We start from the raw sequence: 144,179 nt of genomic DNA on the forward strand, positions 1-144,179 counted from the left end.
TTGTCTCCAAATTTTCTAGTCAGAAATGAAAGCGCTAGACATACAGCAAAAGCACATTGCTGGCTTAATTATTTTTTATTTGCTGAAATGCAAGGCTCAGATGATCCTGAATAGGAGAGATTGGAGCTGGGCTGTATATGAAGATTCAGATCCAATGGCATCTTTTTCCAAAAGTATTATATTTTGGCCACACCTGTGGCACGAGGAAGTCCCTGTGCCGGGGGATCAATCCTAAGCCACAGCAGTAACAATGCCAGATCCTGCTGCACCACCAGGGAACTCCCCCAAAATTATTTTAAAGCCTTAAAAATGGATGTAGCAGAGTTCCTGTTGTGGCGCAGTGGTTAACGAATCTGACTAGGAACCATGAGGTTGCAGGTTCGGTCCCTGTACTTGCTCAGTGGGTTAACGATCCAGCGTTGCCGTGAGCTGTGGTGTAGGTTGCAGACGCGGCTCGGATCCTGCATTGCTATGGCTCTGGCGTAGGCCGGGGGCTACAGCTCTGATTCGACCCCTAGCCTGGGAACCTCCATATGCCGCAGGAGCGGCCCAAAGAAATGGCAAAAAGACAAAAAAAAAAAAAAAAGGATGTAGCTGCAACTTTATATGGTGAAATAACGTAGGTATTTGAGAAATGTAATATTGGTTATGAATTATAATAGTAGCCACAATTTATTAGTAGTGTTTCCTACTAACTGCCTTGTATACCTGCTGTTGAAGCCAAGTCTGACCACCAGCCACAGCGGTCAGCTAGTTCTCAGGGTTAGAATGTCTGTCTCTGCTTATTTTCCCGCTTGCTAAGTTCATGTCTACTTTCTTTTTTTATTTTTTTGATCTTTTTAGGGCTGCACTTGCGGCATATGGAAGTTCCCAGGCTAGTATCGGAGCTGCAGATGCCGGCCCACACCACAGCCACAGCAACTCAGGATCCGAGCTGCATCTGCAAACTACACCACAGCTTGCAGCAACATCGGATCCTTAACCCACTGAGTGAGGCCAGGATCAAACCCTCATTCTCATGGATATTAGTCAGGTTCATTACTGTTAAGCCAAAATAGAAACTCTTATTAAACTTTTTCTTTTTTTTTTTTGGCCGTGCCCAAGGCATGTGGAATATCCCAGGCCAGGGATTGAATCTGTACCACAACAGTGATGATGCCAGATCTGTAACCCAATGAGCCACCAGGGAACTCTCTACTTTGTAAATCTTTTTTTTTTTTTTTTTGGCCGCACTCATGGGCCAGGAATTGAACCCACACCACAGCAGTAACCAGAGTCACAGGAGTGACATGCCAGATCCTTAACCTGCTGGGCCACCAGGGAACACCCTCTACTTTGTAAATCTTAATGCAGACACGTTCTTTATCTAACCCACTTCCAATTTTTTTTTGGAAAAAGGGAGCATTCTGATGAATGAAATCCATTTTTGGAATGATCTTTTAGAGAGTGATTGATTTTGAAGGCTTTATAGTCTTAAATCCTAAAGAATCTATGGTTTAGCCAAAAGACAACAGCCATTCTTGTTTAAATTATTCTGCTCACCCTGTTTACTTTGTAAAACAGCTGTATTTTATGCAAACAGAATTGGAAAGCCTTGATTTGGGCTCTGCAGGGGCAAAGGCCCTTCCTAGGTCACCAAGTATAGACTACAGTCCCCAGCTTATGATAGTACGACTTAAAAATTTTTCAACTTTAGGATGGTGTGAAAGTAATATGCACTGAGTAGAAACCATCCTTGGAATTTTCAATTTTAACCATTTCCTGAGCTAGCAACATGTTGTCTGGTGCTGCTGGGCAGCCTCAGCGCCTGGTCAGCCCTGCGAGAACAAGGGTAAACAACCAATACACAGACAACCATCCTGCATTCTGTATTCAGTACAGTATTCAATAAATGTCATGAGATATTCAGTACTTTATGGTAAAATAAGCCTTGTGCTAGATGATTTTACCCAGCTGCAGGCTAATGTAAGTATTCTGACACATTTAATTTGGGCTGGGCTCAGCTATAATGTTCTGTAGGTTAGGTATAGTAAATGTATTTTCAATGTATGTATTTTCCACTTATGACAGGTTTATCAGCCAATAACCCCATTGTAATTTGAGGATGTATTGTCTGGTGGGGTTTCAGAGGGATTCTGTCATTTCCACCCCTGCCCATGGATCATAAGGGATATGGGGGGGGGTTGTCATCTGGAATGAGATCTGGTTCACTCTCCTTTACAATGTAAATAATGTGTGTTCAGACACATCATCTCCACACATGTACTTTATGGACGATCGATGTATGTGCATATACAGTATATATGTGGTCACTTCTGTTTAATTTCTCCCAGAGTTGCCCTTCATAATTATGCCAAGTAGAGGTTACTAGTGTATAGTAACCTAACTGAAATATAAGCTATTCAAAGAGAATTTAGATTTCTGGAGAGGACAGCTGCCTGTTGACAAGAACTCATGCCCTTGGCAAGCTGTCCCCCCCCCCCCCCGACCCTTGGATATGAAAATTTATGGCTATCCTGCTTTTACTGTCAAAACTTAGGACCTTGGTCTCTCCTTCTTGCCATTGTATAAGGCCAAAAGAGAGATGTTGGTTATTTTGACAACCTTAAAATGGACTCCAGGAATGTCACTGACAGGGAGTTCCTGTTGTGGCTCAGGAGGTTACAAGCCCTACTTGTACCCATGACAATGCAGCTTCAATCCCTGGCCTCACTCAGTGGTTTAAGGATCCCCCATTATTGTGGCTGTGGTGTAGGCTGGCAGCCGCAGCTCTGATTCGACTCCTAGCCTGGGAACTTCCATATGCCTTGGGTGTGGCCCTAAAAAAAAATAATAAGCAAAAAAGAAAAAAAAAAAGGAATGTCACCAATAGCATGACCTTTGTGACTAAATCCAGCAATAAGAATCATTTTCCTCAATGAAGTTCAAACAACCATCACTGGGTACAAAGGCTGTGATTTTTTTTTTTTTTTTTTGGCATTCTTCCTTAGCTGAATCCTGACACAGGTCCTGATGGCAGAATCTGGCTATTTGGCTTCAACCCCTACCTGTTGAGCACAATTCCCTTTGCATGTGAAGCACCTCCAGAAGGGCTGGCCTTCAGGGCTGTGCCCAAGTGGGTTTTCTTGTACTGTGTATCGTGTCACTTCTGATCCCATCAGTGGTTACGGAGCTTCCTGGGAATACAAAGTCTAAGGCACTTGCCCATCCTGCTGGCACCACAGGCCTGAGCAAAAAGAGCAAGGTGGTTCTGAGGGAGCTGCCAGAAGACCGAGAGGGTCACAACACCTTCACTCAAGGGCAGAACAGCCACCTCCAGCTGGCAGCTCCCTTGAGTCACTCTGTCGCTAAGTGGGAATGGACGCTCCCTCCTGGGCTGGAATCCCATTATCCATCCCAGGCCCTTGGCCTTCAGGAGGGCAGGAAGGGACATCAGGTCAGGGTGTGGCTCAAAAGTCCTTGTTGTTGGCTTAAAGATCCTCTCATGACTTCCCAGGTGTAGAAAAAACAAGGTTTAAAGGGACCTGCACATCAGAGCAAGTGGCTCTTAGAACCTGAAGGGGAAGGCAGTTCGACAGCCCTAAATGGAAGCTTTTTTATTAAGAGTCCTTATCTGGTAAGGCTCTGAGGTAAAATCAGTGAGTCCTGACTTGCTGTTTTTGTTTTAATGTTGTACTTTGGAGAGGTCTTGTTTTGACCTGGTGAGGATAAGAGTGGGTGGGAGGGATGGACCTCAGGCGAAGGGAGGGTTTTTATTTACTTTCTGATAATCATACTGCCTGCCTCTCTTGGAAAATCCTTCCTTGTCATGTCAAGTAGTACAAAATAAAACCAAATGTTCTTTGTGTATTTACATTGGGGCCTTAGTTATAGAAAAATATGGATAGGAAAAACATTAGTAGAAAATATAATTAAATGGTTTCTTTATGTTGGGGTTGTGAATGTTTTTTTTTTCTTTTTTCCAAATTTTATGTAACAAATAAAACATTTATAATGAAACTGAAAAGTTGGGGGGGAACTTAGCCTTGTTTTGTAATTTATGTCACACATTTTGTCTGAAAATTTCATCAAATGTAACAGTCTTCAAATTTGGGGGTATGTGTCACCTGGGGAGATTTTGTATTTTTCAGAGACTGTGAAGTTTGGCATGGGGGGGGCAGGGGCTGATGAAGGAGCCATCGGCTTATAAGCAGAAAGGTTAAGGGGTTCCCATAGAAAGAGAACCAGGCCTGGCTTTCTGGACTTGAGAAGACATTTTGGCCTAAGCCATTTTGGGATCTAAGCCTGGCCACAATGCTTGCCCTTGAACGTGTCTTGGAAATTAAATTTCTTAAGGGAACACAGGAATGCAGGATCAGAGAAAGGGCAGTCAGACGATACTGTAGTGATAGAGCAGAGTCCTACTAACTCCTCAAGGGATACACAGAATAATAAATCCTTGAGTTCTGCAGGAACTAAGGCTCCCACCCAGGTGGAGGACTGAATGGAGGTGTTGACTTGACTCTCCTGACTTCGGTCAACTAAGGCTTGGACTCTGTGACCTTTGCCCCAATTCTATGCTAAATTCTCTTCTGCTCTAGCCCCTTCATGAATATGTATGTACCCTTAGCTTCAAAATTCCCTAACTTTGCTATTCAGGGAGACACTGCTTTAGGAAAGATTCCCAGTGTTCTTCTTACTTACTGTAAGTAATAATAAACCCCTCCTTCTCCTAATCTTTGGCTTGGTTGTCTTTTGGCTCAACACCCACCAAGAGTCAAAGCCAGTTTTCAGGTAACAAACTGATGGTTTCTACAGACTTCCTCATTAATCTGGCTATGACCCTCCTGTGAGGTCCAGGACAGCAGGACTCTGGCTGGAATCAGAAGCCGAAAGGAGAAGTTCCCATTGTGACTCAGTGGTTAACGAATCCGACTAGGAACCATGAGGTTGCAGGTTTGATCCCTGGCCTTGCTCAGTGGGTTAAGGATCCAGTGTTGCCGTGAGCTGTGGTGTAGTTTGCAGACGTGGCTGTGGCGTATGCCGGCAGTTATAGCTCCCATTAGACCCTTAGCCTGGGAACCTCCATATGCCACAAGTGTGGATCTAAAAAGCCAAAAAAAAAAAAAAAAAGCTGAAAGGAGTATCCACAGCTGCCCATTACTGTGAATGGTGGGTAACAAACAGAGTGTGGGTCCCCTGGCTGGGTCTCTGGGTACCTCCATTTGATCAAATTCCCCATAGGGGCTTCCATGTCACTTATTACCTTATTGGGTACTGGAAAATAGTCAAAGTTAATTCTCAAAGAAATATTCATTTAAATTCATTTAAAAACAAAAACAAAAAACAGGCACATGAATTTCACAGACTCCAGGAAATGGGAGAGAGTTTGTAAAACAAAATATATATCAGATACATACAAGTATTTACTGCCTCAAATGAATGATATCAATCAAAAGCCAACTGTGACAAATTTTAAGCTAAATATTCAAGAAGGCATCTGTCTTTCTAGCTAATGTGTGTGTTGTGTGGATGGGTGGTAGCAGCAGTGGTGATGGTGGCCAACATCTGAAACTATAATACGGGAAATGACCCAGATCCCTCAAGTCTTGGCTTGCAATAAAGATCAGAGACCTAGATCAACATAATGGAGGTTTTGATCCAAAAGTAAGATCAATACATTGTCTCTCAATTATTATCTCCATAGGAAATGAGAGTATTTTCAGATTCAGAGACTCATATAAATGAAAAGTTCCTGAATTTCAGGTGTACAGATGGACAAATTCATTTCCAGCTGAGTGGAGCAGGAGACACAGTCAAGGTGTCTCTCAGCCTCTGTCCCCCTTTCCTAGAGCTGTCTCTGCTCAGACCCACAGGCAGAGTCATACTGCCTTCCTGGCTAGAGCTGATGGGATTAGCAGTGGGATGAAGAGAGACCCAGTCTAGAGGGATTTGAATCAGGGCTCTGAGATGCTCTTTGTCATTCCCGCAGACCAGTGGACAGAGGACATGGAAACTAGGGAATGAGGGCAAGCATGCTGGGTCAGAGGCATGCAAAAATGGTGATGGCTGGTTCGCTGAGACCAGTGGAGCAGACAATTTGAGAGAGAACTCGAGCGAGGGAAGCTGTCTGCTGGCTTCCTGGGCCAGTCCTTGGTGGGTCCCAGCCACGCTGGAGGCCCTTGGATTCCATTAGCCACCTCAAGAGCCTTCCATAAAGGCCTTTTTGCTTAAACTAGTTTGAAGTGATGTCTTTATCTTGTGACCCAAAAAGCGCTGACTAGAAAAAATAGTAACCAAAGCAAAATGAGCAACTTCACCAGGAACTAACATTGAGAAAGAAATGTAAATGGAAACAGACATTAAGAATGCATTAGCCATTTTTCCCCGATGATGAAAATTTTAGAGCAGTCATTCTTAGCTTTTGGTGCGTGGTAGTGCTTAGAATTCTTTAAGAAACTCATGCAAGAAAAAAACCCACAAGTTGCATATAATCCACAAATCACAAGATAAATATTTAGGTTATTAGTGTTTTATTTGAGCCTTAATAAATGTGTATATATGTGTGTTATTTTCATTATACCTCCCATTTAGATTATAGGCTTATTTCAAAGGATAAAAGTTTTGTTTCTCTGTAAATTTACCTTAGTAAAATTCTTCTTCTTCTTTTTTTTTTTTTTTTGGTCTTTTTGGGACTGCACTCCCGGCACCTGGAAGTTCCCAGGCTAGGGGTCAAATCAGAGCTACAGCTGCTGGCCACAGCCACAGCCACAGCCACGCCACAACACCAAATTCTTGTTGTTTCATATCAACCATGTCCTCCCTGTGCTCTATGGAGCTAGAGAATGGACTACCATCTATCTATTACACAAAGTAGAAACCCCTAGGCCATACTTGGCATTTTATCTCTCCCTTTCCCCCTAGTACTTAGTCTATCCCTGAAGCTTACCGATTTTATCTTGTAAATCTCTCTTTAGTTTTTCCACTTGTCCATACCTTTATTGCTACATCCCAGGCCACTGGCCTCTCTTCTTAACAAAGCTTCTTCTCTGACCTCTTTATTCACTCTTGCTCCTCTTCAATGCACTGCCCAAGCAGCAGCTGGCAGCACTGGGTTGCCCAACAGACAGACCAGGCTCATGCTACTACATCTGTGAAGTAGGGCACAAAAAACCTGAAAAATTCCTTGGAAAATTTTTATATTTTGTGTCAGTTAGGATACAAAATTTCTGCAAGTAATAGTAACCCCAGCTAAGACAGGGAGAAAACATATCATCTCCCATAACAAATTCAAGATTAGGTAGGCTCTAAGGTTAGGCTCAGCCATGTCTTGAAGTGCCTATATTTGTCCTGTCTTTCCACTGTTGTCTCCCCTCATGGTGGTAAGGTGGATGCAGGAAGCAAATAGGCAGCATATTCCCTTATTCACATCCTGTGGGAGAAGGAAAATCTCCCCGACTCTTAAGTTTTTCCTTTAGCTTGAATAAAGCAAATTTAAGTTACATGTGCACTTGTGGATCTGGGAAAGACCAAATAGTCACTGGCATGGACTGACTGAGGTTTACCTGTAGATTTGATGGACAGTTGAACAAAATTTGAGGATCTGCTGAGAACGAGGAAGAGGGTGGTGGATGCTACCCCTGATCTAATATGGCTCTTCTTTTATGCAAAGCTTGAAATATATGTAAGGGGCCCTTGTCTACTGGAAAAAGAGGAAGGAAATTTAAGTAAAATGTCATGTACAGCATGAGTTTTCCTTCTTATTTCAATATTCAGAATTCAAATGCACTTGATTTTCTGTCATCTGGCACAAGCAAAATCTAGTAATTGATCTATAATTCAGTAAAGAAATTTCCAATTTTTCTTTTTGCATTATGATAAAATTAAAATATAAAGGCTAGCATATGGGACCAGGTGTGGGTCATTCTTTTTCCAATTAAAAAAATATATTGACTGAGAAATGGAATACTTTAATAAAAATAGTGATTTTTATGGTAATAATGAAAATAATTCTATTTATCAAAAAATGCATATTGACCATGATGGCAGAAGAGGTTGCCTGACTACAGGGGTAAATACAAAGTCACAGTCTTCCCTTTGGGGCTGTAAGGATTAAGTAACTTATACATCTACAGTTATGCCAGCCTTCAGTAAAAAGGAAACATATTTTAGGCACAGTTATGAGATAAGTTGAAAGACATGAATCCATTCTTTCAGATAATAGGCTTAGGCACTTTAGAGGTAATTAAGTTCTGAAAACCTGCTGTATAAAAAATCAAGCACATCTAAACCAGGAATAGGGGATTCTGGAGTTCCCATCGTGGCTCAGTAGTAACGAACCTGACTAGTATCCATGAGGATGTGGGTTTGATCCCTGGCCTCGAGTGGGTTAAGGATCCAGAATTGCTGTGAGTTGTGGTGTAGGTCACAGACGTGGATCACATCTGGCGTTGCTGTGGCTGTGGTGTAGGCTAGCAGGTGTAGCTCTGATTAACATCATAGCCTGGGAACTTCCATGTGCTGCCAGTGTTGCCCTAAAAAGACAAAGGAAAAAAAAAAAGAAAGAAAGAAAGAGAAAAGAAAAAAGAGAAATAAGGGATTCCATGTAATCTTTATAGAAATGAAGTTAATCCTTTCAAAGTATACTTAAGTCACTAGTAAGCACTAAGGTTCAGATAATTCACCTCCCTGTACTCGGTGTGGATGGCAGCTCTGTGGAAGTATTCTTCCCATTCATAGTCAGGATCTGTCATTGGTGAGTTACAGAGAAAAGTCAGCTAAAATGAGGAATCACAAAATCATAATAGCCTTATAGGTGTTCCTGTCGTGGCTCAGTGGTAAACGAACCCAACTAGTATCCATGAGGATTCGGGTTCAATCCCTGGCCTCGCTAAGTGGGTTAAGAATCCAGCATTGCTGTGAGCTGTGGTGTAGCCGGCAGCTATATCTCCGATTGGACCCCAGCCTGGGAACCTCCAAATGCCGTGGGTGCCCCTAAAAAGCAAGTAAAAAAATGGATAAATAAATATCCTTATAACTTTATTTTTAATTTAAAACATATACAAGTCCACTAGTCCATCATTCCTTTGCTATCAGGCTAAGACCTTTGAGTAGGGTCTAATGGCTGGGGCTGCACATAACATAACCATTAGCACAGTGTTGGTAATTTTAGTATCAATGGAGCGCAGACTTAAGACACTTGTGCAATAAACTGAGGGCAGAATTTTTCTAGGTTTTGACAACTCTTTCCTCCTGTCGAAACTTTCACATTTTTTTGGTCCACACCGAATTCCACAGCATTTTTTTTCCTTTGAGAAAGACCTATTTATCAAACATTCAACTTATTTTCATAGAGATTACAACTCTCTTCACACATATTTATTTGATTTTGGTAATACTGAATTCAATTATGTAATTACTGAGTACAATTGCATAAACAAGTTTGGGGAAAAAGCGACTGACTTTGAAAAGCACACAACTCATGGAGAAAAGTAATGAGCCAGCCCATCAGGGACTGGGCTACTCACTGGTTGTCAAAGGTAGATGGGCCTTGAGCACCAGTCCTATTTTTCACAGAGAACAGAGACTGATTCGAAGGTATGAATCGTAGGAAATGATTGGTTTAAGAGATGGAACATTTGGAGTTCTGAGTTGGTTTAAGAGATGGAACATTTGGGAGTTCCTGCCGTAGTGCAGCGGAAATGAATCCGACCAGGAACCATGAGGTTGTGGGTTCGATCCCTGGCCTTGCTCAGTGGGTTGAGAATCCGGCCTTGCTGTGAGCTGTGGTGTAGGTTGCAGACGCGGCTCAGATCTGGCATTGCTGTGGCTCTGGTGTAGGCTGGCAGCAACAGCTCCGATTGGACCTCTAGCCTGGGAATCTCCATATGCCGTGGGTGTGGCCCTAAAAAGAAGGGGAAAAAAAAAAGGGAAAGAGAGAGATGGGACATTTGGAGTTTCCTTGTGGCTCCAGTATCATCACTGCAGTGCCTTGGGTCACTGCTGTGGAGAGGGTTCCATCCCTGGCCTGGGAATTTCCACATGGCACAGGGTGGTAAAAAACGAAGGAAGGAAGGAGGGAAGGGAAACAGAACATCTAAATTTGGAGACTGAATCCTTAAAAAAGGAATAAACCATTCGTATGTAAATAAATACATAAATAAATAATAAATTTGGAGACTGAGCCTTCAAACTCTCATGAAGTTAGTACAGAAACTCTTTTGAGAGAGACACTAACAAAGATGTGACAAACCTTTCTTTACTAGGTCCTTGGTGGGATCAGTGATGCTTCTCTAGGGAGAGTGCTGTGCCTGTGCCCTGGTTTGGATGTGTGTAGTGTTACCAGGTCTACTCCTGGTGAGTGCTCAACAATATTAAAATGTATCTCCCTTTGAAGGAAGGAGGCAAGGAACTGTTCCTAGTTTATGTTTAATGAAATACTGAAGGCTAATGCAGCCTTAATATAGTTTGGATTACTAAGGATAACAAAATTCTGTGGAACCCACTGAGTAGCCAAAAGGGGAAAAGATGATTCTGTGTCCTTGGTGCCCTCTTGTGATAAAACAGCAGGTCTACAGTGGATTATATAATAGGATTAAATTACCTTCATTAAGTGGTTGGACTGCACACTAAGAATTAGACACCAAAATGATAAAGGTGGTGGTGCTTGAGGGTGGCCCGTGGAATTAGAAATATTTCCTCTCTTCCCTCTTAATATCTAAATGAAACTACAGTACTTTTATAAGTAGAAAAGCAACAAAAAACCACCACAATATATCCCCACAGCTAATTAGCAATAATAAGCAGAAGCAGTTTAAAGTTTTAGACAGAATGACCTGTAGCCTTAACATGAGAATGCCTTTTTGGGTAATTCTTACTGAATTCAGTGGGAAAACCAAACAATCTCTTAAAAATTTTCCTACTGTTTTGTCTCATGTGTTTTAAAAACTTTAAGAGAAACAAAAACTAAGCAAGACAAATCTATGACTCTTTTCCTAACTAGCATTTAGGAAGCTCACCGAGTTATAGAATCTCTTTCTTAAAAGGTTTAACCAGTCTACCGAATGGCAGCATTGAATGGGGTTAATGTTATAAACTCTGAAGCCAAAATACCAGTTACTAACTGAGTGACCTTGGATGGTTACTTAACTTCTCTGTGCCTCAATTTCCACATCTGTAAAACAGTGGTAATAGTATTACCTACCTGATTGTTAGGAGTATTAAATAATGAGTTCCCTTTGTGGCTCAGCAGAAATGAAGCTGACTAGTACACATGATGTATGTAAGTCAAATCATTTGTACTGTATACCTTATACAGTGCTGTCTGTCAATTATATCTCAATAAAACTGGAAGGAAAAAACCTTTTAATTTGAAAATAGGTTTAAGGGAGTTCTCTTTGTGGCTTAGTAGGTTATAAACCCAACTAGTATCCATGAGGATGTGGGTTCAATCCCTGGCCTTGCTCAGTGGGTTAAGGATCCAGCGTTGTTGTGAGCTGTGGTGTAGGTCACACATAGCTTGGATCCTGCATTGCTGTGGCTGTGGTGTAAGCCTGCAGCTGCAGCGCCTATTCAACCCCTAGCCTGGGAAGTTCCATATGCTACAGGTACAGCCCAGAAAAAGCAAAAAAAAAAAATTATTAAGTAAAGTTAATAAGTTATGTGTAAACTGCCTTAAACAGTGCCTGGAATGTAATAAGTTCTATACAAGTTTAATAAATATTTACAAAATTTTAAAATGTCAGTGAAGTTGCTAAGCATAGTTTAGTATTAACTTTTCTGGAAGTTCCCATTGTGGCTCAGCGGTAACTAGACCAATTAATATCCATGAAGATGTGGGTTCAATCCCTGCCCTTGATCAGTGGGTTGAGGGTTCACTGTTGCCGTGAGCTGTGGTATAGGTTGAAGACGTAGCTCGGATCTAGCATTGCTATGGCTGTGGCTGTGGTGCAGGCTGGCAGGTGCAGCTCTGATTCGACTCTTAGCCTGGGAACTCCCATATACCACAAATGGAGCCTTCTAAAAAAGCAAAAAACAAACAAAAAACAAAACTTTTCTACAAAAATAAATAAATGGGACCTAATCAAACTTAAAAGCTTTTGTACAGCAAAGGAAACCATAAACAAAACAAAACTAAAAGTCAACCTACAGAATGACAGAAAATATTTGCAAATGATGTGACCAACACGGGCTTAATTTCCCAAATATACAAACAGCTCATACTAATCAACAACAAAAAAACCAAACAATCCAATTGAAAAATGGGCAGAAGTACTAAATAGACATTTCTCCAAAGAAGAAATACAAATGGCGGAGATCCCGTTGTGGCGCAGTGGTTAATGAATCCGACTAGAACCATGAGGTTGCAGGTTTGATCCCTGGCCTTGCTCAGTGGGTTAAGGATCCGGTGTTGCCGTGAGCTGTGGTGTAGGTCAGAGATGAGGCTCAGATCCCATGTTGCTGTGGCTCTGGTGTAGGGTGGCAGCTACAGCTCCGATTAGACCCCTGGTCTGGGAACCTCCATATGCCACAGGAGTGGCCCTAGAAAAGGCAAAGAGACAAAAAATAAATAAATAAATAAATACAAATGGCCAATAGTCACATGAAAAAATGCTCAACATCAGTAATTACTAGAGAAATGCAAATCAAAACTACAATGAGGTTTCACCTCATACTAGTCAGAATGGCCATCATTAAAAACTACAAATAACAAATGCTGGAGTGTATATCTCATCTTTACTGTTGGTGAGAATGTAAGGTGGTAGAGCCACTCTGGAAAACAGTGTGGAGGTTCCTCAGAAAACTAAGGATAGTTAGCAAATGATCCACCATGCCTACTCCTGGGCCTATATCCAGACAAAACTATAATTCAAAAAGATACACATACCCCTATGATCAGAGCAGCACTATTCACAATAGCCAAGACATGGAAGCAGCCTAAATGTCCATCAACAGATGAATGGATACAGATGTGGTACATATATAAAAATACCACTCAACCATAAAAAAGAACAAAATGATGCCATTCCCAGCAGCATGGATACAACTAGAGATTCTCACACTAAATAAAGTCAGAAAGAGAAAGACAAATACCTTATGATACCAATTATATGTTGAATCTAAAATCCGGCATTGTCATTGCTGTGACTTGGGTTTGATCCCTGGCCTGGGAACCTTGGACATGGCAAAAAAAGAAAAAGGTGGAATGTATATCTGAATCACTTTGCTAAGAGTATAAGTTAACACAACATTGTAAATCAACTATACTTCAATTTTTTTAAAGAGAGAAGGTTTTTGTATTATTCTCAACATTCTCTCATTCAGCATCCTTATCCTAGATTTATAGTAATATTTTTTGGGGGGAGGCTGTGCCTGCAGCAGTGGAAGTTCCTAGGCCAGGTATCGATTTTACACAAACAGCAATGACCTGAGCCACTAAGTGACAATGTTGGACTCTTAACATGCTGAGCCACCATGGAAGTCCTTTATTAATTTTTACTAAGCTTAGTAATAAGTTTAGTAAGCTTAACTTTTACTAAGTTAAATTGACGTTTAATGAAAGGAATGCTAAACTTAGGACAAGTAATCTACGTATCTAAGAAGACAGGATTTATAGAAGGTTATGAGATGAAGATCTTGAACAATATCATGTGCCATGCTCATTAATAAACAGCAATCCTTCCTAAAGCTTCCCCACAGTGTGAGGGCCCCAAGGAGATGCTAATGATGCACTAAGGAGGAAACCAAGTGGAACTGATGTGTACATATGCTGGTGGTTTTAGAACATGAATATAAATTCTTGGATGCTTCTCCCTTCAAAAGGTAGAGTCTAATCACCCTCCCCTCAAGTGTGCGATGGACTTAGTGACCTGCTTCTAACATATAACATGAAGTGGTGTTGTGCAATGTAAAAGACCAGGTCTTTCCCAGCAATCAGAGAAGTAAAAGAGATAAAAGGAATCTAAATTGGAAAGGAAGAAGTAAAACTATCACTATTTGCAGATAACATAATACTATACCTAGAGAATCCTAAAGACTCTATCAGAAAACTGTTAGAGCTCATCCATGAATTTGGCAAAGTCACAGGATACAAAATTAATACACAGAAATCGACAGCATTTCTATACACTAACAGTGAAAGATCAGAAAATTAGGGAAGCAATCCCGTTTACCATTGCATCCAAAAGAATAAAATACCTAGGAGTAAACCTACTGAAAGAGACAAAAACCTGTACTCTGAAAACTATAAGACACTGATGAAAGAAATCAAAGATGACACAAACAGATGGAAAGACATACCATGCTCTTGGATTGACAGAGTTAATATTATCAAAATGACTATACTACCTAAGGCAATCTACAGATTCAATGCAATCCCTATCAAATTACCAAGGACATTTTTCACAGAACTCGAACAAAACATTTTAAAGTTTGTTTGGAAGCACAAAAGACCCAGAATAGCCAAAGACATCCTGAAAAAGAAAAATGGAGCTGGAGGAATCAGGCTCCCGGACTTCAGACTATACTACAAAGCAATAATTATCAAGACTGTGTGGTACTGGCACAAAGACAGAAATAATAGGTCAGTGGAACATGACAGCAAGCCCAGAATTAAACCCACACACCTACAGCCAACTAATCTATGACAAAGGAGGCAAGAACATACAATGGAGAAAGGACAGCCTGTTCAATAAGTGGTGCTGGGAAAACTGGACAGCCACATGGAAAAGAATGAAATTAGAACACTCCCTAACACCATCCACAAAAATAAACTCCAAATGGATTAAAGACCTCAATATAAGACCAGACACTATAAAACTCTTAGAGGAAAACATAGGCCATAAACAACAGCAACATCTTCTCAGATTCACCTCTTAGAGTAATGACAGTAAAAACAAAAATAAACAAATGGGACCTAGTCAAACGTCAAAGTTTCTGCACAGCAAAGGAAACCCTAAACAAAACGAAAAGACAACCCACAGAATGGGAGAAAATCTTTGCAAGTGAATCAACTGACAAGGGATTCATCTCCAAAATTTATAAACACCTTCTGCAGCTCCATGCCAAAAAAACAAACAACCCCATCAAAAAATGGGCAGAAGATCTAGACAGGCAATTCTCCAAAGACAGGCAGATGGCCAAGAAACACATGAAAAGATGTTCAGCATCACTCATTATTAGAGAAATGCAAATCAAAACCACTCTGAGGTACCACCTTACACCCACCAGAATGGCCAGCATCCAAAAGTCTACAAACAATAAGTGCTGGAGAGGGTGTGGAGAAAAGGGAACCCTGTTACACTGTTGGTGGGACTGTAAATTGGTGCAACCACAGTGGAAAACAGTGTGGAGATGCCTCAGAAAACTCAAAATAGAACTACCATTTGATCCAACAATCCCACTCCTGGGCATCTATCCAGAGAAATCCATGACTTGAAAAGACACATGTACTCCGATGTTCATTGCAGCAGTCTATACAATAGCCAAGACATGGAAACAACCTAAATGCCCATTGACAGAGGAGTGGATCAAGAAGAGGTGGTACATATACACAATGGACTATTACTCAGCCATTAAAAGGAACGAAATACCGGCATTTTTAGCAACATGGATGGACCTAGAAATTATCATGCTAAATGAAGTCAGCCATACGATGAGACACCAAGATCAAATGCTTTCACTGACATGTGGAATTTGAAAAAGGACAGACAGAACTTCTTTGTAGAACAGATACTGACTCACAGACTTTGAAAAACTTATGGTCTCCAAAGGAGACAGTTTGGGGGTGGGGGGGATGCACTGGGGTTGTGGAATGGAAATCCTATAAAATTGGATTGTGATGATCATTGTACAACTACAATGTAATAAATTCATTGAGTAAGAAAAAAATTTAAAAATAAAAAATAAATAAAAATTAAAAAAATAAAACCTACAAATCATTCTTCAAAATAAATAAATAAATAAAGACTAGGTCTTTCCTTGCTCAAGCCAATTGCCACGTCATGAGGACATTCAGCAGCCACATGGAGAAGCTTGTGTCTGCAGAACTGAGGCCTCCTGCCAACAGCCATGTGAGGCAGTCATCTTGGAAGCAGACCCTTTAGCCCAGTGGTCTTCAGATGACTGCAGTGTCACTTGAGTGAAATCTCATGAGGGGCCCTAAGCCAGGACAACCAGCTCCTGGATTAGACTGCAAGAAACCATGTCAGATAATACACGTTCATTGCTCTAAGCTGCTATATTTTAGGGTAATTTTCTACACTGAATAGAGAACCACTACAGTGTGTGTTAACGGATGAAGTGAAGATGGCAGGATGAAAGACTTGACCTTTCTAGACCTGACATGATTCACTTGATGAAAACCCATTATCTTGACCCAAGAACTGTTGCCAAATTGCTGTGATGAAATGGTTTCTTTCTTCCCCTTGTTTAGTTGCTACTTTTTATGTCACCAGCATGTCAGAGTTTGTCCTACCAATTAGCATAACTGCCTAGAATATCTGTACTGAAATTCGAGAGTTGAATGTAGTCTCAGTGAGACAGAGACTGCTACTAGAAGGCTGGGTAGCCTGGTTATGGAGAAGCCCAAAGAATGAAGATTGCAATAAACTGTCAGGGCTTTGATTCTTTGTCCTGAAGGGTCAGAAACTATTTTATCAGAATATTCAAAACTCAAAGGCTAATCTGATAGACATGGGGGCAGAAATATACAAACTAAATTCACATGAGACTGATGTATAAATCAGAAGGCTTCTCTAAATTTACTATGTACAGAATGGAATTCTGCTGTTTTCTTATTCAGAGTTCCCCCTTATCCTGAATGACAGCTTAGAGGCCATATCAGCAGTCAGAAGTTGGCTCAGTTAAGCCTGCAATTAGAAGACAAAGTGGCAAGTCTTGAAGTATGTTCTTTCCAAGCCATAGCAAATTTTTTTTTTTTCTTTTTAGAGCTGCACCTGAGGCATATGGAGGTTCCCAGGCTAGGGGTCCAACTGGATCTGAGCCACATCTGAGACCTACACCACAGCTCATGGCTTGGCCAGATCCTTAACCCACTGAGTGAGGCCAGGGATCAACCCTCATTGTCATGGATGCTAGTTGGGTTCACTAACCACAGAGCCACAATGGGAACTCCCCCCCCCATCCCACCCACCCCCCACCCCCCCGCCACAGCGATTCTTGATAAACTGATACTACCTGTAGTAGAGAACACTTCTGGTCACTGAATAGCTCTTGGATTCAGTCCCTTCCCTCCATGGATAAATGGATAACACTGTATTCACACTATCACATTTTCTTTCTCTAAACTCCTGGTAAATTGACATTTTCTGTTAACATTTTCTTTCCTCAAATGAGTTAATGGTACTTAAAAAGCCACCATGTACCTGAGGAGGAAGATTGAGGCTCTTATCATATGATGATTTAATTAGTTTAGCACTCTGGGGATATCCAATTACCAACTATGTGGGTGGGATCTCACTGCTGTTTTCACATACTACCTGTCGGGTTGGGAGCACAGGGCATTTATTAGCATATCAGAGCTTGTCCAGAGATAGTTTTTCAGAACTGGCATGGCATTTCAAGGGCCATTTTGTAATGTCTGATCTTTTATCTAGAAATCTTCATGATCAACAAAATCCAAAGCTGATCCCCAGGGTCTGAAAAATGAATAAACAGCAGTTATCAAAAACAGGACATTTCTCTGATGTTCTCCTTTTTCAAACCACTATATGTACTAGCATAGTTTTTAAATTTGATTCGTGAATATTCTTACCAAAAACAAGTCATTTCACAACTGGATCAAAGGCTAATTTGTACCAGTTTCAGAAATTCAAAAATAGTATTTTACAGAGTTCCTGTTGTGGTGCAGTGAAAATGAATCTGACTAGTATCCATGAGGACAGAGGCTCGAGCACTGGCCTCACTCAGTGAGTTGGGGATCTGATGTTACTGTGAGCTGTGGTATAGGTCATAAATGCAGCTCGGATACTGTGTTACTATAGCTGTGGCACACGCCAGCAGATCCAGCTTTGATTCAATCCCTAGCCTGGAAAAATTCCTTATGCCCAGACGGGGCCCTAAAAAAAAAGCAAAAATAGTGTTTTACTATCTACAATTAAAATTTTATCCTGTAGGAATTCCCGTTGTGGATCATCGGTAACGAACCCAACTAGTATCCATGATGATGCGGGTTAGATCCCTGGCCTTACTCACTTAGTGGGTTAAGGGTCTAGTGTTGCTGTGAGCTGTGGTGTAGGTCACAGACGCGGCTTGGATCCTGTGTGCTGTGGCTGTGGTATAGATCAAGAGCTGCTGCAGCTCCAATTTGGCCCCTGGCTTGGGAACTTCCATATGCTGCAGGTTCAACCCTAAAAAAAACTAAACAAAAACAAACAAACAAAAAAAACTTGTAGTAACCAACCTATAATGGAAAAGGTTCAGAAAAAGTACACACACACACACACACACACACACACACACACACACTTTAAAAGTATATATATGTAACTGGAGCTCCCACAGTGGTGCAATAGGATTGGCAGCATCTTGGGAGTGCTGAAATGCAGGTTTGATCCCCAGCCCGGCACAGTGGGTTAAGGATCCGGCATTGCCACAGCTGCAGCTTAATTCCCCTGGAAGCTACGGCTTAGATCTGATCCCTGGTCCAGGAACTCCATATGTCGCAGGAAGGCCCCCCGAAAAAAAAAGTATATATATATATGTAACTGAATCACTTTGCTGTACACATGAAATTAACACAACACTGTAGATCAACTATACTTCAATTTAAAAAAATTGTTTCAAAGGAAAATATTTTAGCATTTATTGTCTTAATACCAATATCTATTGATTCAAAAGTTAAAAAGTATGGGCCATTAAATGTATGCTCTTAAATTACTAAAAAAAAAAAAATACTTGGAAGAGTTCCCATTGTGGTTCAGCGGGTTAAAAACACAACTAGTATCCATGAGGATGAAAGTTTGATTCCTCGCATTGCTCAGTAGGTTAAGGACCCAGTATTGCCATGAACTGTGGTGTAGGTTGTAGATGTGGCTTGGATCTGGTGTTAGGCTGGCACTTGCAGCTCCGATTCAACCCCTAGTCTGGGAACTTCCATATGCCACAGATGCAGCCCTGAAAAGAAGAAAAAAAAAAACCTTAGAATTACAATGAAATCCTCAATATTTTGTCCATTACGTAACTAGGTAAGTAGAATTGACAAGGTCAATAATTAATGAGTAAGTAATATGCCAAAATAATTTTGTATGTTTATAAATACGTCAAAATAGCTTCATTGTCACATTATCCTCGGAAGCCTAAGAACACCACTCAATGGTCATTTATGTCATTTTCATCACAGAGCATTCTTTTTGACTTTGCAGTTTACTGAATACATCGTTCCCTGATTACTTTTGTTCTACTAAAAAGAAAATTTTTCTGGAGTTCCTGTCGTGGCGCAGTGGTTAACGAATCCGACTAGGAACCATGAGGTTGCGGGTTTGATCCCTGGTCTTGCTCCGTGGGTGAAGGATCTGGCGTTGCCGTGAGCTGTGGTGTAGGACACAGACGCAGCTTGGATCCCGAGTTGCTGTGGCTCTGGTGTAGGCTGGCGGCTACAGCTCCGATTTGACCCCTAGCCTGGGAACCTCCATATGCCGCCAGAGCGGCCCAAGAAGTAGCAAAAAGACAAAAAAAAAATTTTTTTAGAAACAAAATGAAGTTTGGAGTTCCTGTCGTGGCTCAGTGGTTAACGAATCTGACTAGGAACCATGAGGTTGCAAGTTTGATCCCTGGCCTCACTCAGTGGGTTAAGGATCTGGTGTTACTGTAAGCTGTGATGTAGGTCACAGACATGGCTTGGATCCCACGTTGCTGTGGCTCTGGCGTAGGCCAGCAGCTACAGCTCTGGTTAGACCCCTAGCCTGGGAACTTCCATATGCTGCAGGAACAGCCCTAGAAAAGACAAAAAAAAAAAATTAAGTTTAAACTAATTCAACAGCCACTGAAATTTCACTTGAAATTTTAAACAGCTACAAATCCAAAAAAAGGAAAAGGTAAACACATTAGCTTTAATATATAGCTAGTATACAATAAAAATTAGAAGAGCTATTTTGGGAAAGTTAATACAAGTAGAAATACTGATTAAAGTATATTCACTAAAAGTCCTGTCATCAACATTTTTATTTATTTTAATTAGCTTAGTAAATGCTAGAATATAAATACACAACAATATTCTCTTTCTTATAACAGGTAGTCTTTCATATAACTAAAATTCAAGGCCAACATTTTATATAACCAAACAACACAAAATAAAAAATCCGTAAATTATGAGAAAAGGGACAAGGATATAAGAAAACAATACATTTTATATAAATTATAGAGGACAATAACAATGAAAATCCATTGCTTTCCTCTCTAACTCAATTTTACAAAATAAAGTCAACACTTATTATTCTGTGGACTGCTTAAGAGGGCATAAACACCGTGTCTTTGAAAAGACAGTGGTCAAAGTCAAATGCAATCTTGATGTCAAACACTGTTCTTAGTTCTTAACTGGAGTTGAACTTCCTTTCATAGTCTTCTTTAGGTGATGATAGTTTGGCAAGATTTTCATCAGGAAATCCAGCTGTAGTGTCTGGGGCTAAAGAGATAAGAGAATCAAGAACTGGCCAGCAGAAAGTAAAGTTAAGACTACCAGGTAGAAATAATTATCAGTAGGTCATGGAATTACAGGTGATTTTCACTGACTTATTTTTGTTTCCCTATTTTTTAAATTCACAATGGACACACATTAAGTTTGGTAATAAGAAAAAAAACCAAAAAATTTTAAAATATTTTAAAAATATATGTAGAAGTTCCCACCTTGATACAGTGGGTCAAGAATCTCACTGTAGTGGCTTGGGTCACTGTGGAGGCACGCCTTCGATCCCTGGCCTGGCACAATGGGTAAAAGGATCTGGCGTTGCTGAAGCTGCAGATCAGATTCAATCCCTGGCCTGGGAACTTCCACAAGCCATGCGTGCAGCAATAAAATTTAAAAAGAAAATTATATGTATATATGTGTGTGTTGTGTTAATCAGTTTTCAACCTTCCTTCTGTAGATTTTACTTTGGCCTCTAAGAAGTGAAGGGTTCCAATTATAGTAAACAATGTAAGTAAAACACCTTGAGTACATTGCTTTTACACAACCTATGCAGCACACAGCTGTGATACCCGATCTTCACTCTTCATACATCAGCTTTGCCCAAACTTCCCTCATTGTAAAACTCACTTAGGGTACTTGTGAAAATTATGGATTTTTAGGCCCTTGCCCTAGACACTTTTGGTTCAAAACATCTGGGGAATCCTTTGTTAATAAGAACCTCTACATGATTCTTATCAGTGAAATATGGAAAACAGTGTTGCACACATACCATTATGTATTAAACTTCAGATATTATTGCTCACTTAATTCTAATCTCCCTTACCCCAACTCCAGCTTCATTTCTCCCTCTTCATTTTTGCTATTATGCAGAAAGATAGTGAAAAAATACTGGATATGTTATTTCCTTTTTGGTCTACAGAAGTAATAATATTTAACAGTAATAATAAAAGCCAAACATTACAGAATTAGGATAACCCAGAAGGAACTGGAATTTTAACTTCTGATAAAATATGGCTAAGAATCAAAAGTGCTAAATGTCTTGAAAAATATTTTCTGTGGGGGAGTGGAAGGAGGCCGGGTAATAAGGAAATAATTGAGTGTGCCAAGCAGTGAGGCTCCAAACTTCAATCAAGACGGAAGGTCTTCTATCCATGGGAAGCCTCAAACCCCCTATCTTATCTCCTACTCTAACATGAAATTCCAAAGATGTACTTTCCATTATTCCTGGTTATTAGGAGGGGACAATTTCTCATAAGGAAATTCTCATATTTCTCAGGAAAATAATTAAACATACTTGCATATTCACAAGATGCCTTTATTTTCAAGCCAACTATGTCAGTAAACTAATAGATGGACCCAAGTTGGCTGTCCAGTATAAATTTGGTAGGTTCATTCCTTACCCTAGAAGGCTGGTATTTTAGGAGGGAATCAGTGTAATTTGTAAGGTTTGGAGATACAGCTCCAAGGAAAAACATAAGACCAAGAGTAACATCTCTGGATTTCCTTTTCCCATAATTAATGTGTCACTGTCATCTTTGGACATATTTCTGATATTAAATAGTAAAGACTCAATAATTCCATTGTAGAGAAATTCTAGTTTTAAGAAGATTTCTCTGATGTTTTACTTTTATCATTTGCTTTTTAAATAGCAAGCTTGCTGCCCTCATTAGAACAATTATGTGGTATTTTGGGAAAAATCATTGGCCCTAGAAAAATGTGTTTTCAAAGAGAGGTTCCGGTACCTGTGGCCGCTCAGTCTGCACCCGACGCAGGCAGTCTGCGCCATAGATCACTGTGTTCTCAGGAATGACTTCAAACGTGTTCAGGTTGCAACAAGCCCCAATGATGCAGCCACTTGTCAGTATTACGTTTCTGCCTACATACGCTGCGGTTAAAGACACACAGAGAATTACCAGGTAAGGCATTCAATGTTTAGAACACTATTTTCTTCCCTAAGATGTGGCAGGTATAAATATACAAACTGGCCTTAAAAATATTAAAGAAAATACATCAGTTCAGAGTTTGTGCACAGATGGGAAGCAGCCACCAGACTAGTATTAAATGGACTCAGGACGGAGCTCTGGGGCTGACTATTGGTGTGACCTTGGGCAACTCGCTGTAAATTCACTGAGCAAGTTCATCTATAAAACAGAGACCATCCCACTTCTCAGTCTGCTGTAAATGAGGTTGTAAATGTAAAGTGCTAACACAGGTTTGACACAGAGTGAGGACGCAATAAGGAGGAAACGACGGGGATAATCATCACATTCATCATTAACTGGTAATACAAACTGAAATAAAAACCATTAAGTAGATTAACAAAAAGTCTGATTTCATAATTTAAAAAAAGAAGCATTTTCTTTCATGCCACACAAGACCATAAAAGAAAGGGCACTATTCTAAAGTCTCATCCTTCTGGTTCTCTCTGGGCAAGGTCTTGGAGATGGCTCCTGGCAGTGATGGCGATTTACATGGCCCCTTGCCTAGACCCACTTATGCTAAGTAGCTTACATTTCTTTCTGATGAGCTAGAGGAAAGCAGACCTGAAATTAAAGAAAATAAACTGCTAGAGAAACTGAGTTTTTTTTTTTCTTTAATTCTGCAATGTTAATCAACTAAATTACTACTGACACTAGTTTTTAGTAGAGATCCTTCTCAAATCTTTCATCTGAAATTTATAGTTCAAATACACCTTGATTTAAATGTACACAGCTAAAATTTTAATTTAATGTACTGAGCACATCATTAGATTATGTTCCTTACAGGCAAAGAGCCTCACAGCTACATTAGCCTACTTCCAACCACTCCTTCCTTCTAAGAACGTGACTTTGCCATGGTTTTTCCTTCGGCTGTTTTCCAAAACACAACAAAGAGAAAGGAGATAATCACTTTTCACAATAAAATTCCAAACATAGCTTACCTTTCGATTCAATAACATTATTATCTCCCATTTTCATGGCTTGGGAATCTGTAAGCTGGAGTTAAGTAAACACTGTAAACATGTTCATGTTTTTCCCTAGTAATTCACTCTGTCCTTATCCTGCACTGGGGCAGAGACAGAGGCATGGGAGGGGCCATGCAGGCTGGCCTGACCAGAACTCCTCGCCCAGGGCTGTCTGAAAGTAAAGTTTTAATCTTTAAACAGAAATATTTGCAAGTATAAACAAATACACTTCTATTTTTTAAAGAAATGAGCACTTTATACCCCAATATTAGTAACACTTTCATAATTGTTAAAAGAAAAAAAAATTTTTAATTTATTTATTTTTGGTCTTTTTCTAGGGCCGCACTGGGGGCATATGAAGTTCCCTATGGGCTAGGGGTCAAATCGGAGTTACAGCTGCTGGCTACACCATAGCCACAGCAATTCGGGGGGTAGAGCAGTGACTTTGACCAACACCACAGCTCATGGCAATGCCAGATCCTTAAGCCACTGAGTGAGGCCAGGGATTGAACGTGCGTCCTCATGTATGCTAGGCAGATTTGTTTCTGCTAAGCCATGACCAGAATTCCTATTTTAAGAAAATTTAAACACCCAATAACTTAAAGATAATATTATTAATGGTTCTCTATATAATTATATACATAATTCCATTCATTGTAACTGGAAATCAAACTGTACAAAATCAAACAGTATAAACTTTTATAGCTTGCTTTATTCAGTTCACCTACATTTGCAAACATTATTGCATGCCATGAAAATCTTTAAAAACATAATTTTAAATGACTTAATGGTTCTAATGGTCTATTTTATGCTTGTAGCTTAACTTATTTAAATATTTTGCTACTGTTAAAAATTTAGATTTTCTCCTTGAAGTAGTTTCTATTATAAAATAGTATTTTGCTGACATCATGGAAAGATTTTTCTATTGTTTAGAGTACAAAATCAGCAAAGTTATTGGTCAGACGTGAGGGGAAAAATAAACAGAGAATGAAATACTTTCATCCCTATCCACCATTCTTTGCAACAGACAACATACTGTCAACCTACAACTATACAGGAATCAAATGCACAGAGCTGTGGTTTGTAAATCAGGACAGAAGTCAAGATTACTCTGATTTATATCTACTGCCACTCGGTCACTGCTAACAAGTTGTAGCGACGGGAGCAAGGAGGTTCCTAAAGGTGAGTGTGAGTGTGCGTGTGTGTGTGTGTATGCACACACACCTGAAAACAGCTATTTAATTTACTCTATTGGGTTATTCAATGGAACAGAAGGGGCAATTTTTTTTTTTTGATATACTGTATTTTATTTGAGTTCTTTTTTTTTTTTTCTTTTTGCTATTTCTTGGGCTGCCCCTGTGGCATATGGAGGTTCTCAGGCTAGGAGTCGAATCGGAGCCATAGCCACCGGCCTACGCCAGAGCCACAGCAAAGCAGGATCCGAGCCGTGTCTGCAGGCTACACCACAGCTCAGGCAACGCCAGATCGTTAACCCACTGAGCAAGGGCAGGGACCGAACCTGCAACCTCATGGTTCCTAGTCGGATTCACTAACCGCTGCGCCACGACGGGGAACTCCTTATTTGAGTTCTTTATCTCCTCTTCTTAGTGACTCTGGCCAGAGGTTTGTTAATTTTGTTTACCCTTTCAAAGAACCAGCTCTTGGTTTTATTAATTTTTTTCTATTGTTTTTTGAATCTCTAGTTTACTGACTTCCTCTCTGATTGATATGCCATAAATAAGTCTTTTCAAAGAGCTGGATGGCCTAGTCCTAAAAATGTAATTTATATATTATACATAATATATACTACATGATATATAACATGTTATATGTAAGTATACTGTATATAACTATATATGTATATAAGTATTTGATAGACAAATTATGATACTTTCTATGGAGGAGATTTGGGTACTGAAAGATAGCTGAGATTCAGCTTTATATCCAAAACAAAAACAAAAACTAAAACATCACCCAATCAAAAAATGGTCAGAAAATCTAAATAGACATTTCTTCTAACAAGACAGATGACCAAAAAGCACATGAAAAGACGCTCAACATCACTGATTATTAGAGAAACACAAATCAACAATACAATGAGGTATTGCCTCACACCAGTCAGAACACCCATCATCAGAAACTCTACAAACAATAAATGATGGAGAGGGTGTAGAGAAAAGGAAACCCTCTTATACTGCTGGGAATGCACATTGGTGCAACCACTATGGAGAACAGTATGGAGGTTCCTTAAAAAAACTAAATATATAGAACTATTATATGATCCAGGAATCCCACTCCTAGGCATTTATCTGGAGAAAACTGTTAATTTGAAGAGATACATGCACCCAATGTTCGCTGCAGCACTATTTATAATAGCCAAGACATAAAAGCAACCTAATCCATCAACAGAAGAATGGATACAGATGTGGTACATATATACAATGGAATATTACTTCAGTCATAAAAGAAAAAAAAATACCATTTGCAGCAACATAGATGGACCTAGAGACTATCATACAAGTAAAGTAAGTCAGACAGAGAAAGACAAATATCATATGAGATCACTAATATGTGGAATCTAATAAAAAGGATACAGAAGAACTTATTCACAAAACAGAAACAGATTAAAAGATTTCAAAACCAAACTTATGGTTACCAAAGGGGAAATGTAGGGGAGAGGGATAAATTAGGAGGTTGGGGTTAACATATACACACTGCTATATATAAAATAAATAAGTAACAAGGACCTACTGTATAGCACAGGCAAATCTACTCAATATTCTAATAATCTATATGGGAAAGAATCTGAAAAAGAATGCATTATGTATATATAACTGATTCACTTTGCTGTACAGAAGAAATTATCACAACACTGTAAGTCTACTATACTCCAATAAAATTAAAAAACAATAGTTGGGAATGATTTCTCTTTAATTATCATAAAGGATACAACAGCCAACTTCAAATACATTATTAGTGCCAATGATCATGGGTTTCGGTTCTGAATCTTCTGCATCAGGAGTGATATTATCAGGGTGACTATAAAGAGAAAAGAAAAATTATCAAAAAGTTAATAATTCAAGAGGCAATTCTCCTGTTTTAGAATTTGAATTTAATTCTCTCAATTTTACTTCCATCAAGCTTAATACACGTAATGATCAAAGTAATTCCTTAATCCAAGTGAATTATTTATCTTCTGTGCTGGAGAAGACTTGATTCTGAGTTGAGGAAGAACTACTGAAATGTAAAGAAGTCATAAGTGTATATAGAAAGTCAGCAGTCCTTTGTTTTTTAAACTCAAAGCCCAGAGGGCCCTTCCCAGGATGAGGTAAAAAAGATGCTGGCTAGGACTTTCAGCTTGTTAAAGTGAAATCAAAATCATGCCTAATTTGAAAAATTTCCATTCTTCATAATCATTCAAGATGGTGAAACAAAAACAGATATCTACATAAAATAATCATTTTGTGCTATTAGGTAGTTAGCTGAAACATCTGGAATATAAAGTGTTTACAGTCTAAGAGGAGGAAGCCATTTAAAAATGGTGCTTTATCTCTGACAGTTGAATGACTGCAGAATATAGCTGTTGTTAACTGACTTACACTAAAGGTGCCAAAATATATTTTAAAAAGAAACAGCTTAATATAGTAAGAAACTCCCAAGTCCTAAGCAAGCATTAAGAAGAATCAATCTCTTTATCACAGTTAAATATTTTCCCAAGGCCTTTATTACAAATTCCATAAACTGTTGCTATAAATCAGGTATAAGCTTGAATTTCCTGCCAAAATTTTATCTAGAAAGCTTTACAAGTGCTTATAAAAATTTCATAGGTATTACAGTCTAGTTCACTAAGATAACATACACGTTCTAATGTTTTATAATTTGTTTAATCTTTAAAGTTTAAACGTTGCCTATAGGAGTTCCTATCATGGCTCATCGGTAATGAACTCGACTTGTATCCATGAGGATTCGGGTTTGAACCCCGGCCTTGATCAGTGGGTTGGGGATTTCAGCGTTGCTGTGAGCTGTGGTGTAGGTTGCAGATGTGGCTCAGATCCTGTGTTGCTGTGGCTGTGGTGCAGGCTGGCAGCTATAGCTCCGATTTGACCCCAAGCCTGGGAACTTCCACATGCCACAGGTGCAGCCCTAAAAAGCAAAAAAAAAAAGGTTGCCTCTAGGATCTCCAATTTTTCAAATGTAATTCTGGGTGTTAGCCCACAAGACAGTTGAAAATATGTATCAGAATTACAATCACGTGTCTGGGCATGAGTAAAACATTTTTTGCCAGAACCAAGAAATCCAACCAAAAGACTGCCTATGAAGCAGTCAGCATAGCACTGGGATGTGGGAATGTCCTCAGAAACGTTTGCTTAAGGAATAGAAGAGGCTGTCATGTAAAGGGAAGATTATCAGAGTGAGACTCAGACTCTAGTTATCTACCTAGGTGCCACCTCACCTTGGACAGGTCTCTTGTGCTGAAAAAGACCTTTAGTGTTGCCCTAGTTCTCAAATAGTGGGTTTTCCAGATGTCAGATGTAAAAGGTCCCTAGAGATGGCTGAAACAACGGAAACACTCTGTGGCACTCAGTTCAGAGCACCTGTCGAATCTTACTCACGCATTTATGATAAGCGCCTGTTCTTCTATCAGGTTACCTTCGCCAATCACTATTGGCCCGGCTTCTGCAATGATTCGTGCTTTAGGGTGGATCACTGTCCTGGGTCCTGTTCAAGGTACGGTGGAAAGAAATTAACTGTGGAGGCTGCGCTTCCAAGGAGGCTGTGGGGAGGAACATTTCCTAAAGTACGTGCCAGGCACCACACTAGGCCCATTACAAATGTTATCATTGTAGTTCTGCCAAATCTCAGGCTGAGGTGAGTGAAGACAGCACAGGCTTCGGAGCCAGACAGCCCTGGGTCACCCTCTATGCTGAAGCCTCCGTTATCTCAGTGGTGAAATGGGGACAGTGATAATACCAGGCTTGTGGGGTGTTTTAAAAGTTAGATGAAAAAAATGTTTGTAGACACACTCTCCCGGCACATAGTTGGAAATAAAAATTAATTCCCTTCCTTCCTTTCCTTCATAAAGGTAAGATGCTCTTTGCTTACAACACTGGTTCTTGCTTATGTAGGCGAACTACACAATACTTTGTCATACTGGTGCCTTATAGAATTAGCCCTTTTATTAAGGGATTAAGAGGAAATACGGGTAGGATGGGAGTTAGAAAATATGAAGACTAATGTTAGCTTTGTTACTTGTCACCATCCCTATTAAGCTTATCCACTGGAAGAAGGCAGAGCTTTTGATGTTTGGTCTAGGACATGATTCTATCCAGTTAAATGGTGAAAGGGGGGCAGAGGAAGGAACCACATGTGGGTGCTGGCATCCTAAGACTCTGCTAATGGAGAGTTCAGGCAGTGTGCCAGTGTGAAGTGGCAGAGCAGAAAGGGGTCTCACCACTTTACCATCGAGGTGGAGGAGGCACCAAGCTGCCCAAACCCAGACACTGACACCGGACACCAGTCCTGGACTGTAACACCCCTCCCCCTACTGTTATTTACCCAAAGGCCTAGCATTTTGGTGATAATGAAACCACTGATGAGAAAAACAGGAACTCACAGCAGCCTCTGCCTCCAGCACCCATGCCCAGCCCCATACCAAGGCCATCTTTATCTGTAAACAAGCAAAGAGGAGGTAACTGACTCTGAAAACCAGAGAGTGAACAGAAAACCGACAGAAGGTAGGGAGGGAGTCGGGAAGATGACACTGTCCATGAAATTCAGTACTCAACTGTTAATATACTGTATTAATAAATTGTTAATTTATTCAATAATGATTGTCTGCTTGTGACAGGCAAGATGCAAGGCTGTATATTACAGGGAAACAAAAAGGAATGCGTGCTATTTTTGCCCTTTGGAGCTTGTTTATCTTGCAAAGCGGGAATACTTAACATGCTCACTCACAAATGTATTAAAATAAATAAGGAGGTGTTCCTGGTGCCCAGAGAATTGGAAGGAATCTCAGTGCAGCTTATTTTCTTCTCTAACAACGAAGAACTGGGGATTGAGAAAGAGGGTGGGGCCCAAGACGGGACAGAGGGTTGGGGTTGCACAAAGTGGCTTGGTTATTTCTGTCACCTCTGGCTCCCCCAAACCCTCAGCTGCTAAAGTGAAATGTAGAAAGGGGAATCACTCAGATCCCTGGGAAGCCTCTTGAGGTGACTATGGTGGTGACCATGCAGGCCTTTCTTCTTTGTTAAAAAAGTACACATACACACACATTTATAAAAGGAATATACACTCACTACAAAAGCCTCATAAAAGTGAAAGATCCTCTCTCTTGCTAATCCCATTTCCTAACGCTGCACCACAACGGGAACTCCTATAGACACTGATTGTCTTCATGAATACTAGTTAGATTCGTGACCAATCAGTGGATTAAGGATCCAGCGTTGCCATGAGCTGTGGTGTAGGTCAAAGATGTGGCTCAGATCCTGTGTTGCTGTGGCTGTAGTGTAGGCAGGCAGCTACAGCTCTGATTCGAGCCCTAGCTTGGGAACTTCCATATGCCGAGGGCATGGCCTTAAAAAGACAAAAAAAAAACCAAAACAAACAAAACCATAAAAAAACAAGGAATACTACTTACTCTGCAAATTGCTTTTTTCATCTAATAAATCATATATCTATTTTTTGAATGGCTGAATATTATTTCACATCATATTAATATGCCATAATTTATTTAACTAATTCTTTAATGATGGGCATTTAGAAGTTTCCACTTTTTTTTTTTTTTGTCTTTTTGCTATTTCTTTGGGGCCGCTCCCACGGCATATGGAGGTTCCCAGGCTAGGGGTCGAATCGGAACTGTAGCCACCGGCCTACACCAGAGCCACAGCGACGCGGGATCCGAGCCGCGTCTGCAACCTACACCACAGCTCACGGCAACGCCGGATCCTTAACCCACTGAGCGAGGGCAGGGACCGAACCCGCAACCTCATCGTTCCTAGTCGGATTCGTTAACCACTGTGCCACGACGGGAACTCCAGAAGTTTCCACTTTTGGGGAGAGGTACAAAAACAATGCTGAAACAACACTTGGATTCCTGTGAAGTGAGAAATTTCTTATGGATCTTCTAGCTGGGTGAATCAACTTGAATCTGTAGTTTGCACAATACCAGATTTATGTCTTACATCAAAATGTCCTATGATAAAGAGACACGATATTTCCATTTCAGGTTCTTTGTAGCTAAAGCCCCAGCTAGCTCCCCATTGCTTGTCTCAAAAGTCTAGGCTCTGGCCTTTATCACTTAAAGGCTATGTGCTTAATCTCTCAAATGCCTCCGTTTTCTCATCTATACAAAGACAAGATCTATGATAACTTACCTCACTGGGTTAAGGTATGGATTATATAAAATAAGGTTTGAAAAGGAGATCATGGGGTCTGGCTCATAGTTCTTCAAAATGGGAGGTTCATCACTAGCTGACACTAAGAGCTAACAACTATCACAGCAAACAAAATAACACCTGGTCTGCGAAAGAGAAGAAAAGGGACTGCTTTACTCTCCTCTCAGGTATTGGGGTAAAACCTCTTTTTCACAGGGGAGGAAAATTCTTCACCTTATTGTTAGATAATAAAAAAGATTAATAAAAATATTCCATACTAGCATTAAAAATCTGACAGAAGGAAGAGATAGTCATGGCCATGACAGAAAGCAGATCCTTTGCTGGCAGCCAGATAAACATCCAGAGGCACTAGATATTCCCCTTGTCCTCAGGCTGTAGCTTTTGACAACAAGCAGTCTTGTAAGAAGCTCCCTGAGAAAGGGCTAATAAGACAAAGGTACCACTAGAACCTGGGCTTCTTTAAGAGTTCCTCTAAAGTACAACTTTGAAAACAATTGACATCTTCATTTTTCCCTTTCAAAAATAATACATATTAAGTATACCAAAACCCCCAGAGAGATGAACACACTTTTTTTTTTTTTGTCTTTTCTAGGGCCACACCCGCAGCATATAGAGGTTCCCAGGCTAGGGGTCTAATCACAGCTGTAGCCGCTGGCCCATGCCACAGCCACAGCAACACCAGATCCAAGCCACGTCTATACCACATGTCACGGCAACGCTGGATCCTTAATCCACTGAGCGAGGCCAGGGATCGAACCCGCAACCTCACAGTTCCTAGTCAGATCTGTTAACCACTAAGCTATGACGGGAGCTCCGAACACACTTTAAAAAAAATTAAATAATCTCCAATCCCATGTATTCTTATGTAATATTTAAAAATAATTCTGAAGCTATTTTATTTAGCCAAGTGTTTCATTATTGTCATTTTTTTAAGATCATTATTAATAAGTAAGTTAGTAAATAACTGAAAAACTGGTTATAAATCTGAGGGCCCTAGGATATAAAGCATCATCACCGGCTTCTGTGAGACCTGTGTTCAAGACAACACCTCCACCTGGTGGTCACGCTGCCAAATTACATGTCCTGGAGTTCAAGGCTGAAAGGACTTAGGTTAAACTGAGTTGTGAAGTTAACAGCAAAAGTCATGAGTGACAATAAACCAAATAGTTCCCCTTTACCTCTCTTTTTTGGGCAGAGACTAGAGAGATTAGTATGTACACGGAACTTCTGTACATGTGACTGCTTAGACTTCAGTTTACTGAACTTCTTAAAGGGAACTTCCGACTCAGGTGGTTTGTCTCTACACAGCACTGAAGGTTGGCACCAGACAGGAGGGCAACCTGCGCAAGACCCTGGGCAGTGCCCACATATTGAAATGTGAGCACAGTCTGCTCCACACTTCTCTACACGCAAGAAGCACTTTTACCTCCAATGGGACTGAATTCAAACCCAGTTGAAGGGTCCTGAGGTTAAAATGCTTTAAAAATAAAAAATTGTCACCATGGAAAGTTTTTTTTTTAAAGGCTGTTGTGAATTTTCTTAGAGCTCTTTCTGGCAGGGTAGTTTGTATATTTTCTTACTGAATGTGCTGAAACCCTATTTGGCTTATCTCCTTGTTTGGATAAATGTGTCTAGAGTTGGAGCTGCCTTACTGGCTGATGAATTATTTTTCTAAATGCTTGGCTGGGCTTGACGCAACCTAGCCAGAAAGACATTCCTTGAATCAAATTTCCATTCTGCTCATTTAGTAAAGGGCATTTTTCCTGTCTATCTTTGCCTCGGAAAGCAATCTTTGTGGACATCTTCATATGTCAATAAATAGTTACAAAAGCCACAAGGTCTCTTGAAAATGAAAACAATTCCTATGACCTGTAAGCTGAAGTACCTGTAAGGACTGCTTTATATGCAATGAACTTCTCAAGTCAAAGCCAGTATTCTGCCTATTAAAAAAGATTTTAATATAATGTTGTATATATGACTTATATGTTATAAACCAATGTTACCTCAATTTAAAAAAAGATTTCCTAACACAAATTTTATTTATTTTTTAAAATGATTTTTATTTTTTCTATTATAGCTGGATTACAGTGTTCTATCAATTTTCTTTTTCTTTTCTTTTTTTTTTTTTTGCCTTTTCTAGGGCCACTCTCAGCGGCATATGGAGGTTCCCAGGCTAGGGGTCCAATCGGAGCTGTAGCCACTGGCCTGCACCAGAGCCACACCTACACCACAGCTCACAGCAATGCTGGATCCTTAACCCACTGAGCAAGGCCAGGGATCAAACCCGCAACCTCATGGTTCTAGTCGGATTCGTTAACCACTGCGCCACCATGGGAACTCTAACAGTGTTCTGTCAATTTTCTATGCAGTATTCTAACACAAATTTTAAGCCAACTATACTCCAATTAAATTAAAAAAAAAGATTTCTACAATAAAAGGGAAGCTTTTGATACTAAAAACTCTAATGGAAAGAAAAAGTGGCACAAAGAGCTTCCATCACAAAGCTTTTCCACTGAAGGCATTGAGTTCTGCTTTCACATTGCAGTGTCCCAACCAAGTCCTTTTCTAACCCAAGAAGACTGCCCTCACCTTAAAATAGGACTACTTGACTCTGATCAGAGGGACCTTTCTGAAATGTTTTTCAGCTTTCAAAACAAGATTGTCAGGAAATAATGCATGGCCCAGGAATCAAGGCAGTCTAAGTAAAAACAGGCTTGATGCTACAAAACCTTATTTACCCAAATTATGGTTAACAAGAGAGCTGTTATTTTTCCCAAAGTCTGTTTCCTAGCAGCCTCTAATGAAAGGGGTCAGGCTCCAGCAGAGCCACAAGCCATAGGATTTCTGGTTAAGGAGAACACTTCAAAGCTTTAGACTAGTTTCTCTGATAAACCAAACACCTGATTTTCTAGGAAAACAGAAGATCAGGAGTTCCCATTGTGGCTCAGTAGTTAACAAATCAGACTAGGAACCATGAGGTTTCAGGTTTGATTCCTGGCCTCGCTCAGCAGGTTAAGGATCTGGCATTGCCGTGAGCTGTGGTGTATGTTGCAGATGTGGCTTGGATCTGGTGTTGCTGTGGCTCTGGCATAGGCTGGCGGCTACAGCTGTGATTAGACCCCTAGCCTGGGAACCTCCATATGCTGAGGGTACGGCCCCAAAAAGTCAAAAAAAAAATCATTTTATATTTTAACTGTCAGAGCTGTGCATGATCAGCTGGTTGCCAAAAACTATATGAAAAGTAGATTTAAATTTTGCACTTCCTTATATAAATTTAAACTTTTAGGGAAAATAGGAGGATAAGAGAATAGGGTAGAATAGGGTAAAGAATGGGGAGAAGGACCAAGAAATGAAAGACAGAGGGAGAACAGGAAAGTGAGTGCTGACTCCTGAAACCCCCAGGCCTCAGTCTTATGCAGTGGTCCAGCTCTCCGTTTCACAGGATACAGCCTTTATTGCTGTTCTAGAAAAGCTTCTGCAAGTACAGGACCTGTTTTCAAATCTAACACACACACACAAATGTATGTGAATACCTGTGTGTACATTCGTGCCTGTAGAGATACCATACCATCTATAGATCTACTGTGTGTGTGTTGAACACTTTCTGTTTAAAATGGAGAAAATGAGGGAGTTCCCACCATGGTGCAGTGGAAACAAATCCAACTAGGAACCATGAGGTTGCAGGTTCAATCCCAGGCCTTGCTCAATGGGTTAAGGATCCTGCATTGCTGTGGTTGTGGCATAGGCCAGTGGCTGCAGCTCTGATTGGACCCCTGGCCTAGGAACCTCCATGTGCCGCAAGTGCAGCCCTGAAGGGACAAAAATAAATAAATAAAAAAATAAAAAAAAAATGGAGAAAATGAAATGAGGGAAAGTATATAATTGTTTCAGTCTTAACCTTCCTTCAAATCATAGAATACTTTGAGAGCTAATACTAAGTATCATTCCTCAAATCAAGGAAAAAAACATAAAAAATCACAACAAAAATAATGCAGAGGAACATTTGATAAACATGTGGCCATCATAATTTCTCCTCATAAAAACTTTGCAAGTAGTTTAACAGTTAACAAAGAATCAATAGCGCATTGAAAAGAAACAGGATCACCTACCTCCTCAACTTCAAACTTTGTCAATTACAAATAACTACATAAATCCAATCTGGCAAATTCCTAATAATGTTCCATCATACTGGTACCATCTTCACTGGTTTTATAAGACATGATGTCTGAACTGGTTGGAGGCTTAGACTTACTAAAATTAAAGAAATGTTTTTCTTTTACAGATACTGTTAGTATAAGGGAACAAGGCATATTTCTCTCTGAAAGTGTGCTTAATTCCCTGAAAGCTTTACCCTGGTAACATCCAGTGGCTAGTCAGGATGTGCTCATGCTAATAAAGCTACCAGGGCACCGTATCCAGTGAAAACATATGTAAAAGAACTAGTGGCTAAAATGTGTGTTTGAGGAAGTACACTGTTCATTTAGCTTAAATGCTGGATTTCATCTCCAGCAAGGCTACACTGATTTAACAGTGTGATAATAAGCTAACATTTATTGAGTACTTACTATGTGTTAGGTATTGGGCGATGACTTCCACCAACATTCTCTTATTTAATCTTTCAAAACACCTATAAGGGAGGCACAACAACTGACAGGCCCTGAACTGCCTACCCCTAGAGTAAAAGCCTTTGTGTGTTTAATCCGCCACTACAAGCAGCTGAACCTAACAGCTGATACACACAACTTCAGAGATGGAGAAGATAAACATTAGTGATTTAAGCAATATGCCCAAAGTAACCCAGCAGGTAAAGGACGAGGATGCTACCCAAGTCCCCCAGACTCCATGGTTCACACTCTTAACAACTACCCAGCAGAATACAAGCTCTGTGAAAGCAGCACCTGTCGCTGCTGTGTTCACTGCTGGGTCCCTAGTGCTAACACAGTGCCTGGCACATAGCGATAGGTACACAATAGATGTCTCTTGAATAAATGAATGACCTTACTATGTTGCTTTGTCATTTTATCTGATAGGAGTTTTAAAACAGACTCCATCACACTAAATTCTTTTAAAAATATTAAACACTTAGAGAAATACATTGTTTTGTCAAAAAAATTAGAACATCGGTCAAACAGGGAAACATAGAAAATAATACCTAATGAACTGTGAGGCACCAAAATAAATTAAATCCACCAATTCACCGATAAGCTATTGTCTTACCTATAGTTACATCACCCCTGATTTCACTCTCTACACATACAACTGCTCCAGGTGCAATCTTCACACTGTAGGAAGAAAAAGGTAACATTCACCATGGTCAAGTCTCAAATAAAATATTGTTATAGGTGCTATCCTGATACCACAGTGAGAAAAAGATTAAAACAAATTGATGGAAAAATGAAAAGTGAATTGTACAAGGGTAAAATTTAGTATATTATAAACTTCTCAGGAGGCATACCATCTGTCGAGCTAAAATCATATCATGCCTTCCAAAAAAGCTTGAGAGGTTTGGACTCTAACACCAACATTGTTTCTAAATAGCAAAAAGCTGAAAACTACTTAGATATTCATTTGTAGGGAACTGGTTAATAAATTATGGTATGCCATAAACTAATATACAGCATAAAAAAGAATGAATAATCCTTCATGTAGAGATTTGGAATGATCTCCAAGCTACATTGCTAAGTGAAAAAAATCAAAGCCAGGGAGTTCCCTTATGGCTCAGTGGGTTAAGGATCTGGCATTGTCACTGCAGCAGCTCATGTTGCTGCTATAGTTCAGGTTTGCTCTCTGGCCTGGGAACTTCCACATGATGCAGGTGTGGCCAAAAAAAAAAAAAAAAATCAAAGCCAGAAGATGGACAGAACATGCCACTATTTTGGTAAAAATGAGGAAAAGACTTAATTCAAAGTATTTAACAACCAACAAGGTAATATTAATATAGAAACAGAGAAATCTCAAAAGGAGAAAATAGAAATATTGGTGAAGAATAAACTATGAAAGAATAATACAAGAAAATTTCCCAGGACAAAGTCTACTGATCTTAACTCTGGAAGGACTCAGTAAATGGAAAAGACCTGTGCCAAATAACATTATCATAAAATTTTGAAACACTATAGAAAAGATCCTTAAAAGCTCCCAAAGCCCCCCCCCCCCAATAATTAAAAAAAAAATAATCAAAGGGGAAAAAATAATCAGAACAGCATCAGATTCCTCCACAGCAATAGCAATACTGGATACTAGAAGACCCGTAATAATTCCTTCAGAAATCTGGGTGAGGAGTTCCCTTCGTGGCACAGTGGTTAACGAATCCAACTAGGAACCATGAAGTTAAGGGTTTGATCCCTGGCCTTGCTCAGTGGGTTAAGGATCCAGCGTTGCCATGAGCTGTGGTGTAGGTCACAGACAAGGCTCAGATCCTGTGTTGCTGTGGCTCTGGTGTAGGCCGGTGGCTACAGCTCTGATTCGACCCCTAGCCTGGGAACCTCCAGATGCTGCAGGAGCGGCCCAAGAAATGGCAAAAAAAGACAAAAAAAAAAAGGTCTGGGTGAAAACTATCTTTAACCTAGAGCGTTTATCCAAACTAGTCATCAAGTATGGAAGGAAATAAAGACAGGTTTAGATTTGCCACAACTTAAAAACAAAAAAATCTCTTACGTACTCTTTTCTAGGAAGCTACTGAAGGATGTACTTAGCTAAATAAAAGTATACCAATAGGTGTGCACGAAAGAGAGATACATCAGGACAAGAGCTGTACATCTGTCTTAGCAAAAATGACAGAAGACTTCAAGGGGAAGATCTTCACAAAAAAAAAGAAACAAAAAGATTATGTGACGAGCATTTGGAAAAAATATGACTAGACATTTGACATATCTGTTTGAAGATCTGAAAAACATCAGTACATAAAAAAAAATAAGAAAATGAAAAATGAAGCTATTTGGTTAAATTTTGGATGAGCTCAGTTTGAGGTATCCACTGAGAAAGATCCAGTATACAATTGAAAATACAGATTTGGAGCCATGAGACTGTTCTAGGCCAGAAATACAGCTCTGAGGGCCAGCAGGGTAAAACTCTTTAACCTGTTTCTTCATCATTCATGTTCTAGAGCCCTCCGAAATATTTCCTAATATAAATGCAAAGTAACACCAAAAATACAGACCCTTCAAAAATCACAACTGTTAGGAATATCCGTTGTGGCGCAATGGAAACAAATGAGACTAGTATCTATGAGGATGTGCATTTGATCCCTGGCCTCACTCAGTGGGTCAGGATCTGACATTGCCGTGAGCTATGGTATAGGCTGCAGACTCAGCTCAGACCCCGCTTTGCTGGGGCTGTGGTGTAGGCCTGCAGCTGCAGCTCCAATTTGATCCCTGGCCTGGGAACTTCCATATGCCTCGGGTGTGGCCCTAAAAAGCAAAAGAAAAAAAAAGAAAAAGAAAAAAAATCACAACTGCCTTACTGATATGGAAAACAAAAAAAGACGTGCACAAATTTTTCTTCTATAAATTTCTGTGAACAAACCTTCCTACCATAAAGCATTTTTAAAGCACTAAGAAAAAAGAATACCAAACAAAAACTAATAATCCCTGGGTCTATCTTTAAGAAATGCTGGTGAGATTAGACACAGCTACATCTGTTTCCATCATTTTGACAGGCAGTGACTTTCTACAAGGCAGAAATTTGAAATTTCGAAATGACCCACCTGGGTTACTATGTGTCATGTGACTGCTGAAATCACAAAAAAAATTATAACCTTTCTACTGAGTAAGAGAAGCAAAAACTTTAGTGACAAGGAGTAGAAAGCAATAAAACGGTCCAAACCTCTCATTTTCTAGATGAGGAAATTGAAGCCCAGAGATTTGAAATTTCTTGAAGCAAAATTCATTCTTGGGGCATCATGATCCCAATATCAACGATCTCTTTTCTGTCAGCTGAAAGTTTCCTGGAAACATCCTATCATTTTGCATCTTTTTCATGTGACAGCTGAATGATGCTGCCCTTAAATGTATAGTCATTTATAAACGCCTTTTCTCTGATACCTTTCCTTTAAAGTGGGTTTACACATTTAAAAAAGCAATTTCATTAAACCCTGGCCAAATAAGCTTAACTCCATAAAATCTTTTTTTTTTGGGGGGGGTGGCATCATGCCGGAGGCATGTTGTAATTCCCTACCCAACGGCAGCACAGCAGCCACCCAAGTGTCTGAAGGGATAAACCCAGATGCTTAACCCCCTGCGCCGAAGGAGAGCTCCTAAAATATCTCATTTTAGATACGATTTCCCATTTCAGGGTTTAGTCCCTCAGCCTCCCTCTATGAACTTTTTGGGGAAAAAAGACACTATTTAACATTTAACGTATCCTGGGCAAGCGAGAATGGGAGAGGCTCATGTCTTCAGTTTATGCCCAACGAAGAGACCTCAGGTAGTGTGTGGGACAATCAGCATACTTCTTTGTGTGGCAGTTATAAATTGACCACTAGACCAACTAAAACATGGTGGAAATATCTCCGTGTAGACTCCGAGGCACCTGGAAGTGATGCGCAGGGGAGAGCAGGCAGCTGGAAGAAGGCTTAGCCAAGGACCTAACTATTAAAATAACCATCAACACCCTCCTCCCCACTGCACACTATCAGATATTCCGTACAGATAAAACGTACAGAATATTCCTAGAAGATCTCCTCTTAGGCTTTATGAACAAGATGAGAGCTACCTGCCTAAACAGAAGAAAAGCCTAAATGTTAGTTTATGGCACCCCAAACAAGGTCTGTCGGTTTTCTTTTTCAGGAATAGTCAGCAGATGGTGCTCAACACTGCTGCTTTGGGAAACAGTTTGACTTATTAAGGGTGTGTATCTCCCATCCAAGCCGTTCCTATTCACCAACAGTGCCAGCAAGGAGGGCCGCTAGAGAAGCAGCCCCAGAGTCTATCCCCACACGTTTACGAAGCGGCTAGTTCTGGCCCAGGGGTGGCCCCCTTTCTGACAAGCGGCCGTGAGTCCGTCTACACAAATATACAGCGTCCACGATAGGGAGGAAGGGATTGGGGAGCGGCCAGCACTCCTGTGGCGTCTGGGGACACCCGGCAGCTCCAGGCCTCCGAAGCGCAGCGCAAAGGAAGAGGAAGGTATCTCCGAGTCCTGGGTGGCGGCCCCTCCCGAGACCCCTTCGGCGCAGGAGCGCTGAGGAGACCCGAGAGGCTGCCGAAGGACGAAGAGCAAATACCTTCCCGCCACGGGCTCTGCATCCCTTCCCGGGCCTCCCTACCCCGACTCCTTCGCCTCCTCCCTCCGCGGACGTGGCCTCAGAGCCTTAGGGCTCTGAGCCGGGCGCCTGGAATAAAACACCACCTCAATCCCCACCTCTGGCGACCAGAAACAGGTTCCACCCCTGCGGAGAGGAGAGAAAGACTTTTTCTCAAACAGCAGACCCACCTCTTTTGAGTCTTCTCCGCCATGTTTTGGCCCCCGGCTCCTATTGGATCGACACAACCTCCTGGGCAAAGCGATGATTTCTACGAGCGATTGCAGAGCCTGGCAGAATCGGGAGGGGGCGGAGCCTGGGGGCTGCTCTGGGGGCATGGCAGCGTGGGCGGGGTCAGCTCTGGTTTTTCGGTTCTCCTTTGCTGGTGTGGTTGGTGGCTCTACGCTGGGTTTAGCAGAGTCAGGGGATCGATGGACTCGGATTTAGTCCGATCCAGCGCACGTCACGGTGACCTCATTATACCGCAGTAGTCACTCTCATCTCCTTTCTTTAAAGATCCTCCTGCTAAACTTTGAGGCCCTTTTCCCTCTCAGCGTGAGGTCATTATTGCCATAAATTAAGCATCCTCTGTAGGCTGTCCTCAGGTTAGCAGCGCTAGTTGTGTCGTCTTTGCCCAGTTTCACACCTGATTATTCGAGTGCCTATTTAACGTGTCCACTTGAATGCTTCACGGTCTTAACAAATCTAAAATGGCCAGAACAGAGCTTTTGATTTAATGCCCTCGCCCTCTCTCCAACCAGTTGGTCCTTGGATCTCTGTCTCACTAAAGGAATCCACCATTCACCCAGTTGCTCAAACCGGAAAGTCCGAGTCATCCTCACCTCTCCGTATTTAATTAATTCGGCAAGTTCTTCTGGTTCTACATCTCATTCTACACTTTGCATAAATTTACCACCTCTCTAATCCAGTCTCTGCTACTACTCTCCCCTGTAGTCTGCCCCTTTCACCCTGGACCTCTAAAATCAGGCTTCCATCCCCCTCCTGCCCCCCATCCAAGCCATTTTTCTGCAGCTAAAATCATCCTTTAAAAACTAAATTCAGGAGTTCCCGTCTTGGCGCAGTGGTTAACGAATCTGACTAGGACCCATGAGGTTGCGGGTTTGATCCCTGGTCTTGCTCAATGGGTTAACGATCAGGCGTTGCAGTGAGCGTAGAGGCGGCTCGGATTTGGCGTTGCTGTGGCCCTGGTGTAGGCCGGCAGCTGTGGCTCCAATTAGACCCCTAGCCTGGGAACTCCATATGCCACGGGAGCGGCCCTAGAAAAGGCAAAAATACAAAAAACCCCAAAACAAAAACCAAATTCAGTTATTTTACTTACCATTCCTTTAAAAATCCGAACTCTTCCATATCCTGTCTCTGAGCTTGATCCAGAGACCCCTATTTCTTTAATTTCATGTTCCTCTTCCTCTAATCACATTTTTCTTCTCCAAGAAGCCAGGCTGAATCTCAGCCCAAAACGCTTCCACCTGCCCTCTGCTGACTTTTTAAGTCACACACTAGGTGAATCAGTCAAGGTTTGACCAGAGAACCAGAACCAATAGGGGATCGTGTATTAAGAAGTTTATTGCAGGGAATGGGCCTACATGATTGTTGGGGGCTGGCTGAACTCTCACACATGGAGTGAAACCACTGTCTACAGGTGGAATTTCTTTCCAGAAGCTCCAGCTCTGCACTTAAGGCCTTTGAACTGACTGAACAAAGCCCACCCAGACTATCCAGGATGATTGCCTTTCCTTAAAATCAGCTGGTTATGGACTTTAATCACAACTGCAAAATACTTTCGCTACATCACTTAGACTGGCATTTGACTGAATTACTGAGAACTGTGGCCCAGCCGAGTTGATAGAAGAAACTGAACTTCATTCTCAGAGAAACCCTCTCTGACCACTCAATCAGGAATAGGTCACTCTTGCTAGACTATTTTTCCCCATGGGATAATGGTAGCACCCATCACCAGCTGTACCTCTTTATTTCACTGTCTTTCCTAAAGACTAATTTCCATGAAAGTAAGGCCATATGAGTTTGTCTATCCTCTTAGCACTGACCACAGTACCTGACACATAGTTGGTACTCAAAAAAAAATTGTTGAGTAAATATATGGATGAATTTAGAACACCCTATTGTTTCCAAGCATGTAAATACCTACTCATTTTCAAGCAATATCTGTCTAAATTAATTTGAAACACTTCATGGCATGGGTAATAGACTAGGTTCTCCAGAGAAACAGAAGCACTGGGAGGTAATATATACATACATATTATTTTAAGGAATTGATTACATGATTACATGGAAGCAGACCCCCACCCAGGCTGGAAATTCAGGGAAAAGCTGATATTGCAGTCTCAAATTCAAAACCTACAGGTTGGAAAATGAGGCAGGGTTTCTATGTTACACTATCTTCAAGGCAGGATTGCTTTCTGCAGGAAACCAGTCTTTGCTCTTAAGGCCTTCAATTGATTGGATGAGGCTCACGCATAGAAATTTTTTTTTTTTTTTTTTTGGCGGCCACCCTACAGCCTACTGAGTTCCCTGGCCAGGGATCAGACAGACATAGCTGTGACCTAAGCCACACACTGGATCCTTAACCCACTGTGCGGGGCAGAGATCAAACCTGTGTCCCAGAGCCTGATCCTGTTGTGCCACAGTGGGAACTCCGTTCACACCCATATTTTGGATGGTAATCTATTGTACTCAAAGTCTACCGATTTAAATGTTAATCTCATCTAAAAAAATACCAGAGTTTCCAGTGGCAAGCTGAGCAGGAGGCAAGCAGAAACCAGTATCCATGTGAATGAGTGTTGCAGTCCCTGGCCTGGGTTAAGTGGGTTAAGGATCCAGCATTGAGCTGCAGTGTAGGTTGCAAACACTGCTCGGAGGCTTGGATCCCACACTCCTGTGGCTGTGGCTAGGCCAGCAGCTGTAGCTCCAATTTGACCCCTAATCTGGGAACTTCCATATGCCATGGGTGTGGCCCTAAAAAGCAAAAAATAAAATAAAACCTTCCCTGCAACATTTAGACTGGTATTTGACAAAAATGCTGGGCAGATAGCCTAAGTTGACACAAAATTTACCATCACAGCATGCTTGTAAGAAGGACCATTTCATCAATATTATGGTGTCTAGGGTTTATCAGCTTTTGGGGAACCCAAAAATGAGACCTGAAAATAAAATGTGCTGATTCCAAAATGCAAAAAGAAAAGTATAAGTAGGAATTAATAAAGATTTAATTCGGTGACAAAAAGTAAAACCTTTTCCCTAATAACAAATTAAGTGCAACTCAGTTCTTCTGAACCTAGCAACTATATATAATGGAGGTTATGGTTGCATTTATTTATTTATTTATTTAAGATGGCAAAAAGTTTACATCTTTATTTTCACTAACATCTCACTGAAATTCAGAATTTAAAAGTTTTTATATGTAGATAATAAAGTTCAATATTATTAGCAATAGCTAATATTTAAGCCATTAGAAATCACAAATATTTTATATCATGTCACAGTTGTTGCAGATTTTACAAAATAGCATTTACTCTCACCACTACTTTGAAATTATTACAAACCACTGTTATTTAATGTGGTAAACCGAATATGGTTGCATTTTAATAAGTTTAATATGATGGGAGCTTATTCGTTGCTTAGAGAACTCCTTTCTCCCAGTAATTGCTCTACTGTTTGTCTAGGTCTTTGTGCCACCTGTGGCCTGGAATAAACTCTCCATCTGTTTGGAAACATCCTTCAAGAGCCAATTTAAACATTCCCCCTTCTCCACTTCCCTTGCAAAAAAAAATTCCCTGTCTCTGTGGATGATTGTTTCTTTATTTAGCCACTACAGTGTACAGGTAGTATACTGCACCTATAGTTCTTTAATGAAAGCATTTGCTGCCATTTCCTTCTCCCTAGTTGATTCAAAGCTACTTGAGGGCAGGAGCCATGTCTTATTCATCCTTCTTCCTTCTATTCCTAATGCTTAGCACAGGTCTGTCTTAAAATGGTAGCCCAGGAATTCCCGTCGTGGCTCAGTGGTTAACGAATCCGATTAGGAACTATGAGGTTGTGGGTTCGGTCCCTGGCCTTGCTCAGTGGGTTAAGGATCCGGTGTTGCTGTGAGCTGTGGTGTAGGTTGCAGATGCGGCTTGGATCCCACGTTGCTGTGGCTGTGGCGTAGGCCGGTGGCGACAGCTCCAATTCAACCCCTAGCCTGGGAACCCCCATATGTCAAGGGAGCAGCCCAAGAAATGGCAAAAAGCCAAAAAAAAAAAAAAGATGGTAGCCCAGTAATGCTCATCATTTTAATTATTCAATTGTGTTACCTTCAACTACATTCAGCCAATCAGCTTTATCCCCCAGGCTTTAACTTAATTTAATCTTCATAACAATTCTGTTGATGACAACAGAACAATTCTACTGAATAATAGGCATTATTATATCTTTTTTTTTTTTTTTTTTGGTGGCATACATGGCATGTGGATTCCCAGGATGGCGATTGAACCTGTTTTACAGCAGTGACAATGCTGGATCCTTAGCACTGAGTTACCAGGGAACTCCTATTACATTTTTTTTTTTTAATGGCTTCGACAATGCTGGATCCTTAACCTACTGCTCCCAGGGGATTGAACCCTCACCTCCACAGCAACCTAAGCCGAGGCAGTCGGATTCTTAACCCACTGCACCACAGCATGAACTCCATGTCTAATTTTAAGATGAAGGCATTCAGAATCAGAGAGGTGAAATGTTTTGCTCAGAGTTTCCCAGCTACCAGGAGGCTACCTTTCATGTTTCTTCTGCTGTGTAGAGCTCTCTGTCACTAGCAGGTGGTCCTTGCCCTTAAGATGCTTTTATATCAGGCTGTCCTCTTCCATCCCTTATTTAAGGCAGCTTGCTCTTGCATGCTTGCTCAGAGATGAAAAATGGCTGGTCTAGGACAGCCTGTAATGCTCTGGGCTCAGTGGATAAATCTCTACCAGCCAAGAGATGGACTTTTATTCTTGTCTTGCCTTTAAGCTGTGTCTTTGGCCTTTCTTGTCCACACCCCAAAGAAAAGCTTCTTTTTAAATGTTCCTCTTCACATTTTTGCTTCCTTAAAACCTTTTGGAAAAAAATTTTTTTTTTTTGCCAAACCCACAACCTGTGGCAGTTCCTGGGCCAGGGATCAAACCTGTGCCACAGCAGTGACAATGCTAGATCCTCAACCCACTAGGCCACCAGGGAACTCCAAAACCTTTGAATTTTAACAAGTCATTATTGAGTACATCACATGTACCCAGCACTGTTCTATGTGCAGGGAATATAGCAATTAAAAAAAAATTTCCTATGTCTAACTGAATCACTTTGTTGTACAGCAGAAATTAGCACAACAGTGTAAATAAATTATACTTCAATAATACTTTAGAAAAAACAAACAAAAAAACCCCAAAACAAAATTCCTCCCTTGTAGAGCTCACGTTAGAGCAAGCAGATGGGCAATAAAAGAACTGAGAAATAGATCTATAAGGGGTGGGAACAGATACTATGGAAAAAAAAAAAAGAAAAAGAAAAGAAGAGAAAGAAAGAAAGGGGATAAGGAAATAACAGACAGAGCCTAAGGAGGGAATGGTTGGGTCTCCCTGCCTCACAGTTCAGGATCTTGCTCCCTGTCCCCAATCCAGCATGTTGACAGCCCACAATGAGAAAATGAGATTTTCTGTTAACTTAGTGAAGAAAATATGACAGTCAGATGACTGGAAAGGCAAATACTGCAGTATGTGAGCAAAATCAAAACTTCTGAAAGCAACGCTTTTCCTACACGTCATTAAGCAATAGAACCCCAAATGTGTTTTGGTTTCTATAGTGAGTTCCTTTTGTCAGAAGGCCAACTTTTACACTGCTTATCTCCAGTGTTCTTGTTTGCCTTTTGCTCACCTAGGCCATCCTAAACCATATAAAAAGATCAAAGAGAGCCCGCTTGGGGCATCTCTTCCAGGACAGCACCAGCTAAGGACTCTGGAAAGGACAATATCTTTTGTTCCAGTTCCTGATGGATTGGCTTCAGCTGTTCTTTCTCCATCCTGTATTATTTTATCAAGGGGCTGCTTTTCCTTTTGCACTTCTGTTTAATTATCTCTGCATTATGGATTCATTTTCCACTCGTGCCAGGTAGGTCTGATGGCTAATTTTGCTCTTATGTCTGTGAATACTGGAGTAGATCAAAAAGCCCAGATTGGAGTGCAGATGTGAATATAAAATATTAACTACACTGGTTGTTTTTAAGTTATCACCACTGCCACTGATGACTGATTGCTTGAACAGAAATATGTCCAATAGAGTGAATCAGAACTAGAACTTGACATCATGTCTGGATTGACCCAGCCAGAGTTGCACAGGTCCACATTAAGTGGGAAAAGGTTGAAAATAAACTGGGGAGAGATGTATGTTGAGATGGTACAGGTATTCCCCAAATGGGTACATCCATATGCCCCAGATGTTTCTGAAGAATTCTATCATTTTCAATAAAAATAAATTTTATTAAATATAAAACTATGTGATTTTTTAAAACGCCTTTGTATGATTTCTCAGAGAAATGAAACAAGTCAAAACAAATTTTTCTAGGTTAGCTATATCTCAACCTGGGCTCCAATTATTATTGTCACTAGAGATTTGATTAACTTGATTGAAATAATTTTTTATAGCTAATAAACTCAATACACCAGAGGTAGTCCCTATTTTTTTTAAAAAAAAGCTTTATTGGAATATCTTTTGTAAAGTGAAAAATCTATTGCCAAAGTTCTACCTCCTAATAATTCACTTATTTCTGAAATTAGGATTTGTATATATCGGGGATTCTTAAATAAAGTCTAGCTGTCTGTAGCAATCAGGATGGCTGAGTTTGATAAACTACGGTAGATTATTACATGTTCACAACTCTTTGACAGCCCCTTACCTTTGTTTGGGAGATGAGGGAAGCAGTTGTTAAAAAAAAAAAAAAGAAAAAAAAAAAGGAGATCCTGTCGTGGCGCAGTGGTTAACGAATCCGACTAGGAACCATGAGGTTGCGGGTTCGGTCCCTGCCCTTGCTCAGTGGGTTAACGATCCGGCGTTGCCGTGAGCTGTGGCGTAGGTTGCAGACACGGCTTGGATCCCACGTTGCTGTGGCTCTGGCATAGGCTTGGCAGCTACAGCTCTGATTAGACCCCTAGCCCGGGAACCTCCGTATGCTGTGGGTGCAGCCCTAGAAAAGGCAAAAAGACCAAAAAAAAAAAAAAAGTTTCCTATTGATAAAGAATCACAAACACTAGGAGTACCCTTGTGGTCCAGAGGGTCGAGGATCTGGTGTTCACCTCAGTGGCTGGGCTCACTGCTATGGTATGGGTTCAATTCCTGGCCTGAGAACATCTCTATGCTCAGGTGCGGGGGGGGGGGGGGGGGGGGGGGGGGGGGGGGGGGATCAGACTCATGCAAGATGAATGCAAAAAATAAGGGTTAATTCCTGTAGGTTAAGATTGCTGGCTTTGGAGTCAGCCTGGTGAGTCATGACACCCCCCTCACTGCCTGGGTGTCCTTTGTGTATGTGAATAAACTGAGTTTATCTGTAAAATAAAATGGAAATAATAATGCCTACCTCATGGGATTATTTTAAGACTTAAATAAAGATGTTTCTTATAAAGGGGTTATTAGCATAATACCCAGAATAAAATAAGCACTTAAAAAGAATCATGCATTCTGCACTGTCCATGTGTGCACATTTTAATGTTTACAGATTCTCAGGACAGTTACTTCTGGGAAGAGTACTGTTTCATGTTTCACTTCTGCGGTATAAAGAATAAACATTTTCCCTTATTTTATGATGGCAGGGAGGCGAAGGCTTGGGACACAGTGTTTATCAGGGCGGGTGGGGGAGGATTCACTCCTAAGCATAGGTTCAAAATGCAGCTCAGGAAACTGCAGGGCCTGTGGAATAGAATTTCTCACACCCAGACACCTACCATCTCCCTCAAGAATGAAAGAAATTCTTGCAAAGGCATGTGCATCAGCACCAAGAAGCTGTGATATAGAGGAGTTCCTCTTTTTTTTTTCTTTCTTTTTTGGCCACACCCATGGCATATGCATTGAACCTGTGCCACAGCAGTGACCAGAGCCATGGTAGTGAAAACACTGGAGCCTTAGCCCGCTGAACCACCAGGGATCTCCTGAGAAATTCCTCTTTGATTCACTTTTCCTGTCCTGGACCACTCAGTCCCTGTTTCACAATTTTTTTTTTCCTAACCTCTTTGTTCAGATGTATTAATTAGGTACCAATTAAAAGGAAAAAGCAAACACATCTTCACACATGGAAAGAGGAGCCAAGTCCTAATAATGTGGGATCTTTGGGGCCTTTGCAGATTCACTGGCTTCCAAAGGAGGCACATTCCCCAAACCACTTCATTGATGTGGGTATTTCCAGCATTACAGAAAGTGCTAAATCATGAGGTCTTAAAGGGCAATAAAGAGAATTAAGGGCAGATGTAAAGACAAATATCATATGATATTCCTTATATGTGGAAACTTAAAAAATAATATGAAGAACTTATTTACAAAACAGAAATAGACTCAGAGACATAGAAAACAAACTTACGGTTACTAAAGGGGATGAGGGGATTAGAGATAAATTAGGAGTTTGGGATTAACACATATACACTATTATATATATAATAAACAACAAGGGCCTGCTGTATACCACAAGGAACTATATTCAATATCTTATAATAACCTATAATAGATAAGAATCTGAAAAAGAATATATATATACATATATACATAACTGAGTCATTTTGCTGTATATTTGAAGCACTATGTATCAACTATACTTCAATAAATTAAAAAAAAATGGGGGTTCCCATTGTGGCTCATTGGGTTAAAGACCCAACATTGTCTCTGTGAGGATGTGGGTTTGATCCCTAGCCTCACTCGGTGGGTTAAGGATCCATCGTTGCCTCAAACAGTGATGGAAGCAGCAGGCGCAGCTCTGATTCCACCCCTAGACTGAGAACTTCCATATGCTGCAGGTGTGGCCAGAAAAAGGAAACAAAACAAAATATTATACTCAAGGACCTACCATATATAGCACAAGGTAATCTACTCAATACTGTGTAACAATCTATATGAGAAAAGAATCTGAACAGGAATGGATATATGTATAACTGATTTACTTTGCTGTACACCTGAAATTGACACAACTTTCTAAGTCAACAATAAAATTTAAGTCCAATAAAATTTAAGTCCAATAAAATTTATTTAAAACCCCCCAAAATATTATACTAATGATAGCTTTATTCAAAGCACATATTATATGATTTTATTTGTATTAATTAGGAGAGTAGGCTAAACTATGTATGCATTTGTCAAAAATTACTAAATAGGATGTGAGGGAGATCTGGCTGTGACATCTGTCACCTTGTTGATTCCCAGAGTTGTTTCAGCTGATCTGGTGGGCTAGGTTGGTGTTCCCTTTCTTCCTCACCGCTCTATGTGTGTCCCTCCTGAAGCTGCACCCTGAAGAACCCCCTTCCTGAGGTACAGATTGTTAAACAATACAGTTAGAGGGGCTGTAATTGAATTTGCAAATAGTTATCAAAGGGAGGTACTGAGTCCCCCGCCCCCACCTCTAAGGCCCAGGGCAGTGCCACCCTGTGAAGAGGAAGAGCCTCACCTGGACATGGTGATGCCTCCATCCCCGTCATTTTTGTGGAGAGGCAGCGGTTACCTGGCCGGGGGTGGCCCTAATGGGAAACATTCTGGACCTGTCCCACAGGATCGTGGGGAGCAGGTGTCAAAGAGGGGTGCCCGGTGTTGTCAAGATTTGTCTCCAGAGGAAGTGGTTTACAAATCGACTCTGGCTCTTCCCCCCACGTTTCTCTCCTTCAGAAGAACACAAGGAAGGCACCAGAGTGACAACAGGGTGACTCTTGAAGGAGGGTGGGTGCGGCCCACCTCCATTGGTTTCCCAGGGTGAATTGCCATCTGGAGTGACTTAGGTGTCGCTGTGCCGGGTGCCCTGTGTTTCAGGTACCTCTTCCTCCTGGCGGGAGGGGGCGCACTGGCCGTGGCCGCCATGGGTGCTTTCGCTGTGCTGGTCTTCGTCCCGGCTCTGGGCGCCGTGGTCCTGATCCACTCGCTCGGCCCCCGGCACGTCCACAGGCCGACCTTCCTCTTTCAGATGAGCTGGCAGACGCTGTGCCATCTGGGACTGCACTACACGGAGTATTATCTGCAAGAATCTCCTTCCACAAGGTAAAGCGGCCCGGTTCCTGTGCTGGGACCCAGCACGCCAGGGGTTTGCTTGCACCTGGGCGGAGGTGGAGAGCACCTGGGTGTTGAGTTTGAATCCGATTTCTTCCACATCTCAGCAGTGTGATCTTGAGTGAGTCACTCAACCTCTCTCAGCCTCGGTGTCTTTTTCTGAAATAAAGGATGTGTGTGTGTGTGTGCGCGCGCGCGCGTGTGTGCATGTGTGTGTTTTGGGGGGAGAACAATACCTATCTTGCAAGCCTCTTATGTTATAGGTAATGAATACAAGTGTAATTATGCAACTAACATCCTAATGACTACTATGTGCTGCCTGTGTGGCACATTGCCTGGCATTATCGTAATTGTCACTGTGCCAGAAAAAGGGGGTGGGGACCAGGAGTCCTGAGGCCTACAGATGAGGCCAGCCTGGAGGTGACTAAGCACAGGACGCATGCCTTAGTGTAGGTGGTTCAGACACATTGCTAGCAGCCTCCCCTCCCTTGTCGCAGGACAGGGAAGATTTAAATATACTGTAAACCTTTGCTGCCTTCCCACAGCACCTGCTTTGCAGGAGTTTAACTTTCATTGAGACTCAGCTGTTCCAACCTTGAAAAAGAGAAGTCACCCAATCCAGGGAAAAAAAAATCAGATGCTAAATAGAATCTAGGGAATGTATTTTCTGGATCAGTGAGCTCACCAAGATTAGAGGGAAACAAGTACCTCCGTCATCCTGAGGTGTGCTGCGCCCTCTGTTACCACCGCTGGTCTGGCTCCATGGTGGCTCAGTGAACTGGAGCCATGCCCTGTCCAGGACTGTCACTTCTCTGATTCCAGCTGCCACTGGTTCCTCCTTTTGCCATCCTCCCACACCCAGAATCCTTTCCTTTGTTCTGACTCTTTTCACCAAAGACTACAGGGCCTGCTTCTCTGAAGAAAAGACAAGATGGTGGGTGGGTAGTGAGTGGACAGTACTGACTTAGGATTTCAGGAGGAAGCCAGACATGATAGGGGCTGGAGAAGCAAGTAGAACAGGATCTGGCTGGATGGGAGGGAGACCGAGCCAGAGCTGAGTTGGGAAGATGCATTACGTTGCTCTGGCTCTCATACAAAATACTCAGACACAGTTGGCTTCAATAACACACGTTTATTTCCTCTGGAGGCTGGAAGTCCAAGGTCAAGGTGTTCTCAGGTTCGGCTTCTCCTGAGGCCCTTCTCCTTGGCTTGTAGGTGCCTTCTTCTCCCTGTGCTTTCACATGGTTGTCCCTCTGTGTGTGTGTCCTGATCTCGCTCTCTCTTTTTTTTTTAGAGCTGCACCTGAGGCATATAAAATTTCCCAGGCTAGGAGTTGAATCAGAGCTGTAGCTGCCGGCCTACGCCACAGCCATAGCAATGCCAGATCTGAGCTGTGTCTGTGACCTACACCACAGCTCATGGCAACACCGGATCCTTAACCCACTGAGCGAGACCAGGGATTGAACCTATGTCTTCATGGATACTAATTGGGTTCATTACCCCTGAGTCACAATGGGAACTCCCTGATCTCTTCTTACATGGAAACCGGTCATTTTGGATTAGGGCCCAATCCTCAAGACCTCGTTTTACTTTAATCTTTAAAGACTCATCTCCAAAAAAGTCACATTCGGAGGTATGGCAAGTTAGGACTTCCAACATATGAATGGGGTAGAGGGGGAGGGGCACAGTCAGCCCTTAACAGAAGGTGAGTGAACAGGGATTGGTGGCGTTTGTCGGCAACTTTGCTGACTATTAGGATAAGTCAAATAAGGGGGTCAGTTGTCGTTAAGTTCTCAGACACCACAGATAGAAACAGCAGTGGTCAGGAACCAGTGCCATTTTCTTCCCGTGGGACAATATTCCTGAGTGTAGAGTGTGTCACTCTACAATTTTCATTAATTTTCTCCATGATAATCTTGCCAAGAGGACCTTCTGTACTCGGTGATGGTGAGGCTGGAACAGCTCAGGTGACTAGTTAAGAACACACCCAACTTGCTAATGACTCAGCATACCCCTGAACCTCTAGCCTGACTCACTATTCCTCAGGCCCAGTCCCAGAGCCTGCAGAATCTCACAGTCAGAGACTGGTTCACATTCCAAATCTTCAACTCCCTGTAATCTCTGTAGGAAGAACTAAGATGAAACACAACTAAAGCTTCATTTCTTCCATGGCAATTTTCACCCAGACCCCTGATCCTAAGCTTTATAAGCTATTCCTAGAAATACTATAATCAATATTTCACCACAATATTCCTTGTCATTATTCTATTTGACTCTCTGAGTAAGGATGCATTTCCCCATTTAGCTTTCCATCCTGCTCAGAGGAGCTTGTGGTTCTGAATTAACCCAAGAGTCTTTGCGGGGGCACGGCAAGCCATGAAATTGGCAGTAATTGTTTAGAGCTACCTATTTGCCGTGGGTCTTGTGTGAGAGATTGGAAGGAGATAAACATGGAGTTTTTGGTTTGTTCATTTCCTTATTTAATGGTCACACCTGTACCATATGGAAGTTCCCGGGCCAAGGACTGAATCTGAGCTATAGCTGCAACCTATACTGGATCCTTTAACCCACTGTGCTGGGTGGGGGATTGAACCCTCGCCTCTGCAGTGACCCAAGCCGCTACTGTTGCATTCTTTTTTTTTTTTTCTTTTTTTGCTATTTCATGGGCCGCTCCCGCGGCATATGGAGGTTCCCAGGCTAGGGGTCGAATCGGAGCTGCAGCCACCAGCCTACGCCAGAGCCACAGCAACGCTGGATCCGAGCCGCGTCTGCAACCTACACCACAGCTCATGGCAACGCCGGATCGTTAACCCACTGAGCAAGGGCAGGGACCGAACCCGCAACCTCATGGTTCCTAGTTGGATTCGTTAACCACTGCGCTACAATGGGAACTCCTGCTGTTGCATTCTTAACCCACTGTGCCACAGCAGGAACTCCTGAATGTGGAATTTTTTTTTTACATTAAAAAACAAAATCTCTGAGCTTCCTCTGTGGCACAACACGATAGATGGTGTCTTGGGAGCCCTGGGACATGGGTTTGACCCCAGCCTGTCACGGTGGGTTAAGGATCTGGCGTTGCTGCAGCGTCTATAGTTTGGATCTGATCCCTTGCCCAGGAGCCCCACATGCCATGGGGTGGCCAAAAATTAAAAACAACAAAATGAATCTCTTTCAGGTTCTGCATCACTCTTTCTTCCCTCATGCTCTTGACCCAGAGGGTCACATCCCTCTCCCTGGACATTTTTGAGGGCAAAGTGGAGGTGGCATCGGAAGCTATAGGAAGCGAGAGTTCTCTGCCTAAGCGTCTGTGGAAGGCACTGCCCTATTGCAGCTACTTGCTCTTTTTCCCTGCTCTCCTTGGAGGCCCTCTGTGTTCCTTCCAGAGATTTCAGTCTCGTGTTCAAGGGCCCAGCAGTTGGGATCCCAGGCACTCTCTCTGGGCTCTGACCTGGCAGGGGCTGCAGATTCTGGGACTAGAGTGTCTGAAGGTGGTCATGAGGTGGGCGGTGAGCGTAGGGGCTGGATTGACTGATTGTCGGCACCTGCAATGCGTCTATATCATGTGGTCCATGGCTGGGCTCTTCAAACTCACCTACTATTCCCACTGGATCCTGGATGAGTCCCTCCTCCAAGCAGCGGGCTTTGGTTCTGGGTTTGGTGGGAGCACCGGTGAGGAAAGTTTTGTCCCTGATGCAGACATTTGGATGCTGGAAACCACCCACAAGCTATCCCTATTCACCAGAAAGTGGAACCAGAGCACAGCACAGTGGCTCCGGCGCCTCGTTTTCCAGCAGGGCAGGACCTGGCCCTTGCTGCAGACATTCGTCTTCTCCGCCTGGTGGCACGGACTCCACCCAGGGCAAGTGTTTGGTTTCCTCTGCTGGGCTGTGATGGTGAAAGCCGATTACCTGATCCACACCTTTGCCAAGGTATCCATCAGGTCCCAGCTGATGTGGCTGCTCTACAGAACTCTCACCTGGGCCCACACACAGCTCATCATTGCCTACATAATACTGGCTGTGGAGGCCAGGAGTCTCTCCTCTCTCTGGCTGCTGTGTAATTCTTACAACAGTGTCTTCCCCATGGTGTACTGTATTTTGTTTTTTCTATTAGCAAAGAGAAAGCATAAATGTAACTGACATCTTTCCCCAGCCTTCACCTTATACACCTATTGAAACAGACTTTAGAAAGTGCCAGATGAGGAGTTCCTGTCATGTGCAGCAGAAACGAATCCGACTAGGAACCATGAGGTTGAGGGTTCGATCCCTGGCCTTGCTCAGTGGGTTAAGGATCCAGTGTTGCCGTGAGCTGTGGTGTAGGTCACAGATGTGGCTCGGATCTGGCGTTGCTCTGGCTCTGGTGTAGGCTGGTGGCTACAGCTCCGATTCAACTCCTAGCCTGGGAACCTCCATATGCCGTGGGTATGGCCCTAAAAGGACAAAAAGACAGACACACATACACACAAAAAAGAAAGTGCTAGATGGTGCCTTGAAGATGCATGTGCTTGAGCCTTTCCACAATAAAAGTGTTTAAGTATTGAATGTCAGAGTTACCGTCACGGCTCAGTGGTTAAAGGATCCGACTTGGAACCAAGAAGTTAAGGGTTCGATACCTGGCCTCGATCAGTGGGTTAAGGATACAGCGTTGCCATGAGCTGTGGTGTAGGTCACAGACGCAGCCAGCAGCAACAGCTCTGATTAGACCCTAGCCTGAGAACCTCCATATGCCCTGGGAGGGGCCCTAGAAAAGGCAAAAAGACAAAAATAAATAAATAAATAAATAAAAGTATTGAATGTCTATACCTGATGCCTTGGCATAGGGATTTGCGTATCTACTTTAATAAGCTATTAATAATGTTACTACGGATTGAGAAAAGAAAAAGACATGATTTCCTCCCTTAGGTTTACAGTTTAGGTGTGGAAGTAAAGTTTAGGTTTAATATGATACATAAAAACATACGGCACTGCAAACCAAATGGGAAATCGTATATACAGATGATTTCCAACTTAAGATTTTTTTTTTTTTGGCCGTGCCCGCAGCATGTGGAAGTTCCCAGGCCAGGGACGAACCCGAGCCACAGCAGTGACAACACTGGATCCTTAACCACTGAAACCCCCTGATGGTTTGAGTTACGACTTTTCGACTTTACAGTACTGCAAAAGCAATACGCATTCAGTAGGAGCCATACCTCTTTGAATTTTGAATTATGATCTTTTCCTGGATGGCAATTTATGATGCAATGCTCCCTAGTGATGCTGGGGCAGGGCAGCCGCAGCTCTGAGTCAGTCACGTGATCATGGGAGTAAAGAACTGATACACTTCCAACCATTCTGGACTCAGACAACATCCACTTTCAGTACAGTATTCAATCAATTACATGAGATATTCAACACATTAATACAAAGAGACATTGTGTTAGATGATTTTGCCCAACTATAGGTTAATGTTAAGTGTTCTGAGCATGTTTAATGTAGGCTAGGTTATGATGTTCTGTAGGTTAGGTGTGTTAAATGCATTTTCAGCTTATGATGGGTTTATCAGGGTGGAACCCTATTATCAGTGGAGGAAGATCTGTATGTGGACATCCAAAAATTGAGTGTCCAAGAGGTCCACTTGGTCCTGGAATATGAATTTAGCAAGACAAAACCAACAACAAAACAAAACATAAATCATATTATCATACTGATTTTTCACATGATCTAGAGACTCATCCCTCTCTACAGGTAATCGGAAAAACTTGGTTTAAAAAATGGAAAGGTTGATATTACATCAGAGATATGTTAAACCAAAAATCCAGTGAAGACTAGATAACCACTTACATCACTGCTAATTGCAAAACTGACTCATGAAATATGTCCCACAAAGAGATCAGTAACAAAAGTAAACATTGTTTTGGTACAGCCTTGAGGGTCTGGTCCTTTTTCTTGGCATATCCTAAATAACTTCCTCTGTTAGGATTTAAAATACACCAAGAGAAAGATGTAGGACTCCCAAGTTACAGTGAAGCAATTATCACTATAACTAGCATTTCCCCAGTACTACTACATCAGTGGATCACCTGGATGATGATATAACTTACTTTTTTCTTTAACTTTAACTCACCTCACTTTATTATTATTATTTTTTTTTCCTTTTTAGGGCTGCACCCATGGCATATGGAAGTTCTCAGGCTAGGGGTCAAACTGGAGTTGCAGCTGCTGGCCTACACCACAGCCACAGCATCTCAGGATCCACGCTGCATCTGTTACCTACACCACAGCTTGCAGCAACGTAGATCCTTTAACCCAATGAGTGAGGTTAGGGATCTAACTCTCATCTTCACAGATACTAGTCGGGTTCTTAACCCACTGAGCCACAACGGGAACTCCTAACTCACCTTATTTTAAAAATATGCCCTCTTTCTAAGCAGTAGCATTGGTGAAAATTCGCTTTTGTGTACTAATTATATTTTGTTCTGAGGCTCACTAAAAGAAACACGTTATTTCTTTAAATGAGAAGCATTTGTGTACTGCTTAAAATCATCTGCTAACCCCAGGATTACATCTATGCCATCACATGAAGCAATGTACAAGTATCTAAACTTCTAAAACCAATTATTTTCATCCTCAAAATATAAAAATGCAAGAAAGCTTTTAATCTTTAACCTGACAAAGATAATACTAAGAAGTTATGGATCACTTGGAAAGTTATTTTGGAGTTCGCTGATGGCTCAGTGGGTTAAGGATCCAGCATTGTCACTGCTGTGGCTCAGGTCACGGCTGTGGCATAGGTTCAATCCCTGGTATGGGAAGTTCTACATGCTGTGGGTGCAATGAAAAAAAAGTTATGGCAGTTATCACTCACTCACATTAGAGCAAAGAAACAGCCCCCAATCTTAACACATAGAAAATAGCACAACAAGCAGCAAGGGCCTTGAACAGGTGGCATGAATGTGTTGTGGTCTTAATCTACACTTTCTCTCACTACACCCAATAGCTCAGAGGAGACAATGCGGACAAATAGGGTTTCCAGGGTTGGGGACAAAGAGGAAACAGTAACTAGCCAAGAGAGTGTTAAGACTCTAAGATCATCACAAGCATTGAAATAGCAATCCTTAGGGAGTTCTTGTTGTGGCTCAGCAGAAACGAATACGACTAGGAACCATGAGGTTGCAGGTTTGATCCCTGGCCTTGCTCAGTGTGTTAAGGATCCAGCATTTCCTTGTGCTGTGGTGTAGGTCACAGACACGGCTTGGATGCTGCATTGCTGTGGCTGTGGTGTAGGCCAGCAGCAACAGCTCCAGTTAGACCCCTAGCTTGGGAACCTCCATATGCTGCAGGTGAGGCCCTGGGGGAAAAAAAAAAAAGTGAAAAAGAAATGGCAATCCTTAGAATCCACCCAGAGAGGCAAGTGGGATAGTAGTGTCATAAATTGCTGGAAAAGTTTAGTCATTGCAGCATTATTTATTATGGAAAAAAGATTCAACAAGAGAATAATTTAAGTCCCTCAAATTATGAGGGACTATTACAGGGCCATTAAAAATGAATGTTTTTTTATAGAGTCACTTGTGGGGAGCTGGCTACATGGTTCCCCAATTATGAAAATCTTTCAAACTGTACACTTCAGATTCATCCAAGTTTCTGTGTATCTGTTACACTTCACTGATTTTAAGTGAGTGCTTTTAACGGTTAGGGAAGTGATTATGGGAATGTTCAATTTTAAAAGGAGTTGGTTAATGAAGTCATTTAAAGTGCAACTTGCTCTCCATATCTGGCTAGGGGTAATTTCTGCTTCTCTGATTGGTTAAAACCAGGACATCTACTTCCTTGTCTTTCTAGTTGCATCTTCTAGGAAGTGCTTCCTTTAGCTGGACAGTTTCAAGAGTGAGGCAACGTGAGGGAATTACTCCTGGGAGTAGTCTGTCTGCAGAGGAGATCTTGGGACCCCAGAAGGGCAGAGAACAGAGTCTGCATCTTCCGTCCTTGTTTCCTTTGTTAGCACTTAACTCTCTCAGTTCCTGGCTGCTTGACAGCGTTTTTTTTTCTTTTTCTTTATGGCCAAACCTGCAACATATGGAAGTTCCTAGGCTGGGGTTCAAACTGGAGCTGCAGCTGATCCCTATGACACAGTCTTGGCAACACCAGATCCTTAACTCACTGAGTGAGGCTAGGGATCAAATCTGCACCCACATAGAGAGAATATCAAGTCCTTGATCCACTGAGTCTCAAAGGGGACTCAGACAACTTATTTTTTATTTTTTGGCCACACCCATGTGGAATTTCCTGGCCAGGGTTTGAACCACGCCACAGCAGTAACCGGAGTCACAGCAGTGACAACACTGAATCTTTAACCTCTAGGCCACCAGGGAACTCCTCTTTGGCAACTTTAGTTTCCGTTTCCCTCAGTTACTGATTGTTACTCCCAGGACCCTGCCATTGCCTCCCAGATTCCCTTTGACACATGGCCAAGTGCACCTGCTTCTTTTCCTCTTACTATAAATCTCATGGCTCTGACCTTGCTTCTAGAACTGGCTTTGATGTTTTTCTTCTCTTGTTTGATCTAGAAGTGGCCCCAGCCCACCTTTGCTTTCTAATTTCTCCTGGCTCCTATGTTGACAAATCATGCTCATCTTCTGCAAATGCCAGTTAAAGGTCAGCAGCCTCTGACCTGTGGGCAAAAGCCCTGGACAAGTGAATTAGATTCTGTGGGCCAAGTATTAGGGCTATGCCCCCATTGGGTATACATGTCCTGACTTCTGGCCTCTCACCTCCATATCAGCCAGATTACTCTCAAGGGTTTGGTAGGAGCCCTTAAAGACCTGCCCCTCCAGGGGACCTCATCTCACTGTGTGACACTATCATGTGAGATTCTAGAGACTGGAAATCCCGACAAGTGGGATTAGCCATGATAACTGAAAAGCTCAGAATGCTGGTGTTGATGCAAATAATCGAACAACAATCTCTAATAAGGAGTAGAAGAGAGTTTTATTCCAGCCAAGCTGGGCCTGGGAGTGCAGTCTCCACCAAAGAAGAAAGTGCTCGGGAGAAGCATGGTTTTCACTACAGTTTTGTATCTGGTCAGAACAGAGCCTACATCAAACATGACAGGGTTACACGTCTTCAAGGTTTCTACAGATAATACACAGTGAGTCAGCACGACCCCTAAGATAATTAATACTCCTTATCTTCAAAGCATTGGCATCACAGGAAGAGGGGCTTATAAGAGCAAAACCCACAAGGTTACAGTTAGTTATATGAGTTGTTTATCAAGAATTATAACTGGGGAGTTCCCGTTGTGGCTCAGTGGTAAGTATCTTTGAGGACGAACGTTTGATCCCTGGCTCTGCTCAGTGGGTTAAGGATGGGGTATTGCAGTGGCTGTGGTGTAGGCTGGCGGCTATAGCTCTGATTTGACCTGTAGCCTGGGACCTTTCAGATGCTGTGGGTGTGACCCTAAAAATAAAATAGTGTATGACAAAGATAAGTCAAAATCTATCCATCTTAATTTAATCCTAAGAAGTTGTTCAATTGTGAACACTTTTAGAAACCATCTTCAAATGTTCTCTGTAAGTAGTATGTATACCGAGCTTTCAGGAAAATCTGTCCTATTGTGGGGAGGTTCACAAATCTATACATGTTCACTGACATTTACGCCACATTCTATTTACATAATACCAAATAACTGATCTGACAAGAGAAAGACATTTCTGATATTAAATTCCAAGCTGTAAATCAAGATTGCCAAATTATAAAGCAGTAATGCTCTTTCAAACACATATGGAAATACTCATGCTCATTCTATAATGCTGTATTCTATTTGACAGTCCCTATGGTTGTAAACTGCAGCAAATTTCTTTCATAGTGTTAGCCATTTACTGGCTCCTAACATAAAAATTTCTTGATTTCCCCCTATTAGTATTGCCTCTAAGCACACACAGGAAAACAGAACTGTAATTGAAAAAGGAATGTTTTATGGTCTTAATTTCTCACTCGTGGGAACAGTTTTTGACTCCCGCTGTTTTGTTCTCTCCAACTGGAATTTACAGGATTAAGAGTTAACATCTAAATTGTTGTGACTACAGTATAGAGTTCTAAACCCAGGGATGAATTCGGATAATCTTCAAAGACTGGATGCAAAATACACAGTACAATGCTTCCGATAAAAATAAACTGCAAAACTGTCTCCATCTCTAGAGTTTCTGGCAACTGAAAACAGTGAAGAGAGATAACAAACGGTGAAGAGAGATTTAAGATCTCAGAAGTCAGATAGCGGTCTGTGACCCGGTGCTCCCTCTCACCACCCCCTTCTCTGATAGACAGTTAACAAGGACAGTTTTTTTGGGGGTGCCTCACAAAATGTGGAAGTTCCTGGGCCAGGAACTGAACCCGTGCCATAGCAGCGACAACACCAGATCGTTAACCTGCTGAGCCACAGGGCAACTCCAGAATACTTATTTTGCAGAATATGTACTCTTTCCTGGGACTGCCAGAAAATTAGGAGGCCTGCAGTAAAAACATGAGTTTTCAAATCTTTTCTCTTTTTCCTGTTTCGTCTTTTTTAGGGCCACACCCGAGGCATATGGAAGTTCCTAGGCTAGGAGTCAAATTGGACCTGTAGTCACTGGCCTATGCCACAGCAATTCGGGATCCAAGCCACATCTGCGACCTACCCCACAGCTCACAGCAACGCTGGATCCTCAACTCACTAAGTGAGGCCAGGAATTGAACCTGAGTCCTCATGGATACTACTCAGGTTTGTTACTACTGTTCCACCACAGAAACCCCTCTTTTTTCTTTTTTTGGCCACACCCACAGCATGTGGAAGTTCCCAGGGCTGGGGCTTGAACCTGAACCATCACAGAGACAACAATAGATCAATGCTATATCTCCTATTTGGGAGGAGTTCCTGTGTTACAGCAGGAACTCCTCCCAAATATTTTCTGTTGAAGAATATGACTTTGAAAACTCCCACCAATTTTATGTATCAAAAGCCTGCTGAGGTCTAAAACATACATATCACTTAATAGTAATGTTGCTTGCTACTTGTTAAAGTAGATGTGCTGATTTAAAGTTACCTGAAACTTAGGCATCTAGTCACATTCAATATAAATATTCTAGAGTTTACTTAAAAAATCTGGACTATTTTCACAAAGCTCCCAAAAAATCATATTAAAGCAGACACTAAGAATCTATGACTTGACTTTTTTTTTTTAAGTATAATGAGATTATAACTAGGACAATTTAGGAAAAGATTCATGTTTGATAAAGGAGAATAGTAGTTTTCTCTGTTTATAGTATACCACACAGACACTTTTATTTTTTCTTAAACTGTTTGAAATGTTTGCAAAAAGCAAAATGCTCTGATGAATAATTATAAATAACATGTAGTCATAAAAAAGGTTCTGAAACTTTAAGAACAATTATAACACAACCTTGACTTTAGATGGCCAGTAGTTTTTTACGTCAACAAGACCTTCCATGGCTGATTTTATAAAAGCTTAGGTAAAAATTCTACTCCCTGAGATTATCAATCCTTTTATTATAATAGCCTAGGGCTTCGTTTTATTTATTACTATGGCTTCAATTTTATTTTGGAAGTGAAACTTCTGCAAGTCTAACCTTATATCTAACATCACCCTTGCTTTATATCACATTATGGGATAATACACTTCAGGAACTGAAGTGTGTTGTATATTTTCATTTCAAAAACACCCACAAACTAAAACAGATATTTAAAATCTTTATTGTTTCATCATCAAAAGTTTTCTTTCCATAGAAGAATGGCAATGCAGGATCAGTGCACATTCTATGGAAAATTCATACCTTAAGTAATTAGCCTAGAAATCAGAGACAGCACTATGTCAAGCTAGTGTGCAAGGTCAGGGACACAATGCTGCCAGTGCGATTAGTATACAGGAAGAATACGCAGCTGTTAGAAAAAGAATCTATGGCCAAGTAAATAAAATAGTAGCAGTGCCCTGCACTGACATTCTAGAACAGAAAATGGGGAAGGACCAGAAAATGTACTTTCGGCAAAAACAAACAAAAAATTCAACAAAACTGAGTAGATCACAGGCACTGAGTTCCCAACTGTGTTACCAGCTGCCTAGTCCACATGGACCTGGCCCTTGCTCTTCAAATCTACCACAGGGTCATACCATGAGCCATTTTCAGCCTGTGTGTAAGGGTGCTGGCCACGTGCGGGCATGTCATGCTGCTTCCTATCTCACAGCTAAAAGTAGCTACCTGGGTTAGGCAATAAAACCTGTGGTGTTCAGACATCTTTAGTAAAAAGCTGAACAAACTCATACTTTGTTCCCATTTTTGGAGAAATCAACTTTATAAAACAACGAAAGATAGCTTGTCATGATTACTCAGTTTTGTCTGAAGGCAAAACTATTGATGTAAGTACACCAAACAAACATACAAACAAATGTCTTTAACAAAATACCATCAGGCCACCTTGAACATCTGTATAACTAGCTTCTGAAAAAAGCACTGATAATTGTGAGATGCAGACGACCACTACAATTTGATCATGCCTGGTTACTGGGAATTTTTTGGTCAGGTTTGTGTCTGAAGCTGCTATGCAGCTGAATTTGGCTATTCTGCATTAATTCACACAATCAAGGCCATTTATAAAAGGAAACAGCAGATCTATGAGGGTGAAAGTAAAAATCAACACAGCTGAGAGGTATACAAGAAACACGTCTTAAATTTTTTAAAATTACATTACGATATAACCTTAGGGAATAAGAAGTACAATGACATGGTCTAAATCTTGAGCTATTAATACATGAATGACGTGTTAATCACGTCAAGGCCTCGAAGGCAGGGGTACTCTGAATGTATGGTGTAGCAATCACCTTCCAGGTGCATTAAGCACCTCTAATTTAACGTGTTATTAAATCATACTGGAAAAGTTATTTTACTCAATATATACAATGTATAAAATAAGTTAAAAAGAGGAAGCAGGGAAAGACTTTCTATGTAGGATGCAAACATACAACTTTGCCACGTCAGTACTAGTCCCATGTGTCCCTTTACTCACATAAGACATTAAAGGCTGAAAGAAGATCAAAAATTTCACTTATAAATAGAAACAGGATTCAAAAAACAGAATTCCAATGCTGTTTCTTCCCACAATGCAACTCACTCTACTTTAACTATAATAAACATAAATAAAAACCATATCTCAAACATCTGTTTTCACACCCTACCTTTAACAATAAATTCTTCTAACAATTGAGAATAAAAGCACTCCTCTGTAGCAATTCTGTAAAATAATTTTCAATTCACAAAACACCTGCTTTCTGGCAAAACCAGCAACCGCTTATGGAGGGCACTGCATTAATATTTGGCCCCTGTGAGGTATCAATGCAGCTATATTTGCACTGAGAAAAGAGTCTATAAGGTATGCTAATGGTCTGCATGTTTACATAAAATTGGGAGTGATGTCAACCTGACTGATTGAAAAAATATTATTTTTATAACTTTGTGTAGGCATGGAAATTAAATAATTTTAAGGAAAAAATAAACAACTTTAACCCAGTAACAGCCAGCAGAACTCTAATTCCCAACCAATGCAAATGTGGTTATTACATTTAAATAATGTTTAACATTGTATATTGATTAAACAAAAACTGAACAGGGAAAACACATAAATATTTAAATTCAGCAGGACACCACAGAAAGCATACTAGAGATAAGTGTGAAATCAGTCAAGCTTTTCCAAAAGAGAAAATCCTTTTAATCCTTCAGCAAGTCTCTGAAAATAGTATGCTTACAATGCAAGTGAGCCGGGAGCACCTGAAATGCCCCCAGGAGGCCTGCTGCACTGCTCAGCATCACCGCCCCATCTCCCGTGTGCACTGTCGGCCGAGAAATGACAGGAAGTCCCTGTGACAATAGTTCATTAACTCCTTTCACCACTGCTGCCAGCTGAAGTCATCATTGCTTCCAAAGACCAAGAAAAAGCCCAGGATAGTTGCAAAGATGACTGTGTTTCCTGTGAGGACAAGTGCACAAGCTCCCCACTCAATCTGTGGACATTAGACAGAAACGGTCAGTTAATAGACAGGAAAAACAACAAGGAAATGAAGAGCGAATCAAGGCTCTAGCTGTATTCCAATCATGATCCAGAACAAAGGGACTTGTAGTGATAACTCTGACACTGCAGAACACTTAATGGTACTTCTACATTGCTGTTCTTGTCTAGCTCCAGTTCCTTTAAAGAGACAGAAAGTCATGAAAGATGAATAATTATTCAAAAGCAAGCTTGCCTTCTGGCCTATGAGGAGGCAGTGTAGAACTCCACAATTTTCTGTTTACAGATCAATCTGTTCCAACTCTTCTTTAGTGAATCTAAAAATTTTTATCTAGAGAGCAGATTCAATTTAAAGTATCAAGAGATGCAGACACACTTGGGGACATTCTTTTAAAGAGGCAGGGGAGTAATTGCCCTCTTCAGGTGCAAGGGTGCCAGCCTGTCCTCTCTGCAGTCTCTATCTCCCCAGAGGCGGAGGAGTGAATCTGCCTGGGGAGTCCAGGAGGCCCCTTCTAATGTTCGGTACTCTCCCACCTGCAGAAAACACAAGATCTCCAGCCTTCCATGTTTTAAGCTGTACAGGGCAGCCCTGTGGGATGTTTGGCGCTGGTTGAGATCGAAGTATTGGCAAGCCAACTCTTGCTGCTAATGCTCCCCAATATTTTCATCAGTTAACAACAAGAGTAAGATTTTTATCTCTTATTCTCTAGGCTCCTATGTCCCTGGTCTCTTTTTCATGTCATTTAACAAAAACCTTTTTTTCTGAGAGAAACTCGACCCAGTCTGATGTAAAATCCTGTGTAGAAAAATGCTTTCACTTACCAGGTGTGCTCTGGCAAATACAATAGGGAGTCCAAAAGCTGAGACCACAATGCCTGTTGTGAGAAATATGGCAAGTTCCTTACAGGCGTTACTCATAGCATCTGTATCATCCACTAATCTTCTTGCTATGCAGTATGGAATAGGTGAAAGGATATAAAAAAACAGAACAAAGAGGGGCCAGTATTGGCTAAAAAAAGAAAAATAAATTAATGTAAGTTTTTGCTATCTTTGTCATTTTCCTACATACTGCAAGGTATAAAATATGACATAGGGAGTTTCTTCATGGTGCAGCAGGTTAAGGAACTGGCATTGTCACTGTAATGGCTTGGCACAGGTTTGACCCCTGGCCCTGGAACTTTCACATGCCATGGGCACAGCCAGAAAAAAGAAAAGAAAGAAAAGCTATAATCCGAGCACTGAAAAGAGAAACAATTAGAGTCATAGTATTTTTAAAATTAATTATGATACAATGAGTAAATATTCCTTAAATTATAAGAAAATGCTTTATGAACTGTAACAGTTGGAATCAAAGCCCAGAGTAAAAAGGAATTTTTTCATTTTAGGTTATAGTAAAAAGGCATATGAAAAGTGGGATTATTAATTCAGTAGTTTTTAAAATTCAAGATTCATGCCCTTGACTTCTAATATCTTGCCTTAGTCTGAAACTTGAATATCCCCCAAACTTTTCTTAGGTCACTTAGGAACTCCCAAAATACTGAAATCAAAATATAGAAAAAAGGAATTCCCATCGTGACTCAGTAGTTAACTAGGAATCTGACTAGGAACCAGGAGGTTTGCTCATTAGGTTAAGGATCTGGCACTGCTATGAGCTGTGGTGTGGGTCGCAGACGTGGCTCAGAACTGTAGACCAGTAGCTACAGTTCTGATTTGACCCTTAGTGTGGGAACTCGCATATGCTGCAGACAAAAAAAAAAAGAAAAAGAGAGAGAGAGATAGCTTTTAAAACTGCCATAAAATAAAATAAACATCATAATGGAGATTTACTTGCACTTAGGGCTCATGATAAGCAAGATTTATCTTTCTTTTTTTCTAAAAATCTTTTCCTAAATATTTTAAGAATAAAAAATGGAAAGAAGGGGAAAAGCATGCCAAAAATACAAAGGCACAAAAAGTGAAAAATCAAGGTTGCCTGTGCCTTCCCTGCTTTCTCCTTCCTACTCTCCTACTGATGTGGATCTTTCCGTATTTCCACATAGATAAACTGTAAAAATGTGAATGAATCACTGCACTTTTTCATTTAACAATATATCCTGTTCCACATATTAGCAAACACAGCTCTTCTTCATTCAGCTTTTGGCATGCCTCCAGCATGTGGAAGTTCCTGGACCACGATGGAACCCATGCCACAGCAATGACCCAAGTTGCTGCAGTGATAATGCCAGATACTTAACCCACTGCACTTCAAGGGAACTCCTCCTCATTCTTTTCAAAATTGCCTAGTATTTCCACTAACAGATGAACTAGAATTTACCATTTTTCTTTTGACAGACTTTCAGAATGCTTTCAGGGTTTGTTCTTGTTGTTGTTATTATAAACAAGGCTACCATGAACATCCATACTCTCCCCCAACTACACATCTTTGCTAACATCTGCAAGTACATTTGTATGAGTAATTCTAAGAAGTGGAATGGCTGCTTCAAATAAAACATACATTTTGAGAGCTAGCTGTAAACCAGCTTCCCAGAATTGTACCTATGTAAACTTCTACCCATAGTACATGACAATTCTTATTTGGCCTTATCTTTTATCTTTGCTAATGGATTTCATTTAATTTTGAGTGAGGCTGAGTATATTTTAATGTGCTTTTTTCCGTATCTGTTGTTTATTTTCCTATTGAATTGTCTATATATTTTTTTAATAATTTATCCTACTAATTTTTAAAAGTTCTTTCTGTCCTAAGGATAGTAATTGTTTACATGACTTTTTTTTCTTTGTCAGTTGCTCTTAACTCTGCTCACAGTTATTCTGCCATTAAGGACTTAGCAGTAGTCAAGGAACAATAGCCAAAGGCTTTTTTGTACACTGCTGTCCTAAAATTTTTACAAACAAATTTTAGGTGAAGACTTAAAGTTTGTCCTTGGTAAATGACTATTTCTCAGGATTACTTCTATTTCAGTAAAAAAAATTATGCTTAAACACTCAAAAAGACAAAAATGTTACATACTTGTATATTGGAAGGGCACATCCAAGCATCAAAAACATCAGCCCAATTGCTCCTCCAAAGGACAAACTAATCAAAGCTGCAAATAAAGTAAATGATAAAAAGTCAAACAGAAATATCAAGAAAATTAAACTAATACTATTTTAAATTAATATTACCATTCACAGTCTGAACATTACCTGGGATCCCAGAAGCAAAGACAAAACAAAACAAATGAAAAAAACAAAATGTATTGAAAGTAAGTCAAAAGCTGATGTTATCCGGTTTCAGAATTAGTCTTTTGTGGCATCTTCAAAGAAAAAGAAAGCAATACTGATTTTCAAAGCCCTGACCTCTTGCAGTCAGCTTTACTGGACTTGAGAAGCTTCGTCTAGGGGAAAACCTCTCCTGATCAGTTACTGCTTCTTGCACGTACACCCCCAACTTGCACAGATGAAAGGGTGTCCAAGGATATCTGTAGTCAATAATCTCAATCAATTAATGTTGCTACAGATCTTTAAATAGTTCGAAAAACTATAGTTGGGTTTCTTAAGTTCCTACACATTAGAAAATGTTCAGGATAATAGGAATAATCCCTCTGCGGTATCACTATTTTAAGACATTATCACAAGTGATGCATTCTATAGGTGAAATATAGTTTCTAAAGTCACACCCACACAAACCTACACAAAGTGTTATATTATAGTGTTTTCATATGTTATCAGCAAGCAGAAACAACCTTCTTGAATATGCATAATTAATCAATGACCTATAATTAAGCAAAGAAATAAATAATCAATTCATCTTTGAGTTCCATATAACCTATATTTCTGCAACTACAGTGGCTAAGAGAACAACCTAGATCTTTAAAAAAAAAAAAAAAGAATGCAGTCTGTTAGCTTTAACAGAAATGTTAAAACTCAGAAGAGCTGTTGAAAGTCAACAAGTTACGGAGACAAAATCCAACATATACAAACCAAAATTAACACTAAAGGAGTTAAATACTGCTCAGTACTACTGATACACTTCTCCGAATTAAAATGGTCATAATCAAGGACATTCACTGACATGGGAGCCAGGCAGATTTAGTTTTCATTCAGATCACTGATGTAGGTCGTGTCAACCCTGAACACATTCACTTAGGCCTTAATGCCATTATATTTTCAGTTACGCACAGAAAAGAAAAAGAAACACTTGTACTTTAATTTATGGCAGATGAGGAACCTCAGGTTTACAAGGAAATGTGATGTAAACAGTGAGAAAAATACTGAGTTTACCATTTGTTTTGTCTGGTTCAAGACAGGTTCTCATAAGCTGGTCCTGATGCCTTGTGAGGACACACCTCACCCCACGCTGGCAGCCCTTGGTCTCAGCCCTGAAGCTGCACCAGTCCCCTTCCTTTCCCTGGAAATCGGCCGGCTCCCTCACCCACAGGGCCTTTACATATGCTGTCCCTTCTACCTCAAGCACATTTCCATTCACTCTTTTCATGCAAGAAACATCTACAGAAAGCCTAACGGTGATGGGGACATGTTAATAAACAAGGCCAGGCTGTATCTCCTTCACAGAGCTTGCATTCTTGTCCCAGTCCTTGCCTCTTTCCACCAAGAACTATTTTTCCTTCAGATCTCAGCCCAGGCCCCTCTTTCTCAGTGAAAATTTCCCAACCCCCCTGACTAAACCAATTCTCCCTATTTACGTTTATTCATTCATTCAGCAAATATCTATTAAGCACCTAAAATGTGTCACACACCGTTTCTGACACTGGAGGCAGAGCAATGAAAAGAAATCAAAGCTCCAGCTCTCATGAAGCTTAGTTGTGGTTGAAGAATAAAGGGATTTTAAAAAAGTAAGCAAATAAATGTCAAATGCTATGAATTTTTTCGAGTAAGGGGGTGGGAGTGCTACTCTAGACACAGTGGCCAGGAAGACACCTCTGAGGAGGCGACTTCTGAGACCTATATGAAATGAAGATGGGAATCAATTACGTGGCTATCTGGGGGAACATTCCAGGCTGAGGCATAGGCCTGTGTGGATACTCTTTCTCTGTACGCTTCCCCTGTACTCATCGATCACAGCTGTGATGTTATACTGATTTATTTCTATTTGGCTTTCCTTCTAAAGCTGTTCGCATCACAAGAGCAGGGAAAAATTCTGTGGTTGATGCTCAGGCTTTAGCTCTTAACACTCAATAATAAATATTTGCAGAATGAAGGAAAGGAATGAAAGGGAAGAGAGAGGGAGATGAAAATAAAGAGAGGAGAACCCAATGTAGCAGAACAGAAACAGCACCTAACGGAGAGTCAGGAGGCCCTGGGTCCCAGCTCCTACCAGCCACTTATGAGCTGACCAAGTAAGTTCTCTTAGTGTCAGTTCTTTCTTCCGTAAGAGCTGGACTAGGTAAAAAATACAAACACTTCTCTGAACACTATATATACTTGTTACAAGACATACGAAAGAAGTAAAAAACCACCTCCACTTTTTGAGATGTAACTGCTAAACAGCTAAATTCATCACTATAATAATGTCTTATTTATTCGAAAGCCATTTATCCAGAACATATCTTAGAATCTTGAAGGAAACAGAGAAAATAGATGTCTCAAAGCCCCACACACTAAAGCTACTATTCTTTTATTTTGCTTTTTAGGGCCTCACTCACAGCATATGGAAGTTTCCAGGCTAAGTATCAAATTGGAGCTGCAGCTGCCGGCCTACACCACAGCCACACCAACTCAGGATCCAAGCTTCGTCTGTGACCTACACCACAGCTCACGGTGGCAACGCCTGATCCCTGACCCACTGAGCAAGTCATCAAACCCACATTATCATGGATACTAGATGGATTTGTTTCTGCTGCACCACAGTGGGAATTCCTAAAGCTACTATTCTTTATAAACAGATACTTAGGCTCTTATTCAGAAGTCATTCGTTTTTTGTGACAATTGTGTGTGAATTCTGGTGGAATAAAACCTTCTTATTTTAAAGAATCATATATATATCTCAATAGGCAATAAAAGTACCCAGAACAAAGTTTAGTAAAAAGTAAAAAGTAACTTTGTTTTCTGGGAAGTGACTGCTGTTATCTGTATCTTGTGATGAAAAAATATGGTAGGCTTATTTTGTTCCCATATGGAAACAAATGAGAAATAAGAGGGAGAGCTGCATACAAGCAAAATTTGCCCTCTGGACAGAGGAAACTGAAAAAAAAAAAAAAAAAAAAGGTTAAATCGGGCATAAAAATCTCAAAAGGCATATCAGATCTGTGATTATCTTGGCCAAGAGATAAATAGCCTTAGGACTTGCTCGCTGAGGTTAACTAGGTTCTATGACAGAACAATTACTTAAGTTCTTATAGTCAAAAAAGAGTCTAAATTCTTTGAGTACACTCCTAAAAAGTAACTGAAGATAATTTTCTTAAAAAAAAAATCAAGAAACTAAAATGAGGTACGAGTCAGGTATCAAAAATAATTTTATGTGACATCTAACTCCTAGTCATATAGGATGAGATAAATGCCAAAGGAGCTAAATAGACTGCTCAAAAGTGTTCTCAAAAGTTGTAAAGTTTCTCCAATCTTATAAAATCAGCAACTAGGCTGATTTATATACAAACTTCATCATTTGTGTATAAATGGTTGTCCTAAGTGACCCATCAACAAGACAAAATTTTATACTGTAATTGAGTGATGCAACATTCAGAAGGCAAAACTTATGAGTCTGGTTTCTCCTCCCAAAGCCTGAAGGCCAGGGATGGAACAGCCCAATTATCTAATCTCTCAAGAGATCAACTAGGTGCTGGTTCCACCATTACAAAGAGATTAGGAGAAGGGACCAATTCCCTAACTTGAGAATGACCAGAAAAATCCAGTATTTAACAGAGTAACAGGCCAATGGTTTAAGAAATAAGTCACGAATTCAATGATAACACTCCCACCTAATATAAAGATGAGCCAACTGGAAGAAAACATCCTGATAAACAGTGGTAACAATCAGAAAATCTTACTGAAACCAAAAGTGTAAGTACAATTCCATTTGAGACACTTTCAGGTGATTAATATTTTTCAAGGTCCACAATTACAAAGTTATTTTCCCAAGAGAGAGACCCCTATATTTACTGACAGTAAAGAAACGGAGAAAACCTGGGAAATTGTCAACATCCTATAAAGCACAGCATTCTACCATAACTATCTTTCACATAAGGATTTTAAAAGGTCTATCTATTATAGTTCAAAAGAAGACTGAAAAGTACCTCAGGTGCTCAACTGACAATGTTTTCTGGGAAATGAAATGTTTTCAGATGTTACAAATTAATAAACAGTAAAAATGAGACTGGGAAAGAAGCTCAACAAAGTTCTCCATAAAGAAAATGGAAAAAAAAATAGAGAAAAACACCGCTATTAAAGTTCTTCACTTCCTGCTTGCCTGCCTCTTCTACAAAGCCGCAGGTCAGGAAATCAATGTAACTAGTTGTCAAGAATTAAGTTAAAAACACTGTTAATGGTATGTGCTTCTAACCACGCCAACAAAACTACCAGAGTTGGAAAGAATGCAACATTCCGTATCTCTAAAGGGAATATGCGAATAAATGAGTACTTTAAAAAACCCAACTGAATAAAAACTTCGAAACGTGAAAAGCCTCGACGTGCAACTCTGGAGAGGGCAGGGAACAGGGGCCTTTGGGGTCGCCCACAGGGTCTAACCTCTCAGACCAACACCACAAATCAAAATGCATCCGTTTTCGGAGCATAAAACTCCGAGTGCAAGTGGATGTGATGCCCAAGGTTTGGGAAAGAAGCATCCCTGAGTCCTTCCAGGGCATTTCTGGGGGACTCAGTTCGACTCAGCAAAGACCGCACTTGTGCCTTTAACTGGGAAATGACACTGATTTTCCACAACTGGCATCTCTAGCGACCTCATCCCCCTCGAAACCACACTCAGCCCGCCTCGCTCTCGGATGCGAACTCTGCAAAACGTATGTGATGGCCCGAGCGGTTGCGGGACTCCAACACCCCGAAGCCACTTCATTCTCCGGGCGGGGGGCGAGTGGTGGGAACGAGGCTGCCGAGCTCAGCAGAAAGTGGGGGCTGCCCGGGAAGCCTCCGACCCCGTCGTCCTTGCCCCGAGGCCACAGTGCCCGCCTCGGCTCCAAGGCGGGGAAGGTGAAGGCGGGGGGCGGGGGTCGGCCACCAGAGCAGGGACTCCGCGGCGCGCGCCCGGCCCCGGGAGGCGGCGTGCGGGGCCCGTGTGGGCCCCTCTCGACGTCCCTCGAGGCGGCAGCCCAGCCCTCCAGCGCCCAACGCCCCAGGCTCACCTTTGATGCCGGCCATGGCGGTGACGTCGCTCCTGTCTCCGGGACCCCAGGCGGCGGCAGCAGCTGCGGGGAGACCCGAGACTCGCGGCGACGGCGTCCAGACAACACCCGGAAGTGCGCGACACAGCACTTCCGCCGCCGGCTCGCGCTCGCGCGGGGGCGCGGGGGTGTGGGGGGCGCGCCGGGGTGGGGGCGGTCGGGCCGACCCCTCCTTCCGCGCCTCCGCTCCTGCGCGGTCGCTGCCCTTTGAGGCTTCCCGCCGCCGCCGCCGCCCGGTTCCGGGGTGGTGGAGACTGCTGCGCGGTGTTCCGTGCAGTGTCAGGGAAGCTCTGTTCTGGAGCCCCCATCGTGGTTCCCGCAACCCCCTACATCCTTTGAAGGAGGAGAAGGGAGCGAGAGTGACCATTGTCCTTTGGGAGGCATTTGGGGGATCCTTTTGCATTCTTCAAAGCCCAACCAGTTCTCTCTCTTCTTCATCTTGTGATAAAGGAACAATAAAGCCAGTTAACTGGTCTGCATGCAGCTCCTCGATTTCCGACACAGAGCTAGCGTTCTGATGAGACCCACCTCCGGAGATAGGAGCGGCGGGACCCAGTAACAGGTGGATTTAATACAAATCTGAGCTCTTGGGAGTCTGTGAGAATCGGTTTTTGGTAGTAACAGAGCTAAGCAAAAATGGTGAAAGCAGAGGTACAAATACAATTATTTAAGTCATCCTAGAAATCGAACATTTACTATGTGTGGGGAATAGGGGTGGGCACCGAGGTGTGCAAAACTAGGTATGGCTTCTACCCTTAAGGAACTTGCGGTTTGGTGAGAGAATGACTCGAAAAAGCGTAAAATTGCAACGATGATAATTGCTAGGAAAATCGGTAGATAGTCCTATTAAAGCCTTTGAATTAGATCAGAAGAGATTTCCCTGAGGAAGGGACTACAGGGGGATGACCAGGTGTGTAACTAGGAGACAAAGGGAAAGGCATTAAGGGGAGGGGATAGTGTCTGCCTGGGCGGGCCAGCGGTGAGCTTTGGCGGCCAACTGTGGGAGCCTGGAGCTTGGTCTGTTGAGAGGAGAGAAGGCCAATGGTGCTAATCGGGGTTGAGGTGAGCCAGATTGGTAATACAGCAGAGTCCTAGAGAAGAAGTTTTGTTTTTTCATCTGAGCAATGAGAATCTTTCGAAGGATTTAAAAAGATACAGGTGGCAGTATGGAGGGGGGCATGGGGGTGACATAAATTTGAATTTTTCAGTCTTTTCCGTTATCAGACTAAAATTAACTGGTGTATAAGACTTTGGGAATGAATGGTTCGAGATTTTAACTGCATGCTTTAAAATGAGAGCTCTGGGAAGCTAAAGGTGTTGTCCAACCTTCTTCCCTCCAGGAAACTTCCAAAATTAGAATTTTTTAAAAAAACAAGTGGCTTCTGCTCCTTGTGGAGGAGAATTGTTTTTCTACTCGAGTTACTGCAAAAAAGTTTGGCTGTCTTTTGAAACATGAAGAGTTTCCATTTAAGGATGTGCTAGCAAAACACAAGGCACTCTTGAGCATATGCTATGGAAATGCTCTGTTTAGAGGGTCTGGGAACCACCAGCTCCTTCCCTAACTATTGAAGCAGGCATATGCATTCTCCTCCCCAACCATCTTGAAAGGAGTAGGTAGAATTCCTGAAGTACATAATTCCATCCCAAATTGTCACCACTAATACCTTTTGTTTTGCTCCATGGTATTGTGTCCTTGAAAGCAGGGATAGTTGAAGGAACACAGTCTAGGTAGCTGATCTGTGAGGGTGGTGATGGGGTGATAGGATTTCATCTCATAGGCTCATAGCTTGGCTGGGGGGTGGGGAGGAAGATTGCATTTTAGGAAGCTTTAGGGGGCTTCCTCAAGCCCTGGTGGCTGAGTAAAGTGGTAGTCCCCTAATTTCCTCTTGTGAAGACAAATGGGTATTACAGACACTTGTCCTTGATGATATTAACGGGCAACTGGGATTGAACTTCAGGTTACCGGGAGGGGGAGGGTCTATATTTTTTTGCATTCCTAATCATGAAGAAATTCTAAGTGATGATGCTCTTTTGACTTTTTCCACGAGATCCACAGTGTTTTAGCAAAAAGCAAAACAAAACAAAACACTCACTGCCTTAAGGACTACTTTTTGGCCTAAAATGTTGTCTAGAGTCAGTTGAGACCTTAAAAACAATATTTCTAAATGTTATATTTCAAAGACCAACTACAACAGAAGTCTTTGGATGCTTCCTCAAAATGCAAATTCCTGGGTCTTACTCCAGACCTTTTATTTATTTATTTATTTTGCTTTTTAGGGCTGCATCCGAGGCATGTGGAGTTTCCCAAGCTAGGGGTGTAATCGAACCTGTAGCTGCCAGCCTACGCCACAGCCACAGCAACGTGGGATCTGAGCCACAACTTCTAACTACACTACAGCTCACGGCAACGCCAGATCCTTAACCCACTGAGCGAGGCCAGGGATTGAACCTGCAACCATCATGGTTCCTAGTCAGATTTGTTTCCACTGCACCACAATGGGAACTCCCACTCCAGACCTCTGAATCAGAACTTTTGCGGGCAGAGTGCAGGAATCTCAAGTTTTTTTGATTTTTTGTCTTTGCCTTTTCTAGGGCCGCTCCCTCAGCATATGGAGGTTCCTGGGCTAGGGGTCTAATCGGAGCTGTAGCCAGCATCCCAAAGGAGTCCTATGCATATTAAAGCTTGATAGTAATTGTCTGAGAAAGAATGTCAGGAATTTTCTTCATTAGTTTTCCAAGTGAATCTAAGCATTAATGTTACATCCTTTGAATGTTCTCTAAATATTCTTATATAATAGTTAATCAGTGTTACCTTTCAAAGTTTCAAAACTTTTCTTTCAGATGGCTTATCTTCCCACCTCAATTTGCAAAGATAGGATGAGGGTGAGAGGAAGAGAGCTATTGTTTATTGAGCAGCTGCTATAAACATTTATCTGATTTAATACTCTCCACAGTTTTGTAAAGCTGTAATTCCTCCCCCCCCCCCACGCACCAGTCACACCCATGGCATACAGAAGTTCCTGGGCCGGAGATTGAATCCAAGCTGCAATTGTGACCTATGCTTATGCCTCAGCTGCAGCAATGCCGGATCCTATGTATTGTATCTCTTCCTGTAGCACTAAATACTATTTTTATTTTGATAACAACTGCATAGTTTACCTTACCTTGAAGTCCAGACTTGTATATCCAAGTGTCTATTTGACATCTACTTGGGTCTTGACAGTTACCTTGAACCTGACATGTGGTTATCTTCTGTTATCTTTATTTCAGTCCCACTCCAAGCCACCACTGTTACCCTTCTCTTGTTCCACTTTCTCCAAGTTTACTTTGCCTCAGTTGTACTGGCTTTGTTTGCCTCTTCCAACCGCTACATTTTGTTTCATTCATTGCAGAATCTCCAGTGCCTAGAACAGTGCCTGCAGGTACTGTTAGGTAGTGGTAGGTACTAAATATATTAAGATACTCATCAAATTAGTGAACGGTGTTCCTCAAAACACAAAGCTAGGGCTTTTGCATCCACTGTTGCTCAGGTGGAGAAGCCTCTTCCCCTGATATGTATATTCCCCCATCATTCAGGTCTCAAAGCTTCAAAATCACTTCCTCAGCAAGGTCCTCCCTGATTGTCTCCCAGTCTCTTTGTATCACCTTATTTTATTTCCATCAGTGCACTTATCACTTCATCTTCGTTTACTAACTTACTATTTAATTTGTTTGTCCTATTTCTCCTCAATGTGAGCTCCATGAGTTCAGGGATGGTGTCGCCTCCAGCCTAAAACAGCACCTGACACATACTAGGCCTTCATCCTGTATTTGTTGAAGTAATGAATGAAGGAATTCTCCCCCAGACATGTCAGACCTCAAAGATAATTCTTAAGCATTCTTAGAACAGTTTTGTCTGGCTGGTTCTTTCTTTAGGTGTTAGTTTTTACTCCTCATATCTTGTAAATTCCCACTGCCTCCACGTTGGAGGAAATGTGTAAAAGTTCTGAGCTTCTGAAACTAGACAATATATTTCCAAGCTCTCTCTCTTTAAATCTCCTATGTATTTAGCAAACTAATAGAACACGAATTATGCTAAGTGCTGAAGCCATAAAGTTGATTAAGGCACAGTAACTTTCCTCTGGAAGGTTATTGAGGTTTTGTAAATACATCACTTAACTACATTTAGCTTTTGCTTTGCCGATGGTTTCACTCTCTTCAACCACAGCACCTTCACGGTGAATCCTCAGGAGGCCGGCCCTCGGCCCCGCCCCCAGGCCCTGCTTCTCGCCCTTGGCTCCGCCCTTAACGCGGCACCGTCCCGCCCCCACCACCACCCTGCCCCCACCACCACCCTGCCCCCACCACCACCCTGCCCCCACCACCGCCCTCAGCGGCGCTGAGCCCCCGGGGCGGGGCCAAGCTTCGACCATTCCTGTTCCCCCACGCGCCTCAGCGGCAGTGACGTTAGACAGGCGCACCGACCTTCCTTGAGGCTGCGGGTCTACGGAGAGATCGTCCTCTCTCCGTGGCCCGAGCTGCGGTTTCGTTGCGTAGGGCCTCGCGGATTTCCGCAGCCTGGGGTTCTGGCCCGCTAGCACCCCGCAGCTGCGCGCCATCTTCACCAAGCGCCATGGCGGCGGCCGGCGGGCTGAAAGCGACCAGATGCTGCCCTTTCTTCGGTCTCCTTTTGCTTCTGCTGATCGCGGGCCCTGCCCGGGGCTGGAACGACCCTGGTGAGTGCTGCCCTCACTCCCTCCTCTTGCTCTCTTCAGCAGGCGCTGAGAGGACCCCCGCTGGGGACCATATCCCTTCTACCCTATTTGCTCATTTCCATCCTCTTCGCTGTTCATCTCTGTCCTGCCTGGATCTTTTGCTCTTCCCAGACGAGTGTAGACTGTTGGGGAGTGGGCGGGGCGGGACGATCTAATGTAATTAATGTTCCCATCTCCCTTCCCTGGATTCCTAGAATTTGCCCACCTTTTCCTTCCTCGGGCTACACCCCTCATCCCCTGAGTCTGGCTGGAAATCTCGTCCCTCACCTGCGCCTCTTGTTTTGTTGTCAAGAGTGTCTGATGTCATGGCTGTTCTCATGGCTGCCTGTTGCTACACCTGAGAGTTGCCATGGCACCGGCAATCTCTGAGTCACACTTAGTGAACAGGGCTGCAAACCTTGGAAGTCGGTTAGCAGAATCATAAACTGTACTGTTTACCTGAGCACAAGTTGTGCTGTTTATTCTATTACAGCAAAGTACATTGCGTTACACCAGCTTTTCCCATTGAATTAAAAAAAAATTTTGTGTGTGTGATGGTACACGATAAGTGATTTCTAGGGAAAAGTTTCTTTTATATCACTATGTTATTAGACTTGTCTAACAAATTTTTATGGGATCGATAGTATTCCGTGTAATTAATATTGTGTGTGTATGCATGTACACATAATACAGATTTCCATTTAATAAATGATGTATGCTTTAAATAGGAGTGATGTAAAAAAATGACTTAAACTATGAAAACGTCATTTTTGGTTTGAAAAGGAAAGATGTTGAGGTATGGAATGTGTACTAATGTTGCAATCGTGATTTGGTGAGAGGAAATGCCTGTGTTTTTGAACTTAACAGATTTTTCTGTAGTTTCTTATTTTATTCTTAAATGTTAAAATGAGAGAGAAGGCGCTATTTGTAAGTACTTGACTTTGAGTACTCCTTTGATGTGGATGTTTTATTACTAATAAATGAAAAGTCAAGTTGGATTTCAATGATGTCTCTATAATTTTCCTTATGTATTCCTAGAAAGTTTCATGTAAATAGGACTTTGGACTTTGATCAGAATTATATTTTAGAAACTAGATTAAAACATTAAGTAGTTGAACCCTCAATCAGTTCTTTTCTTTCTTTCTTTCTTTCTTTTTTCTTTTTTTTTTTTTTTTTTAGGGCTGCACCTGCAGCATTTGCAAGTTCCTGGGCTACAGGTCATTTGGAGCTGCAGCTGTTGGCCTATGCCACAATCACAGCAACTCAGTTGCCTATGCCACAACCACAACTGAGCCACATCTACCACCTACGCTGCAGCTTGCAGCAATGCCAGATCTTTAACCCATTGAGTGAGGCCAGGGTTCAAACCAAATCCTCATGGATACTAGTTGGGTTCTTAACTGGATGAGCCACAGTGGGAACTCCCTCAATCAGTTCTTAAATAAAAAAAGGAAATTTATAGATGAAGAGTCAAGGGAATAATAAAAAAAAAAGGAACCATATTTAAATTAATGGTGAACCATTTCCTGGTAGTTCTTAGTCTACCTACACTATAAAACTACTGTTCTGGAACAAAAGGCACCAAAATATTTTGCAGTGTAAACTCAATTAGTTTTTATAAATTCTACTCCACCTTAAATTTCTTTTGAGGAACTATATCATGAAGGCATTTTAATATGTTTCTTGAAAATTCATATCTTTGGCCCATGTGGAATTAAGTTTTTATATAGCTTTAGGTGGATTTTCCTTTAGCTGTTTACTCAGTTATGCCCAAACCATTTATTGAAGAAGACTTCCTTTCCCACTAAATTAAAAAGCCCACTGTATCTTTTTTTTTTTTTTGTCTTTCTCTTTTCTAGGGCCGCACCCGAGGCATGTGGAGGTTCCCGGGCTAGAGGTCTAATCGGAGCTGTAGCCACCTGCCTACGGCAGAGCCACAGCAACGCCAGATCCGAGCAGCGTCTTCAGTCTACACCACAGCTCAGGGCAACGCCGGATCCTTAACTCACTGAGTGAGACCAGGGATCGAACCCGCAACCTCATGGTTCCTAGTCAAATTCGTTAACCACTGAGCCATTACGGGAACTCTAGAAAGCCCACTTTATCTTATATTGAATTCCCACACATATCTAGATTTATTTCTAGACTTTTGTTTCACAGTTCACTTGCCTGTTTTTGTTATGATTCTGTATTATTTTGATTATTCAAATTTTATAGTAAGCTTCATTATCTGGTAGAGCAATGCATTCTATTTTAATTGACTATAAAAACATAATGCATTTTTAAATTGAATTTATAGTTAACTTACAATATTGTATTAGTTTAAGGTGTAGTGATTTGATATTTTTATAGATTATACTCCATTACAAAATAATGTCTCTACTTTGCTGTGCTGTATAATATATCTTATTTGCTTACTTAAGCAATGTATTCTTTCTCAAGAAATTTTTGGGTATTTATAGATGTTAACCTTGAACATAATTCCTTTCCAGTTCCAAAAGAGCCCAGTTGGGCTCCTGTTTGGAAGTGCATTAAATTTATTTAGGTTTTATTGTATGTATATTTTCTTATATATGTCACATATTGACTTTAAGTTTATTTCTAGATATTTTATGTATGTGTGTAGTTTGTCATTAATTTGAGATAGGCCTTTACAATTTCATGTAATTGGATATCACAGGTATAGATAAAGTTGTTGACTTGGTAATTGATAAAATATCCAGCTGTTTTATCAAGTTGTATTATGACAGGGTTGTCTTTTGGGAAGTTCTCTTGGATTTTGTAGGTCCAGCAATTCTAAATAAAATGTTATTTCTTCTACTGTTTGTATGAAGCATAAGAGATACTGTTGGATGAGTACTCAGAAGCTGTTCTCTACTTTTTTCTCCTTGTCTACCTCTGTGTAAATACTAGAAAAGCCATTTTACTCATTTTACTAGAATCCCTTGATGCCATGTCATTCTAATTGGTGTAGTGGAGGGATTCTGGGGAAAATATTTTCAGTTATGATGGAAAGTTATTAATCTTATATTCTTTGTTTTCTTTCAACTCTCTCTTTTTTAGTTTTTTGTTTTTTGTCTTTTTAGGGCTGCACCCTAGGCATATGGAGATTCCCAGGCCAGAGGTCGAATCAGAGCTATAGATGCTGGACTATGCCACAGCCACAGCAATAGCAGTGTGGGATCTGCGACCTGCACCACAGCTCATGGCAGTGCTGGATCCTTAACCCACTGAGTGAGGCCAGGGATCGAACCTACAACCTCATGGTTCCTAGTTGGATTCATTTCCACTGCGCCAGGGCAGGAACTCCTAAACCTTTTTTTTAAACAAACTTTTCCCCACATAATAAAAATAACATTACACCTAGCAAAATTAATCCCAATTTCTTAATATTGACCAATTACTCATTCCATATTCAATATCACAGTTGTCCTTAAAACGTTTGAGCTAGTTTGTTAAAACCAGGCCCCAGGCCAGGACTATGCAATGCATCTGATTGAATTATCCCTTAAGTCTTATTAAAATGTAGAACTGTCCCTTTTTTATGCTATTACTTTGCTGTCAGGATTGGGCCAGTTGTCCTTCTGAATATCCTACTTTCTTTATTCTGTTTTCTCATGACATTGTTTTAGCTTATTTTTTTCCTCCCTGTAGTTCTAAAAAACTGAAAGTTAGGTCCAGAAGGTTGATTAGATTCATATTCAGTACTTTTGGGGATTACATCATAAGAGATGGTGTTTTATCAGATTGATACTGTTCTACTGTTAGCAATGCTAAGGTTGACTGCTGAAATAAAATGGCTTTGTTTCTCTCTTGTGGTTACATTTTTCCCCTCTCAAACTACTAGAAGGCACTCTGTGTGGTGTTACTTGGCATCATACCAATATCCATTCAATTATTTTAAAACTAATTAATCCTTATATCTGAATCAGTTTCTTAGGGGTTGATAAAATGATGATTTTTCTAATTCTGTCATTTCTTCTGCATTTATTGGCTGGTATTCTTTAGTGAAGTTGAGATTTTCCCTCTCAGCTGAGGCTATTTCAGATTATAGTTCTGGCTGGAAAGTCAGGATAAACATTTAATTTTAAATCTTTTATTACCAATTTTCAAAGTAAGGAGGTAATTGGTAGCTACTTTTAGTGTAGACAAGTGAGTTTTTGTCTCTCTCTGAATATTATTATGGATTCTTGGATTTTCATAGATTGAACATGACTTGTCAACTGAAGTCATTATCTTGCTGGTCAGTCTTGCTTTTGATATCTTAAGGTCTTTTCCATCCCATGATCATAAACATACTGTTGTGCCTCCTTCCAGTATTTTTAATTTGTTGTGTGTTTTATGGTATAAGTTTCTAACCATCAAGGGTTAACTTTTATATATTGTGCACATGGTGATCAATTTCCTAATCCTGTGTTACTGTCTGTATTACCATAGATTTAATATGGACATATATAAACATATATGTTTCATATGTTTTATAGCTATAGCTCAGTTTTCCTTTCTTTGTTGTTATTGATTTTCAGCTGTCTTCTTTTTGTTTTTTTCTTTTTTCTTTTTGTATTGTGTTATTATATTTCTGGTTTATTGTATTTTGGTGAGAGAATATGGCTAATAAGTCTTAGTCAAATTTATCATGTTCGTTTTTGGTAAATAAGTATAAATCTATATTGCTGATGTGAGGGACTATCCCTGGTGTATGATTAGTGGAAAAGCATATGAAGAGTAATGTGCACTGTATCATTCAGTTTTATAATCGAATGGGTGTTGAGTGAACCAATGTATTGTATCTTCCATCATAATTCAAGGGTGATAAGTATGAAGACTCCTTCATTTTCCAGTAACACTTTAAAATTCACTTGTGGGGAGTTCTCTTGATAAATTTATGTAAACCTTGAAAACTCAAAAAAAAAAAAAAATTGGAGTTCACGTCTTGGCGCAGTGGTTAATGAATCCAACCAGGAACCATGAGGTTTCGGGTTCAATCCCTGGCCTTGCTCAGTGGGTTAAGAATCCGGCATTGCCGTGAGCTATGATGTAGGTCGCAGACGTGACTCGGTTCTGGTGTTGCTGTGGCTGTGGTGTAGGCTGGCAGCAACAGCTCCAATTAGACCCCCAGCCTGGGTACCTCCATATGCCATGGATATGTGTGACCATAAAAAGACAAAACCAAACAAACAACCTCTATGTCAAGGTGATTTTTAATTTGTGAAATAGGTCAAATGTTTTTAATTTTTTAAATTGTGAAATATTTAAAATATTTAAATACACACAGAAGTACGCAATGAAAACCCATACACTCACCACCCAGTTTTATCGAATCCTCACATTTTACTATATTTTCAGCATCCCCCCCGCCCCGTAATAAGACATTACAGATAGCTAAAGTCCTTTCTCTCCCTCCCTCCTCAGAGATACTCGGAATTTGGTATTTTGTCATTCCTATGCATGTTTTCATACTGTTATATACATGTTCAGACTTTAACACTATATAGTACTGTTTCACGAGTTTTTTTTTTTTTTCTTTGTCTTTTTGTCTTTTTAGGGTCGGGTCGCACCCATGGCATATGGAGGTTCCCAGGCTAGGGGTCTAATTGGAGCTATTGCTGCTGGCCTACACCAGAGCCACAGCAGTGCCAGATGAGAGCCTTGTCTGCAACCTACACCACAGCTCACTGAAACCCTGGATCCTTAACCCACTGATCGAGGCCAGGAATCGAACCTGCAACCTCATGGTTCCTAGTCGGATTCGTTTCCACTGCACCAAGACGGGAACTCCATTTTTTTTTTTTTTTTTGAGTTTTCAAGGTTTACATAAATTTATCATACTAAACATTCTACAACTTGTATTTTGCTTAAAATGTTTTTGCTGTTTCTCTTCTGATGCATGAATTCTAGTTCACTCACTTTAACTACTGGCCTATTCCTCTTTGTAAATAGGCCGAACTTTTATGAATCCATTCACTTGTTGACAGACGTTTAAGTTATTAAATGTGCTTCATGTATTCATGTATATTTTTTGCCATTTTAATTAACCATTAATGTTGTCATACAGTTATCCAACATTTCAGGTTAATGAACTTTTGGTTCTAATTGGGCAGAAATTATGTAGAACTCTTGGCAGAGAAGTGGTTTGGGTGGGTATCCATCCTGAAAAGTGTGACTTTTTGAATTTTGTGCAAAAGCCCTGAAGGTTGTTGAGACTTGGGACTTGGGAAACTGTTTGATCTTCTTTCTTAGTCATCTTCAAAAGGCAGAAAGACCTTTGCTTTTGAAAATATTTCCTATGATAAAAGTTTTATTAGAATGAATCTCTCCCTAGGACAAGATACTTACCATCTGTTTATCTGTGTTCTTACTGTTTCAGACAGAATATTGTTGAGGGATATAAAAGCTCTCACCCTCCACTATGACCGCTATACCACTTCCCGTAGGTTGGATCCCATCCCACAGTTGAAATGTGTTGGAGGCACAGCTGGATGTGATTCTTACACCCCAAAAGTCATACAGTGTCAGAACAAAGGCTGGGATGGTTATGATGTACAGGTAATACTTGTTACGTTGATGGAGGTCTAAATGAAATTTTTTTCAGTCAAGTGTTTATTGAGACATTATGCAGTATTTTGGGGAAGTACATATGGAAAAATCTCAGGTTACCCTAAAATATATGAATATTTTTTCTGGAAGAATCATCCTCCAAAAGAAATGAACTGATTTTAAAGCCCAGAAATATTCATTGCAATTTTTATGCCATAACTTTCTTCTAAGACATTAGTAAATTTTCAAAACTTTTCATATATTTGGGGGTAGGGGTAGAGGAGTTCCTTTGGTTATCATTTTTCCATCATTCCTCCAAGAATACCCCCCCTCCTTTTTTTTGGCTGTGCCCATGGCATGCTGAAGTTCCCAGGCCAGGGATTGAACCTGCGCCACAGCAGCAACCCAAGCCACAGCAATGGCAACACTGGATCCTTAACCTGCTGAGCCATCAGAGAATTCCAATTAAATGTACATGAAATAGTGTTATACAAAAATGAATGATGGAATCACAAGCCTCAGGAAACTTTCTTCCTAGTAGAAAATATAAGACAAGCACTCAATTACATCTTGGTGCCAACAAAGTGCTGTAAAGTCATGTCCAATTGGGGCAGGGGTGGATTGGGAAAGACTTAAAAAGAAAGTATTCACTGTGTTAGCAAGGAAGGATATGATTTTTACAGCTGAAGAAATAGAGAAGGCAAGGAATGGCATGAGCAAAGAAGTATGAGGACATTATACATTGACTTATGTTGTAGCAGAGACAGCTGCTTCTAATTCCAAGAGTTTAAATATAATAAGTAGAAGCCACTTTTAGTATATACTATCAAAGAAATAATGATTAACACAAAATAACCAATAGAGATTGAGTTTGTTTTATTTGCCTAAATCAACAAACTTATAAATCTTTCTTCAAATAAAATTACTTAAAACTGAAATAGTGTAGCAACAACAACAACATTAAAAATATGTATTATCCAAACTAAAAACTTTTAGGCTCAAAGGACACTATCAGGGGAGTTCCCGTCGTGGCGCTGTGGTTAACGAATCCGACTAGGGACCATGAGGTTTCGGGTTCGATCCCTGCCCTTGCTCAGTGGGTTAACGATCCGGCGTTGCCGTGAGCTGTGGTGTAGGTCGCAGACGAGGCTTGGATCCCAAGTTGCTGTGGCTCTGGCGTAGGCTGGCAGCTACAGCTCCCATTAGACCCCTAGCCTGGGAACCTCCCATATGCGGCCCAAGAAATGACAAAAAAAAAAAAAAAAAAAGGACACTATCAACAAGGTGAAAAGGACCCCAGAGTTTCTGTTGTGGCTCAGCAGTTAATGAACCCTACTAGTATCCATGAGGACACAGGTTTGATCCCTGGCCTCAGTGGGTTCAGGATATGGTGTTGCCATGAGCTGTGGTGTAGGTTGTAGACATGGCTCGGATCTGGCGTTGCTGTGGCTGTGGTGTAAGCCGGCAGCTACAGCTCCAATTCAGCTCTAGCCTGGGAACCTCCATATGCTGCAGGTGCAGCCCTAAGAAGCAAAAAGCAAACAAACAAACAAACAAAAAAAGCAATGTGAAAAGGACCCACACAGTAGGAGAAAGCTTTTGTAGTCATATGTCTGACTGGGGACTTGTGTCCAGAGTATATGAAGAACAACTATTATGACTCACTGGGGAGACAAATAACCAAATTTAAAAGTGAGCAAAACCATCTGACTAGACATTTTTCCAAAGGAGATATACAAATGGCCAATAAACACATGAAAAGAATGTTCAACATGATTAGCCGTCAGAGAAATACAAGTCAAAACCACAGTAAGGTAACACTTCACACCCAATAGGATGCCTCTAATCAAAAAGACAGATAATAGGAGTTCTTGTTGTGGCTCAGCAGGTTAAGAACCCAACTTAGTATCCATGAAGATGCAGGTTCAATCCCTGGCCTCACTCAGTAGGTTAAGGATCTGGTGTTGCCACTAGCTTCAGTGTAGTTTGCAGATGCGGCTGGGATCTGATATTGCTGTGGCTGTGGTGGAGGCCAGCAGCTGTAGCTCTGATTAGATTCCTAGCCTGGTAGTTTCCATATGCCATGAGTGTGGCTGTAAAAAGAAAAAAATAAAAATAAAAAAAATCCAAAAAAGACAGATAATAAATGAAGTTGTGGAAAAACTCTCATACACTGCCTTTTGGAATGTAAAATGGTGTAGCCACTTGGAAAACTCTCTGGCAGCATCTCAAAAGTTTAAACTTAGAGTTAATATATGCCCCAGCCATTCCACTCCTAGATGTATACCCAAGAGAACTGAAAACGTGTGTCCAAACAGAAACATACATAAATGTTTGTAGCAGCATTATTCATAAAAGCCAAAAAGTAGAAACAATCGAAATGTCCAACATTGATGAGTGAATGAGCAAAAGGTGGTATATCCATACAGAGGAATATTATTTGGCCATAGTCAGGAATGAAATGCTGATACATGCTACAACATGTGTGAACCTTGAAAACATTCTGCCCAGTGAAAGAAGCCAGTCAGAAAGGACCACACATGGTATGATTCCATTACATGAATTGTCCAGAATAAGGAGAGCCTTGGAGACAGATTGGTGGTTGCCTAGAACTGGGAGATTTGGGGGGAAATGGGGAGTGGCTGCTAATGGAGATGAAGTTTGTTTTGGGGGTGATGAAAATATTCTAAAATTGAACGTAATGTGGTTGCACAACTCTCTGAATACGCTCTGTGAATACACACACATTGAAATGGGTGAATTATAGTATGTGAATTGTATCTGAGTAAAGCTGTAATAGTGTATCTGAAGTTTGAGAAAGGAAGGTAATTTATCCCCCCCCCCCCAAAAAAAAAAGAAAGAAAAGTGGTGGTACCAGTCAGATTTGTTTAGCTAATGTCTTTTTAAATGTTTCTAAAGAAGCATGTTACTTACTCAGAATAAAGAATTTACATTAAACCAATTTTTTTTTTTTAAAGCTGGAAAAATTTGAGGCTATCATGGTTTACTTTTGCATTTTCCAAATATCTTAAAAAAAAAAAACTGAGCAAATTACTTATAGGATTGGACCCTGGGGAGTTCCCATCGGGGCTCAATGATTAACAAATCCGACTAGGAACTATGAGGTTGCGGGTTCGATCCCTGGCCTCCCTCAGTGGGTTCAGGATCCGGTGTTGCCATGAGCTGTGGTGTAGGTCGAAGATGTGACTCGGGTCTGGAGTTGCTGTGGCTGTGGCATAGACCAGCAGCAACAGCTCTGATTAGACCCCTAGTCTGGGAACCTCCATATGCTGCGGGTGTGGCCTAGAAAAGACAAAAAAAAAAAAAGGGGGGGATTGGACCCTGCTATAGGTAGTCCGTGATTTTTATAGAATTTGTGAGGAAAGTTTTTCCCAGAAGGTTATGTATTATCTTTGATGCCATATGTAGCTACCAGATATTCATGTATGATGCTGGTTTTTGAGCCTTAATGTTGAAAAAAACTTCTGTATTTAAAGAAGGCATCTTCAGCAACGGTGGTTAAAAAGTTGGCATTTTTAAAATTAGCTTAAAATTTATTTATTTATTTTTATTTATTTACTTTTGTCTTTTGTCTTTTTAGGGCTGCACCTGCGGTGTATGGAGGTTCCCGGGCCTAATCGGAGCTGTTGCTGCCAGCCTACACCACAGCCACAGCAACGCCAGATCTGAACCTTGTCTGTGACCTATACCACAGCTCACAGCAATGCCGGATCCTTAACCCACTGAGCAGGGTCAGAGATTGAACCCGCAACCTCATGGTTCCTAGTCAGGTTGGTTAACCACTGAGCCACGATGGGAACTCCTTAAAATTTATTAACTAGAGAATGATTAATATGTACATCTATATGTAAGGAATAAAGAATAGTAATAAAACTAGCACTCATGTACCCACCACTTAACTTAAATAGAACCTTAACATCACCAATATCTTTGAAGCCCCTAGTTTGCTCTCCCTCAACATAGAAATACTCGTCCTGAGTTTTATCATTCCCTTGCTTCATTTTGCTGTTTTATGATAACTATATAGCCCAAATAGTATATATTAAAAAAAAAAAAAAACCTTTTTAGATCTAATGACCTGTTTCTACTTTTCTTCACAGTGGGAATGTAAGACTGACTTAGATGTTGCGTACAAATTTGGAAAAACTGTGGTGAGCTGTGAAGGCTATGACTCCTCTGAAGACCAGTATGTGCTAAGAGGTTCCTGTGGTTTGGAGTATAACTTAGATTACACAGAACTTGGCCTGAGGAAATTGAGAGAGTCTGGAGAAAACCATGGCTTTAATTCTTTCTCTAATTATTATAATAAGTTGTACTCCCCAGATTCCTGTAGCATCAGTGGCGTGATTACCATTGTGCTGCTACTTGCTATCGCCTTTGGAGTTTATAAATTCTTCCTTAGTGATGGTCAGGATCCTCCTCCACCATATTCTGAGTATCCTCCGTATTCCCATCGTTATCAGAGGTTCACCAACTCGGCAGGACCCCCTCCTCCAGGCTTCAAGTCTGAGTTCACAGGTATGTTTCCCAAGGCAATGACAGTATGTAGGGTGGAAGTCAGATAGTGCCTCCTGTGCTGGTTTCTAAAATGGAAAATGGTTGCATTGGGAAACCAAAGTAGCTTTGTCTTCTTCTTTTTGTTTTTTGTTTTTTGTTTTTGTCTTTTTAGGGCCGCTTCCATGAAATATGGGAGTTCCCAGGCTAGGGATCCAATCGGAGCTGTAGCTGCTGGCCTACACCACAGCCACAGCAACTCGGGATCCAAGCTTCGTCTGCGACCTATACCACAGCTCACAGCAATGCCAGATCCTTAACCCGCTGAGCAAGGCCAGGGATCAAACCCACGTCCTCATAAATACAAGTCAAGTTTGTTAACCACTGAGCCACGATGGGAATTCCCAGGTTTATCTTCTTACTTTTTTCTTTTCTTTCTTTTTTTTCTTTTTTTTTGTCTTTTTGTTGTTGTTGTTGTTGCTATTTCTTGGGCCGCTCCAGCGGCATATGGAGGTTCCCAGGCTAGGGGTTGAATCAGAGACACTTTAAGAGAGTGAAAAGGCAAGCCACAGACTGGGAGAAGGTATTTGTGAAAAATACTTCCAAAAAAGGATGTGTATTTCCAGTAAATAAAGAATTCCCACAAATCTGAGAAAAGAGAGACAACCCAATTTAAAAGTGGGCAGAGCCATTTTTTTGGTAAAAGAAGATCTCCAGATGTCCAATAAAAATCTGAAAGGTGCTCAGCATCATTAGTCTTTAGAACAACACAGAATAAAACCTGAATTATTATTTTTTTTAATCTGCTTTTAGTTATTTATTTTTGGCTGTACCTAAGGAGGGTGGAAGTTCCCAGATCAGGCATCGAACCCTTACTGTGGTTGTGACCTGCATCACAGCTGCATGGCACTGGGTCCTTGACCTGCTGCACCGCAGGGGAGGTTCCTAAAACGTGAGTTAACCATATAACCACCATAATGGCTAACATTAAAAAGACGAACTACCAAGCAATGGCAGGGATATAGTCAACTGGAACTTGCTGGAAGGAGTTAAAATGAAAAACACCTTGGAAACCTGAATATCTACTAAAATTAGAATACACCACCCAATAACCCAGCAGTTTCATTCCTGGGTACACACCCAAGAGAAATGCATGCTTGTGTGCACAAAAAGATCTGCACAAGGATGGTCACAGCAGCTTTATTCACAACAGCTGAAAACGAAATAGGATGTCCATAACCATTAGAAGGAGACAGATGGTGTTTTTCTTTCTTTTTTTTTTCACACATTGGAGTACTATACATAACATTTAGAAAAAAACCAAAAAGTCTGATATATGCAGTGGTGGAGGTGGACTTGCATAGACATAACGATATACCAGACACAGAAGAGCACTAACATATGATTCTATTGATAAAAAGTTTAATAATGGGTAAAAACAAAGTGCAGCAAGAGAAGTCAGAGTGAGCTTCTCTATGACGTGGGTAGCTATTGTGAGTTGTCTGAGGGGGCCTCTGGGTGCTGGAAAGGTTTTATTGATGTGGTTAGTGGTTACACACACGGGTGCACACATACAAATTTGTTATGCTGTACACGTAGGATTTGCACACTTTCCTTTGTGTGCGTTATACAGCAATTTAAGAAAAACTTCCTCTGAGCAGAAGATATTTTTTGGTCCTTTTAAGACCTGACTTCCTGATTAACAAATATTCTCCACTTGGATTCTTCCATTAGACACTTAAGTACAGCTGTTTCCTGGAACTTCTAGAGATGTTTGCAATCTGGAAAGGAAGTAACTGACACGTGGGGTCATCTTCCATAGCTAGTCCCTCCCCCTTTTTTTCCCCTTTCTCTTTTTCCTCTTTTTCTCTCTCTCTTTTTCTTTTTGCAGCTTCACTTGTTGCATATAGAAAGAAGTTCCCAGCCCAGGGGTTGAATTGGAGCTGTAGCTGCCAGCCTTCACCACAGCCATACTAACACTGGATTTGAGCTGCATCTGCAACCTACTCCATGGCTTACAGCAACACAGGATCCTTATCCATTGAGCGAGGCCAGGGATCGAGCCCGCATCCTTAGACAGCATTGGGTCCTTAACCTGCTGAGCCATAAGGGGAACTCCTTGTAGCTAGTCTTGAGCAGGGCAGATGTGACCTTACAGGAAGAAACTACCCTCTCCTGTCCTAAAAACACCCCTTTTTCCATATGTGTGGGAAAGGTAGATACTCCTTAGTTATTAACCAATACTGTATGAATACACTTTTGGAATACGACTTTATAAGTTGAAGCCTGAGTAGTATTAAGTCATACAGATGAAACAATTGAAATGCCATATTATCTTTAGTTTTGTAGGTGGTGTTTTGTTTATTAAGAGAGGATACAGAATTAAATCATCTTTATTTCTAGGACCGCATGGTGCAACTTCTGGTTTTGGCAGTGCTTTTACTGGACAACAAGGACATGAAAATTCAGGACCAGGCTTTTGGACTGGCTTGGGAACTGGAGGAATATTAGGATATTTGTTTGGCAGCAACAGGTAGGTTTTGCATTTATCTCTCCTGGCCCTTTGTCTCAAATTCAGCCTTTCTTTAGAGGCTTCTTTGTTTTGTTTACAGTGTGACTGGATTTGGTTTTGTTAAGGAAAATAAATTAAGGTGACATTACCCTATTCAATCAGATTCTCTGGTGGGTGGGGAAAGGAATGCTGTGATCTATTTTACGTGAGTTTTCTCTCACATGTCATGCCTGTAGATAGGAGAGAGGAGAAAGAATGTTAACTTCTGAGAAGGCAGGAAAGATCAGTGCATTGGGGAACAGTCCGCATTCTGATTTGAAATGATAGAAGCAAGGGTGGCAAGAGCTTGGGACCAGATTTTGGAATGTCTCTAGTATTAACAGTAGTTTAAGCTTAGATTTTATTTGAGGGCAAATTCAGAAAGAAAGAGCCTTTATTCTCTGTCGTTTTCTTCCCAGCAGTGACAAAACAATGTGTTTATTTCTTGTTAATCTTAACATACCAGAACATTGAGGAAAAAAGACTTGATACAGTTTTTTTTCCTAATGGTTTAGGAATAGGAAGGTATTTAAAAATGATAGTCACAAGAAAACCGCCTGACCTGAGTTTCTGTCTTTACAGAGCAGCAACACCCTTCTCAGACTCGTGGTACTACCCAGCACACCCTCCCTCGTACACCAGCACGTGGAATAGCCGGGCTTACTCACCACTACATGGAGGCCCAGGCAGCTATTCAGCCTGTTCAAGCTCAGAGCCAAGAACCAGAACAGCATCAGGTAAGAGCAAAAACCAAAAAGCCCTATTCTATGAAGTACAGAAATAATTTGGAACTTAAGGTGATTAATTTTATATTTAGCAATCATGGTTTTATTTAATACCAGAAATATTAGTTGCACAGCTGAGATTAAAATAATAATTCAGATTCATTCTTTCCTACCACTTTTTTTTTTTTGGCTTTTTAGGGCCACACCTGTGGCATGTGAAAGTTCCCAGGCTAGGGGTTAAATTGGAGCTGTAGCTGCCGGCCTACACCACAGCCACAGGAACTTGGATCTGAGCTGCATCTGCGACCTACACCACAGCTCATGGCAATGCTGGATTCTTAATCCACTGAGTAAAGCCAGGGATCAAACCCGAATCCTTATGGATACTAGTCGAGTTTGTTACTGCTGAGCCACAATGGGTACTCCTTTCCTTCCTCCTGCTTCTAGTCTTTTTTTTTTTTTCTGACCATGTCCACAGCACGTGGAAGTTGCTGGGCCAGGGACCACACAGCAGTGACCTGAGGTGCTGCAGTGATGATGCTGGATCCTTCACCCACTGTGCCACTGGGGAATTCCTCAACACTTCTGTACTTTAAAACTCAAAGAGGAATTTGATTTCAGCTCATTTCTACCATGAACCAAGTTTTAAACCTTCTAGGACATTGGTTTCCACATGTTTAATTCTATTTAATATATGGGAGTCTTTTATGCTCTAAAATGGAACTTTTCTAGGTAGAAGGTTGGACTTTTCAATTCGGTCAAACTCAAAACTGTATTGATACATTCTTTAATTGTCAAAGATATGTTTATTGCCATCGCTGAGAGGAAATTTTCTTTAAAAAGCAGAGATAAAAGACCAAATTATTCGGGAGTTCCCGTCATGTCTCAGTGGTTAATGAACCTGACTAGCATCCATGAGGACACAGGTTCGATCCCTGGCCTCGCTCAGTGGGTTAAGGGTCTGGGGTTGCCATGGCTCTGGCGTAGGCCAGTGGCTACAGTGCCTATTCGACTCCTAGTCTGGGAACCTCCATATACCGCGGGTGTGGCCCTGAAAGACAAAAAGTCAGAAAGTCAAAAAAAAAAGAAAAAAAAAAGCCAAATTATTTGGAATTAAACATCTAGCTTGTTAGCAGAGAATGGAAGGTCGTGGGTCATGAGGCAGTGCTAGGTGGTTGTGTACTGGATTTACCTTCTTCAGCAGGGGAAGTCATAGAACAGTGAATAACTCTGGAAATGGACAGAAAATATTTAAATATGCTTTAAAATATAAGCAGAATTCTCATAGTGCTGGTGTGAATAAATTGATATGATCACTTTGAAAAACTTGTTGGCATCACCCACTAAAATTGAACATAAACATCTCAAGATCCAGCAGTTTCATAGACAGCAACAGAAATGTATACATCTGTACACTAGACAGTAAGTACAAGGATGTTCACAGTATCTTTATTCGTAATACCTCCAACTGGAAGAAATCCACATACCTATCAGCAGTAAAATGGATGAATAAATTGAGTTATATTCAGTGGAATACAGTGCAACAGGAGAGTGAATGAATAGTTGTGTACAATAATGTGGACAGATCTACCAAATGTAAAGAAGCCAAACTCAAAAGAATGTCCACATTATGACTGCAAAATTCATATTTTATAAATATACATGTTTAACAAGAAGCAAAACTTGGAAGTTCCCCTCATGGCTCAGCAGTAACAAATCTGACTAGTATCCATGAGGACATGTTTCCAATCACTGGCTTCGCTCAGTGGCTTAAATGATCCGGCATTGCCGTGAGCTGCAGTGTACGTTGCAGATGTAACTCAGATCCTGCATTGCTGTGGCTGTGGGATAGGCTGGCAGCTACAGCTCTGATTCGACCCCTAACCTGGGAACTTCCATATGTCATGCGTGCGGCCCTAAAAACAAAAACAAAAAAAAGAAGCAGCAGCAAAACTCATCTATGGTGTTAGATGTTAGGATAGTGGTTACTTTTGGGGAGACAAAGGGATGGTAATGATTGAGAGGACATATAAAATTTTAACTCCATTGGACATAATGTGACGTTAGAAAACTTATTTTCTGTGGTAATAAAAATTGTAAGAAACCATAACGGTCAACTAGAAATGTATAGGGCTTATATGAAGAAAATCATAAAATATTACCAAATAATCTACAGGGAAACCTGAAAAAAATTGAGTTTCCACAGGGGAACCCTTGTGGTCTTCTAACCTGTCTGTTCTCCCTCTCCCTCTCTCTCGTGGTGGGGGGCGGGATGGGGGGGGGTTATTATCAAAAGGTGGGAACTCTTCTCTTTGCTGCTGGGGTCTTAAGAAGTAGCAGGGCTTGGCCTAGGCTGCATTGGCCTCTCTGCTGTTTGGCTTAGACTTTGAGTGTTGTCAGTACCACGTTGGCCCCACCAGAGAACACATCTTTGGTTTCCTGGCTGTTACTCACAGCAGGCACGTGTGTGTTTAGTAGACTTGATGATGGTTAGATGAGTGGAGGGGCTGTTGTGGGAGGTGATGCACTGTCCTGCACAGTCCTGCTCCACACTCTGTGTCTCTTCTTCCCTTCTGTCTCTTACTCATTTGCTAACAATAAACAGGTATTACTGCAATCCTAATGCATTTGAAAAAGCTAATCTAAAATTTACTCTTCTCATTCTAGGATATGGTGGTACCCGAAGACGATGAGAAAAGTACAAAGTTGGGGTCAAACACTGGATGCAGAATTTCTGATTTTTCATCACTTTCTCTTAAAAACTACCTGCTAACAAGGACATATGCAAAAGTTCTGTGGTGTTTTGTCCTGTACAGCTTTTTGTATTCTGTTATTTGAGACTAAGAGGTGACATGACAAAATGCTTATGTAGAGAATTGTATGTTTGTGTAACCTGCAAATGTATATTAGTTTTTGAAAGTGATGACTACTGTGAAATGCTGAGAATGTGTTGTGTAATTTCTAAAACTTGTGATGCAATAAGATGCAAGTCTTTATACCAGTAATACCAATAGCTACTGAGTATAGAAATTTTCAATCTTAGGTGGCTTTAACTGATGAGTTGTTATGTCATAGAAATGATAGTAATCTATTTGGTACGTATTATTGGGTGTTTGCTGTTCGCCAAACATGTAAACCAAGCTTTGGACTACCAACTTACACTTACCTATGTGTGTTGATCACTTCTGAACTCAGGTGGGTAGGGTTCTGGTAAGAGAGAATTCCTTTTTTAGGAAAAGGTAGAAAATATCTATCTAGAAGATCGTGAATGATTGTGTGCCGACAGAAATGCTTGAAACCTCCACATTCATTTTTTTTAAGAGGTAAAGTTTAAGTGCTTCAGTAAGGGTTTTCTAATAGCTAAAGCATGCAGTTCGCTGTGGAATCTGAAGTGTTGTAACAGCCTGTTTCAATCTTATATTAAAATGACAGAAAAAATAAAAACAAAGTTTTTATCTTTGCTTTTTTACCAGGCTTGCTACAACTTAGTGGTAGGTTTCTTCCCTTTTTCTCAAAGGAAAGGGGGTTCATGTGGACATTCTGTCTCCCTAAACAGTAATTGCCCTGGTAGTCCTCCTTGGCTACTGGTCATTTTGTTACCAAGCAAGGACTCCCTGCCTGATGTGCGTAGAAGCCAATACCATGGCTCTGGCTTTTGAGAAAAGAAAGAGCTTTTCGAGGTCACTTGGCAAGGAGACAGGGAGCAGAGCTCAAATCTCTCTCCCCATTCCACGGCTCAGGGCGAGATTTAAAGGCTTAGGGGAACAAGCTGTTGGCTAGTCTCAAACACATGGTAATCAGCTGTTGGAAGCTGGATTATCCTTGTGGAAGGACCTCTAGCTTCGTAAAGGGCCCCAGTGGCAGTATTTCTATTGTTTGATTCTGCAGACTGAAGATGCTTTGTTCCAGGGTCACCCTGGAGAAGGGGTTCCTGTCTTGCACATGTGCGGTGCTGCTTCTCTAAAATAACTCCAGGGTTGAGTAATCAACAACCCATTTTAAGGAAGCAAACCCAGTTTAAACTGGTCAGTGTTTTGTTTTGTTTTGTTTTTTGGCCATGCCTGCAGCATGTGAAAAGTTTCCAGGCCAGGGATCAAACTTGTGCCACAGCAGCGACCAGAACCACAGCAGCAACAATGCCAAATCCTTAACCTGCTGCACCAGGAGAACGCCTTGTCAGTGTTTTTTTTATGCTGTTTTTCCATTTTTAAGGAACCCTAAAGATTGACAGCAAACTACTAGAAGCAAGGAGAGAGGCCTGGAACTGACTCTTCTCTAGCACCTTCAGTGGCAGCATGGCCCTGCTGACACCTTGACCTCAGACTGGTAGCCTCTACAAACTGTGAGACTCTCTCCTTTGTTTAAAAAAAAAAAAAAAAGCCAAAGCGGTACCACATTACCACATTCATTTCTGGGGAATTGCAGAGGTTAGTGCCACCATCAAGGACTTGAAGGATGCAGGACAGGATGCAATTCCCACCACATTCCATTCAGCTTGCCTGTTTGTGCAGAACACAGATGGCTCTTGGAGAGCAATAGTGGATTATCTAAACTTAATCATGTGGTGACTCCAATTGCAAATGCTGTTCTGGACATGGTTTCATTGCTTGAGTACATCAGCACATCTCCTGGTACCTGAGAAGCAGCACCTTGATCGGGCAAATGCTTTTCCTTTCCTCTTATTGTTAATGACCACCAGAAGCAGATTGCTTTCAGCTAGCAAGGCCTCTGACCTACCTCACAGGTGTATCAGCTCTGCAGCCCCAGCTCATCATTTAGTTTGTAGGGACCTTGATCAGCTTTCCCTTCCCTAAGACTTCACATTAGTCCATGACATAGGTGATGTGCTGATTGGCCTTGTTAATGAAGAAATAGCGATTACCCTAGACATATTGGTAAGATATTTGTGTGTTGGTGGGTGAGAAGTAAGTCTGACAAAAATTCGGGGGTCTTCCTCAGGGAAGTTTCTTGGGGTCCAGTTGTGGGAAGCATGACATAATAACCTTCAGGGGTGAAGCATAAGTGGCTGCAGCTGACTCCTCCTACAACTGAAAACAAGGCAAAACGCCTAGGGGGCTTCTGGATTTTGGACGCAATGAATTTGAGTGTGTTACTGTGGCTCATTTGCTGACTGACCTGAAAGCTGCCAGGTTTTTGTTTTTCTTTTTAGGTTTGAACCTGTGGCATAAGAATGTTCCCAGGCTAGGGTCAATTGGAGCTGCAGCTGCCGGCCTATACCACAGCCACAGCAACTCAGGATCTGAGTCTTATCTCAGCCTACACCACAGCTCATGGCAACACTGGATCCTTAAACTACTGAGTGAAGCCAGGGATAGAACCCACATCCTTATGGATACTAGCGGGGTTCTTAACCTGCTGTGCCACAATGGGAACTCCAAGCAAGCTGCTAGTTTTGACTGGAGCCCAAAATAAGAAAAGACTTCACAACAGGTCCAGGCTATCACACAAGCTCAAATGTCACCTCACTAAGTCCTTTTGCCATTCTATTGATCATCCTTTCCAGACACTTCCTACCCCTTTCTTAGTTTTTCTTGTTTGGTCATTTGATTGTTGGCAGGGAGTTTTTTTTTTTTCCCTTTGGTCTTTTGTCTTTTTAGGGCCATACCCACGGCATATGGAGGTTCTCAGGCTAGGGGGTGGAATTGGAACTGTAGCCGCTGGCCTACACCACAGCCACAGCAATGCCAGATCTGAGCTGCATCTACAACGTACACCACAGCTCATGGCAACGCCGGATCCTCAACCCACTGAGCGAGGCATTATGGGAACTCCTGAGTTTGTTTTTTTTAACCCATTTTGTTTATGGCTGTATCTCCATTGTCTAGAATAGTAGATACGATTCCAGCAGGAAATAGATGACACACTCAATTTAGAATAATTTGAGATTCTAGTAAATGGACTATTTACAAAGGTGTGGGCAGATGTAAGGAAACCACAGGAGTTGGTGGAATAGAACAGGGCTAGCAAGTATAGTGCTGCTGTATCTGTAGGCCTGAAGGCCTATTGGGTAAGGGATACTAAGAGGCCTGGTCCCCTTTGTCACTGAGTAGTAGCTGCCAATTTTCCCTGGGCAGTTAGGATGAATTACCCCAGTCAGTACAGTGATCCTTTGCCTGTTTGTTCAGTAGCTTCAGGATCCCAAACTGGCCAGAGGACAGTTTCAGGTTTCCATGTCATTATGAAGGTTTCCTGATGGGACAGTTCCTTCCCTGGGTCATAGAGCTTCCATATCCACTCCATCAGCACACTCTTCTGCATATCCTCAGATTTTTCTCCATTGCCCGCTTCTTTCACTTGGTCAGTCTCTCACCAACATCAGGTCATTCCTCCACTTTGAGATTCAAATGGAACCTTTTACTGCTGGGCATGGGCTATGACTTCTTGAATAGCTACCGGGGGCCAGGTCCTGGAACTCAAGTTCAGAGAATTAGCTCAATGACATGTGGAGTGACTGATGGGAAAGAAATTATCCCTCCTTTCAGGAGCTCCTACAAGGTATGTTTTGGTCTGGCAGCTCTTGGAGAAGTCCTGTCTGTGCAGTGAACACACCTGTCCAGAGGTTACCTGCTGTGTCTCTGACTCATTGTGAAGCAATAGTCAAGTGTCAAAGTACATACTATGGCCTTGTGTAACATCTTATCTCACTTTCCCCCCCTAACTCTTGTGTCTCTGGCCAAGATCCTAAGTGCCAGAACTTTAATCCTTGCCTTGGGTTCTGCTTTCTAGAGGACTTGTGCTAGGACAGTTGATTGTGAGTTTTGTTCATTTCTCTTTACTAAGGTAATAAGGAATGTACTGGTGAAAGGGCAGTATTGGTGTTCTTTTTTCCTTTTTAAGTCTGCCCCTTTGGCATAAGGAAGTTCCTGGGTTGGGGTTGAATCAGAGCAGCAGCTGTTGGGAAAAAGGCAAGGATTGCTTTCCTGAGCAAACCTGCATTGGGGCTGTTGTTCATTCACTGAGTTGAATATACTTTGCAATGAGGAAGCTTCCATACTCTTGTTTTGTGGAGTTTGTGAGATTGCCATTCTGACCTGTTTGCCCTAGCTCGCTATGTGCTGCTTTTCCCTGCTTGTGAAAAGAAGGCATTTTCATGCCAAATCAGGCTTCTCCTCAAAGGAGAACATATTTTTAGTGCCTTTCAAGCAATGGAAACTCCTTGTACCAAACCAGTGCCTACAGCCATTGCACCAAACCTACACCAAACCTACGCCACAACCACAGCAACACAGGATCCGAGCCACATCTGTGACCTACACTGCAGATTGCGGCAATGTTGGATCTTTAGTATTGGCATTCTTAAAAGCTCAATGATGCCTGTCTTCTGTAGGCTAATGTTGGCAATAGGGGATGCTCTCATGGAAATGGACTTTCTAGTATCAACAGGGATGCTAGGTTTCTAAAGTGACAGGTTGTAGCTTTTGTCAGAGGCAAAGTGGACATAATTCCATATCAGGCAGCAAGGTAGGAGGCCTAGATTATATGTGGATCTTCATGATTTGCTGACACCACCAGAAGAGTGGTGAAGAGAAGTCCCCTGGGCGGAATTTGTGCTGTGTATCTGAAATGATACATGGTAAGGGATATGTATTTATACTTTCTCAAAGACAGAGTCTTGTGATTTGGCTGGATGATCATAGACTTGGAAAAATAAAATTTGAAAACTGGTGACAAGGAGATCTGGGAAATAAGTAGGTGGATGGACTTCTCTGGACAAACCAAAATTTTTTGGTCTTAACGTAAATGCTCACAAAAGGGCAACTTGAGCAGTGGAGAGAGATTCTTACAAGATGACATTTTCGATGGCTACTGTTCAGCCCCTTTCTTCAGCAAAGCCCAATCTTGCTTGAAAGGTTGGTGAGCAAAGTGGCTGTGGTGGTGGGGGTGGGGTGGGGAAGGGGGAGCGGATGAAGGTTATGCATGACTCAGCAGCAGAGGCTTTCACTCATCAAACTGATCTGGCTACAGCCACTGCTGAGTGTCCTGTATCCAATAGCAGAGATCAACTCTGAACTCTAGATATGGTACCATTCCCTTTGGGGACCAGCCAGCTCCCTGGTGGCGTCTTGATTTCATCAGGCCAATTCAATCATAGTTTGCTGTCACTGGAATAGACATTTACTCTACATTTGGATCTGCCTTTCCCACTCGGAATGCTTCTTGTAAAAAACCACAATAAGTGGGCCTACAGAATGCCTTATTAAGCATCACAGTATTCTGTGTGGCATTTTATCTAAGAAATACGGTTCATGGTGAATGAAATGCAGCCATGAACTATGCCCGTATGTTTTACAGGGGCTTCTGTCCTCCCCAGGACCCAGGAGCAGTAAATCATAATGGTTTTGTAAACTCTGTGATGCCTTCAGAAGATGTCTTTTCATATTTTGTTCAGTGTTGCAAATTTTCCTATGTGATAGGATTAGTCTAAATCATCAGTTCTCAATTACTAGAAAGCAGAATTCCTCTACTTTACATGTATATTTTTTTCTTTTTAGGGCCGCACCTGTGGCATATTGGATGTTCCCAGGCTAGAGGTCAAATCTGAACTGTAGCTGCCGTCCTGCACCACAGCCACAGCAATGTGGGATCTGAGCCGTGTCTGTGATCTTCTCCACAGCTCATGGCAGTGTCAGATTCTGAACCCACTAAGTGAGACCAGAGATCGAACCTGCGTCCTCATGGACACTAGTCAGATTTGTTACTGCTGAGCCACAAAGGAACTCCTCTACTTTATGTATTTGAAGACAGTTCTATCTTTTGCCCAAGGTAAACATCCAAAACATCTCCAGGCATATCTTACTTTAGTTTTTAAGTCTCCCAACATCTGGTCATCATTCTAGGTTTGATAATAATTATCTTTCTATCCCTAGCACAATATTTTTTAGTTTCATAATAATATTAGAAGAAAAAAGACACATTTTTCTTCTTAAAATAAGACACATTTTCTTCATGTATATATAAGAATTTCCTTATATTAAAACATTCAAGAATATTAAGTTAAATTATTTGTTATATTTTGTTAAATTATATAAGCTAATTTGAAATTATATATTTTAATACATTTCAGTTATAGTCAATATACATACTCCATAATTAAAAATAAAAGTAACACAGTTCTTTGTAAAACATTCAAATAGTTTAGAAGGATATAAAGAGAAAAAATAAGAGATGCAACCATGTTTGCTCCTCAAACTTATTAAATAAATCATACCTGTTATACCAGTACAAAATTCAGTGAAGAATGTGGATGAACATTTTATTATTGCGGCTTTTTTGGCAGCTACATCCCTCTACTATCTCATATTAAGCTTATAAAGATGATAAAAAGGGAGTTCCCGTCGTGGCTCAGTGGTTGAGGAATCCGACTAGGAACCATGAGGTTTCAGGTTCAATCCCTGCCCTTGCTCAGTGGGTTAAGGATCTGGCATTGCCATGAGCTGTGGTGTAGGTTGCAGATGCTGCTCGGATCCTGCGTTGCTGTGGCTCTGGCCTAGGCTGGTGGCTACAGCTCCGATTCGACTGGGAACCTCCATATGCCGAGGGAGCGGCCCAAGAAATGGCAAAAAGGCAAAAAGGCCAAAAAAAAAAAAGATGATAAAAAAATATCACTCTATTTCATATGAACTACAGTCAGGAAATTTGTTCCATCCTGCATTTATGCAATTGGCTAAAAATCCAAAACCAACCAACCAACCAGCCAATCAAAACAGATTCAGGATTTCTCATTTATACTCATTAAATTACATTATTTTTCTTTCATGAGAGGTAAGAAAAGATTTGTGTTATTCTTATCACTACAAATACTACTAATTTTTATACCTACAATAATCATTGTACCTTAAACAATGGGTTTTAGGAGAACTGCTTTCTTGAAAATTATGGATAACTTGGAGAGCAATGCCAGACTGTATCTTCCCTGACATAGAATTGCTCATGGTATCTCCTAAACAAAAATTGTTTTGAAGTAACCTGTCATGGCACAAAGAGAACCCAAAACTTCAAAATGGATATTTCTTAGCTGCATGGGTTGCCACTGCCTAGATTTTTCTAAATTCTTTTTTTCTTTCATCACTAGAGGGCAGTAACACTCCACTCTACAAAGTTAGTGGGCAATGAAGTCTCCATCTTTAGTATTTTGTGGATTGTTTATGCTGTTGTAGACCTACTAGGGAGACCATCTTCTCCCAGACTGCTACCAGAATATAAGAGCTGCTTATATTACAGTTGTTTTTCACACACGATGTTTCTGACATATTAGAACCAGTGTCACTGGTCTCCCATTTTTGTCACATAGGTCTTAACACTTTTCTATACATTAACTGATTTTTTTTTTTTTTGGTCTTTTTAGGTCTGCACCTTCAGCATATGAAGGTTCCTAGGCAAGGTGTGGAATTGGAGCTACAAGCTATGCCACAGCCACAGGAATGCAGGATCTAGGCCACATCTGAGACCTACACCACAGCTCATGGCAACATTGGACCCTTAAACCACTGAGCAAGGCCAGGGATTAAACCTGCATCCTCATGGATGCTAGTCAGATTTGTCTCCGCTGAGCCACAACGGGAACTCCCTAAATTCCAATTTTGATGATGTCTTATCTTTTTCACTGTTGTACTCAGGTTCAAGTCACTATCATTTGTCACTCAGTGCGGTCTCCTTGGGGTGCTTGCATCTGTTAGGAAAGATGAGTAACAATCCGTAAGTCCCACTAACTTAAATGAGTAGGCGCTTCTGCTTATCACAGTTAACTCAGGAATTCTGGCTGATTGGAGCTGTTTTGGCCATGTTCCGCTGTTGGTGCATCAGAGGGAAGGGCATGTAGAGAATCAGGCAGTATACTGAAAGCCTCTGTTTGGAAATGATGTGTCATTTTTGCTCTTCATTGACCAAATCAAGTCATATGGCCATACCTAACTTTAATATGGTAGGGAAGTACAATCTTAGTGTGGGCCCTGGAAAGAGAAAACCAAATATGTTCAGTAATCAACAGTCTGAAATTAATATCACCAACCTCCTTCAGAACTACAAATATAGAAAAACCTTAAATCACTCCCAATGTTATACTTTGCTAATGTTCTAGTTCTACAATGCTTTGTTCCCCTGCAATTTTGTAACTTTTATTATCATTATTCTATACAGTGTATTTGTTATTCAGGGTCCTTCAGAGAAACAAACCATAGAATCTCCCTCTCCCTCTTTCTCTCCCACACTATCGCTTACATCTTGAGGACACAGATTTCTTACAGTTTCCATTTTTGGAGGCATAAGGAATTTTTTTTTCCTGTTTGAAAAGCTGAAGGATGGAGCAATTGGTTCCTTATGAGAAACTGGCTCATACAATCATGGATACTGAGAAGAGCCTTGATCTGCCATCTCCAAGCTGGAGACCCAGGGGGAGTGGTATACAGTTCAGGCCACATGAGAAGGCCGAGAACCAGGGGAGCTGATGTTTTAAATCCCTTTCCCAGGGCTGGAGAAGATGAGATGAGATGTCCTGACTCAGCAGGCAGGAAGCAAAACAGGGGTGAATCCCTCCTTCCTCTGCCTTGTGTTCCATTCTTTTGTCCTATTCAGGTTTTCAGTGGGTTGGATGAAGCCTGGTCACACTGGGGAGGGCAGTCTGCCTGACTGAGTCCACCATTCAAATCTGATCTCATTCGGAAGACACAGACACACACAGAAATAATGTTTAATCTGGACACCTATAGCCAGTCAAGTTGATGCATGAAATGAACTGTCATATATGTTCAGTGCTTGTTTAGATTTACCCACATTTGACCATATTTACAGCTCACTTCTTTCCTCTGGTTCCTCTTCCTTCTTTATAGATGACATCCTTTACTTTTTAAAATTTTGGGTTTTTTTTTTTAGGACTGCACCCATGGAGGCATATGGAGTTTCCCAGGCTAGGGGTCGAGTTGGAGCTGTAGCTACCTGCCTACGTCACAGCCACAGCAACTCAGGATCCGAGCCGCATCTGCAACCTACACCACAGCTCATGGCAACACTGCATCCTTATCTCACTGAGCAAGGCCAGGGATCGAACTCAAGTCTTCATGGATACTAGTCGGGCTCATTAATCACTGAGTCATGATGGGAACTCCTGCCTTTTTTTTTTGCTTTTTAGGGATGCACCCGCAGTATATGGAGTTTCCCAGGCTAGGGGTCAAATCAGAGCTGTAGCTGCTGGCCTACACCACAGACATAGCAACTCTGGATCTGAGCCATGTCTGCAACCTACACTGCAGCTCACGGCAACACTGGATCCTTAACCCATTGAGCAAGGCCAGGGATCGAACCTGCATCTTCATGGATGCTAGTAAGATTTGTTAACTGTTGAGCCACAACAGGAACTCTGGGAACTCCTATTTTAAAAACATTTTTTTTTGTCTTTTTTGTTGTTGTTGTTGTTGTTGCTATTTCTTGGGCCGCACCCGCGGCATATGGAGGTTCCCAGGCTAGGGGTCGAATCGGAGCTGTAGCCACCGGCCTACACCAGAGCCACAGCAACACAGGATCCGAGCCGCTTCTGCAACCTACACCACAGCTCACGGCAACGCCGGATCGTTAACCCACTGAGCAAGGGCAGGGACCGAACCCACAACCTCATGGTTCCTAGTCGGATTCGTTAACCACTGCGCCACAACGGGAACTCCTAAAAACATTTTTGATTTTTGTTTTAGTTATTAAAAAAATCTTTAGTTGATTTGGAGAAATGGGGGGGGATAGTTCCTCCACTTTTAATCCTTTGATTCTGAATCAAATGCATAAAAAAGGAAGAACATAATAATTCTCGTGATGGATAAGAGAAGAGATTACAAACAAGCAGAGCACAAAGCAGTGGGAAGGGGTATTGAGAATTCCTGTCATCAAAGCTTGGTGGAAGTCAATTCTCTCATTCTTTGTTTGCCTTTAAATGTCTTGAGTTTTCCCTCACACTTTATCATTAGTTTAGCTTCCCTATCTGCATAGATAGAATTCTAGGTGATAATTATTTTTGTCCTCACTTTGAAGATGTTCTGTTTTTTTCTGTTGCTGTTGTTTCTATTGTTGAGCAGTCAACAACAATAATAATAGATAATCTATTTTTCTCTTGGTGTTTAAAATATCTTCCTTGTCCTGGTGTTTTGCAGTTTACTGTAATGTGACTATATATATCTATAATTTCTACATTTTCTGCTTGGTCCTTTTTGTCATTCTTGAATCTGAGGAGTCATGTCTTTCATTAGTTCTAGAAAACTCTCAGCATGTCCCTTTGAATATTACCTCCCTCATATCTTTCTGTTATGCAATTCCTGTTTGATATATATCTGTCTTCCCACTCTATCCTCTGTGTCTTTTAACCTCTGTTATAGTATTTCCCATCTTTTATCTCTATTACATTCTGAGTAATAGTCTGTCTCCCTCTTTAGTTGTTTCTAATCTGCTGCCTAGTTTGACTAATGGGTTTTTGTTTCAGTGATTGAATTTTTTCTTTTTAGGGCCACACTCGTGGCATATGGAGGTTCCCAGGCTAGGGACTGAATTGGAGCTATAGCTGCTGGCCTACACCACAACCACAGCAACGCAGATCCAAGCAGCATCTGTGACCTACACCACAGCTCATGGCAATGCAGGATCCTTAACCCACAGTGAAGCCAGGGATAGAACCCACAACCTCATGGTTCCTAGTTGGATTTGTTTCTGCTGGGCCATGATGGGAACTCCTGAATTTTCATTTCAAGCCCCCCCCCACAGTCTTATCGTCTATGTTTTAATTTGTTTTAGAAATGTCTGTAATCATTCTATCGCATCTTTAATTGATGCATTATTCAATTATGCAAAGATCTGAGGGTCTAATCTCCCTCCACCTGGACTTTGTTATCTGTTCTTATTCATGATGGATTATTAAATGTTGAGTTTTGTGACTTTATGAGTTCGTGGTTAATGGGGCTTTATTTGTGGGAATAGTGGTGTGTGTCTCTCATGGTTTTCTTCTTCCAGGTGCTTTGGTGATGTAACCATCCTAGGAGCTCTTTACATGTTAATTATTTTGCTTGGAAGTTGCTGGACTTTCATGTCCATTGACCCATTCTGATGAGCAAATTCTTCTCCACCACCCTATTCAGAATCTAGGCCCGAAGAGACAAATTTCCACTCCATCTCCTTATGCTGGTGGAGAAATATTTTCTAGTTCACTCTTTTACTATGTTTTATGTGGGGGCAGAGGAGAGAGGGTAGGAAGGTCTCAGCTTCAGCTCCTTGCTTGACAACATCTTTGTCTCTCTGTGCACATTAAAATCCAGTTCTCTATATCAGTCAAAGTGGAAATAAACCCCACTTATCCAAGTTAACTGCCACATTAGCTCATTCATATAATGATCTGGTTTTCAGTAACCTCTTCATTTCTGGCCTTTGGGACTTCCCATTACTTTATCGTGAGCTTAGCTATTCATTCAAAAAGATGTTTCAGAGATGCAGAGATCAAACTGCATAGAACGACGGTTACTTACATTTTTCTCTTCTTCAATCACCTTTCCATAAATTCCCCACACCTCAGCTATCCCATAAAAACCCCATGCCCTTCACCCTTGGGGAAGCAGATTTGAGATTTGTTCTTCTATTTTCTCACTTGGCTGCCTTGGAATAAACTATTTCTCTGCTGCAAATCTCAGTGTCTCAGCATTTGGTTTGCTGCATGTTGGACAAAGGAACCTGCTTTAATAATATTTGTACCTCTTAAGCCCCTTCACCTATCTCACCTCTCCCTCCTCCCCATTATTAAGCACTAGTTTGTCACTGTATCTAAGAGTCTGTTTCTGTTTTGTTATATTCATTTGCTTTATCTTTTAGATTCCATATATAAGCAATAACATACATGTCTTCCTCTGTCCGACTTATTTCACTGAGAACAATACCTTCGGAGTTCCTGTCATGGCACAGCAGAAATGAATCTCACTAGGACACATGAGGTTGCGGGTTTGATCCCTGGCCTCGCTCAGTGGGTTAAGGATCCAGCGTTGCTGTGAGCTGTGGTGTAGGTTGCAGACGCAGCTCAGGTCTGGCATTGCTGTGGCTGTGGCATAGGCTGGCAGCAACAGCTCCGATTAGACTACTGGCCTTGGAACCTCCATATGCAAGGCGTGTGGCTCTCAAAAGACGACAAAAAAAAAAAAAAAAAAAAGAACAATACCTTCCAACCATGTTTTGCCAAATGGCAAAACCCCATTTTTTTGATGACAGAGTAGTATTCTATTGTAAATATATACCACATCTTTATCCATCCATCTGATGATGAAAATAATCTGTTTTGTAAAAAATGCTGCTGTGCACATTGAGGTGCGTCTATCTTTTGAATTAATGTTTCTATTTTCTTCAGATATATACCTAGGAATAGAATTGCTGGGTCATATGTGTGTTCTAGTTTTAATGTTTTGCAGAACCTCCATACTGTTTTCCATAGTGGCAGCACCAATTTACATTCCCAACAGTGCATGAGGATTCTCTTTCCTACAGATCTTCTCCAACATTCGTTGTTTCTTATTTTTTTGACTATAGCAATTTGGACAGGTGTGAGGTGATACCTCATTGTGGTTTTGATTTGTACGCCCCTGATGAATAATGATGTAGAGCATCTTTTATGTGTCTTTTTGCCGTCTGTCTATTTTCTTTGGAAAAATGTCTATTCATGTCTTCTGCCCATTTTAAAATCAGATTATTTTTTGTCTTTTGCCTTTTTCGGGCCACACCCATGGCATATACACGTTCCCAGGCTAGGGACTGAAGCAGAGTTGCAGCTGCTGGCCTACGCCACAGCCACAGCATGAAGGATATGAGCTGAATCTGCAACCTACACCACAGCTCATGGTAACACTGGATCCTCAACCCACTGAGTGAGACCAGGGATTGAACCTGCATCTGAATGGATAGTAGCCAGGTTTGTTAACCACTGAGCCATGATGGGAACTCCTAAAATCAGATTTTTTTTTGATTATTGAATTGTATGAATTATTTATGTATTTTGGATATTAATTCTTCATCAAGCATATCATTTGCAAATATCTTTTATTTAGTAGGTTGTCTTTCTGTTTTTTTAAAAAATTTTTTATTACTCAGTGAAGTTATTGCATTTGTAGTTGTACAATGATCATCACAATCCAATTTTATAGGATTTCCATCCCACAACCCCAGTGCATTCCTACCCCCCAAACTGTCTCCTTTGGAGACCATAAGTTTTTCAATGTCTGTGAGTCAGTATCTGTTCTACAAAGAAGTTCTGTCTGTCCTTTTTTTCAGATTACACATGTCAGTGAAAGCATTTCATGTTGATGTCTCATTGTATGGCTGACTTCACTTAGCATGATAATTTCTAGGTCCATCCATGTTGCTAAAAATGCCGGTATTTCGTTCCTTTGAATGGCTGAGTAATAGTCCATTGTGTATATGTACCACCTCTTCTTGATCCACTCCTCTGTCGATGGACATTTAGGTTGTTTCCATGTCTTGGCTATTGTATAGACTGCTGCAATGAACATCGGAGTACATGTGTCTTTTCAAGTCATGGATTTCTCTGGATAGATGCCCAGGAGTGGGATTGTTGGATCAAATGGTAGTTCTATTTTGAGTTTTCTGAGGCATCTCCACACTGTTTTCCACTGTGGTTGCACCAATTTACAGTCCCACCAACAGTGTAACAGGGTTCCCTTTTCTCCACACCCTCTCCAGCACTTATTGTTTGTAGACTTTTGGATGCTGGCCATTCTGGTGGGTGTAAGGTGGTACCTCAGAGTGGTTTTGATTTGCATTTCTCTAATAATGAGTGATGCTGAACATCTTTTCATGTGTTTTTTGGCCATCTGCCTGTCTTCTTTGGAGAATTGTCTGTCTAGATCTTCTGCCCATTTTTTGATGGGGTTGTTTGTTTTTTTGGCATGGAGCTGCAGAAGGTGTTTATAAATTTTGGAGATGAATCCCTTGTCAGTTGATTCACTTGCAAAGATTTTCTCCCATTCTGTGGGTTGTCTTTTCGTTTTGTTTAGGGTTTCCTTTGCTGTGCAGAAACTTTGACGTTTGACTAGGTCCCATTTGTTTATTTTTGTTTTTACTGTCATTACTCTAAGAGGTGAATCTGAGAAGATGTTGCTGTTGTTTATGGCCTATGTTTTCCTCTAAGAGTTTTATAGTGTCTGGTCTTATATTGAGGTCTTTAATCCATTTGGAGTTTATTTTTGTGGATGGTGTTAGGGAGTGTTCTAATTTCATTCTTTTCCATGTGGCTGTCCAGTTTTCCCAGCACCACTTATTGAACAGGCTGTCCTTTCTCCATTGTAAGTTCTTGCCTCCTTTGTCATAGATTAGTTGGCTGTAGGTGTGTGGGTTTAATTCTGGGCTTGCTGTCATGTTCCACTGACCTATTATTTCTGTCTTTGTGCCAGTACCACACAGTCTTGATAATTATTGCTTTGTAGTATAGTCTGAAGTCCGGGAGCCTGATTCCTCCAGCTCCATTTTTCTTTTTCAGGATGTCTTTGGCTATTCTGGGTCTTTTGTGCTTCCAAACAAACTTTAAAATGTTTTGTTCGAGTTCTGTGAAAAATGTCCTTGGTAATTTGATAGGGATTGCATTGAATCTGTAGATTGCCTTAGGTAGTATAGTCATTTTGATAATATTAACTCTGTCAATCCAAGAGCATGGTATGTCTTTCCATCTGTTTGTGTCATTTTTGATTTCTTTCATCAGTGTCTTATAGTTTTCAGAGTACAGGTTTTTGTCTCTTTCAGTAGGTTTACTCCTAGGTATTTTATTCTTTTGGATGCAATGGTAAACGGGATTGCTGCCCTAATTTCTCTTTCTGATCTTTCACTGTTAGTGTATAGAAATGCTGTCGATTTCTGTGTATTAATTTTGTATCCTGTGACTTTGCCAAATTCATGGATGAGCTCTAACAGTTTTCTGATAGAGTCTTTAGGATTCTTTAGGTATAGTATTATGTTATCTGCGAATAGTGATAGTTTTACTTCTTCCTTTCCAATTTGGATTCCTTTTATCTCTTTTACTTCTCTGATTGCTGTGGCTAGGACTTCCAAAATTATGTTGAATAGCAGTGGTGAGAGCAGACATCCTTGTCTTGTTCCTGATCTCAGTGGGAATTCTTTCAGCGTTTCGCCATTGAGAATGATGTTCGCTCTGGGTTTGTCATATATGGCCTTTATTATGTTGAGGTAGATTCCCTCCATGCCCAATTTCTGAAGGGTTTTTATCAGAAATGGGTGTTGGATTTTGTCAAAGGCTTTTTTCTGTGTCTATTGAGAGGATCATATGGTTTTTATTCTTTGGTTTGTTAATGTGGTATATCACACTGATTGATTTGCGGCTATTGAAGAACACTTGCATCCCTGGGATAAATCCCACTTGATCATGATGTATAATCCTTTTAATGTATTGTTGGATGCGGTTTGCTAGGATTTTGCTGAGGATTTTTACGTCTATGTTCATCAGTGAAATTGGCCTGTAGTTTTCTTTTTGTGTGGTATCTTTGTCTGGTTTTGGTATCAGGGTGATGGTGGCCTCATATAATCAGTTTAGGAGTGTTCCTTCCTCTGCAATTTTTTGGAACAGTTTCAGAAGGATAGGTATTAGCTCTTCTCTAAATGTTTGATAGAATTCACCTGTGAAGCCATCTGGTCCTGGACTGTAGTTTGTTGGAAGTTTTTAATAACAGTTTCAATTTCAGTCCTTGTGATTGGTCCATTCATCTTTTCTATTTCATCTTGGTTTAGTCTTGGAAGATTGCACTTTTCTAAGAATTTGTCCATTTCTTCCAGGTTTTCCGTTTTATTGGTGTATAGTTGCACATAGTAGTCTCTTATGATCCTTTGTATTTCTGTGATGTCTGATGTTACTTCTCCTTTTTATTTCTAATTTTATTGATTTGAGTCCTCTCTCTTTTTTTTCTTAATAAGTCTGGCTAAGGGTCTATCAATTTTGTTGATCTTTTCAAAGAACCAGCTTTTCATTTCATTGATCTTTTCTATGGTTTTCTTTGTTTCTATGTCATTGATTTCTGCTCTGATCTTTATGATTTCTTTCCTGCTAATTTAGGTCTTGTCTGTTCTTCTCTCTCTAGCTGCTTTAGATGTAAAGTTATCTTGTTGATTTGAACTTTTTCTTGTTTCCTGAGGTGGGCTTGTATTGCTATAAACTTTCCTCTTAGAATGGCTTTTGCAGCATCCCATAGGTTTTGGAGTGTTGTATTTTTGTTGTCATTTGCTTCTAGGTATTTTTAAATTTCCTCTTTGATTTCTTCAGTGATCCATTGGTTGTTTAGTAGCATGTTGTTTAGTCTCTATGTGTTTGTGTGTTTTGCAGTTTTTTTCTTATTGTTGATTTCCAGTTGTATAGCGTTGTGGTCAGAAAAGATGCTTGATATGATTTCAATTTTCTTAAAGTTACCATGGCTGGATTTGAGGCCAGGATGTGATCAATCTTAGAGAATGTTCCATGTGCACTTGAGACAAATGTGTATTCTGCTGCTTTTGGATGGAATGTCCTATATATATCTATTAAGTCCATCTGGTCTGATGCTTCATTCAGGATCTGTGTTTCCTTATTTATTTTCTGTCTGGATTATCTGTCCATGGCTGTAAGTGGGGTGTTAAAGTCCCCCACTATAATTGTGTTATTGTTGATATGTCCTTTTAAGATTGTAGGCAGTTGCCTTATATATTGTGGTGAAACTATGTTGCATGTGTAGATATTTAAAATTGTTATATCTTCTTCTTGGAGTGATCCTTTGATCATTACATAATGTCCTTCCTTGTCCCTTAAAATATTCTTCATTTTAAAGTCTATTTTGCCTGTTTTGAGTATTGCTACTCCAGTGTTCTTTTGTTTCCTGTTCACATGGAATATTTTCTTCCATCTTCTCACTTTCAATTTGTATGTGTCCCTAGAAGTGAAGTGGGTCTCTTGAAGGCAGCATATATGTGGATCTTGTTTTTGTATCCATTCAGCCAGTCTGTGTCTTTTGGTTGGGGCATTTAGTCCATTAACATTTAAGGTAACTATTGATATGTATGTTCCTATTGCCATTTTATTAATTGCTTTGGATTTGCTTTTGTTGCTCTTTTTTCTTCCCTTCTCTTGTTCTCTCCTCTTGTGGTTTGATGACTATCTTTAGTGTTTTTTTTTTTTTGAGTTGATTTTTCTTTTTTGTTTGTGTATCAATTGTAGATTTTTGGTTTGCAGTCATTCTGAAGTTTTGATATAAGAGGCTATATATATAGGAGATTGTTCTAAGTTGTTGGTCTCTTAATTGCAAGTGCATCTCCAGTGTCCTGCATTTGTACCCCTCTATTCTCATGATTTCTGATTTTGGTGGCATAATTGTGCATGAATGATTTCGTATCTTTACTGTATATATACCTTTACTGGTGAGCCTTGTCATTTGTGGAATTTTTGTTTCCTGCTGCTGTCTTTTTTTTTCTGCCTATAGGAGTTCCCTCAGTATTTGTTGCAAAGCTGGTTTAGTGTTGTAAATTATCTTACCTTTTGCTTCTCTGTGAAGATTTAGATTTCTTCTTCAAATCTGAATGAGAGCCTTGCTGGGTAAAGTAATCTTGGTTGGAGGTTTTTTCCTTTCATCACTTTAAGTATATCATGCTACTCCCTTTTGGCCTGCAGAGTTTCTGTTGAAAAATTTGCTGATAATCTTATCAGGGTTCCCTTGTATGTTATTTGTTTCTTTTTCCTAGATTCTTTCAATATTCTCTCTGTCTTTAATTTTGGTCAGTTTGATTAATACGTGTCTCGGGGTGTTCCTCCTTGGGTTTATCTTATATGGTACTCGTTGTTCTTCCTGGATTTGAGTGAGTGGTCCTTTCCCATGTTAGGGAAGTTTTCAGCTATTATCTCTTGGAATATTTTTTCTGTCCCCTTCTCTCTTCTTCTTCTGGCACCCCTATAATATGGATGTTGGTGCATTTAACATTGTCCCAGAGTTCTCTGACACTCTCTTCATTTGTTTTCAATCTTTTTTCTCTTTTCTGTTCCGTATCCATAATTTCAACTAATCTGTCCTCCACCTCACTTATTTGTTCTTCTGCCTCCTGTATGCTGCTGTTAGCTGCTTCTTGTGAATTTTTTATTTCAGATATTGTATTTTGCATCTCTTCTTGTTTAAGCGTTTTTAAAATTTTTTTATTTTGCCTTTTCTTGGGCCACTCCCGTGGCATATGGAGGTTCCCAGGCTAGGAGTTGAATCGGAGCTGCAGCTGCCAGCCTATGCCAGAGCCACAGCAACATGGGATTTGAGCTGTGTCTAAAACCTATACCACAGCTCACAGCAATGCCAGATCCTTAAGCCACTGAGCAAGGCCAAGGATAGAACCTGCAACCTCATGGTTCCTAATCAGATTCATTAACCACTGTGCCACAACAGGAACTCCTGTTTAAGTTTTATATCTTGTATCTCTTTGCTCAGTGTTTCCTGTAAGTTATCCATCTTTGCCTCCAGTTCATTTCCATTGTCTTGCATCATCTTCAGCATCAACAGTCTAAAGACTTTTTCCTGGAGGATGAGAATTTCCTGATCACTTAGCTGATTTTCTGGTTTTTTTTCTTTCTCTTTCATCTGTGTTGTATTTCTCTGTGTTTTCATTTTTATAGGTTTTTAGTGTGGTGATATTTTTATAGATAATTGAGTTGTAGCCTCTCTTACTTCTGGTGTCTGCCCCCGTCGTGACTGAAGTTGGTATGGGGGCTTGCTGTAGGCTTCCTGATGGGAGGGACTGATGCCTGCCCACTGGTAGGTAGAGCTGATTCCTATCCCTCTGGTGGGTGGGGCTTTGTCTCCAGATGGGATTAGAGGCAGCTGTGTGCCTGAGGGGTCTTTAGGCAGCCTGGTTACTGATGGGCAGGGCTGTGATCCCACCTGGATTGTTTTTTGGCTTGGGGCTTCTCAGTGCTGATGGGTGGGCCAGATTTTCTCAAAATAGCCACCTCCTGAATATTCTCGGGAATATTCAGGCATGCTGCTGAATATTCCCGAGAACTTTGCTTCCAATATCCTTCCCCCACAACAAGCCCATTCACCCCTGTTTTCCCAGGAGGTCCTCCAAGAACTGCAGTCAGGTTTGACCCAGATTCCTATGGAGACTTTGCTTTGCCCTGTGACCCCGTGCTTGTGAAAATCTGTGTGTGCCTTTTAAGAATGGAGTCTCCGTTTCCCCAAGTCCCATAAATCTCCTGTGCACAAGCCCCACTGGACTTCAATGCCAGATGCTCTGGGGGTTCTGTCTCCCAGTGCCAGATCCCCACATGTGGGAGTTTGATGTGGGGCTCAGAACTCTCACTCCCGTGGGTGCGTCTCTGTGAACCAGTTAGTTTCCAGTCTGTGGGGCTTCCCACCCGGGAGGTATGGGATTGCTTATATTGTGTAATTGCCTCTCCTTCCTCTTGATGTGGCCTCCTCTTTGTCTTCTGGAGTAGGATATCTTTATGAATGTTTCTGGTCCATTTGGTTAAAGATTGCTCAGCATTTAGTTTTAAATTTTGTTGTTTTTAGGAGAGAAGTTGAGCTGTCTTTCTGTTTTGTTGATGATTTCCTTCGCTGTGCAAAACTTTTTTTTTTTGTCCTTTTGTCATTTCTTGGGCCTCTCCCACGGCATATGGAGGTTCCCAGGCTAGAGGTTGAATCGGAGCTGTAGCCACCAGCCTACACCAGAGCCACATCAACACAGGATCCGAGCCGCATCTGTGACCTACACAACAGCTCATGGCAATGCTGGATCTTTAACCCACTGAGCAAGGCCAGGGATCGAACCTGCAACCTCATGGTTCTTAGTCAGATTCATTAACCACTGAGCCACGATGGGAACTCCTGTGCAAAACTTTTAAGGTTGATTAGGTACAACTATTTATTTTTGTTTTTGTTTCCCTTACTAGAGGATATAGAGCCCCCCCCCTTTTTTTTTTTTTTTTTGCTAAGGCCATTGTCAAAGAGGGTACTGCCTATGTTCTCTTCAAGGAGTTTTATGGTTTTAGGTCTTACATTTATATCTTTAATTTACTTTGAATTACTTTTGTATATGGTGTGAGAAAATGCTCTAATTTTATCCTTTTACATGTAGTTATTCAGTTCTCCCAATACCACTTATTGAAGAGACAGTCTTTTCCTCATTGTTTATTCTTGCCTCCTTTGTTGTAGACTAACCGACTGTATGTGCATGGGTTCATTTGTGGTCTCTCTATTTTGTTCATATGATTACTTATTTTTATACTTAAGAAACTCAGCCCACTTCAAAAACTCTCCAAGGGCCTGTGCATTAAGTTGAACTGTTTGAAGTTGCAATGATCATAGGTCAAAAATTATTGAAAATTGGCAATTTCATAGGGTTCAATCTAATACTTGCTTCAGAGTACAAATTCTGTTTTGAAGTTATGAGAGAAGGAAACATCAGAAGGATGAAGGTTTGATAACAGAATACAGATGAGGGATCAATCTCTGGAGACAGACAGAAAAGCCCCCAGGTGTTGGGTTTATGCCCATTTGAATTCTTACATCCTGAGCATTTCTTCAATTTTATCGTAATTTAGTTACTCAATTTAACTTGGCCTAATTTAGATAAAGTTTTGCCAGAAAGTTGCCAAAAAGTTATATATTTCAGTGTGTTGGCCTGTGTATTTGAAATTAAAAAAAAAAAGAATCCTATTTTGGAAGTGATCATTAGGAAAAGAGCCGGCCAGCTTGCTAGTTAGTAGTTGGCCGGCACCTCATTAGTGGGATGGTAAGGTGGCCTGCTGAGTTTTTAGGACAAAGAAGTGAATTTACATACTCCTCAGTCTGATGGTCTTGTTAACTCTGGAGAGCTGATTAATAACTGTGGCAAAAATAAAGGTCCTGCCGGGTGGCCCATGGGGAGCAGTACGTAATTAGAAACAACATCCCTTGCCAAACACAGAGCCACTGCTGTAGAGTTGATGATTAACCTTTGGACACCGGGAGCTGGTATTGAGCCAGATTCCTGTCACTTGTTCCTGTAATTTGACTGTGTGATTCACTGACAAGGAAAAGTGGCTCCATGGAAGTAAAGCCCTCCCACACCCGAGCCCCTCAATGCTGTCAGACTCCTTTTAAATCCTGTCGTCTTTCAGAGATTGGTGATTAGGTAACCTCTCTGACTCAGTTTTTATGATTAAGGAAAATTAGAAAATTAGTGACAATTAAATCTGCTATGGAAAAGGCATGAGCTAGGTCAAGATGGAGTTATCATATTCAGCAATGCTTAATCTGATCTCCTCAAAATGTGGGCCCATCTAGCTTCATGGCTGATAGGATTTAGTATCTATTCCTTCCCCAAATGGAATGGGGGCTGGATGGAATGACAAAGTGGGTGTTATCAACATCTCCAAGCCCTTGAGAACTTTTATTTTATTTTTTAAATTTTTTTGTCTTTTTGCCTTTTCTAGGGCTGCTTCCCTGTGGAATATGGGAAGGGACCATATGCTAGATCCCAGGCTAGGGGTCGAATCTGAACTGTAGCCGCCGGCCTATGCCACAGCCACTGCAACGTGGGATCCAAACCGCCTCTGTGACCTACACCACAGCTCACGTCAATGCTGGATCCTTAACCCACTGAGCAAGGCCAAGGATCTAACCCGCAACCCCATGGTTCTTAGTTGGATTTGTTAACCACTGCGCCACAACAGGAATTCCCTGTCAGAACTTTTAGATGACTATGGAATTCTCTTAAATTCTTTAAAAAATTATGAAAGGAATTGGTGATAACTTCTGTAGTGAAGATAAACAAAAGAAAAAAACCAAAGTGGGACCGCCCATGATCACTCAGACGTAGACTTATTAACACCTTGGATGTATGGTCAGGCCCTGAGTAGAGAGAAGATTGAGTCCAGAGCAGATACGGAGACATCTGAGTTTCGTTAAGGGAAAGGCACTGCCTCTGTGTAATGGAAGAAGAAAGAAGATTGTTGCAAATGGAGGATTGGTGGGTGAATATGAGGAACTTGGCACACAGGGCCCTCTATTCTTCATGAAGGGGGAGGGATGAACATTGGCCGAATAGAAGAGAAGGAGGAAGTCAGAATTTCAGTGGAGGAGAGAGGCGTGAAATCATGAAAAATGGGAGAGTGGCTTAGCACAGAGCATTAGGAATATTTGAGGCATGGTTGTATGTAAGTTTGAGGATGGTCACTATGAATCTGACCCATTACCATTCTGCCTAGTTGTGGGTTTTCTCCAGCAACAACTAGTGTTTCAGGTGGTGGCACAGAGGAGGTGGATGATGTTGGATCCATGCATAGTTAGGGTTTTGATTTGGAAGGAGAGGGTCAAGGTGTTGAAGGTATTTGCAAGAGAGCAAATGCAGTGTTAGACCCTGGAATTGCAGCTAGATGAGGAGAAACAAGTGCAAATGTTTGCAAGTGTCGGTGTGTTGGGGACATTGATGAGGTCAAAGAACTCTTGTCTTGGGATGGGAAAGTGATGTGAAAGCAAAAGTTATGGGAGGAGATTGGGATTTTTGAATTAGTGCCTTTTCTTTATCTTTGCTCCCTCCCTTTCTCTCTTCCTTCCTTCCTTTTTCTGAGAAGCTCAATAGAAGAGTAAATCTCCTGGGGGTGATTGGAAAGGCCCAATTGAGATGAGATTTGAATTGGTTTTGGAAAGATGTGTATGAGCAAAGAGGCTAAGTTATGTGGAGCTGTAATTTTGGTGAATGCATTGCACACGGTGGAAATTCACATTTACTTTCCCTTGCAACTAATAGCTTTCCTCAGTCATTGCAGATGCTGGGTTTTTTTGTTTTTGTTTTTCTTTTTAGGGTCACACCTGCGGCATGTGGGAGTTCACAGGCTAGTGTCCATTCAGAGCTACAGCTGCTAGCCTGACACAGGGGCTCCAGCAACATGGGATCTGAGCTGCTTCTGTGACCTACACCACAGCTCACGGCAGTGCCCGATCCTTAACCCACTGAGTGAAGCCAGGGATCAAACCTGAGTCCTCATGGATACTAGTTGGATTCGTTTCCACTGCACCACAATGGGAACTCCCTGCAGATGCTGTTTTAAAGATGAACTAGTATGTTATGTCAGACAGCCTTTCAGGTGTGTGTGTGTGTGTGTGTGTGTGTGTGTGTGTGTGTGTGTGTGTGTGTGTGTGTGTGTGTGTCTGTTGAGAGGATCTCAAAATTTTAATGCAATAACTTCAGTTTGTCATCTTATCAGGTACTTTGCCTTTAGGAGACTGAGTCATTCTAGGCAAATCTAAAAGAGAATGATTGATAAATTACAAAATTCCTGCCAGTAAAGTTTCAAGACGAGAAAGTTCCTGTGGGCTTATTAGCTCATTCTTCCCAGTAGGAGTCTAATCCTCCTCTCTTTCTCCTTCTATGTATAGGCATCTATTATCTGTGCATTTCGTTATGTTTTGTACTGTTTATTGAGAGATTACTATGTTCTAGGTCCCATACTTTGTTTTTTACTTTAATTAGCTCATTTTATCCTCCTAACAACTCTATGAGGCAAGCAGTATTATGATGCCCATTTTCTGCATAGGAATCTGAGATGAAGAGGTTTAGCATTTTGTTCTCATTCACCTACCTGGTAGAGCTGGGTGTCAAATACAGCCTATGGACTAACCATAGCTTGAATAACTTAATACTGTGGTATGCACATGAACACACACACACACACACACACCACACACACTTAAAACATTGAGACAAAATTCATATAATGTAAATTCACCATTTTAACTATTTTAATGTGGCTTTTAGTACATTCACAAGACTTTGTAACCATCAACCACCATGTAACTCTGATCATTTCCATCACTGCAAAAAAGACTCCATCCCCATTGGAGTCACTTCCTGTCTTCCCTTCCCAACAGTTTCCGGCAAACACACATTGGCTTTTGGTCTTGGATTTCCCTGTTTATATAAATGGAGTCAAGCAGCATGTGGCTTTTTGTGTCTGGCTTCTTTCATTAGCTTTCAAGGCATGTATCAGCACTTCATGTCTTTTTTTGGCAGAATAATATTCCATTGTATGGATATGCCATATTTTGCTTATCCATTTGTAATTAATGATATTTGAGTTGTTTCTGCCTTTTGGTGCAAACTTCAGACTATTATGAATAATGCTGCTCTAAACACTTTTGTAGAGTTTTTATTTTCAATTCCCTTAGGTAATACTACCTAAGAATGGAATCGCTGGATTGTACAGTGGCTCTACAGTGACTCTATATTTAACTTTCTGAAGGACCACCAAACTGTTTTCCGCAGGAGCTGTACCATTTTATATTTCCACCAACAATGTACGAGGGCTCCAGTTTTTAAAATTACAGCCATCCTAGTGGCATTTCACTATGGTTTTAAATTGGATTTTCTTAATGACTAATGACACAGACTTTTTAATTTCATTATTGTATTTTATTTTTATTTTCTTTTTTTTTTAGGGCCGCACCAGTGGCATATCGATGTTCCCAGGCTAGGGGTCTAATCAGAGCTGTTGCTGTCAGCCTACACCACAGCCACAGCAATGCTAGATCTGAGCCGTGTCTGCGACCTACACCACAGCTCACAGCAACGCTGGATCCTTAACCCACTGAGCGAAGCCAGGGATAGAACCCGCAACCTCATGGTTCCTGGTCGGATTCATTTCCACTGTGCCACAATGGGAACTCCTCCTGTACTTTATTTTTAAATCTAGCATTTCTATTTGGTTCCTTTCTATAATTTCTAGGTATTTATTGATATTCTCTATCTAGTGAGATTTCCTTCTATTTCCTTGCGTTCTTAGTATATTGTTTCTTTTGCTTGATTGAATATATTTATTTATTTATTTATTTGCCTTTTAGGGCAGCACCTGTGGTATATGGAAGTTCCCAGGCTAGGGGCTGAATTGGAGCTGAAGCTGCCTCCTACACCATAGCCACAGCAGGGATCCGAGTTGCATCTGCACATGGCAATGATGGATCTTTAACCCACTGAGCAAAGCCAGGGATTGAACCTACATCCTCATGGATACTAGCTGGGTTGGTTACTGTTGAGCCATAAGGGGAACTCCCTTCCATAGTCTTCTAAGAATTTTTTTCAGAGACTCCTTCCTTCAAAGATCAAGATGGGTTTAAATTTAAACCACTCAGACCCTGGGGTGTGTAACTGTCTTGCTTGGGTAAGCCTCTGATTTTCTCTTTGGTTCTTTCTCCCTATTCCCAAATCAAGCAGGAAACTTGGGCTTCGAAGCTGGGATCCTAGTATTGTTCAGCAGGGCAAGGTTTTCTGCGTGATTGACAAGCTGATCAGAACTTCAGTCGCCTCTGTCCAGTCCTGCTTCTTAAAAATGACAAAATAGGAACAAGAATAAGTGACTGGCCTCAATAATTCATGAGGAGAGATGGGATGAAATCCTCCCAGCTTCCGAGTTCACCGGATTGGCACAAAGATCTGCCTCCACCTCTGTTCCTCCTCTGGCAGTGGGCTCTGCCGAGCTGTGCCAGCTGAGATGTATCCCATCTTCCTCCTCCATCAACCCTTGGCATTTGGACAAAAATTCCTGGTACATATACCACCCTTTAGCCTCGGAAGTTTTTTTTTTACTGGCAGCGTGTTTATTCTGGAATTCAGCTTGCAGAGCAGTTAGCAATGGTTTTCATGTGGTTACCTGGGTTGATTGATGGATGGATCCATGCATTTAACAAACATGAATCAAGTCTCTGTGTGCCAGGTATTAGGCTGGGTGTGCTGTGAGAACCTGGTATGAAAGCATCACCTCAATATGAACTGTGATTGAGGTGGAAGGCAGATTTTTTATTTGCTTGCTTGACTTGTCTAGGAGACTGTGGATTCAACAGTGCTGATCTGCCTGAATGTGGACTGTCTGGATATATACCCAACACAGGCCTAGTCACTGCTACCTGCTGGCTGCTTCCAACACATGGGTATCAAGGTACCTTCCTGAGATGGACCATATGGTAAAGAAACAAGACACTGTTATTACTCGCCCAGTTCTGAAGAAATGGCTTGACATGTAGATCCTGGGACTCTCAGATACAGCAGATGGCAGCCTGTCCTCATAGCCTAAGCTGAGTTTGTAAGTTGGGCAAGAGATGGGTCACTTTGACCTCATCACTGGAATTTCCTTTCTTCCTTTAGGAGATTTAGCTCTACAGAAATGTCCTTTTTATCAACTATAGGTTCTGTTTCAGAGTCCAGAGTGCTAACCTTTACTCTGTGGAACCCCACTAGGGGTTCCGTTTTAATCAAAAGCTCTTGCAATGCTTCCATGTCAAGTAGAGACTTTTGCTTTTTGAGAAGGGCTTGTAATCAGGCGTTTGTTACTGATTCATGCAAGAAAGGCTTACTGGCTATACATCGTATCCAAGGGTCACTCATTTAACAATGCCGTTACCTAATTCTCTCAGCTTTGGCACATCACTTACATTTTTCTGGCTCTCGATTTTATATATGAAAATAAAGAGTCTCTTAGACTCACCGCTTCTGGGATTTGATTTCACTAGTTGATCACTGATTCTTCTTGGTTGCTTTCAACATTCTCCACCAGGTGGCTCCAGTCTCTCAGTGTAAACCCCTGCTTGCCACCTCCTTTTGAGCCAGGCTTGCTTCTGTGGGTGAGTGCCCTGCATATTCACCTTCTACTCTTCTCCAGATCTATAAACAAAACCACTTTGTAGGTTTGAGAGCATCTTCTTCCTGTTTTCCATAGCACATGACTCTCTTTGTTTAAACCATACATCAAGACTCAAATGATCCTATCATTTGTTACTATTATCTTTTGATGATAACCAATCTATTTCCTACCATAATTCCTGTGATGCGTTGTGGCCAAGCTTCATGCCCCACACCTGAAGCTGGCCTATTGGTGCTGTCAGAAACAGAGGACAGATGTGCCTTTGTGCAGCAGGACTTTCCCATATGGTTAGGAAATTCCTATAAAAGTCAATGAACTGAGATTCTAGGCTCTTCTGTCTTGGCCAATTTCTTACTCTACTTAACCTGAAGAAACCACTCAATTCCAGGGGCTTCCCTGTGAGGAATTAGGAAGGCAGTGAGAAGTATTCTACTCTTCCATAGCGTTCTTCTTGTGTATATTTACTTCACTGATCATTGGGTAGTTGGGTAGCAAATAAAAGCAAAAGTCACTCTAAGTCAAGTCCAAATCATCACTTTTTTTTTTTTTTTGGCTGCACCCTTGGCATGCAGAAATTCTCAGGCCAAGGATCGAATCTGCACCACAGCAGTGACCTGAGCCACAGCAGTGACCATGCTGGGTCCTTAACTTGGTAGGCCACCAGGGAACTCCCCAGATCATCACTCTGAAGTTCACTGAATTCAAATCAGTTTTATGATGTAGACCAGTTCAGTTCCTAATCAACTGTTCCCTTAAAATCATCCTGACATTATAGCTATATCTGTATATATGTGCTTGTGGTAAGTGATTGAAAAATTAACTGAGTTTTCTTCTGCTGTGGACTCAGCTTGAAAGAATAAAAAAAAAACACTTTCCCATTTTCCATTCCTGAGTTATGCTGTTTTTGAAGACCTACGTCCATATGGGGTTAGGGCCTCTTGGCAGAAGAACGTTGGACAGTACAAGGAAAGGAGGAGGTTGGAGACCTGGCACTTTCAGTTATTCATTCAACAGATATTTGTCACTGATGTGTGCCAGGCTCTTTTCTAGGCATGGGAGATCAATCAGCAAATAGGTTTGGCAAAGATTCTGCTCTCATGGAATTTATGTTTTTCTGAGGAACACAGAGCACCAACACAAAGTCCATAATCCAATGGTTTCAGAGACTGATCTGTGCTATGAAGACGCTATGACAGGGCTGTGGGATGTACAGTGACAGAAGGTGCTGTGTGACCTGAGAGCTGGAAGGATGGAGAGGTGGTGGCGAAGTCCCCCAGGGCTTGAAAGAAGAGTGTGACTTTCATAAACAGGGAGGAGCTGAGCCCACTTGAACTCAGCATCTCAGAGATGGAGAGACATACGAGGCAGCAGCTGCTGGGCTGTGTGAGGACTCTCCTTCAGGGTTGAACTTGACATGGAGGAGAGATTAAAAGCACCTGTCACTGCATACACCTAGCATACCTTCTACACAAAGAGCAAGGCAGTGTATGCCATCCTGGGGTGATGATCAGGATCCTTCTCTTTTTTATTATTTTTAAAAATGTTTGAATTTTTTGGCTTCACCCAAGGCATGTAGAAGTTTCCAGGCCAGGGATCGAAGCTGTGCCACAGCAGTGACCCAAGCAGCTGCAGGGACAATGCTGGATCCATAACTCACTGTGTCACAAGGGATCTCCTGGATCTTTCTTGTTTTAAAAAAATTATATAAGCCCCCTGAGTTCTTATGCTCATGGGAAGGGGAAAGAACCTTCCAAAATGGCAGACATTAGACTATTCATCACCTTTGGAAAGGAGGGTCTTATTCGATTTAATTTGACTAAAAAATAAAGAGGCATTTTTTATGCCTTCATGTCATAGAGCTGTGTGAACATACCTATAGGTATCCACCTGAATTTTCTTACAAGAACATAGGTGCCTTGAGGTCTAGCACTTGACATCTTGCATGGAAAGTCCAGTGATCTGAAATTTGAAAGCTAACATTCAGTAGCTTTTAAAACAAAAAAAGTTAAACAAAACAAGAAAAAAAAAAGTGATATGAGTGTGGGGAGAGCCTTGTGAAAATAGCACCCATCACTGGCCTGGTTTGGGGTGGGACAAGTAAGTGGTAGGATCTGGAGACCTGTGTTCCAGAGGGTCCCAGAATCCCCCTTTTGGCTCTGTTAATGGTTTTTCTCCTGGCCTTCACACCTGTACTTGGTGTGTCTGCGACCAGACAGGAGCTGCAGGTAGTGAGATTGAGGCAGAGGATCCTGTGACCTAGAAAGTGCAGGCCCCCAGTTCCTGTGGGGGGAGTAACAATCCTGGACGGTGATGCTGAAGGGGCTGGATCTCGCACCAGGAAGCAAGCTCCTGTGAGGTGCTGGCTCAGAAAGGGCCCGAAGGAGCCAAGAAACCTGCAAGGAGAATGACGCTGCATCTGCTGTGGGCGCACAGTGCATCTGCCAGAGTCCGCGCCTGCCACCTGTTCCTATGCGCTCCACTGACTGGCCCGGGATGGGGGTGGGGGCCCAGGACGCAAATGCAAATGCGAGCTTCGGCGGCGGCCACGTGGCTGGGGGCCAGACGGCGGAGCTGTGTTCTCTCTCTCTCTCTCTAGCATCCTGGCTTCACGGAAGGTGCGGTGTCAAAATACTAGTAGATTCTGGGCTGTTCGCTTGACGGCGCGCCAGGTTTTTGAGTTAAGCAGGTGTTAGCTGTCGGAGCTTAGTTGCTACGGTTTGAACCCAAACCAGGAAGAGGGTGGGAGTGCAGGAGGGCAGAGTGGGAAGGGAGAGCAGCTGCAGGGGGAGAGGTGAGTCAGCCGGAAAGAACCTCCTCCTTCCTCGTCTGCCCACACCGCTGGCATCGGAACCCGGAGGCCCGCCCAGCCTCCCTTCCTGGTCCTGCTGGCGCTCAGACCTCTTCTAGGTTACAGTGGGCGAATTCAGGGCCCTGCCGGACCTTTGAGGTGTAGATGGGGCCTTCCCCAGCCGCCCTCTCTTTTTCAGGTTCCTGCCACCCTCACAGAGGAAGCCTTCAACCAAAGCTTAACTGGCTGGCTTACTTGGATGGGTGCCTTCCCTGTGTCCTTCAGCTCTGGGCTGTGTGGAGGGAGATGGTGATCGGATGAGCCACGTTTCTCTCCTGATGTCCTCCTCTGTCTCCCCAGGAACTCATCTCTCTTGCTGCAAGTCATTTAGCCCCATTTGCACTAGTGAACAAGTTTCACTGGGCCCCAGCAGTGCTAAATATATTGTCATCACAAGGCTGGAGCTGGATTAATGGATGGTTTTGAAATACACGAGGCTAGGTGGCAAGAGAAACTTGCTGTCCTTTCTGGTACCTACTTGCCAAAAGAGGGAAAACTGAGGGTGTGGGGCGGGGAGGACGTGAAGGCTCTTCATACTTTCAGGAGAGGTGCTTCTAGCTCTGTGACCTTGAATTTCGTTTGTTTCTTTACTTGGAAAATAAAGAGGTTGGTAAAAGAGGAGATGATGACTACGATCCTCTCCATCTTTGAATTGCATGGGTCCATTCCTAGCAGGTGGGGTGGATGAAAGCTCACAAGAGAGCTTGCTGGGTGGAGAGTTTATCCCCACAAACGAGTGGGGGCAGCTTGTTTGGCCTGTGGAATAAGCAATTCTGGCTCCAAGTTTGATGGACCTGGAGCCTGAGCAGATTGATCAAGACCACGAGAAACTAGAGGTCTCCTCTGCCTCTGAGTCAGCCGAAAAACTCATCTGAATCACACTAAACGAACTCATTTTTCTCCCCCTTTCAGGTGTCTTTTTTTTTTTTGTCTTTTTGCCATTTCTTGGGCCTCTCCTGTTGAGGCTTTCAGGTTCTAAGGCTTGAATAAGTTTAAAGTATTCCAGTTTTATAGTAACGACTAAAGCAGCTGCACCAGATACCTAATTCAGCCCGTGGCAACAAAATTTAGTAATTCCTCCAAAGGAAAGGTGAATATATATATTTTGCCTGACGCACAGAGGTACCAATGGGTTTTTACTTCTTTTGATTTGCTCTATAAATCAAGGAATATGTTTGAGATTTTCCAGACAGAGTGGCACTTCTCCTGTAGGCTTTGATTCTCCTTTTTGACACAGAATAATTGGTTTTGCTAAGAGTGGTGACTGGCACAGTAATGGAACTGGCTAGTAGAGAAAATGTAGTTTTAAACAGTTTTAGTTGCAATTTGGTTGTTGCAACAAAACTGCTGACTAATCTCTGATGCTTATTTTGTTATATCTCTGTGCTATATCCTTGGCCTCCTAGCATCAAACTCACCAGGGATTTTTCCTAGAAAAAAAGTGTGTGTGCAGGAGTTCCCATTGTGGCTCAGTGGAAATGAATCTGACTAGTATTCATGAGGATGCAGGTTCGATCCCTGGTCTTGCTCAGTGGGTTAAGGATCTGGTGTTGCATGAGCTGCGGTGTAGGTCACAGAAATGGCTCAGATCTGGTGTTGCTGTGGCTGTGGCCTAGGGTGGTGGCTACAGCTTTGATTTGACCCCTAGCCTAGGAACCTCCATATGCCTCGTGCTTGGCCCTAAAAAGACCAAAAAAAAAAAAAAAGTATGTGTATGTTTTTTGTCTGATGGTTTGGGTTTGCTCTTTATTTTATTTTTTTCTAAATAAAAGTTTTAATAAGTTTTTAGTAAGTTTTTAAGGTGCTCTGCTGTGTGCTAAAGAAACAGATTTACATGCAATTCTGCACTGTTATATGTCCTTATGCTGTTTATTCTGGCTCTACTTTATATGGAGTTACATGGCTCTATTTTATATAGAGTTACAATCTCTAACTTGACTGTAAGCTTTTAGGGGGTAACATACCACCAACTTTTGTAGTGTTTAAGATGTATTTATTCTATTCACATGTGAGGTTTAAATATGAATCCGCAATTTGTAACCCAAAGGTTTCACACACTTGGGGGCTTTGAGGGGTAGCTGCTGGTCCTAGGAAGGAGGATGTGGTGAGGGAAGAGAGGTCAGGCTTGATGGTTCCAGACACATTTGCACATTTCCCCTCCTTTCCTGGAAAGCATCTGGTATAGGTTCTTCCTCCTGGAAGTGTGGGTCTTAGGTGTTCTGGCGCTAGAGAAAGTGTGTATTAGGACCAAGTTCAGGGAGTGAGGGTAGAGGAGGCCAGGAGTGGAAATGGTGACTACAAGGCATTATAGTCCTGTTGGTTCAAAATCTACAGAGCTTCCCTGGGGGAATCTGAAACTGGACCCAAACACAGAGGGCAACACAGTGGGCAAGGAGAGACCCAGAAAGAAGCATATTTAACAAGCAAGGGAACTTAGAGGTTTGCCTAGGCAGCTGCAAGAGGAACAGATCCTGGCACCCACCGCCAGACATCTTAAAAGTTCTGAACAGAGAAGGCGTGAGGTGTCTCCCACTGCTAACAGGCTCACGGGTCACTTGAAGGTCACGTTCTCTCCATGACCTCCCCTAACAAGACCCTGGCTAGGTGAGCAGAATGCGCTGGCCTTGGCTCTTACCGTGAGGTCCTCTGATTAAAGGCGAGCTGGAGATCCCGAGGAGGTCCCGATGTGAAGCAGGCAGAACGCAGAGGCGCGAGGACTTCCTGCCCTTGGGAAAATTAGCTGAGCGGCAGCTGGATGCAGAGTCGCGCTTTAAGAATGTCACGTGATAGGGTCCCCGGCTCCGCTCTGCACGCGTGAGTTGAGTAGGGGAGTTGCGAGAACTTCTGGGTGAGGGAGCGAAGCGCAGCTGGACCAGGTAAGAGAGACCTTGGGACTGTGACGGGAGGGCTCGCCAGCCAGCGCAGGTTGCGGCGCGGACACCTTTGGTGGCGGTGCCAGGGGAGAAACAGTGGGAACGGGGTTTCCCGGGGGCGCTTGGCATGAGAACTGGTTCCGGAGACTGGATTGCTCAGCACTGTCACAGACCCAGAGGCCAGGTGAGAAGAACGAGGTTGGCCCATGAGGACGGATGGCCCCTGGGAAAAGAGCTAGCAAAAGGCAGAGGCCCTGCAGCCCCCTTCCTTTCTTGTGTGGCCGTGCTCCTCCGCAAAGCACACCGTGTGAGCTGTGAACTTTCGCAGGACAACTTATTTCAGTGGCTTCGGACTTCTTTCAGAAGGAATGTGCGTGGAGGGTTTCATCTTTGGATCAGCATGAGCTCAGGAGGGGCCGCCTTGGCGCCGAGCACGTGGGCAGGGACAGAGGGCTATGAAAGTGCCTCTCGGCCCTGCTGGTCCAGGGACAGGGCGGCCTAGGCTCTTGAAAATTTCCTCTTCCAACTCTAGTGTTTTTTTTGAGCTTCTAGTTCATAGTTGGAACCTTGAAAATGGTATGGGACTTTTGTATTATATGTATAAATATATATATTATAAATAATAATATTTCCTAATGTTCCTATGTATTAAGTAGAGACAATATATGTTCTAATATATTGTATGTAATATATTACATTACATGATTGTATAGTAATATAAGTATATATCATATTGTTTGACTATATTATTATATAATCACATAATATAATTATATTACATGTATTATTATTTTTTCTTTTTTGGCTGCCCCAGGCATGTGGAAGGCCACAGAAGGAATCAGAGCTATAGCTGTGATAATGCCAGATCCTCAACCCACTGAGTTATTTGGCAACTCCTGCGTATATTATTATATAATATAACTAACATATACCATATGCTGTAATATATGATATAATTAATATACAGGTGTACATGTTTATATTATATTGTATAATTATATATTATATGCTATAATTAATATATAAATAGACATATATTTATAATATATAATTATAACTATTTCCAAGGAGCTTCAAGTTTTCAATTATCTGTTTCACCCTCCTTGTGACTCTAAGAGATGGCGGGAGGGCAGAAATAATATTCCTACTTATATAAATAGGAAAATGTGGGGTAGAGAGTCCAGGAGACTTAGATCACAGCACATTTTTGGTGGAAACAGGAATAAGACCTCGCGTATAGCCTGTGGTTGTTTGAAGCCATAGAACCGCCCCCCTAGACTCCCACCACAACAGCCTCAGTCAGCTGGGCTTGGTCTTCTGTTAGATTGATGTCCTTGTTGATGTGCCTCAAAGATGAGGCCTGGCTTCTGGGAGTTAAGGACGCCTGAAGTGATGTTTCAGGTTAATTGCGTATCAGCAACGTAAGACACTCCAAGAAGTGTGGTGCAAACGTGGAGATGTTTGCTTTTGACGTCTGTGTGCCTTCCCTTCTCCATCTCTGTTCCTCTCCTTCTCCTGGAAGCCTAAGACCTGTCTTCTCAGATTCTTAGCACCCTGTCCGCTTGTTGTCTACTCTGTCCTCACCCCTCTCCTGCTGCTATGGCAGTAGCCATCCAAAAGACACATTTCTTCGAAAAAGTCAGTTCTCGGTCTACATTAGGCATTAAAATTAAAATATATGTTGAACCAAACCTCTGACCTTCTAGGCGCTGATACTTCTCAAATCCATACATGTGTTTCATACATTTTATCCTCATCTCCTTCCCCACTCTATCTGGATAATGGTAAGGCCAAGAACAGGAAGGCACTGACTGCTAATTTTCTCCCAATATTTGTTCTCTCCTTCTTCTGTGCTAATAGAACCCCCAATTTTTAGCTTAGCATTTAACTCTTTGGGATAAGACTGCTTTCCAACTTCCTTCAGAGGAAGGAAGGAAGTCATTGGGTATGACCAGTGATTAAACGGTAGCCAAAGGGATGGAAGTGGAAATATTGTGCAGCGGATTTTGAGAAACTTTCTTCATGGTGCTGCTTGGGAGGAAGTGCTGTGCTCTTGGACCTTGAGATCAAGGCACCACGTAGTAGAGCAACAAGATACACAAGGAATCTGGGTTCTGTCACAGTGAAACAAACTTTGAAATGTGGGTTTTTTACCTAGATTTGTTGAAGTCATTCTTCTTTTTTGATTGTTTATTTCTTTGTTGATTAATCTAACTTCTAACAAGTAGAGTGCAATCTAATAGCAGCCTGCATAGATTGCTTCTAACCCAGGTCGATCACTTGGGACCCTGGGAGAATGATCGTTAATCATTTCCCAGACTATGGTACCCATCTGGGCTGATGCTTATGTGTAGATCTGGGTGAGGCTGTGGATATGAAATTACACAGCTTATTCCCCGTCAACCAGTGGGAAGAGCAACAAGTCAGTAGTCCCCAGAAATCCAACTTCTCCTTTTAGTAAAAAATCAGAGTCTTCCTGTTCATTCTTTGCCCAAAGCACAAACTCTCCCAGACTCTCTCGAACAACTCCCCCCATCCAGTATGGATCCAATTAGTCTGCACATAGCCTAGACTCACATTGCTCTTTTCTCATTTGGAATGTGTTTTATTCTTACCAGAAAGCCACTGCCAAAGGAAGGGGGCTGGGCACCAGGTCATTGAGCAGGGGGCATATGGGGCTCAGTCTTGGTTAGATAGTCTTCTGACTTTTGAAGTCGCAGATGCAAAGCATTCCACAGTTCTGCTTTTTATATTCTTTTCCCCACCTCCTGTCTCAGTACAAGGTCTGGCTGTTCTGTTCAGTTTTTTCTGCATTTACTCATTTAACCCAATTTCTATCTGCTGGCTACTTTGCTGCCTTTTTCTCTTCCTACAAAAAAAGATCCCCTTCTGAATGTCCCCTCTGGCTCTAGGCCATCTACTCCCCACTATGTCCTCTCCCACCCTTCCCTATTGCTATTGGCTTTCCAGGTAAGCCATTTAAGGTGAGCTTTCAGATTCTGGTGAACTTTCAGATCCTGGTGAGCTTTCAGTGGTGTATTTAAGGGCAGTGAAGGGAGTGGGATAGATTGGGAGTTTGGGGTTAGTGGATGCCTACTATTACATCTAGAGTGGATAAGCAATGAACTTCTACAGTACAGCACAGGAAACTATATATAGTCCCTTGGGATAGACCATTATGGAAGATAATATGAGAAAAAAAAATATGACTGGCTCACTTTTCTGTACGGCAGAAATTGACAGAACATTGTAAATCAGCTATACTTTAATAAAAAAGAAAAGAGAAAAAAAAAAAAAAGAAAGAAAAGGACAGTGTAAACAGCTTTGAAAAGATCCAGGCCCTTGCATTAGACTGGAATATGGGAACGCTCCCACCTGGGATTCCCTACTTTTGTAGGTTCGGATGTCAGAGGAAGAAAAGAGGGTGAGGAGAGGAGGCTGAAATTGCAGGGAATGAGAAGCAGCCTAGGACTCTGAACACTGGTTCTAAAGTAGAAGAGTGGAATTTATCCCCGTAAAAGGAAAGAAAGCCCTACTTTCCCCTAAGTATAAGCCTTGTGGTATTTCACACCATGCAGCTAAAGGCAACTGCAGCTCTGATAATTGACCTCCTTCTCAGTGATAGTTGCTTATTACATTTACCACAACTGTGATGTTTCCACTGGCAAGTGGAATGTGTATTCTTACATGCTGAAACTCTTCCTATTTCCCCAGGGGTTTATTTCTTATTATAATATGTTCATCTTGGTGAAGGCTTTTTATTTACTTTGATTGTGAATAATCTCAATCTCCCCCCTTATCTTTCTCCTGTTAAATTGATTTGCATACATATTTCAGCCAGAAAAGCATCTCTGAGAACTTTAATGTTGTTTGCTAACTTGATTTATTTGTCCCTGAACCACAGTCTGGCCTGCTGCAAGGACATACCTTACATTTCTTTGTTCTGCCTTTGAATGGTTTGCCTGTTTCTGAAACATTCCCTGGGCTGGACCTCCATCCCCATATCATGAATCTAGAGCTATTTGTTTTTGTTTTTGTGTTTTTGCTTTTAGGGCTGAACCCATGGCATATGGAGGTTCTCAGGCTAGGGGTCAAATCAGAGCTACATCGGCCAGCTTACGGCCACAGCCACAGCAATGTCAGATCCGAGCCGTGTCTTCGACCTACACCACAGCTTATGGCAACAACCCTGGATCCTTAACCCACTGAGAGAGGCCAGGGATCGAACACGCAACCTCATGGTTCTCAGTCAGATTTGTTTCCCCTGTGCCACAACTGGGACTCCTAGAGCTATTTGGATGGTGTCTCATTAGTTTTAGATTATATGGGCGTGAGCATGACTTGTGATTTCCAGTCTGTCCTATTCCAGTGGCTTAAATCAAAATTCAGGGAGAGACCAAACCCTGCCTGGAATTTTTATCTTTGTCCCCAATCCTGAACTGGATGTTAATGATGATCTCCAAAAGGCCATTGTAAAGCTTTTAGGCCATCACATTGTTTTGTCAACTGCTTCTCTCCTTTTGAAAACACTCTGGGTCTCATGAGAAATTGCCAGGACCACAGCGTCTTCTCCTGAGCCAGGAGCAGAACTAGGCACAAGTGTCTTGACTTCAGTGTTCTTCATCTCTAAGGCTAGTTGGCCTTAAAATTTCTGAACCACAGGAACTTTACTCTTTTTTTTTTTGGCTGTGCCTGTAGCATGCAGAAGTTCCCAGGCCAAGGATCAAACCCAAGCCACAGCAGTGACAAGGCAGAATCCTTAACCACCATCACCAAGGAACTCTCCATGAACCACAGAAACTTTATAGCAAAATAAGAGTGACCATTAACAATTTAATCAGTGGAGCTCCTGCTCTGGTGCAGTGGGTTAAGAACCTGGCCGTAGCAGCTGGGGTTGTTGCAGTGGCATGGGTTCGATCCTTGGCTGGCACAGTAGATTAAAGGATCTGGCATTGCCACAGGTGTGGTGTAGGTTGCAGCTGCAGCTCTGATTCAATCCCTCGCCTGAGAACTTCCATATGCCGCAGGCTCAGCCATACAAAAAACAATTTCATCAGCACGAAGTAGTTCATATTTCTCTCTGATCTGTGTGTACACATACCAGTAAACTACTGTTGAGAAGTATGAATGTATAATTTTGTGTTCTAATATTTTTCTTAAGATTCTATTCTGATTTATTTGTATCAACATACTCACCAGTTATGACATTCAGTTATGATAACAATCATCTGTGAGAATTGTATAATTTGTATAATGTGACTTTATTGATAGGCCACTTTGTTTTTAGTAATTCTTTTCTTTTACTGTATATTTAATGTGTTTTCCTTCCAATGAATGTGGTTCTTGACCTTTAGAAACAAAAGCCTTGAAGTGATCCTTTGGCTTCAAACTATAAGCTCAGAGTTAACAACTTAGTCTTGACTGGGGAAGGGTCCTTTAGAGTTAAGAATTTTAGAGTTCCCATCGTGGCTCAGAGGGAAATGAATCTCAATAGTATCCATGAGGACCCAGGATCAATCCCTGGCCTCAATCAGTGGGTTAAGGATCTGGTGTTGTCATGAGCTGTGATGTAGTTTGCAGATGCAGCTTGGATCTGGCATTGCTGTTGCTGTTAGTATAGGCCAGCAGCTGCAGCTCTGATTCGACCCCTAGTCTGGGAACCTCCATATGCCGCAGGTGTGGCCCTAAAAAGGCAAAAATAAATAAATAAATAAAATTAAAAAAAAATCCTAAGCTAAATATCTGTTAATAAGCTGCTAAAAATGGAATAAGAAATTAAAAACATGGCAAAAGACTATCGGTTGTACCTTACTTTAATAAAACTGTTCCCCTTATTTTATATTCAAAGCTGGTCTTAGTACATATCCATACAGTATACACATTTTACAATTTGTAGTGATTAATGCAGTTTGTCATCTGCTCTTTTCATTTTACATCATCACACACACAGGTTTTGAAGTTATTATTTTAAGTGGATGAGTAATATAGTGGTGAAAAGCTGTTGCAGATATAGTTGTGGTCCAACATTCCTGTCTATGTAATTTTAAAAAATCCTGTTGTGGAGTTCCCGTTGTGGCATACTGGATTAAGGCTCTGGAGTTGTCTTTGCAGCAGCTCTGGTTGCTGCTGAAGTGTGGGTTCCATCCCCAGCCCTGCACAATGGGTTAAGGATCTGACATTGCCGCAGCTGTGGTGTAAGTCAAAGCTTCAGCTAGGATTTGATCCCTGGTCCAGGAACTTCCGTATGCTGAGGGTGTGGCCGAAAATGAAATGAAATGAAAGGAGATGAAATCCTGTCATGTTATTTCCTGGAATCAAGATCCAAAATATTTTATGATATATTTTATGATACTTAAACGTATCGTCATGTTGCTTTTCCAATGTACAGTGATGCCAGCAAAGTATGAGGTTATCAGTTTTTCTACAATTTTTTTTCTTTTTGACCTTTTTGTCTTTTTAGGGCTACACCTGCGGCATATGGAGGTTCCCAGGCTAGGGGTAGCATCGGAGCGTAGCTGCTGGCCTACACCACAGCCACAGCAAGGCCAGATCTGAGCTGTGTCTGTGACCTACAACCACAGCTCACGGCAACGCAGAATCCTTAACCAACTGAGCAAGGCCAGGAATCGAACCAGTGTCCTCATGGATGCCAGTCAGGTTCATTAACTGCTGAGCCATGACAGGAACTCCAGTTTTTTCTACAATTTTGACAGTACCTGATGCTATCATCAAACCTTTTCTGGGGTTTAGTGCCCTAGATGTAGAATGATAACTCTGCTCAGAGTTTAATTAAACATGATAATTACTGTTTTTGGATAGTGAATTAAATGACCCAAGATACCCTTAAAATATTTTATTCACTCTGAATAATTTGTCAAAAGAACAGATCTTCTAGATTGGTAAAGGTAATGCAATAAAAAAATCAAGATCCTATGGAATGACTATCCCTGGCGTATCCACATATTTTATTTCTCTTTCCAAGTTGTGGGGGCGTTAAGGCCCAGTTCTGAACACTGGAGGGCGCTCGTGGCTTCCAAATAGTTCTACTTTCCCTTCTATTCACATTTCCTTAGCATTGTCCTCTCAGGGAAATTGGCCAGTGACACTGATGCACATGGCTTAGTAAATGCTTCTTCATTTACTTCCTGGCATGGTCGTCTCAGACAATCGGAAGTGCAAAGGGATTTTGCCTCTTGGAGACTTGTGTTTTTCCCTTTTCTTCTGGCAATGCACTGTTTGGGTGCTTTCAAGAACAAAAGATACTGAGAGTTTGCTGTGGAGCCTATGAGGATGCTAAAAAAAAAAAAAAACCTCCGGGGGGGAATCTGTGTTGCAACCCCAAAGAACAAGATTGTGCAAGCTCATGGGGGCTAAACCCAGACCTTGGCATCTGGGGATCTTAATTGTTCCTTTGGATAGGGAGGGAGACTGGATGTGGAGGGGACCGGAGGCGGGCCTAGAGACCAGGGAGGAATAGACACCAGGAAGGAATGGACACATGGGCCCTTGGGAGGGATAGAAATTGAGAGAAAGGGAAATAGCCTTGAGCCCCTGTATCCTGGATTGATCATCCCACAGGAAGAGGGAAAGCAACATGGTCCCTAATTATTTTGCTTCTGTCAGGATAATTAGAACAACATTTGGTCCTGAATCTAGGCAGCTTTGTTCTCTAAGGGGCTCAGAGGACATGACCTCACTAGTCCTGAGGGCAGGTGTGTGAGGAAGACTCTCCCAGTGCCACCTGGTTTCTGGAGCAGGAAAAGGAGTCCCCCAAAGGGAGGGTAGTGGGACTGGGCAGGAGTGGGGCTGCTCTTATCTTATGTGGTAGTTGACCGTGATTGTGTGGGGGTTCTTCCTGGGGATTTATCTGTCGGTTGTGGAGAGGCTCAAAAACATCACATTTCCGGAAACTCATGCCTTCTCCAGAGCCTTCCTCTTTCAGTGTTCCATGCTTTTTTTTTTTTTTCCTAAAATGATTTTTATTTTTTCCATTATAGCTGGTTTATAGTGTCCTGTCAATTTTCTACTGTATAGCAAGGTGACCCAGTCACACATACATATATATATACTTTTTCTCACATTATCATACTCCATCATAAGTGACTAGATATAGTTCCCAGTGCTATAGAGCAGGATGTTCCATCTTAATTTCTCTTGGCTTTGTCGTCAAATTCAAGTTTCTTCTGCATTAAAAACAAAACTCTTCAAAATCATTCTTACCACCTGCCTACCAACCTACCAGACCCTGGAGCAGATTTCCTGTTTTTAACTTTCCAACATCAGGAAAGCTGGAACTCAGTGTGAGGACAAGGAGAGATGAGTGGCAAGTGACCCTCAGTATCAGATCCAGACACCTGAAGGGGTAGATAATCCTGGGTGGGAGCCCTTACTGATCTACCCAGGCCAGGGTGGTTGTAGCTGGTGCCCAGTGAGAGCAGGTGGCTCAGGTTATATGGATGTTACTTCCAAGAGTGGTCACATTTAGAGGCACAGGCAGCTTTGCGATGGGGACCCCTAGGCTTAGGGAGGGTGCATGCTGTTTCACTTCCAAAACAGGTCACAGCGCCCTAAGGATGAAAGACTGACTGTGCTGGAAATTCCCTTTGTGATTAGCACAGAAGCCATTGGTTATAGAGTCTGGCTTGTTGGGCTAAGAATACATCCCCTTTTCTCCTGCCAGGAAGTGAGAAGAAATCCAGAGTGAACTGTGGACACTTAGAAACCCTCCTGGAGAGGGTTGGAAATATCTCGAGTGAGGAATCCTAGGGAGAGTTTGGATATCTTGTGAAGCAAATATATAGAAAGGAGGAGCATCAAGATCTGGAGTGTTATCTGTAGAGCTGTCCTCCTGTGCACCCACAGGCTGGCGAAGCCTGGGTACCAGCTACAAAGGCATGGCCCTACCCCATTGAATTGTAAGCTCCCTGAGCACAGGACTAGGTTTGTCTTTTAATCCTAGTAAACCCAGTGCCCGAATCTTCAAAGGTATTTCTTTCTTTCTTTTTTTTTTTTGTCTTTTTGCCTTTTCTAGGGCCGCTCCCACGGCATATGGAGGTTCCCAGGCTAGGGGTCTAATCAGAGCTGTAGCTACCAGCCTACACCAGAGCCAGAGCAACGCGGGATCCGAGCCGAGTCTGCCACCTACACCACAGCTCATGGCAACGCCGGATCCTTAACCCACTGAGCAAGGCCAGGCATTGAACCCGCAACCTCATGGTTCCTAGTCGGATCCGTTAACCACTGTGCTGCGAGGGGAACTCCTTCAAAGGCATTTCATCAAAAATTTATGAATGAATGAATGAATAACTAAACAAAAGGTTTGATCTGTGTACAGGAAGTATGATCAACTCTATTTTAGAGTCTATATTTCTACTGATGTAGCCCAGGACTGCAGTAGTGTTTGTGGGGGCCATGCTGCCTTTGTGACTGACCTTGATCTTTCTGTGGACTGGTGCTCCTGAAATTGGATTGTTCTTCTGAATCACTTGTGACTTTTAAAAGGAATACCAATATCTGGGCCTATTGAGTCGAAATGTCCTGCATCACGGGAGGGGGCCCAGGCTTGTATATTCCATTGGGTTCCTTTGGTTAAACCTCTCTGGTGACCTGAAGCTCCTGTATAGTTTTCATATGCATTGCTGCTCCATTATATTTCCTTCCTGTGTTTTTGTAGTTAAATTTCGAGACTCCTGCTGAATTTACCTTGTCAGTTTTGGCTCATTGCTTTTGCTCATCAACATCTTTTTGATCATGGTCCTGTCATTCACCATATTAGCTGTTTTCCTCCTGATTTGTGTCACATGTAAATGAGATAAGCTTGCCTTCTTTTTCTTCATGCAGGTTGATGAAAAACATGTTGAACATAAAAGGGTTAGGGTTGAAATGGATTCATCAGTCAACAGCCAGAAATAAAATAAGCTTAGCAACTTTTTTTTTTTAATAATTTTTTCCCCCACAAATGCTCTTTGGAGGGAAATATCCCCAGGGTACAGTGAAGAGTTTGATTTGTAATTCCAGCTCTGCCAATAAATATCTCTGTGACCTTGGGCAAGTCGCTTACTCTTTGTGGCTCTAACTTTATGAGGAAAACCACAGGGAGGAAAGATTAGTGCTCTGAGCTATTCTGAGTCTTCTCCTTCTGTTTTTCTCTCTTGCCCTGCCCCCAGTTTCAAACATTCCTTCTAGGACCTCAGCCTGGCATGGGCCACTGCTGTCACTGTGCCTGCCTCTTAGGCACAATTTCCTTGCTCTCAAGCCTAGTGTAGACAGATCACCTGTTCCATTAGAACAGTATGGATAAGGTAGAAATTTTTCAAAAAGACTTTCTAATGGATAAAGACAAAAAACACTAAGGAAATAGTGAGGAAACTATGTAGACAGAGAAATGGGGGTATTATTCACTCATCAGGGGCGCGCTGGGTTTCTATGAACTATCAATCATTGTTCTGGGTCTTGGGGATATGGTAGTGACACAAAGAACTTGTCCTGATGAAGCTCAGATGCACAGTGGGGGAGACAGATTAAAACACAATCAGAGCCGCTCTCTTGTGGTGCAGTTGTCACTGCAGCAGCTTGGGTTCAATCCCTGGTCTGGGAACTTCCACATGCCGCAGGTTTGGCAAAAAAAAAAAAAAAAAGGAAAAAAAGAAAAAAACATAACCAGATACACAGTAAAAGGCTTTGGGAGAAAAGTAAAATCTGGTAAAGGGGTTTGGGAGTGTGGGTAGGTAATTATTACATAGGATGTTAAAGGCAGGCCTTTCTGATAAGTCAGCCTAGGAGATGGAAGATGCAACAAAGAGACCAGATGGCCAGGCCCTTCAAGGCCATGGGAGAGACTTTGGGTTTTACTCTGAGTAAAATGAGAAGCCATTGGAGAGACTTTGAACAGAGAAGTAACATGATCTGACTTGAGTTTTTAAAGGAGTGTTCTGGCTGCTGTGCAGTGAAATAGGCTCTGTTGGGGTGAGTGTGGAAGGAGATCAGTTGGGTCAAGGTGGGAGGTGGTAACAGTTCTGGGAATGTCCAAGAACTTGGAAGGTCAGTCAGCAGGAAGCGCTGCTGAGTTGGACATAGGGTGTGTGTGTGTGTGTGTGTGTGTGTGTGTGTGTAAAAGACAGATAGACAGACATAGAGATCAAGGGAGAGATGCCAAGATTTTTCAGCTGAGCAGCTGAAGTGACAGGGTCACCATTTGTTGAGATGGGGGTGGTGAACGTGAATATGGTTTTGGACATGTTAAGTTTGAGATGACTTTTCAACATCTGGAGGAGTCAGGGATTGGACTGGAAAACAGAAACCATTATGGCTACGTGAAGAATTGTTATGTCCTGGAGGAGCACTTCCAAACTAAACTGATGTATCTTCATAGCTCCAGGTCCTGAAATCTGCATGTTCAGCCTGTCCCATTCATTTAGCATAAATATCCGTGTTTGCTGCTTGCTAAGTGTGGCTTTTCCATTTGGAAAAAGCTGTGATTTTCATGAACGAGTCTCTGTCACAAATATTCCTGGCATAGGCGGGGCCGATCTGATGGCTGAGAGAGGCTCCTGAGTTTTTTTCTTAATTCAAAACCAGAGCCTTTGCCAGCCTGCTAAATTCTTGTTTCCTCTTAGGGGGTTACTGCTGCCACCACCGAACTTGCAGAGTGAAGATGACTAAGATACCATGGGCCTGGTATCTTTCCAGAGGTAAGCACATCCCCAGGCTCCCTGTGGTGACTCAGAAAAGTGTCTTCCTTATCTCTTCACCCCCTTTCATTGCCCAGAAGAATCAGAAATACTGCAGGTTTCCAATAGAAAACGACTTTCAACAGAGGCAAAGTCTCAGTAAGAGAAGATTCATCCCATTCAGACTCCTTTCTATAAATTAAAAGAAGGATTATCATTTTTGGGGGACCACACCCATGGCATGTGGAAATTCCCAGGCCAGGGATCGAACCTGCGTTACAGCAGTGACCTGAGCCGCTCCAGTGACATACTGGATCCTTATCCACTGTGCCACATGGGAACTCCAAAAGATGGATCATCAAGATGGATGGTATCCCAAGATCCTGAGTATCAAGGCCTATATAATAACATGAACATTTAAGAAAAAAGAGAACGAAAAAGAAAAGAAAAATTTTCTTACCTTGGTTTTAAGGACCATTCTAGATTTAGATCCTTAAGATTGTTATTTTAGGTGATGCCTAAGCCATCAGCTAAACTATGCCTCTGTCTCAGGCCAAGTCAGCATTTTATTTACCCCCATCCCTTTTCAGTGCTGCCCCTGTTATTTTCTGTGAAGGTGTTAATGAGCATGGGCTTGTGGCGGGGGTGGTTGGGGGGCAGGGAGAATAAAGCAGGAAACCAATGACAACAGAGAGCTTCAAAACGTGTTAGCAAATAGCAAATTATCCGTGAACTCCACAGACCCTCAGATTAAACAGATTAGAGGGGAGCTGCTCTGCCCCACCCTGCCCCCACTCACCCCATTCTCTCTACAGGATTTTTGCAGTAGCAGTTGGCATTGTCATCCACCTCCAGAGAAGACAGTTTGGTGTTCTTTAGCTGCTGGTGGTGGTGGTGGTAAAGGGCAGAGAGGCTTCTGGCCAATCCCAGAGATGAATTTCTTCCTTAGAGGAGTCCCCTTCATTGTTAGACCCAAATTGAGAAACTGAGAGCTAAAATGAGGCCAACCTAGCTGGTTTAGAATTTGTGGTCCCCAAACAATGCATTGCTTAGGCAATTTGAGAGTGAGAGTGTGAGGTTCATTCACTGAGAACACAGAGTAAGGATGGGTTAGCCACAAAGGAAGCAGAGGGCATGTGAGCTCTGTACCCATGACCTTTGCATAAGGCCTTGACTCAGTCCCCACCCCACTACCCGCCCCACCCCCGGTTCCCCAGTTTCCTGTCTTCACGCCCTCCCCCCCTCAGACTCATTATTCCAGTTATTTGTACTCTGAAGGCACACACCCTCCTCCTCAGTGGGGGTTTGAGCTGGGGATGGACCTGACGAGCCGGCTCTGCTCTGTGTGGACATGACTCACACCCCGAGTTTCCATCCCCTGCGCCCATGGGTCAGCCCATCCATCACCCGGGGTTTGGCTTTCTCTGCAGGGTTGACTCTCAGTTTCCTTCCTTTGTTGGAGCTCCTGGGACTGTCCGCCTATGCCCGCTGTCCCACACAGATGCTATTGACATGCCACTTATACTCTCCTGGATCCCTAATAAAAATGTGAAATGAGTCAAAACCTGACCCTGCTGTTTTTGCCATCTGTGGTGTGTTGACATTTGTCATTACCACAGAGGCGTGTGGCCTTGAAAGGCAGGAATCAGCCCCTGCATTCCTAGCAGACATCACCCACCCCCGACCCCGCTCCCCAGACCCATTCAAACGTTGACTTTGACCATTCAAACTTTGGCACAGGCAGTGGTCAACACCTGCTGTATCTCCACAGGGGAGGCCGACAGAGCACTCAAGGGGCCGACCAGGGCGGGAGCTGGGGGCACTGGGAGCAAGGGGTTCTGAGCCCACATTACCAGACTTGAGGTCCAGTAGGTTCTGTTCTCTGGATACTTGGTCTGCAAGCATAAACCAGTGGCATCTTGTCACGGGGATGGAGTGGGTGGAGGGAATGCTGACAGTGGGCTTGCTCTGGGACACAAAACAGATTCTTTTTGGTTCTAATTATTGGCTTCTCTGTCTGCTGTGATGAAATTGACACTTTAGCATATATTCCAGATATTCCTAAAATATATGATCCAGAGCTTTCTAGAATATTAGCTGTCTTATTTGCTTGGTTGAGTTATTAAATGCTAATTTATACATCTTCCAATTTTGTGGTTTGACTTCTCTCTTTTTTAAAAGAAGTTATTCTGGTTATTTAAAAATTTTATTTTGGAATCTTCTCATTAATTCATTACTTTCCTCATTTACTAGCTTGATTTTCTTGATAGCAAATTCTGTTTTTTTTTTTTTTTTCTGGAAAATGGAACTTACTCTGTGTGTGTGTATAACTGGACTATAGACATGGGTAGAACACAGTCTTATAAGCTGTCATGTGTCTTCCCTTTTGGTGTGGGTTATTCTTTTTTCTACAGAGGTTTGAGTGATCCTTCAAAAGCCCACGCTGCAGTTGTTACTTCTCAAAAGAACTGAAATTTCACTTTGAAATTTCCTGGTTTGATTTCTGCACTTTTCACATTCTCTACGATGGACTGTGATTCTTCTCCCGTTTTTGACCAGAGAAGGAAGGGGACATGGACATAAGTGACATAAATGTAAGGGGCAAAGTGACAAGTGACATCAAGCTGGTACCAGTGGCTGGGGCAGTGATCCAAGCTCTGCCTCTGAAGATATGGACAAACTGGTGTTGTCTCAGAGGGTGCAGTGGGGAAGGAGAAGCCAGAGAAATTCTGTAATCAAGAATCCATTTATTTGAAGCCCTAGGACTCAGAATGTCTGTGTCAGGAATCTGAAGGGTTTGAGAATTAGCAGCCGTGCATGTCGTTTCTCGGAACAGTTTCCTGGGAAAGGCAATAAGACAGGCAAGAAGAGGGTGAAAAATCAGCCTTTATGAACTTTCCACCATTTATTTAACTGTGATTGATTGTGGCAATTGCTGAATTAAATGCTGTACTTGCATTAATAATAGTAATTATGATTGTCTCAATAATCCTCCCATCAGCCGAGTCAGCTTGGAGAGGTGAAGTAGCAGAAGCTTTCCAAGGTCACACAGCTCATGAGTTGAAGGGTTAGAACACCATCCTATCTGATCCCCAAGCCTGAGCCCCGAGCCATTGCTCTAAATGTTAGAGATGCAGACACAAATCAATGGAACCTTCCCCCAGGGATCTTATAGATGAAGGGGTAGGATTCAGTAAGTGTGTGATAGGCACCATGACAGAAGCATGTGCACAGGTCTCTGGGGTACCTAGAAGGGCGGGGTCAATTCCAAGGTAGAAGGAAGACTCATGGACTGAGTCTCGAAAGATGAATTGGCCAGAAATTTCCCTTAGACCAACTTCCTACACTTTTCTTTGGTTTCTTTGCGTCACCAGCAATCCCAGATTCTATTTAACTTTCAGAATGGGCTTTTTTTCTTTCTTTTTTTTTTTTTTTTGCTTTTTGGGGCTGCACCTGTGGCATATGGAAATTCCCAGGCTAGGGGTCGAACTAGAGCTGCAGCTGCTGGCCTACAGCACAGCCACAGCAATGTGGGATCCAAGCCGCATCTACGACCTACACCATAGCTCACAGCAACACCGGATCCTTAACCCACTGAGCAAGGCCTGTGTACTCATGATTGCTAGTTGGGTTCATTACCACTGAGCCATGATGGGAACTCCGAAAATGAGCTTTTAATTCAACGAGTGTTTATTGAACACCTGCTACATGAAAAGCTCCTTTATAGAAGCTGAACAAAAATACAAGCAAAATGTGAAACTTGGCCTCAAGTCTGATGTATATCATGAGAGAGAATGAGGGGCAGAGATTTCAATGCTAAAGCAGTTGGGAGCAGGGGAGTGATGGGTGTGGGTCTCTCGTGGAAACCTCTATGGAGAAGGCAGCCTCAGGGGTCCTGAAGCAGAAGGGGGTTGGAATTGGGGGGAGGAGCATGAGCACAGGCTTGGCATCATGACTGAGTGTGCTGTGTTTAGGGGACAGCTTAGGATTCTGATATTGCTAATGGGGGATATTAATGGGAACAGGAAGGCTGGAGCCCACTTCTGGAAATTCTTTCCTAAAGTCAGGCTGAGGGTGTTGCCCTCCAGCCGCTTTGCTGCCGTGGAGCTCATGTCCCACGTACCGTCACTGGGCCTGTGATTGACTGGCCCCCAACACCCGTCCCAGTGCTCTGTGGGGACAGTTAGCTCCTTGTGACCCAGTTTGCCTTGTCACTGTCTTCTTAGCTATTTCCAGTGTGGTTTCAACTTCTGGAATTGATAAATAAATATATATATATTTTGGCCATGTCTGTGGCACGTGGAAGTTCCTGGGCCAGGGATCAAACCTGTGCCACAGCAGTGACCTGAGCCACTGCAGTGACAATGCTGAATTTTTACCCTGCTGAGCCACATGAGAACTCCTTAAATCTATGAAATTCTATTGTATTTTATTTATTTTTTATTTTTTGGCTGTGGTGTGCAGTGGCTTGATGTGTGGGATCTTAGTTCCCAGAGGAGGGATTGAACCCTGGCTGTAGCACTGAAAGCACTGAGTCCTAACCACTAGACCACCAGGGAACTCCCTGGAGTTAATGCTTTAAGATCATTAATCTCTTCAGTTTAGGTACTGACTTTGCAAGGTCTCCTGGCCTTATACTTGTCACAGATTCCCCTGGCCCCAAACACTGCCATGGGCACGGTTATGCCCTCTCTATCTCTTTCTCTGCACATGTACTCTGTGTACTTTGCATCTGGTTCCTCTCTGACTATAAACATGTAAAGCTGTAAATTCCTGAAGGTGGACTTTCTTGGTCTCTCTATTGTGATGGAGGGTAGGTAGATTTTCCCACTTGGAGGAATTGCTCTAAATTGTGAATATTCAGAAGTCACTTATCTGGAAGTCTGTGGCAGTTCCTCTTATTTTCAAATGTAATTCAGAATATTTATCCACCACAGAGTTCATTGTCATTATATAAGAGTAGGTCTTTTCAAGACATGCATTAAAACCTCTTCAAGTATAAATTAATATAAAATAAATGGAGTATAATAGTACTGATGAGCTGCTGAGAAGGATTAGTGTAGTGTACGTTAGTTAAGAGAAACCTTCCTTTTTTTTTTTTTTTGGTCTTTTTGCCATTTCTTGGGCTGCTCCCGCGGCATATGGAGGTTCCCAGGCCAGAGGTCGAATCAGAGCTGTAGCCGCCAGCCTACACCAGAGCCACAGCAATACAGGATCCAAGCCGTGTCTTCGAC

General features: G+C 41.7%; 4 protein-coding genes and 1 pseudogene across 4 annotated transcripts; 2 read left to right on the forward strand and 3 right to left on the reverse strand.

Moving 5' to 3' along the window:
- Positions 1 to 2,535: 2,535 nt before the first annotated feature.
- LOC125122190 (40S ribosomal protein S23-like) lies at positions 2,536 to 3,684 on the reverse strand (annotated as a pseudogene).
- A 16,345-nt stretch (positions 3,685 to 20,029) lies between these two features.
- DCTN6 (dynactin subunit 6) lies at positions 20,030 to 40,484 on the reverse strand. The gene is made up of 7 exons (XM_047772550.1): positions 40,394 to 40,484; positions 36,182 to 36,246; positions 28,181 to 28,286; positions 26,518 to 26,606; positions 23,544 to 23,591; positions 22,366 to 22,508; positions 20,030 to 20,620 (listed from the first exon to the last, which is right to left on the reverse strand). The coding sequence occupies exons 1-7, from the start codon at positions 40,414 to 40,416 to the stop codon at positions 20,522 to 20,524; spliced, it is 573 nt and encodes a 190-aa protein (XP_047628506.1). The 5' UTR covers positions 40,417 to 40,484; the 3' UTR covers positions 20,030 to 20,521.
- Positions 40,485 to 49,890: 9,406 nt separating this feature from the next.
- MBOAT4 (membrane bound O-acyltransferase domain containing 4) lies at positions 49,891 to 55,275 on the forward strand. The gene is made up of 3 exons (XM_047770240.1): positions 49,891 to 49,990; positions 50,210 to 50,465; positions 53,650 to 55,275. Exons 1-3 carry the CDS (start codon positions 49,891 to 49,893, stop codon positions 54,611 to 54,613), a joined length of 1,320 nt encoding a protein of 439 aa, XP_047626196.1. The 3' UTR covers positions 54,614 to 55,275.
- A 6,904-nt stretch (positions 55,276 to 62,179) lies between these two features.
- On the reverse strand, positions 62,180 to 72,926 carry LEPROTL1 (leptin receptor overlapping transcript like 1). Its single transcript, XM_047772551.1, has 4 exons — positions 72,791 to 72,926; positions 67,507 to 67,582; positions 65,322 to 65,508; positions 62,180 to 64,494 (listed from the first exon to the last, which is right to left on the reverse strand). The coding sequence occupies exons 1-4, from the start codon at positions 72,804 to 72,806 to the stop codon at positions 64,378 to 64,380; spliced, it is 396 nt and encodes a 131-aa protein (XP_047628507.1). The 5' UTR covers positions 72,807 to 72,926; the 3' UTR covers positions 62,180 to 64,377.
- A 4,319-nt stretch (positions 72,927 to 77,245) lies between these two features.
- SARAF (store-operated calcium entry associated regulatory factor) lies at positions 77,246 to 95,350 on the forward strand. Its single transcript, XM_047772552.1, has 6 exons — positions 77,246 to 77,544; positions 83,930 to 84,108; positions 88,221 to 88,638; positions 91,018 to 91,147; positions 91,748 to 91,902; positions 94,558 to 95,350. The coding sequence occupies exons 1-6, from the start codon at positions 77,442 to 77,444 to the stop codon at positions 94,581 to 94,583; spliced, it is 1,011 nt and encodes a 336-aa protein (XP_047628508.1). The 5' UTR covers positions 77,246 to 77,441; the 3' UTR covers positions 94,584 to 95,350.
- Positions 95,351 to 144,179: the final 48,829 nt, after the last annotated feature.

This window comes from Phacochoerus africanus, chromosome 3 (assembly GCF_016906955.1).
Source record: "Phacochoerus africanus isolate WHEZ1 chromosome 3, ROS_Pafr_v1, whole genome shotgun sequence".
In the NCBI taxonomy this organism is placed as follows: Eukaryota; Metazoa; Chordata; class Mammalia; order Artiodactyla; family Suidae; genus Phacochoerus; species Phacochoerus africanus.

What these genes read in the sequence shown, in the direction of transcription:
- DCTN6 (XM_047772550.1), bottom strand. Translation starts at nt 40,416, where the DNA reads ATGGCGGAGAAGACTCAAAAGAG. An exon ending in CAGGGGTGATGTAACTATAG is followed by an intron (nt 28,287 to 36,181) that starts GTAAGACAATAG and finishes TACCTTGAACAG; the next exon opens with GACCCAGGACAGTGATCCAC. An exon ending in TGTATTTGAAGTTGGCTGTT is followed by an intron (nt 23,592 to 26,517) that starts GTATCCTTTATG and finishes TCCAGCTTACAG; the next exon opens with ATTCCCAAGCCATGAAAATG.
- MBOAT4 (XM_047770240.1), top strand. Translation starts at nt 49,891, where the DNA reads ATGGTGATGCCTCCATCCCCGTCATTTTTGTGGAGAGGCAGCGGTTAC. An exon ending in TGGACCTGTCCCACAGGATC is followed by an intron (nt 49,991 to 50,209) that starts GTGGGGAGCAGG and finishes GGAGTGACTTAG; the next exon opens with GTGTCGCTGTGCCGGGTGCC. An exon ending in CAAGAATCTCCTTCCACAAG is followed by an intron (nt 50,466 to 53,649) that starts GTAAAGCGGCCC and finishes AATCTCTTTCAG; the next exon opens with GTTCTGCATCACTCTTTCTT.
- LEPROTL1 (XM_047772551.1), bottom strand. An exon ending in TGTGCCCTTCCAATATACAA is followed by an intron (nt 65,509 to 67,506) that starts GTATGTAACATT and finishes TTCTTTTTTTAG; the next exon opens with CCAATACTGGCCCCTCTTTG. An exon ending in TATTTGCCAGAGCACACCTG is followed by an intron (nt 64,495 to 65,321) that starts GTAAGTGAAAGC and finishes TAATGTCCACAG; the next exon opens with ATTGAGTGGGGAGCTTGTGC.
- SARAF (XM_047772552.1), top strand. Translation starts at nt 77,442, where the DNA reads ATGGCGGCGGCCGGCGGGCTGAAAGCGACCAGATGCTGCCCTTTCTTC. An exon ending in CCGGGGCTGGAACGACCCTG is followed by an intron (nt 77,545 to 83,929) that starts GTGAGTGCTGCC and finishes TTACTGTTTCAG; the next exon opens with ACAGAATATTGTTGAGGGAT. An exon ending in TATTTGTTTGGCAGCAACAG is followed by an intron (nt 91,148 to 91,747) that starts GTAGGTTTTGCA and finishes CTGTCTTTACAG; the next exon opens with AGCAGCAACACCCTTCTCAG.